The sequence below is a fragment of the Balaenoptera physalus genome (genome assembly GCF_965194825.1).
Source record: "Balaenoptera physalus genome assembly, chromosome: 8".
Taxonomy (NCBI): Eukaryota; Metazoa; Chordata; class Mammalia; order Artiodactyla; family Balaenopteridae; genus Balaenoptera; species Balaenoptera physalus.
Window position 1 is genome coordinate 10,902,928 of NC_138887.1, and position 142,735 is coordinate 11,045,662.

General features: G+C 41.3%; 1 long non-coding RNA gene across 1 annotated transcript; it reads left to right on the forward strand.

The window, feature by feature from the left end:
• Positions 1-39,839: 39,839 nt before the first annotated feature.
• Positions 39,840-121,530, forward strand: LOC309666317. Its single transcript, XR_014267045.1, has 3 exons — positions 39,840-42,586; positions 52,861-52,919; positions 119,491-121,530. It is a non-coding gene; the product is annotated as an uncharacterized lncRNA (long non-coding RNA).
• Positions 121,531-142,735: the final 21,205 nt, after the last annotated feature.

The following is a 142,735-nucleotide window of genomic DNA, read 5'->3' on the forward strand; positions in this document are numbered from 1 at the left end:
GGAAGATTTACGATGGAGGAAATGTTTGGACTGGATTTTGAGGGATAAGATAAACTCCGTGAGCATCTATTACATAAAGGATACACCAGAAAATGAAGCCACAAAAGCCATGGGTGCGATTCAGCAGGGTGTGAAAATATACATATGTCCGTAGATAATTAGGGGCATTTCATGTCACCACTGGGAATGTTTCTCTCCAGTTTCTCATCTGTGAAAAGCTGGATTAGATGATCTCTATAAGACTTGCTGTAAAGAAAAATTAGACAAGATGTGTAAAGTATCTTGCAAGCTGCCTGGAACAGCTGGGTATTCCGTAACAGTCACTTCTCTCTCTCCACCCCGACTCTACTCTCCCCCCAAAGTCCTCTCCAAGTGCTGTGTGTTCTGAACCTGATGATAAATTTATACTCATGACAGACATTCCATGATATTCAACCCCTTTCTCCATGGAATTGAACAGAATATACCCACCCAGTGCCAAGAACAATGAAGTCATGGTCTCTAACATCAAGCTGCTTGCAGTCTGGTCTGAATGGCATAATTTTAAGTGGGCTATGATAGCTCATATGCAGAGGAAAATGCATTGGGCTAAGACAGCAAATAGGCAGAGGTTTGAGAAAGCAACTCAGACTGAGGTTGTCAGGGAAGGCTTCCTGGAGGAAGGGACATCTCAACCGGAACCTGAAAACTGAGGAGTAATCAGCTACATGACTGGGGCTCTAGTTAGTAAATAAAATGTGTTTGAAGTCTGGACATGAAAGCAGGTCTAAAAGGCCATTGTCATTGTTTATTTTTGAAGGAGTAAGTAACATTAAGAGTTCCTAAAGAAGATGTGGTACATATATACAACGGAATATTACTCAGCCATAATAAAAAATGAAATAATGCCATTTGCAGCAACATGGATGCAACTAGAGATTATCATACTAAGCAAAGTCAGAAAGAGAAAGACAAATACCATACAATAGCACTTATATGTGGAATCTAAAATATGACACAAATGAATCTATCTGTGAAACAGAAACAGAATCACGGACATAGAGAACAGACAGGTGGTTGCCAAGGGGGAGGGGTTGGGGGAAGATGGAGTGGGACATTGGGGTTAGCAGATGTAAGCTTTTATATACAGAATGGATTAACAACAAGGTCCCACTGTATAGCATAGAGAACTATATTCAATATCCTATGAAAAACCATAAAGGAAAAGAATATTAAAAAAAGAATGTGTGTGTGTGTGTGTGTGTGTGTGTGTGTATATAAAATTGAATCACTTTCCTGTACAGCAGAAATTAATACAACATTGTAAATCAACTATACTTTAATTAAAAAAAAAAGTAAAAAAGAAACTCTAGACACTTAAACTTAGAACCTAAGAATAAAACTGAATGGATCCATTATAAAAAAAAGTTTCTACAGTATCCCCTATTCACTCTCCCCCTCCTCAAAGGTTGTCTGTAGGCTGACAGGTTACTGAGGTCTGCCTTTTAGCTGGCAGCGCTCAGACAATGAGAAGGACCCATATATGGAATCTCCATCCTGTACAGACCATAAGTCAAAATAAACATTCCTGAACTCAAGTTCACTGCATTTCACATTTGCCTGTGCTTCTCCTGAAGCTTGGAATATTTACTCACTTGGCGTTTCAAACAGACGCCAGCTTCTGCCTAGTTGGCTAGCTTCCAATGATAATTTAATGTCATGTGGTGTGACAACAATAATTTAGTCTCTATAGTAAAATGGAAGGTAATAATTAGAGTGTGAGAGAGAAGAGCGCTGATTTTCCTGTGGCAGTACAAAAACTTTTATAGCCACATCGGATCCATTTTAATCTTGATTTTTTTTTCCCCTTTACGTGCCTTCTTTTTTTGTTGTTACGCAAAAAAACATTTTATAAGGAAACTCATGATTGATATATTTTATGAAGTAGAGTTGTACTTATGGATTTATGTGAAATCCATCTCTGTGTGGCACCTTGAGACAAGATCATGAGTAAGCAGTCCTGATAGGACTAACTATACCAGCCCTTCAGAGAAAAGAGCAGAGGAAGGTCATCATCAGGTACCTGAGGTCCATCTAAACGGGCCCCAGGCCTCAGGAAGAGCTAAAGCAAAAGTTTGCAAAGAAGGGTCCCAAGGACTTCAGCTACTTGACAAACTGAGCCTTATCTGATCGGGCCTGTACCCCACTCCATGCATCCAGGGGGGATGGAATTCCTCAGACGGTGCTGCTCAAGGGGCCTTAGACTCAGGTCTCAGAGAGTTGAAGGTGGATACAGGACATTCCTTGGAAGTCCCAGTAGCATGTAACATTGCATGGAATTGGGTGACTACGTAAAAGTAATGAGCTTAGTTATTTGTTTGAAGGAGTCATGACTCTCTGGTGAAGTCCAGTCACCTCTGGGGCATAATTGTACTGTATGGGCCCAGGAACAATAAAAGGTATCTGCATTCTTAGAAATAGTAAGTTAGCAGCAAATCCCAGGGAAACACACCCTGAAGTCACAGAATAGCAGTAGGGCTGGGGGTAAGGGGGGCAGGACCTGGACAGAGCTACACAGCTCTGGAGTAGCAGCTTTAGAAGAAGATACAACAGCAAGAACCAACAAGGACCAGCAAGGAGGACATCAGGGTTGAAGATCACGGCATGAGAACATCATTTGTCTGCAATGAAGAGGCTCAGAACCTGCATTCATGTACCTGAGGGCATATGTGTGTGTTTGGGGGTTGGGAGCGTAGAGAACATTTATTCTCCGCCAGTGTGACTGAGACAGTGAGGCCCCGTCCTGGAGCAGAAGTGACAGTCTGAGCGTCCAGGCTCTGAGACAAGTGCAAAGGGAAGAGTGTTTGCTCTGCTTTGTCAGAATTCACGCTCTCTCCCTCAAGCCTGAAAAATTGTAGAATAAAATTCCAGCAAGTGATTGGAGCCATTTTTCCCGGTTAAGGGAACATCCCTGATTTGATCTTATCAGTCCAAAGAAGAAATGCCTAAAAGGGGAAAGAGTTTGCTTCTAAGGGAAGAAGGAGAGGGAGAGAGGGAGAGTGAGAGAGAGAGAGAGAGAGAGAGAGGAAGAGAGAGATCCTCCATTTAAATAAACCAGAATCACTAGGCATGGACAGATTTCTCTGGATTTCTAAATCTCAGTAGCTGTGCTATTCCTGCCTTAATTGGGTCTTTTATTTTTGCAAAGGATAGAGAGAGAGATTCTCGTGGCAGAATGTAGGGGAATTAAAGTAGAAGATAAATAAATCCAACAGATGTAGAGCAAGGTGTCACAGAGTAAGACAGGCAACTGCAGGTGGAACTCAGGCCTTCTAGAGAAGCAGAACATCACTAAGGAGTCACCTAGCTCCAGCAAACTGACTCTCTGATTGTCCTTGTGATAGTTTTCAATCATGGCCGCTGCATGCCCTCCCATTCTAGTATGACCTGCTGCTCTGTCCACATGAGCTGACCGGCAGGTTTCCAGTCCCCTCAGGGCTTCTGTATCTTAGGTCTTCTGCTACATCATGGCTTCCTCTCTGTTTATTACTTGTTCCCCAACTGTCTTCTAGAGTCTACTGTTCAGGCTCCCTAAGATGCTGATCTGAACACTCAGTGGGAAAGGTTAGAGCCATCAGCCACGAATCCTGCCCTTCCAGCTGTGGCCACATGATGAACGGCTTGCAGTTCTTTCTTGGTCAGTAGGGATCCACGGGCAGAGGGTCATGAACAATCTATTATAGAGATAGTACGATATATGGGAATATAGACGCAGTAGGAAACAAGTAGATAAATTGAACATGCTCAGAAAATACTATTAAGATATGTCACCATATAGCTCTTAAAAAAAAAAACTGTATTTGTCTAAAACACACACACACACACACACACACACACACACACACACACTTGCTAATAGAAGGTGATATTCCAAGCGATCTTTGTGTGGCTAGAACTTCCATGCACATCAAGATAGGAGGGACTTTCTGTTTCCTCTAAGGATGAAGGAAAAAGAGAGAAAGGAGGAGGAATAGAAGAGGTGAATAATTATTAACAATGTCACAAGATATTTAGTCTGAGGAGAATTTTGTGAAATTGGTGACGGAATTGGGTTCACACCCGGATGGATGAGAAGAAAAGTAGTACATGCAGATGCAGAAATAGAGGGCACAGAGAATGTATTTTTGAAAAAAACAGCATTATATTTAACAATTTGAGAAAGTAAAAGGCTTTGTTAAGCAGAATGTTTTATAAACCACTTACTGATCACTCACTCATTTCAATTCTCTGGAAAATACCTTACGTTCCTTGTCTTAAGTAATTCTCTCAACCCCTTGAGATATATAGACCTTCAATTTACAGAAGTGCAAACTGAGGCTCAAAGCAGTTATGCAACTTGCATGAGGTCACACAGCTGGTAAGTGTCCCTGTGTTCACTTGTGGCATTAAAGTTCTTTGGTATAAAAAATGCCCAGGAATTGGATGTAGGGGTGCCTATCAGCCAAGGAGCCAGAACTGGGCTCCCTATGTGAACTGGAATCCAGGAAGATATGGTAAGTTTAGAAATAAAAACCCAGAAATCATTATCCTCTAGACTAGAAATTAGCCTCCTGCACTATGTAATGAGTACAAGATGTGTCACTGGCTTGAGCTCAGAACACTAAGCCTTTGTGTGACTAGATACGAACCCTGAATTTGAGCTATATGTCTGGGCAGTATAAACCCTGAGAAGATACACTTACATAACAATTGACTTGGAGCCAGTGAAATCCACAGGATCAGGCATAAGCAAACAGCCTTTTAGGAGGTGCCCATATCCCAAGGCACAAGATGCAAGATGAACTCACAGTCAAAAATTCCAAAGCTTGTGAGGAAGTTTAATATCATGATAGACAGTTGCCAGATGCAGCCACTGTGAGAATTTACATTTTAGGAGTTACAGATAACAGAACAATATAAAAGAGACTCAAATTATGAATGTTTAAAATTTTCTAAGGAAAGAAAAACTGGCATCTGCAAAACAAGAACAGGATTTATGAAATAAGATCCAGTGAATTAAAAGAAAAAGAAGTAGAAATGCTGGACATGAAAAAATATGGTCACTGAGAAAAAAATCCAAAAAACATTTTCATCAACAGTTCTTAATTCTGGTTATACATCATAATCACCTTCAAGCTCTAAAAATATTGATGTTCACGCCCTTACCCACACCAATTAAACCAAAAACTCTGGAGGCAGGGCCAGGCATTGATATATTTTGTAATCTGCCAGGTGCTTCTAAGATGCAGCCAGTTCTATGAAGTACTTTGTTAAATCAATTACTGGACACAGCAGAAGAGAGAAATAACAATTAATAATAATACTGATACTAAAAACAAAAACCAAACTAGACGTAGCTTAAGACAGAGGGAAAAAAAAGAAAAAGAAAGATGATAAGATAAATATACAAGAGAAGTTAAGCAATACAAAGGCCATAATGAGAAAAGTTTGGCCTCTATCCCATAAGCATTCCAGAAGGAGAGAATAGAAAGAATGGTGGAGGAGAAATAGTCAAAGAGAAAACGGTTAAATATTTTCTCAAAATGAGAAAATACATGAAAACCTGTATCGGACTATGAGTAGATAAACACAAAGAATGCAGACCTAGACACATCACAGGAAAATGAAAAGAGAAAATGCCAAAGTAGGTGTGGGTGGAGGGCAAGCAGGCATCTCGAGTACAGACGTGGTTGTTATAAGAAAAAGTATCAAATGCCATTGGAGTATCAGAGCTGATTCAAGGTACAGTCCTACTCAAACCAATACAAGGTTACTTACCAAGCATGGTCTACATACAAGTGCAGTCCTAGGAACCAGCAGATCAAAAGGTGAATAAGGCACAATTAAAGAACTCCAAGGAAAGAGAAGACAGGCACGTACAGAACTGTGGTAGGTTACACTGATAATAATACCAATACTTCAATTCTCCCTGTATCCATCCACTGTGTCTTGTGACTTTACGGGTCTTCTTAGAGTTTATTTCTCAATGTCTTAAAATCGGGCTGACCTTGAGACTTCCTTTGGCTAACAGAGTTTATTGGACTTGACAATGGGCCAGTTCTGAGCTTAGTCCTCAAGAGGCTATGAGGGATTCTGCTGCACTTGGCCTTCACTCGGACAACACGCCCAGGTTAGCCGCCTGGAGGCTGAGGTGTGGGGAGCAGAGATCAGTCACCCCAGTCACCAAGTATGTGAGTGACCCCAGCAGAGCTGACCACCCCAGATGGCTGATGAATAAATAATTATAACTGTAGGCCACAGAGATGCCACTGGTAAGTAACAACCCCCCATATTCCAGTGTGACAGAGGACACAGCAAATATCAGCAGGAAAATAACTCTAAAATCTAAACTCTTTCTCCTCTAGCGTATTAAACCTGTTTTAAACTTGTTTCTTCGGTTTCACAAAGTTCCAGCTTGTTCTGTCTGGCAAAGGCGTTGGTGGCAAAAGCTGTGAAGGGTGGTGGCAGCCGAAATCTCTTGCCCTTAAATAGCTGTCAGCTCAGAACTATAAACAGTAAATACTGTGAAGCTTGTCTTAAAACCGCAGCCCAGGGGAGCGGCAGAAATTGGATGCCTCGTAGAAACGATCTTTAAGTAAAGGTTGAATACAATAGCCTTGGGGATACTTTCAAACGGTGGCTCCAGACAGAGTTGTCTGATGGTTGGCGTTGCCAATCTTGGCTTCGAGGGGCGCGCTGGCTCGGAGACACCTGATGAAAGAGAGGCCTTCGGAGTTCATCTCGGTGTTCGCAGAGGGGCCAGGAAGACCCAAAGTATTTGCAGACGTCCAGGGAAATCGTCTGCTTGTGGGTGCATTCATCAGACTTGAAAAGATAATAGGCCAAGTGGAGAGCTGAACTTTGTCTCAAAGCCTCCATTCATTTCGGGAGCGGCGTGCGCCACGCCCCTCGCCATCAATCCTTCCCTTTCCGGGGAGGGCACCCCGCCCGGGGCGCGGGGGATGGGGGAACGCTGAAAGCCAGCCCGAGCAGACAGGGGAGCCCTCTTGATGTCCCCCGACAGGAGGTGGCCGGCAGCTCTGCCCGGCAGTCGGCAAGTACTCACTCTGCAGAGGCCAGAGGAGCTTAAGCTCTTGAGAGGAGACTTAGGGACCCCGGGGTCACAGGGGCAAGATGCTACAGCCCCGGTAGGAATGGCCTCGGGGTACTGTCGCCGCCAGAGGCACCTTTGCGTGGGCGGAGCGGGAGTGGGGTGAGCCGTGCCCGGGGAGGGGGAAGGCGGGGGGAGACGGGTTTACCGTAAGCGCTGCTCATTCTCGAAGCGCTTAGGGGCTGGATGCCCAGAAGGTGGACAGTCCTCTAGGAAGATGCAGGCGCCGGCTCTTCCACGCCGCCACCCAGCAGCCTCGCAGCACCCGCAGCCTTTTATTTTCCGTGTCCGCTGAGTCTGTCAAACCTCGCCCTGGGTAACTCACAAGAGCCCCTACTCAGCAATGGCCGCGGCGGGCCCCCCCCCCCCGAAAGCAGAGCCGGCTGCGGGTCCCCAGCCGCTCACCTGTCACCTGTCCCTAGCTGGCGCTCCCTCTACCCCGCATTCCTGGGCCTCAGGCCGCCACCCAACTGCGTGTTTCCCGACTCCCCCTCTCCATGAAACGCCACCAATAATTTCAGGCACCTGCCTGCGCATCTCAGCGCCTGGCAGGAGGGGGATTGGAGGGTGGAGAGTGTGGTCTCCTTATCCTGTGGGGTCAATGCCAAGGGCATGAGCGGATGAACAGTTAGTTAGGCCCTGAGCCCTCACCCTGCCTGGGCACTGACAGGTCATTCACAGGTTAGAATAACATGGCATCATGCTAACTGTTCTTGATGTGCAATTTGTCCATTGTATTAAAATGCCCCCAATTTGACACAATATACTCCGTTTTGTTATCACATTTACGGTCTGTGGATTTCTTCTGCGTGGGCCTTGCAGGAGTAAGGATCCTATGAGGAGGCCAGACTGGCCATGCGCACAGATGCCAAGCTGACTCCACACTCAGAGCTCTTCAGTATTTCCCGCCTCAGTTTCCTCATCTGTAAAGTGTGACTATTAATAAAACCTGTTGTGATAGTTATCTGGTTTTTGTTTTAAAAAAAGATAGTCCATGTGAATCGCTTAGCTCCAAGGCTTGGCACACAGTAAGTCCTCAATGTTAGTTAGCTACTATTATTCTAACGATTACTTCTAAAAATGCCATGGCAACGATGAAAATCTTTTGTTTTTGAGTTAGCTCTCAATTGGTGGGCTATCTGAAACCTTTACAGAAGTAGTTGAAAGTACTTTTTATAAAGCAAAGCCTCTGAGTTTTCATATTTTTCTGACTAAATACAGGAAAAGCTTACGAAGAAACCCCAACAAAGTAAAGCTATTCAGTTAAAAAAAAAAAGCAGGATGATCAATTTTATCACCAAATAGAGCAAAGACATTAAGAGCAAGAGAGAGGGTCATGTTTGTGTTTATGAAAGACAACATCTAAATCAAAGGTGTGACAGTAGAAAACATACAGAGGTGCTAACAACTTCATGTTCATACTTTTGAAATATGACTCCTAAAATGGTATAAAATTTTGGTCTCACAAACCTGAATCTGCCCCAGAAAACATGTAAAGTGAAAACTAGTAGACATACAAGGGAGTTAAATAAATTAAACTTTCTTGTATTTGACTAGAAAACAGATACAGGTGAATAAGCACACAGGAAGGTGATCCTGATATATTACATAGAAGAAAAGAACACATAATGTAGTGGTTTTTTTTTTTTTTTTTGCTGAATCATATGGTACTTTTATTTTAATTTTTTTAGGGACTTCCATACTGTTTTCCGTAGTGGCTGCACCATTTCACATTCCCACCAACAACAACGTACAAGGGTTACCTTTCCTCCACATCCTCATCAACACTTGTTATCTTTAGTTTTTGTTTTGTTTTGTTTTTGCTTTTGTTTGGGGTTTTTTTTTGTTTTTTTTTTTTTAACATCTTTATTGGAGTATAATTGCTTTACAATGTTGTGTTAGTTTCTGCTGTATAACAAAGTGAATCAGCTATACACATACGTATATCCCCATATCTCCTCCCTCTGGCGTCTCCCTCCCACCCTCCCTATCCCACCCCTCTAGGTGGTCACAAAGCACCAAGCTGATCTCCCTGTGCTATGCGGCTGCTTCCCACTAGCTATCTGTTTTACATTTGGTAGTGTATATATGTCCATGCCCCTCTCTCACTTCGTCCCAGCTTACCCTTCCCCCTCCCCATGTCCTCAAGTCCATTCTCTATGTCTGCATCTTTATTCCCATCTTGCCCCTAGGTTCTTCATGACCATTTTTTGTTTTTTTAGATTCCATATATATGTGTTAGCATATGGTATTTGTTTTTCTCTTTCTGACTTACTTCACTCTGTATGACAGACTCTAGGTCCATCCACCTCACTACAAATAACTCAGTTTCATAATGTAGATTTTAATACATGTGTCCTGAGGTCAAATCAATTGTGAAGCTCTCAGACCAGTTCACCTTTTGGAATTTACCTTTAAACTCCTAATTGGCATATCAATGGCTCTGACAAATCTTAGGACTGAGTTTAATTCTTAAACCTAGTGTTTCCATCACTTTTTTTTTTTTTTTTTTTTTTTTTTAACATCTTTATTGAAGTATAATTGCCTTACAATGGTGTGTTAGCTTCTGCTTTATAACAAAGTGAATCAGTTATACATATACAATATGTTCCCATTTCTCTTCCCTCTTGCATCTCCCTCCCTCCCACCCTCCCCATCCCATCCCTCTAGATGGTCACAAAGCACCGAGCTGATCTCCCTGTGCTATGCGGCTGCTTCCCACTAGTTATCTATTTTACATTTGGTAGTGTATATATGTCCATGACACTCTCTTACCCTGTCACATCTCACCCCACCCCCTCCCCATATCCTCAAGTCCATTCTCTAGTAGGTCTGTGTCTTTATTCCCGTCATGCCACTAGGTTCTTCATGGCCTTTTTTTTTTTTTTTTTTTTCCCCTTAGATTCCGTATATATGTGTTAGCATACTGTATTTGTTTTTCTCTTTCTGGCTTACTTCACTCTGTATGACAGACTCTAACTCCATCCACCTCATTACAAATACCTCCATTTCATTTCTTTTTATGGCTGAGTAATATTCCATTGTATATATGTGCCACATCTTCTTTATCCATTCATCTGTCGATGGACATTTAGATTGCTTCCATGTCCTGGCTATTGTAAATAGAGCTGCAATGAACATTTTGGTACATGACTCTTTTTGACCTATGGTTTTCTCAGGGTATATGCCCAGTAGTGGGATTGCTGGGTCGTATGGTAGTTCTATTTGTAGTTTTTTAAGGAACCTCCATACTGTTCTCCATAGTGGCTGTATCAATTTACATTCCCACCAACAGTGCAAGAGTGTTCCCTTTCCTCCACACCCTCTCCAGCATTTATTGTTTCTAGATTTTTTGATGATGGCCATTCTGACCGGTGTGAGATGATATCTCATTGTAGTTTTGATTTGCATTTCTCTAATGATTAATGATGTTGAGCATTCTTTCATGTGTCTGTAGGCCATCTGTATATCTTCTTTGGAGAAATGTCTATTTAGGTCTTCGGCCCATTTTTGGATTGGGTTGTTCGTTTTTTTGTTATTGAGCTGCATGAGCTGCTTGTAAATCTTGGAGATTAATCCTTTGTCAGTTGCTTCATTTGCAAATATTTTCTCCCATTCTGATGGTTGTCTTTTGGTCTTGTTTATGGTTTCCTTTGCTGTGCAAAAGCTTTTAAGTTTCATTAGGTCCCATTTGTTTATTTGTGTTCTTATTTCCATTTCTCTGGGAGCTGGGTCAAAAAGAATCTTGCTGTGATGTATGTCATAGAGTGTTCTGCCTATGTTTTCCTCTAAGAGTTTGATAGTGTCTGCCCTTACACTTAGGTCTTTAATCCATTTTGAGTTTATTTTTGTGCATGGTGTCAGGGAGTGTTCTATTTTCATACTTTTACATGTACCTGTCCAATTTTCCCAGCACCACTTATTGAAGAGGCTGTCTTTTCTCCACTGTATATGCTTGCCTCCTTTATCAAAAATAAGGTGCCCATATGTGTGTGGGTTTATCTCTGGGCTTTTCCATCACTTTTATGGGATCATGGAATACTCTTTTTCACAACACCCATATTAAGTTTCTTTTGCACTATCATCTTTAATAGACACATTTTGGGGATATGCTAACCTAGAAGCATTCCCATTAAAATCCCATTAAAATCCCATTAAAATACCAAATAAAAAGGAAGGATAACTCTATCAGAGTTATTTATATAGAGAGAGATATATTGATAGATATATTTTTGTAAATACTATATAAAAGGGTACTGGAAAGAACACTAATTATCATTTTTATAGATGACAGTTTTCTCCTTAGACTACTCAAGATGGTCAACTGAAAAAAAACTGGAACCATTATAATATTCTAGAATATATAAAACCAGTTCTTCATATATGATGTCTATAACACCTTGGAAAAGATCATGAATAAAATAATTTATTCACAGTAATAAAATCAACTACCTAGGAATGACCTTCAGACTTGGTTCAGTTAACTTCCTCTGGATGACTTTGCCTGAGCTGCCTTCCTGTGCCCCTGGTCACCTTCTATCCTGTGGCTCCCTTGATACAGAGCTTATCTTGTTGGACTGCAAATCATCTATTTGCCTGTTGCTTTTTCCCAGCTCACACAGATAAGGCAGCTCCTCCTGAGCCAGAAGGATGTTTACTTATCTTAGCATCACCAATATATAGCCCAGGGGCGGAGGTGCTCCACAAACATTTATCCATTTAATTAACTAATCCAGGATTTGAGACTTACAAGAATGTAAATATCCATCTCTTTGATGTCAACTTCTTTGACTTAATATTTTTATCTGTTACCTATCTACACTGTTTGAAATTTTATTTTCACATGATGTATTTTTACAATGTAAAAAGTCTCCTCCTTTAAAGTCATGAAGGGTTAGACATTTAGATTGAATGTAAATGACTACCAAATTTTTTTAGAATCAAAACTTTAAAAAATCAGTTAAGCAATCAGTAGTGTCAAAGTCTGATAAGACAAGAATCTCTCAAAATGGTATGCATCTCTGTGGAGCAGGGCTCACTCCAGTTTGCTTGGAAATGACCTGGAGCTCAAGGCCCAGTTTCCTAGGTCTCCAGGTCCAGCAGGGCAAGAGCTGCACCCAGTTCAGTTTCCATCAGGCCCTGGGTCTTCCATGTCTCCAGGCTAGGGGCTGTGGCATTTCTCAGCATCCCACCAAACAGGTGGCATCTGGGCTCAGACAGCCTTATGCAAGCCCCAGTGTTAATCCCCTGCCCACCAGGTCACTCGCACTGTCATTCTGCTTTAAAGAAAGAGCAGCAAGGGAGATGGGTCTCTCTTCTGAGCAGAGCCCAGAGTGCTCAGGCCCAAACACGTGGCCACAAGGACCTGTGACCTGCTGGTCTCTGCCCGAGTGACCCTGTCTGGTGTCTGCCCGAGGCTTTGGCTCAACAGGTGCACACGACCGACTCACCTGTGTCTTCTGGTTGCTTACAGAGTGGGACTGTGCAAATGAGTTAACTTTAATGAAGTGAGATTGTTTGGGTACTTTAGCGATGACACTATCACCTCAAAAAATCAAACTTTACTTCTGGTGGTAGGGACATGAACTCAAGGGGTTTGTCTTCTTAGTTTTTATTTTTGCTTTGTTTTGTTTTCTTTGGGTGGGCACTTTGTACTAACAGTACTTCTCAACTGAGAATTTCAAAGGGATTCAAAGCTGATGGAAACCATAATGCCCCCATGTCACAGAAGGGGAAACTGACTCACTGCAAGTTACTGAGTTTAGGTTTTAATTACTAGTAACTGAGCTGGGTGCCTCCAAAGTCCATCCTGAATTCTCTTTTGTAGTCTGTGTCATACATGAAAGAAGAGCAGGGCATTGGGGTAGGCTTTCTTGATAAGTCACTGAGTGGAAAATATTAATACATTTTCTTTTTCCCAAAGATAATGCCTTATCTTCTTACCATGGGCATTAACCTACAATAAATATATTATTAGGAGAAAAAAACTTCAAAGTGGATAATTCACCCACTGGCAGCCATTTATTAAGTATGTTTAAGGGGCTAATAAATCCATTTGGACTACAAATAATTTGAGAACCAACCTACTTATTTACATGAACTCAGTGATGCCCTGTAAATCTTCAAAAATCAATATTTTCACCAGATTATAGCAGTCGATTCATCTGTGGAGGATCACGTATTGGCCAAATAGCTCATGATTTTTAAGCTCTACCAATATTTTATATCTCCTCTGCCTGTTTACTCAAATTACATTATGAGTTCCTGGAGAGTATAGTAGGAGCCTAATAATAGCTTGTCGAATGAATGTACAAAGGATATTGCAAGTTCAGTGTGATCAGAATATACGGTATTAGGGCCAAACATTATAACAGGAGCAACTTAAAACCCACAATGGAGAGGAGAATGGGAACAAGGGCTCGAGGTTGGTGCCCACGCCCTACAGAGCAGGCATATTTCTATCCTACAGGCACCAAGGGGAGTTTGGCAGTGAGATATTCAGGGAGTAGGGACATGCTCTTTGCTACCTCTGAGGGGACAATCAACACAGATCCCCAGGGCCATTTGCCAACCTTCTCCTCACACATTTCCAGGACCCCGTATTTGGCCCAGTGGTTACTAAAGAAAAGCCCGTTGGGGACAGTTGCAATTGGCAAAAAAAAAAATTCAAGCTAAAGAAAACCTGGATGGACTTTTCTCTTCCTTTACCTTTTATTTGATATCCTGGAGAGAACTAGGAGATACATACTGCTAAGTAGCGCCAAGAGAGATGAGAGGAAGAAGAAGTAACTGAAGAGCCAAAGAGATTCACGTCGCAGGAAATGGCAAGGGGATTTTCTTTATTTGAGGAGGCACTGTTAGTTTTTGAGGCACAGGACCCAAACGTAGAACAGTACACGAAGGTTGCAGCAGCTGTTCAGAATGCAATTCAGTGCTCCCGTGTCGTCTATGACGAGAAAAAAAGAGCTACTACCCAGACATTACTGGATTGTCTTTTCTAGAGGGTAGATAGAATTGAATCCAGCAAAGAACCAGAACCTGTGCCATCAACATCAGGCGTGAGTGAAATTGCAGCTTGCCCTCCGTCTCCTATTGCTGGAGATCCTGCAGCTCTACCATCTCCCACCTCTCTCCCTCCTCCAATCAATAACTCTTCTTGCCTGTTCACTCGATGCCAGCCCCTGTATGCCAGCTGTTGTACCGGACTACTGTACTTTTTAAGGTACTGCACTGTAAGATTAAAAATGTTTCCTTTATTTTTTGTGTTTGTTTGTTTTTATGTACGTCTTATGTGTGTGAAAAGCATTATAAACCTATATAGACGATTGTGTTAGTTCGGTACCTAGGCTAACTTTGTTGGACTTATGAACAAACTGGACTTCGGAACGTGCTCTCAGAATGGAACTCGTTCGTATGTAGGGGACTTACTGTGCTATTTCTGGTGAGCCAGGATTTAGCTCTTTTTTTTCTTTAGGCAAGTAATTAACAAGAGAGCATAGCCTTTTTATTGTTCTAAATCCAATGAAGCAGCTGCCCCTCGTCTGACCTCTGGGGGCTCTGCCAGCTGAGGCTCAGCCTGGCAAATCCCGTGAATTCTCCCATTGTCATCTCTTCTGTGGGTCCCCCAGTTCCTGCCCACTTCCCGGCCCTTCACCCTCCTGCACACATGCACACTCTCACACCAGCTTCTCAGCACGGCTCCAACTACTGAACGGGAAGCTTGTCTAAACTAAGAAACCAAGATCTTGTCTTGCATCCCTTGCTAGCAAAAAAGTTCCAAACCTTTTTTAGGAAGGCAGAACTTGTATCACATCCAGACGTACATACTAGCCTAGAGAGATGGCTACCAGGCACCTGCCACCTATAAAATCCTTGCCAGGATTTTCTATAGTGTTTTTCCTCTTTATTTTTTTTTTCCATTTGCATCTGTGTTGGATGAAACTGTTTGCATAATCTCTCAACATTACCACCAAATTAGTGTGTGAGAAATAAAGATTCTTGAAATTATCTACTTCATATATAAAGCATATATATACACATGTAGCTTAAAATGTTACACGAAGCTTAAAAATGAACCATTTGGAGATGCATTTTTTGCTGGAGAAATGGTTCATACAAGAGTACCTATCATATAGGGAATCCACCCAACAGACTCACACAAGAACTCAGATGATAGAGTGAATTGACAAGATTGACATTTACCACATAGAATTCCTACCCCAAGTACAATTAGGGCAAACTCACTATCTTACAAGCAGTCTCATGCTGTCATTTGAAGGTACCTCAGAAAGGACCTTCCTATGGAGAATGTCAAAGGGTAGAAAAAAAAAAGAGCATCCCATAGCTCTTGTATTATTAGTTTAAAAAGGTGAGTTTGACTCTGGGGGAAAATGGCCTCAGATCAAAATAGCCTCCATCACCATCATGGCAGGTAGGGTGTATGGTGGCAAACGAAGGGGTGGGCATGGGTTCCAGCTGGGTGAGCGATCATCCCAGTGGGATCCAAGGACTCAGGTAAGCCAGGAATGTAAGGGACCAGAAGCTGAGTGCAAGGCAGGCCCTAAGGAGCGCCAAGGGAAGCTGCTCTGCCATCAAGTTCGAAAGCAAAATGTGGGCACAGAAAGATAACAAGGACAGGAGACCCAGGAAGCAGGGAGCTGTAGGGGCAAAGCAGGATATGAAGGACAAAGGAAAGACTGAAGAAAGAATTGAACACAACAGCGTGAGTACACAGGAGTGTGAAGCCAGGTTTGTGGCACATAGGTGATTTGGTCTGGTTTAAAGTCATGACTTCATGGCCAAAAGGTCAATCGACCTCCATTCTGAATTGTCCTCTATTCTTGCCCAGCTAGTGCCAAATAGGAGAGCGGAGTTCCCTTAGGATGTAAGGGACCGCTCTGGAATTGAAAAGGGAAACTAGACTTTGGGTTGTGGTCAATATCCAGATGTCAGCAAGGAAGCTGGTAATACAAAATCTGAGCAAGTGAGAGAGAAAGCCCAGGGTCCAGCGTTCAAAACCAGCATGAGATGTGAAAAAAGGAAGGCTAGAGGACTAGGACAAAGTCACATGGTTAATATGCAGCTGCACTGGCTTCTAGAAAAGAATAGGGAAATCTTTTCCCTGATATTATTGACTCTCCTCTCTTTTTAAAAAACTACTCATCTTTTGGTTAACATGTTCCATTCTCTCTGGCTAATGTTACCTGTCATGCATTCTCCCTTACTTGGGGAGATGATGGCCAAGGAGCCCTTGGTGGTGTCACCGCTTTTTTTTCCCTTTTCTTGGTACCATGGACACTACTAGGCTCCACCCCCATTTTCTGCCAAGCAGGTGGTCTTAAAGATGGAGGGAGGTGTTTTGTGTATATGTATATGTATGTGTATAAGTGTATGTATAGGTATATGTATATGGGAGTGTATATAGTGTTGATACATTTTTTTAACTTGATAATAACCTATTTAGGACCCAACACAGCAGTCTACTCCATGAAACTCCTACCTGAGGTTAGCCAAAATTACTCATCTAGTCAAACTTTCGGAGGAGAAAAATCAGGTTATTACTGTGTGACATTTTATTTTATTTTTTTAAACATCTTTATTGGAGTATAATTGCTTTCCAATGGTGTGTTAGTTTCTGCTTTAGAACATGGTGAATCAGCTATACATATACATATATCCCCATATCTCCTCCCTGTGTGACATTTCTAAATCACAAAATTAGGTAGGCATAGAAGCAGGTTTAGTCATCAGAGGATCTGACATCCAGGTTTTATGATAACTCTCCAGCTATCAGATTTTCACGAGAGTTGATAGATTCCAAGAGGACAAGCTGTTAAAACTCAAAAGTTTCCAAGTTTGACAAGAGCCTTGAAAAGGGCCTTACAAATGCAAAAGCAAGCTCTTTCCCGGTGATTGCACATTCAGAAATCCATCTGAAAACAATCATCCGAAACATGGTCTAAAGAGCCATTACATAATTATTTATATTAGCCGAATATTGTAAACAAATGTTCAACACTGTGGAATTATTAGGTATATTGGAAGTGATGAAATTCCATTTGATGGACTCTCGTTCAGCTATTAAAACTGATGTTTACAAAGAGTTTTTTAAAGCTGGGAAAGATGTTTACATTATAATGCTAAGTGAATTATGAGGTTTCACCGATGTATGTGCCATATGACCTCAACTTTTCTTAACATGTACCAAAAAATGAGGATAAAACATATATAAATTTTAACTGTGATTTTTTTTCCCCTAAGATTATAGGTGATTTTTTTCTCTTTTTTCTCTTCTGCTGTCTCCATTTTTTCCGAGTAAGCATATATAACTTTTATAGTAAGAAGAATATTTAAATATGTGACATTTCTTTTAAAAGCAATCCCAAGGCAGCACTTGACTTCACTGTCCTTTTACTCATGAATCAACATGACATTGAGAACAGAGGACCTCTGAGCCATTGTAACAAAATACATGGGCCCCCAGAACCAGAGACGAGAGAATTCACAGAGAAACTTGAAACATGAAGCCCAATTTACAGAAGAATGGTGAAATGGAGATTACTATTTGTGAAAAGTGAAAAAACTCATAGTGGATTTTCAGTTCCAATTTGGTTATACTGCTTTCTAGAAGCCAGGGAAGCATCTCTTCTTTATTTCACAGAAGCGGGTGAGGAAAGCTCAGAGGCTAAATCTGTGATAAAATTCAATATTTCATGTGGCCAAACTCACGGTGAAGAAATCAAATACGGTTAACATTTTTGGTTGCAAGTTTCAGAGACTCACTCAAGTTAGTTCAACTCAAAGGACCAGTTATTAAGGACATACATGGAGTGAGAAGCAGGACGAATTTTCCTGGAAGACAACAAGCGGGGAGAGAGGGTAACCAGGAGCTATTATTAGAGCAAGTTTCACAGACTTGTGACCTAAAGGGTCCCTGGGTATAAGGATGTTCTAAAGACTTCAGCAGAGTGAGTCCATACCTGGGGGCTGGTGCTCCTGTATTCATACAACTCAGAACTTCTGATCACCTCTTTTTTCCTGTCCTGTATCAACTGGCTTCTACACCTTCTTACGCTATATGTTTTCTGAACTGTGTATCTTTTGCTCTGTTCCCCATAAGTTCATTTGCCTATAGCTCATTATGGCCATCTTAAATTTCCTCTCCTCCATGGCATTCTGTGAGCTTCAACTCTGGTCAAAGAGAAGCCAACTACCTCATTCTCTCTGTATTCCTAGTACAGGAAGGAGTTGAAGTGTCTCATCTCTTATTTACAGTAAACCATTTAATAAGCCCCTGAGAAGCCCATGACATCACTGCTCTGGGTTCACACATTTTCTCCTTGTCCATGAAACAGAAATTCTACCTGTGACTGTTCAATGAGAAGGATTCTTGGGCTAAGCAGATTCACTTAGAAGAGACAGGGAAAAAAATATTATAACATAGGGATGGCACCTAAGTCTTCACACCTATCATCCTGTGAACAGCCATTGACTGAGTTCTGTTTGCCTGATGAACATTTAGGGTAAAGAATCCTGACTCTGGAATGTTGACACATCTGTCTCGAGTCAAATCAACATCATTGAGCCCACTGAACAGGGTGGCTGTATAAACTATTGATAGTTTGTGCCTATTTGCTAACAAATATTTCATGAATATTTTTATGTCAAGAAAAAAATATATAGGTTATTTACATATTTAGCTAAGAACCACGCCACCTTTCTGATCCTTTATTATGTTTCACACAGACATACTATTCTCTATGTTGGTTATGTTACCAAAAGGAGTGGTGACATCTTGACTGCTCTAGGTTTCTTTCTTTTTTTAAATTTATTTATTTTTTTTAACAGCTTTATTGGAGTATAATTGCTTTACAATATTGTGTTAGTTTCTGCTGTAAGGGTAAGCTGGGATGAAGTGAGTGAGCAGCATATATACACTACCAAATGCTCTAGATTTCTTAATCACAGTTTTGCCTAAAAGCCAGTTACATCAGCTACTTAAGACCTTGATGCCTATTTGTTCCGTGAGCCCCCCGCAAAATAAGGAGCTTCCTCCTTTTCCTGCTCACTACTATTTAACTTTTGGGGTTATTTATTTATTTATTTGTTTGTTTATGGTTCTGCTGGGTCTTCATTTCTGCGCGAGGGCTTTCTCCAATTGCAGCAAGTGGGGACCACTCTTCATCGCGGTGCGCGGGCCTCTCATCATCGCGGCCTCTCCTGTTGCGGAGCACAGGCTCCAGACGCGCAGGCTCAGTAGTTGTGGCTCACGGGCCTAGTTGCTCCGCGGCATGTGGGATCTTCCCAGACCAGGGCTCGAACCCGTGTCCCCTGCATTGGCAGGCAGACTCTCAACCACTGCGCCACCAGGGAAGCCCCTCACTACTATTTAGATTGCTTTGGGCAAAGCTATAAGCAAAACATAAACAAAATGGAAATCTTGCCTTTGGTATTATCAGTGAAAAAACTGTTACCTGCCATATCAGTAAACAAAGGATGTTGCAGCCATCAAACCATCACACTACAGCCGACCCGAGGTTAAGCCCTGAGGGAGCTCAAGGTAGAAAAAGGATGCCCACCATCGAGCAGTCACCACCCCCTTCAGTGCTGCACCCTGAGGAGACTCAGGATAAGAAATCACAGGATGCTGGCCCTAAATGGCTAAGGTGCACATCAAAGGAATGATTTCAGTGAGCCCAGACTCTTGCATCTTCCCATACACAGAAAAGTGCTAAATTCCTTAACTTGAGATGTCTGGCTTTCTTTAATTAACAGTAATCTTTTGATATTCCAACTACCTGGTCTTTGCTGCAAAAAATCCTAAATATCCTGGCTCCTCCTTTATCTCTTCAGAGCCATTCCTTAGAGCGATCTGAGAGGCTGCATCCCTGGCTTAAGTTCTCAGTTTTGTCCGCCAAGTAAAACATAATTCTCAACTTTTAGGTTGTGCATTTTTTTTTCACTTGACAGCATCTAGATGTGCTTATTAAACTGAGAGTCTGGGGGACTTCCCTGGCGGTCCAGTAGTTAAAACTTCGTGCTTCCACAGCAGGGGGCACAGGTTCAATCCCTGGTTGGGGAACTAAGATCCTGCATGCCGCACAGTGTGGCCAAAAAATAAATAAATAAAAATAAAGTACAAAGACTGCATCCATTAAAACAAACAAACAAACAAAAAAAACAACTGAGAGTCTGAGATGAAAGCAGTTGAAAGGAAAAAAATGCCTTAAAGGGGAGGCCAATGGCAATTTTGCAAAGAAATGTTTCCAAATGCCCTTTCCATGGCAGGATCAGCGAGCCTCTATGCCCCTCGGCCCCTGTGATTCCATTACTCTCAGGGCTTGGCAAAGAAATATTCAGATAGCAGTTTGATGCTCGAGGATTGGAGGGAAGGAATGGAACATTTATCAAGCGCGTGCTACACCAGACACAAGAGTTGGTACCTCTCTCACATATTATCTCATTTAAACCTCACAAAAATGTTGGGAGTTAGGTGTGACAAGGGCCAAGTCTCAGGAAATTGAGGCTTTGAGGGGTAGCCTTTAAGAAGCCTAATCAGAAGAAGAGAAATTATAACTGATATAATAGAGATTTAAAAAATCATAAAAGAATATTGTGAACAGTTATATGCCAACAAATTATACAACCTAGAAAAAGTATTGTTGTACAAATTTCTAGAAACATAAAATCTTCCAAGACTGAATCAGGAAGAAATAGACAACCTGACCAGATTGATTACTACTATTGATATAGAATCAGTAATCAATAAACTCCCAGCAAAAAAAAAAGTCCAGGACCATAAAGTTTCACAGTGGAATTCTACCAAACAAAGAATACCTATCCTTCTCAAACTATTCCAAGAAATTGAAGGGGAGGGAACACTCCCAAGTTCATTCTATGAGGTCACCATTACCCTGTACCCAAACCAAAGACACTACAAAAAAAGAAATTTACAGGCCAATATCTCTGATGAATATAGATTCAAAAATCCTCAAAAAATATTAGCAAACCAAATTCAACAATATATCAAAAGGATCATATACCATGATCAAGTGGGATTTATACCAGGGATGCAAAAATGGTCCCATATTCACAAATCAGTTAATGCGATATACCACATTAACAAAAGGAAGGATAAAAATCACATGATCATCTTAATAAAAAAATAAAGAAGAAGACTAATTAAGTGAGCTGGGTTTATTCCTTTTTGCCTCAACTTGATAACTGAAGAGTAACTGTAATTATCTAGATTAATAATAAATAGTACATTTCTCATGTCCTCACAATAGAGGTGGTATCCAGCCGTTCAGAATACTGGCCAGTAGATCAGGTGCTAACAGGAATGGGCATACCTGGCCAAGGGGAGGAAGACAGAGCCTGATGAGAAGGAGAGAAGGGCAGTCAATACCAGAGGACCAGAGCGGGGATTTCACAGATGGTCACACGTTCAAATAGAGACAGGCCTTGCTTGAAGGCTGGGCTTCCCGCCTTGCTGCCTTGACCCGTTTAGGCCTCCATCTATTTCTGTCCTTGACTGCCAAGTTTACTTCAATCATCGATGCCTATTGGTTCAGAACCCCAGATAAAGTAATGAACATCCTAACATGTTTGAGCAACGCATGGTCAGTGGAAAACGTAACGCTCTTCCTTGGTGGTTACTCTCTGTCCAATGTCTGCTAAGAAAATATAAAGCTTCTTCTTTGCCCTTATGTGGTAGGAAAGGTCTTAGAAATACCCTTGGTTTTAGGCAGGCAAGAGCTAACTTCAAGGCTGAGTGCTACTTGACTTCCGCCCGCTTTTCAGAGACCCATCACTCAACAGTCGTTTCCTGCACACGTGGCAGAATGCCGTGGGCCGGGAGAAGACACGGCTCTAAGTTTCACTCTTAGGGCCTCGTTGGTATTGTGCTGTTCATTGCTTTCTAGCACTTAGATGGAAGGTCCCTGCCTGTCGATACCCCTCTGTTAAAGTTCAAAATGACAGGAACAGTGAGTAACGATGGTATGAATCAGCCAGATCACCGGGGAACGAATTCATAAGGACTGAGTGCATAAGAATGAAGAATGCACTTGAAGTCTTAGTAAAGTGCAAGTTGAAGGAAACAAGCAAGTTTCTGGATCCAAGAAGATACTTCAGATCAACGTCCAATCACGTGGGCCAAGCAGAAGGGACACAGAGAAATGACCCCCTGAGTGAATGAAAAGGAGAAAATGAAACTCAGACTGAGCAAGAAAGCACGGGAGAAAGGAAGCCTGTCTATTCAGTGGCCAGTGCATCAAAGTTCCAACTGAGCAGCAAGAATCAGAAGGGAGTTTTTGCAAACAGTCCCCACCAACATATAACATCTGGGTTGGCAAGTGGTTCTCAGACTTGAGCCTGAATCAGAATTAACTCGATAAAACACAGATTGCTGGGCCCCTCCCCAGGACTTTTGATTCAGTAGGTCTTGGGTGTGACCTGAGAATTTGCATGTTTAATAAGTACTCAGATGGCACTGATGTTCTTGGTCTGGGGACCAACTTTGAGAACCATGAGAATAGCAGATGTATCCAAGCAGCCTGGTTAGAGGACGCCTGTTGACCTTGGGCAGTAGCCAAGTGTCCTCTTGTTGTAGCCCTCCTCTTGCTGTGGGAACACTTGTGCTGACAGATGGCCAAGGCTGCCCACTGCAAGACATCATGCATGCTTCTGAGTTGATGAAGTTGATTTCTTTAGGTGGGCCTTGAGGAAAGTAACACATATCATGTGATCATTTTTTGCGTTATGTCTCTGCTGCCTCCAATAAAAAAATAGAAGAAGGCTTGTAATAAATGATGTATGTATTTAAAACTCAAAATGGAAATAAGAGAAAATATGCAGACAAAAAAAAAGAAAGCAAATACACCAACAAAAAACGAATAGGGGTCTAAGAATCAGCATTAAATGAATCAGCCCTGACTTTTTAAGCAGCCAAGGTAAGAATGGGAAAAATGATGGGTGGCATAATTCTCAACATTGATTAAACATATGTAGAGCCATTCTTCAAGAGACACCCATAGATTTGGGATTTTAAATAATAAGGAGGAAAGAGGAGCTTGCTATCACATGATCAGTTTTTCTTAAAGATTGAAAGAGATAAGAAGGGCATATGTAAAGGATGGTGAGGAAGATGATTGAAGCTAAATAACAGCTAATTTTGACAATAAGTGAGCAAGACTTCCAACACTCAACAGATAGTATTCCAGTGGCACAGTATGTCAGCTCTAGAAGACCTCAGGTGTCCACGCTTACTGCCAAATCCGGCCCTGGTTCCCGGAGCTAAGCAGAAACCAAGACTCTTGAATTGTTGCTGGGTCACTAGGAAAACCAGACCAACTTCCTGTGAGCCCTGGCATCGGGCAGCTCTCCTCGTAAAAGCAACAGCTTATAGTAGAACAAGGAGGCAGTCACAGGTCTGGAAAAAGGCCAGAAGGGATTCGCCAGGATCTTACACAAGGTCACCCACCATAAAACAAGCACCAGAGCGTTTATAAAACGCCCCCAAAACACACAGATCCAGCCCTTCTACTCTGCCCACAGGGTTTTGTGAGGTGTCTCATGGCTCCAGTTCAACTTCCTGTCGTATTGTCAGAGTTTCCAGACTACTGGGACATTTGGCGAAGGCCAGGCGTTACATCTCCTGTCGAGGGACCCTCTCCTGCCAGGAAGGGTGGAGTGGCGCAGTGGAAGAATCCAATCAGGTCTTTTCCATTCCCACTTCTGTGGTCTCCTTTAGACTCTCATCACATCATCACATGAATCAAAACAATCTGGAGACACGTGATCAGACGAATGTCCCAACATGCCTTTTGTCCCTAGTGGTATCCTTCTCAGGAAAAAAAAAAAAAAAAAGACAGAAAAACAGAGTCTCCCAAATAAACATCATTCCAATTTGCTTTGGAATTGTCGGGAAAGAGAAGGCAGCTGAGCAATTTCTACTCCTCCACGAAGTCATGTGGCACTTTGTTTACACTCAACTATTAGGATAAGCGTCGAAAGTAGAGGTCCATGAATCTAAGGCTTTCTGGCCCCAGGCTGATTGTTTACTTTTGCCTGACTGTCAAAATCCATCATAGGCTTCTCTTATTATCTTTCCCGTAAATATACCAGACTCAGTGGAAAGGAAGACATTCCTCTGGGCTGCTTAACAAGCAAATTATTTTTCAACTGCTTCATCCCCTTCCTCCCCACCCTCTTTTGAATAAACATTTGGGAGACACAATCCTGCAGCCTGGAAATTTGCAAAGACTCTCTTTGTCCTCACAAAGGCAAAACAAGATGGACGAGGTTAATGGAGGATGTGAGTTATCTTGGATAATCAGTTGAAATATCCACATCTCTAATTCAAGGCTTCCTTTGATTTATCAATGTCAGATTTCACATTAAGGCCCCCAACGTCCATTTTCTTCATTTCCTTTCTAATTATTGCTTCCCAACTCAATAATTGGCTGTTATATAGCTTCTGAAGTCTTGCATCTAGTTTGTTCAGCATCTTGGAATGTGATGAGAAAAGGGGTCTCTCTGTTAGAAAAACCATATGGACTTTTTGTTCTTTTCATTTGTTCATCCCGTCCATCCTTGTCAGCGAACATATCCAGGCTGGTGGCTAAGGATGAAGGACACAAAGAGTATTTAACTTTTCTCAGATCACTGGAGGAAGGGCTGGAGAGAATGGGCTCAGGACCCAGTGTTACCCTTTACCAGGGGCAGAAACTGTACGAGTTTCTTAACCTATAGGATTCACAGATACCTTATCTATAAACTGAGAGATTTCAAATGCTCAGAAGATGTAAACTCTGAGGGTTAAAAATAAAAATCAGTTCCAGGGTTGTTGAGAGAATCAGAGAATGGATACCACTTCTTGCCCCTCCACTGTTTCCACCCCAGTACAAGCCGCTAGCATCTCTAGCCTGGATTTTGAAACAACCTCTACTCCCGACCCAAGTCCATTCTCAGCACATCAATCAGACCATGTTACAGGCATCCTCAAGACTTTTCCCATAGGACGGACCCCTACTGTCTCTGACTGCAACTGTTACAACTTTCTTCCTTGCTTACTCCACTCAGCTACGTTGGTCTCTGGTGTTCCTTGAATGCCTCTGGTATGGTTCCTCTCACCTCAGGGCCCTTGCACTGGCTGTTTGCACTGCCTGGGATATTCTGCACCCTGCCCTATGCCCTCAGCCCACCTGCCTTTGCAGCTCTGACGGGCTGTTCCATGTATGCCACCAACCTCTACATCATGAGTATGCCACTACATCGTCCTGTTTGGCTACCCTGGAACCTTGGCTAGCCTAAGTTCAGGTGCAACACGGTCCCACAGGGAAGTTAATGTGCCAACAGCATCCTGAACCAATGGGATTTGGTAAATCAATGGCCAACCTACCCTCCTGTGGTTGGGATTCTACATGGGGCCTCAGAGGGCCCCTGAAGGATTGAGTCCCAGTTGTGCACAGTGGTAAACAGCTGACGTACCCTCGGTTGATTTTCTTACTTCCCCATCTCACTCTTCCCCACTCTTTACTTCTGGTTCTGGGATCATCTGGGATCTCCAATCTCAAAGCTGTTTTCCTTGATGACATTCTAAGATGAAAAGCAAAAGGCAATGTTCCTTTTTGGTTGGATTACCATGGGAGCCTAGAAAAGGATGCTTCTGAATTTCTCAAAGTCAGACAAAGACTCACCTGCTCCTTTCCCAATTGTAGCTATTTCTGGGAGCAGACAACCAGGGATACCTCTTATCAACAGCAAATTTGGAGAATGAAAGTCAAAGCATGTGTCTCAAGGGGTAAGAGATAGGTCTTTCTAAAAGTATTCATGAAATTCCTTCCTGCTCTTGTTAATTTTCAAGTCAGGCAACACTATTCTCAGATCAGAAAGTGCTTGTCTCTGCTTACCATGGTCTGCACTTCCTGCTGGGCCCCAGCACAGGTGATCTAGAAGGAATGGGAAGATGTCGGTCTCATCATTGTTTGGGGTACTTTTTCTGAGAAGAAAATCTCCCTGAGGCTTTAACAGAGAATAAAATGAAGTGGTGTATTAGTCCGCGCAGCCTACCATAGCAAAATACCACCGGCTGGGTGGCTTAAACAACAGATATTTATTTTCTCATCGTTCAGGAGGCTGGAAGTCTGAGATCAAGGTGTCGGCAGGGTTGGTTCCTCCCAAGGCCTCTCTCCTTGGCTTGCAGACGGCCGTCTTCTCCCTGATCCTCACATGGTGTTTCTTCTACGTGAGCACATTCCTGGCGTCTCTCTGTGTGTCCAAACTTCCTCCTTTTATGAGACCACCAGTCAGGTAGGATTGGGGCCCCCTCTAATGACCTTGTTTTACCTTAATTACCTCTTTAAAGGCCCTCTCTTCAAATGCAGTCACAATCTGAGGTCCTGGGGGTCAGGGCTTCAACATGTGAATTTCCGGGGGCACAGTTCAGCCAGAATAAGTGGGGATAGATAGAATGGTTTAACCAGACACAGCCCCCTCTGGCTCACTCTCACTCACTCCCCGCTTTACACTCTGCCCCAAATTTTAACCTTTTCTAGCAAGGTATCTCAGGATGACCCACTTTGTCTCCTGTCCTGACCCTGGACCCTGTGGGACACTCATGGGCTGGCATGTGGGCATATTTCCTGTGTCACTGTCCCTGGTTCTGCTTCCTGTGAGTCACCCCCTCAATTGCTCTGTGCCCCTGACACATTATGCCAAAGGCACTCTGCTGGAGTAGGCAGGCGCCCCTCGGTGCCACCCCCCAGCATGCCAGCCCTAACATCTCCCAGAGATGGCCCTTGACATCTGCACTGCCATGTCTGCCTCTGGTTGTGGTCTCTAAGACCCACTAACAGATCTTGGAGACAGACACCACGTTATCTCCAAAACCCCTCCCCTCAAGGGCACAAATGCCCCTTCACCAAAAACAACTTCTCTTTCCATCACTCACAGAACACCTGTGTAATCCACTCACTTTGAAATTTCTCCTCACCTGAAAGAACCATGATTTGCAAGACTCAGATCAAGTGTTATTTCAAGAGTGACTCCTTCAGTGAACTTCCAAACATAATCCTACTGAAAACTAAAAAAAAAGATAGTTCAAGAATCTCTTACAGGGACTTCCCTGGTAACCCAGTGGTTAAGACTCTGGGCTTCCATTGCAGGGGGCTGTGGGTTCGATTCCTGGTCGGGGAACTAAGGTCCCACATGCTGCGCAGCGTGACCAAGAAATAAAAATAAGTAAATAAATAAGAGCAGAGAGAGAGAGATTCTAAAAAAAAAGAATCTTTTACATTCACATAGCATTCTAGAGTTTACTAAGAGCTTTTCTATACTCATTAAATCATTTGATCTTCCAACAGCCCTGGAAGGAAGGCATTTCCTCATCTTCACAGGTAACCTGAAACATGGAAGTTTGCCTGGCATGGCCACGGTCAAAGGCCATTGAAGGGAAGATCTAAGATTAGAACTTGGATGCCTATTTCAATGTTCTTTCAAAACTGCTGTCATTCTTCCTAAGCCTCCCTTACAATATACGGCAAAATCCCTAAGTTAATTTTTATTTTTAGGAAATACCCATGTCAAAGTGGACATGTGTGACAAGTCATTAAATGCTTTCTACATTCTTTAAAAAAAAATTAGCTATAATGTACCAATTTACTGTTATAACAACTCAGTTGATTCTTTTGACCACCCTTGAAGTATTGTATTTATTTCTTAGGGCTGCCATAACAAGGTACCATGAACTGAGTGGCTTAAAACAGCAGAAATGTATTCTCTCACAGCTGTGGAAGAGAGACTCTGAAATCAAGGTGTCAGTAGGGCCATGTTATCTCTGTAGGCTCCAGGGAAGGGTCCTTCCTTGCCTCTTCTAGCATCTGGTCCTTGCAGGCAATCCTTGGCTACCCTCAGCTTGTGGACACATCACTCCAATCTCTGCTTCCATCTTCACGTGGCCGCCTTCCATCTGTGTTGCTTCTCTCTTTCTTATAAGGACACAAATCATTGTATTTGGGCCAATTCTAACCCAGTATGACCTCATCTTAACTTGATTACATCTGCAATGACTCTATTTTCTAGTAAGGTCACATCCACAGATACCAGGAATTAGGATTTGAACATATCTTTTGGGGGGGCACAACTCAACTTGTAACATGTATGGTGTTGTGATATTATTACCTATATTCTGTAGATGAGGACCTTGTAAGGCTCAGAACAGGGAAGTTAGTATTTCTCTATGCTTGGTCCAACAGATGCCCACATCAGGTGCACCTGGGGGTTTATTACAGTGCAAACTCCTGGGTTTCACCACAGAGCTGCAGAATTGGAATCCAGAATCTGTGCATCTAACAAGGACCATAGGTGGTCGTAGGCACACTAGATTTGGGGAAACCCTTAGATTCACGAGAGCCACCAGAGATTTTGTGAATAAGTAAATGCAAGCCTAAGCACTTAGATTTCAGAACTTTGTTTGCATAGTGGGTCACTTTATCTTTTAATTTTCTAATCCAAGAATTTGCTTGATTATTTGCCCCAAACCCTTGTGAACACTCATCGTCCTTGCTTGGCATACCTGTCCCTTGCAGGAGCCCTGGGCAATGCTGTACAGGTCGGCCTTGCTAGCCCACGTGGAAGCCCCATTCTCTCACCAAACCCTTATTCCACTTCCCTTATCCTGCATCATTTCCTCCACATCACCTTGGGCTACATAGCTGTCTCAGCCGTGTTAGTGGGGAGGCAGAGCTAGTCTCCACTCTGGTTGCTTACAGAATCTTCAGGCTGTTGCATTTTATACCATTTCCTCCTAAGAATTATACCAACTGTCTCTTAGGAAACATTGGGCAGTTTCACTTCAGCCATCTCTTTCCAAGATACGATAGTGGTTTTGTCATGCTAAATCCTTTGCTCAAGAGGAAAATACTACCACTACGTATAAATAATAATGATAATAATAACTATAAATAGCACAGGGAACTCTATTCAGTATTCTGTAATAACCTATATGGGAAAAGAATCTGAAAAAGAATGGACGTATGTATACGTATAACTGAATCACTTTGATATACACCTGAAACTAACATAACATTGTAAATCAACTATACTCTAATATAAAACATAAATTGAACTAAAAAAATTAAAAATTAATTAATTAATTTTTTAAAATAATAATAAACATTTATTGAGTCTCAACTATGTGCCAGGCATCCTGCCATATCATATAGTTTCTCATTAGATCCTCCTGTAGAGGGATACCATTCTCATACCTCTTTTATGGATGAGCAAACTCGGTCTTAACACCAAGCTCAGAACCAGGATTCAAGCCAAGCTACTTAGACTCCACCTTTTGCTCGTCTGCCTTCCAGCCCTGCCTAGGCAGTCCAGTCCCAACTCCTCGTCCTGGATTCCAATAAGGCTTCTCCTTTTCATCTGACACCGTCTGCAATCATCGTTCACTCTTCTCTACTCAGCCGGCCTCCCCACTATAGCCTTTCACTTCCAAACACCACTCATTCCCACCACTTGATCTTCCAAAGACATCCCATTTGGGCCCTTAGCATGTACTGTTACGTGTTGTTGTTATTTACGAGCAAGGACAAGGTTGGGCGCCCACCACTCATCCTACCAGGAGGGCAGTTAGCACAGAGTAACCGTATCTTGAATGAACGATGGCAGCCCGTCCTGTGGATGGCCCCTCTGCACACAGGGGAAACCCTGCACTGAGAGTCGAGAGCCTTGCTTTCTTTCCACCCTTGTCTCTGTGACTCCTTGAATCATGCCTGGACATGTCCATTCATCTCCCTGGCCTGTACAAAGAAGGGTTGGACTACAACATTTCTGAAATTTCATCCAGGTCTAACACTCTCTAAATCTAAGTCCTGCTTCTCCCATGAAGACACTCCTATAACTTTTGCCAATACCGATCGCTTCTGTTCTTAATCAAGTCCGTATTTCAGTACTGAAAATCAGAATGCTATCTGACCAAAATATTTTGTACTGCTTCTGGATATGGGAAGCAATGAAATTGCAGCTTGAATTGCTACTGTGCTACCAAAATGCTGCTATGCTTGGGGTATTTTAGTAGCAACAAAGGGGCAGAATATTTGAAAACAAGGTTGTCCCTGAAAAAACAGAATGTGTTCAGTCCTGACGGCAAAACTAAACAGTAAAGGGAAAATTCACAGCCTGTACATTCGTGCTGTATATTGAATACCTTCTTTTGTACTTTTCATGTACTTTTCTACACTCTTTATTTGCAATGTGTAGAAAACTTAGCTCCTTTCCAGATAAACTCCTTGAGACGAGAAAGCATCTGATGTGCTTTTGGTAGCTCCACAGCCCTTACCCAATGCAGCCTCACAGTAGAAGCCCAATATGTACAGGCAACAAAGCTAGAAATACAATACAAAGTACTCTATGGATTAAGCATTAAATACTTACTGCAGGCTGTTCGCAAGCTAGAACTCCAAAAAAGAGATAATTTCAGTTGGAAAGGAGTCGACAAAAAGGGAGAACAAATATATCAACATAGGCTTTCCACAGTCATTCGTTCATTCACTGCCAATGACACCTTGCTGTGACTTTTCAGAGATCATCAGATCTAATCAAAATTGAATAATTAAATTCATCTTTTTCTTTCTTGACAGCCACAAGAGACTTGTACCCAAACCTAAAGGAATTCAGGGGTACAAGAGAATTGCCTGTTTCCAACCACAGATGCACAAAGTCATAGAAACCACCTGGCTCTAGAATTTGAGCATTAAAAGGACCTTTTAAAATGACCAAATTCACATTCCTCATTTTATTGATGGAGGAAGTGGGGGCCAGGATGATAAGGCAACTTGCCCAAGGTCCCAGAGTAAGTTAGAAGCAGAGGCAGAGATGGAAAAAAGCCCTCTGACTTTCAGGCTGGCGTATTTTCCAGGAGATAGACTGAGACTTCTTTTTCAGTAGTACCATAAGGATATATATTTGACTGGAGTCATTTCTTCCCTTGACCCCCATCTCCCCATTTGGGTTAAGGATCTAGGTGGGGACCCCTAAAGAAATGTCGGTTGTTTATTACAGAATAGTGTGGTCAGGACAACCTTCCTGGTTTGCCCAGGACTTTCCAGGTTTGGCCCTGAAATTCTCACATCCGGGAACTTCTTCCGTTCCAGACAAGCCAGGACGTGGCCCCCTTATTCCACAGGAAGCCTGTGTTCCGAACATTGCAGTTCCCCACGTTTGATTTGTGGCAGAAGCTGCTGCAGCAAGGGCTCTGTCAGCTCCCACTGTTCTGGTCTGTTGACACACAAGTTTCAGGATGTCACCGTGATGCCTGTTCTATCTGACAGAGGTTCAAAATCTGCCAGATCACACTTTTATTTGCAAAAGCTCTTAGTCTTAGTTTCAGAAGGAAAAAAAAAAATTCTCCACTTATCTACCACCCACCCCAGATTTTCTGTTGCCCACTTACGGGAGATGCCCAGCACTGCTGAAGTCCAAGAGCTCCCTACAATGACAGCACTTCTGGGGACCACAGAGCTTCCCAGCGTCTACATGGACAGTCTCCTGTCACCACAGCAGCAGCTGCATGCCCTCTGTCACTTTGCCAGTGTCTTTTTTTCAATCATCAAGAGGCACCCAGAGTATTCACTCAATCCCTTGCTTCAGAATCTTTCCTTTAGATCAAGAGTTGGCATACTACGGTCTATGGACCAAACCCAGCCCTGTGGCCTGGTTTTTCCAAATAAAATTTCACTGGAATGCAGCCATACTCGTTTGTTCATATTCTGTCTGACTTCTCTCTACGCACTGCAATTGAGTAGTTGGGACAGAGAATGCATGACCTGCAAAGCCTAAAATATCTACTATCTGGGCCTTTTACAGAAGAAATTTGCTGACTCATGAGCTTTGTCAATACTCATGGATAAGATACTCATTACTAGTGGAATTTTCTATCACCACTATCAAATATGCTGATACGGCCTTTTAACTTATAATTGTTGCTTTATTCATTATTCTTGCCAGTAATATTGAGATGCATACATAATAAAGGGTACCTAGCTTTTGATAAATGAAGAAATTAAGTCAAGAGTCTAGTGGAAAATGAAAGGCAGAAAGATAATTGACATTCCTGATTAGCACTTTTGTAGGAAGCTCTCCTTCCTGGTGAGGGCTGGATCAGGAAGTGACAGATCACAGGGAGGAATAACCACAAAGTTATTCCCAGCTTATCTAGAACAAGTGGAGCGGTCATTGCCAACAAAACAGCACTGCTAACTTCCCCAGGGCAGAGTAAAATGGGTAAAATGATTAGTTGTAATCAGATACAGTCAATATCCGAACAGATTACAAAGCGATCACCCACAGGCAACTTGATCTTTTAAAGGACCAGATGGCATACAGAATAGAAACAAAACATTATTTTTTAATCCATGGCTTAAGCAAGATAGACATTTTTTTATTACACTCTCATGCAAAAGTCCAAAGGAAGGACTGGATTGGTAGTACCATGGTGTTTAGGATCCCAGTCTGCTTTATCAACCTACCATAGGGCTTCCAGCCTCAACATCACCTCACAGCCCAAGATTGATGCTGTCACTCCAGCCATTGTGTCCCACTTGCAGGCTAAAAGAAGGAAGAATGCTGATTTTGCAAAAAGGGTATTCCACAGCAGAACTCTCTTAAAGAAGTCTTCTAGGAAGTACCACCCTAGACCTCAGCTTACATCTCATTGGCCAGAACTTAGTTGCAAGGGAAACTGGGAGCTGTAGTCTTTTAACTGGGTACATGGACTTGTAGAGTACAGTTGGAATTTTCGCACCAAGGAGAAGGGAAAAAATTCCTCCTATTGGCACTGAAAACCCTGAGGAGAAAACTTACTTCTCCAGATTTACTTTCAAGAAGAATTTGCTCTGACTTTTGCACTTTGTCCATAGATAATGAAAAAGCTAAAAATAATAATATTTACAAATGAAGTGCCTGTCATTTTACCACCCGTTCTTCCCTAGGAGGTTGACACCTGAGGGAATGTGATGGATGCCTGTGTACATAGCTAAGAGACGGGATTGATGTCCGCCTTGTTCTTCTGTTCCAGAGACAAGAAAGTCTGAAAAGCCAGAAGCACAAACATGTGGGTTTGGACTCGTCCCACTCATCATGCTTTGAGTCTCACTGGAACTCGCTCCCCTCCAGGGACAGAGGGCAGAGCCTCTGGTCAGCACCTTGGCCATGTGGCTACGCCCGCGGCTGCCGCGTGGCGGGACGAGCACCTTCCCTACTCTCTGCTGAGGACCGTGTGATGGCATCGCAGAGAAACGCGGTCACAGCCACTGCCGCAGGGCCAGACACTTGCTGTGTAAATACGCCGCTAAAATAGATCCCTCCGCCAGGACCAGGGAGGGGTGTTCCGAGGTGAGGAGGCCAGAGTGGAGGGCTGTTTGTTTAAAAAAGAGAGACACGGCACATCGTCAAATATCTGCGTGTTTTTTCCCAGCGTCATTTCTGCTTTCTTACCCGCTAGGTAATCTTTACCAAAACAAACATCAAAAATCAAACAAAGAAAAAAAAATCAAATAAGAAAGTGCAAGAAGTCCGTCACCCTCACACTCAGTCACCCCATAACAAGATGCCAGAAGAAGCCGGAAGCTAGAGAGGAGAGAAATCAGACAAGGTCCCCCAGAAAAGCCAGCGGCGCTGCAAACTCCGCGGCGACGAGGGCAGGAGGGGCCCGAGGAGGGGCCGCGGGCCAGGATGGGCGTGGCCAGATCGTGGGGCGGAGCCAAGGTGACTGCGCGCGCTCACTGTAGACCACGCCGCCCCAGCCTTCGTTCGGCTCCGCTTCTTCCGCTTCCGTCCTTCGGCCTTAACTTCCGTTCTTCTGAAAAGGAGGGAGGAGGGTTTCCTTGACTAGCAACGGTGCTGCAGGGAAGGGTCCGGTGAAAACCCTCAGGCGGGATTCCAAGCCTGGCCAGAGCCACCTCCGTCCATCTCTCTGCAACCGTAAGCCGTTATGATGACGCACTTTATATCGCTGCATTTGCCATGTGGCTTTTCTGCCCGCTTACTAAAAAGAGAAAATGGGAGAAAGCTATCCAACGCTATCCCCAGCAGCGCCAAAGGTCACTTTTCAGGGAAGCTGAGGGTCCTGCCTCAATGGGCTTCTGGGCTCTGTGAGAACTACTCCTCTTCCAGGCGGCCGTACACTGTGTGTCGAGCACATTTTTCCCCAGGGAGAGACCGTGTCACAGATGTCGACAGAAAATGCTGGATCGATGACCGATGGCTCCCCAGCCCCCAATCTCGCCGTATTTGAAGGCATTTTTCTGATGTGTGTCATTTTCTGCCAGAAGGTCTGTGTCCCCCAGCCTGCCTCCCGCCCTGCGCAGTCCACAGCATGGGTCTCCCAGGACTCGTCTGTGCCGGCCTCCGGGGAGACACAGACCTGGCCGTGACCACAGATGCGCTGAGCTGTGTTCTCAGAGCCCCACACTACACCCTCCAAGGCCCCATAGGTTGGGACTGAAGGAGCACAAAGACCAGATCTGCCCCGCGGGCCCTCTCAGCTGCAGGTTCCAAGCCATTAGCAAGGAAGCAGCGTGGGGCCGTTCCTAGCTGTGCCGTTTGTTCTAATGGATGAGCCCTCACTTATAAGAGAGGCTGAACCCTAACTAAACAAGTCTCAACCCGGCTCCGCTTATGTTGTCCACCGACGGTTAGAACAGAGGCGGACTGCATCTGATGTTTGACTCCTCCCGAATATGAACTGAGAGCTCCCTTCCTGCCAGTAAGTGAATTGCCTGCGTTTGGATTATAATTGAACTGTTCGGCTGCAAGCGCTGCACTTGGAAAATTATGGCTCTGTCGCAGTAAGGAGCCAGAAAGGGTTCATTCACCTCTACTCTTTCCTCCCCGGAAGGATCAGATCAAGAGGTAATTATAAATGACTGATAATCTTATTTATGTCTTTATTGGGCTATAATTAAACAGCATGGTATTCATCTTCATTATTCTAGCAGTTCCACATTGGGTATATCCTCAGAGAGAATCTGGAAGTAATAGACCAGAATCTTCTCCCCTATGAACTTCGGCATCTTCTAAAAGATGAAGAGTTCTAATATTGAGGGGCAGAACATTTGATCTGCAGTAGCAAGACCTGCTCCCAGAGTCCAGTGCAGGTTCCAATCATTGCTTGCTGATTCTCAAGGTGCTAGGAGGAGACTGGAGGGACCAGAGGAGTGTTCATACTGCCCACTGGGCTTTCTTCAATGGCTTGGAAATAACTTCCTTGCAGGGCTCAAGAGCTGTCTTCAAATAGATATCAAAAGGCAGATCCGGACACTGAAGGCAAGAACATTTAGGTTCACGTTTAAGGACTTCTTTTTTTGTTGTTTTCTTTTCCATTATGGTTTATTACAGGATATTCATTATAGTTCCCTGAGCTGTACAATAGGACCTTGTTGTTTAGAACTTGTAAACAATGAGGTTCTATGGGAAAATGTTGGGTATTCAGTAGTACGTAAAACAGATATACTCCCTGCCCTTGTATAGGTCACAGTTTGGGGGGAAGTGAATTTAAAATGCATTAAAATATGTAAATCATGTTTTCCAACTATGGCAGTGGCAGGAGTGAAGGGTAATGGCGTGAGAGTGGAGAATAAAGGGCAATGATGAACTCGCTTAGGAAAGGTTCTCAAGGAGATGACCATTTATCCAGACCTGAAGGCTGTGGGGAAGGGAGAGCATGCGTGAAGACCTAGGACAGAGAAGGAGCCCTGCCAGCTCACGAACGAGCAGACTGGTTAAGGAGTTGAGGTTGGAGAGATAACATTTCCAAGTAGCAGCTGGTCAACCACTTTGTTGGAAATGTGATAGTGGGAAAGTGTACCTAGGGGATAGAACTGACCAGTATGGACCTTCGTAATGTGAGGATGTTTAATTTTGCTATTTAAGAGGGACTTGCCACGTTGTGGCACAGGTGGTAATAGAACCAGGAAGCCTACCTCGTGTATTTGCTTGGAGGGAAGAGCCTGCAGATATCCGTGCTGCCCCCGGGCCCCATTGGGGTTCAGGAGCTCATCCTCAGACCGCCCCCCCCCCCAGCTCAGCAGCTCCCTGCCTTTCTCTTGGCCATTCCTCCTTCTCTCTAATCCATTCTCCACACTGCACTGGAAATGGTTTTCTAACACCAGATCTGACTAGATCCCTTTAATAAATCACTCCCTGTTATCTACAGAATAGAGCTACTGAGCAAATTTTTGTTATTTGTATCCTGCTCACCCCTTTCTTGGCTTCATCTCTTGCTGGTTTGCACTCTCATAATCTAAACTACCCATAATTTTCTAAACTCCACTCCACCCACCTCAGATGCAAGCTCAGGCTTGCATTACTGGTCCCTCTTGCATTACCTTCAACAGTTTTTGCAGATCCACCCAACTCCAGGCTGAGCTTTGCTGCCTTCCAAAGATGCCCACAGCCTGCATCCTACTGACTGCCCCCCGAGAATTCCTCAGCTCCCCTCTCCCTCAATTGTGAGATGATACTAAGGAACTTCTTTTACTTTCTTGGCCACCCTCCTCATAGCTGTGGCTTCTGTTCCTAACTGCTCTGTGAACCAAAATTGCAAGGCCACTATATTTGCTCACAGGCCCACCCAGATGGGACTAAGATCTGGGGAATGGTAGGCAAATATGTGTGTACATCATGCAGTCTTAGGGCTCTTGCTCTTCCTTCTGCCTGGAACACACTCCCCTCATTCCTTCCCCTGACTCTCTTGTTTTGAGCATTTTGCAATCAATCTATTATGTTACTGCCCTCAGGGGTCCATCCATAAGCAACCAGTTAGATCTGATTATTCCTTCTCTCTGCTCAATATCTTGTAGACAACAAATACATTCAGATTATTTGTGTGTGTGTGTCCTCATCGTACTTTATGCTTCTTAAAGTTAGCAGTGTGTCCCTTCAACCTGTATATCCATTTCATCACTCTCTGCCGAACATTCAGTGCGCACTCACTAAATGCTCATGAGACTTTGGAAATGTACAAGAAAAATAACAAAACAGAGAGCCAGTTGTAGAAGACGGTCTTTGACTCTCCAGTTCCAGCCAGTGGCACATCCTGAAGACCTTCAATTTGTTGGCTTAGCTCATCTGATCCCTGAACCACCCGTAGCCTGGATGTACATGGGGGTCCAACACTATTTAGATTGGAGGCCTGGGCTTAAACTTACAGGAATTCATTCTTAATTCCCACAACCCCTTATCTGAACCTCTTTGAGGGTACTTGTTACTTTCTACCTGTATACATTTTTATCTTTGCAACTTTATAGCTCCTTATAACTGAAATATAAACTCAGTGAGGGTTGTACCTAGCACACAGGAGGTACTCAATACATTACTGGTGAAAAATTATGTCTTTTGCTGCATTCACATAACTCATGTGTGCCAAATAAGTTATGTGTTGTGATCAAATTCAGTGTAAATCCTGATCTGTGATTATCTAACACATAATGAATGCTACTACAGTCGTCAGCTGCTACTGAGGATGCCAGTACAGATCCTAAATCTAATAGGTCACAAACAAATGGAAGCGTGAAGATTCCTCAGGAAGTTTCTCTCTCTCTCTCTCTCTTTTTTTTTTTTTTAAAGTCTAGTTGATTTACAATGCAGTGTTAGTTTCTGGTGTACAGCAAAGTGATTCAGTCATATATATTCTTTTTCATATTCTTTTCCATTATGGTTTATTACAAGATCCTGAATATAGTTCCCTGTGCTATATAGTAGGACCTTGTTGTTTATCTATTTTATATATAGTAGTGTGTATATGTTAATCTGAAACTTCTAATTTATCGCTTCTCCGCCCTCTTTCCCCTTTGGTAACCATAAATTTGTTTCTATGTCTGTGAGTCTGTTTCTGTTTTGTAAATAAGTTCATTTGTATCATATTTTAGATTCCACATATAAGTGATATCATATGATATTTATCTTCGTCTGACTTACTTCACTTAGTATAATAATCTCTAGCTCCATCCATGTTGCTACAAATGGCATTATTTCATTCTTTTTTATGGCTGAGTAATATTCCATTGTGTATATGTACCACATCTTCTTTATCCATTCATCTGTCGATGGATATTTAGGTCGCTTCCATGTCTTGGCTATTGTAAATAGTATGAACATTGAGGTGCATGTATCTTTTTGAATTAGAGTTTTCTCCGGATAGATGCCCAGGAGTGGGATTGTGGGATCATATGGTATCTCTATTTTTAGTTTTTTAAGGAACCTCCATACTGTTCTCCATAGTGGCTGCAGCAATTTACATTCCCACCAACAATGTAGGAGGGTTCCCTGTTCTCCACACCCTCTCCAGCATTTATTATTTGTAGACTTTTTAATGATGGTCATTCTGACTGGTAGGGAATTTCTCAAGAGTATCAGAACTAGATCATTTTGACATTGACACACAGCTATGTTTTTAATATTTGTACATAGACATAAGCTTTAGAACACTAAGTTATTTTTAAAGTAATAAGACTGATTCAATTAAAATGATTCTATTCCAATAAACAATGACAACAAATACTCACTCTCACATACACCTAAAACATCCGCTCTGACATTCAGTTCACGTAAGGATCTATTCAGCCTAAAAGGATTATGTTGAGTAAGACAGAAGTAAGTGTAGAATGTACTGTGTGTGGAATACTAACTGCGGAATTCACTTCACCCCACAATAATATTAATGATGACTGACATTTTGACTTGTGTAGGACTTTTTGTCTAAGGTGATTACATCGTAGGTGCAAATCACCGTATAATTGCTCTAATGTGAGCTTAGTTTTAATCACAATACCAAAGTTTGATCTTGAACAATTCATCACACCATTATCCAAGAGAGAATTTATAAAATGGTAAATTGGACTGTGAGAACCCACTTTACCCTTGGTCATGGGCAATTAAAGTTGGGTTTCAGTTGATGAGACGTGAAGAAGACTAGAAATCCTACCTACACCGAATTTCTTATGCTTCGTTTATGGGCTCCAGAGTATCATGAACATCAAATAAAATGGTGTTCAGTCTGGATTTTTTTAAAAAGACAGCACCATTAATTGAGTGAGAAAAGAAAATAGTTGTGATGTGTGGTAATAGAACAAATAGTTCTCTTTAAACTTGAATATTTTGTAAGCATGCCCCTAAAAAGTTTTCTGGTTCACAATAGTTATCTACTTCTATTTTATTTTTATTTTAAATTTTGTGTGTATTTCTTTCTTTTTTTTCCACTATGCGTCCTGTATGTGTCCATATTTGAACATAATCCATTTCCATTTATTGTACTAATAATGTGTAGTATTACTTCTATTATCTTGTTTTATGCTTTATATGTTTTATAACTCATGACTGTTTCCTTCTTGTTTTTCAGTCTTTTACTATGTGGGAAATGTTTTCTAATCTTTTTGTAATCTGGTAATTTTCAAGCTGTATATTCTGGCTTCAGTTATATGGATAGTTAATTCAACTGCAAATTTTAAAATGCTCCCCCTGTGTACATTTTTTTCTCAGGGAGGAAACAGAATTGTTGACCGTTTGCATTTAATAAATAAGATGGCAAAATGAGCATTATTTTACTGTCCTTCCCTTTTTCCTTTTCCTGGCTCCCCTGGAACAGAGCATGATTCGGATGCTTCTGATGACATTTGCAATTATCACTATTATGCATATTACTTTCTAATCACAATTACAACAATTATTTAGCCTTGATTCAATATTGACATGCTTTCCATAATACCACTACTTGCTGACTTTTAGCTGTTTAGTTTTGATTCATTTGTTGGTCAATTGCAACGTGTCATCAAGCATTTTTCAGGATGAGGATACAGGTGGTTTACTTGATGAGCTTTTCCTATAGTAAGTCTTTATTAGCATGCTATATAATTCTGCACCTTGACATTAATGATACAGTTCTTTTATTGTTCTATTTGTCCGATGAGAGGTTTTTTTTTTCCTGTTTACTCATTCTTGAATGATCTGAGGGTTCTCCGTGCCTGAAGTTTGCCAGTATTTACAAATGCATGGCGTCACTTGGTCCGATCGATAACCATGAACTCCACCAGCATCTTCCTCCTAGACCCCAAACTGGAAGGCAGCTTCATTGCAGAGTTCCATGTAAATTTTAGTCTTTAAATGTCAATTATATAATATGGCCCTTTAGAAGTGGTGAGGGTCTGCTTCCCCAGCCTGATCATCTTATAATGGGAAATACAAGTTATTCATAGATAATTGACAATCTCTATGTCTTTCCTTTTCAGATGCAAGCTGAGGCTGCATTTCCCACAGTATGCTCTTCTCACTATTCTTCTGTCCCCTCCATTTATCACTGTCAGTATCTTATACCTGCATCTGACTATTTCTGACTGGTCCCTCTTGCATTACCAAATGGTACTCCCCAAATGGATATCCAAATGGAAGTGCCAATGAAAGAGCTTGATTGGATGAAATAAACTTAGCCAAGACAGAAAGCTGTTGCTTCACCATTTAATTGGTGAAGGCTCCAGAATTCTAAGATACATAACTCAGTAAGACAGGGTGGAAATTTCTCAGTGTCTTTCTGCTTGATCTGGCTTGTCTACCTCAGGCACCATCCAAGCTTTAGTTGGTAGAAATTCCTCCTGGCATCTAGCAAATCATTAGTCTGTATTCCTAATTTCCAGTATTGTGGAAGCTTTTATCTCTCGTTCAATTTCCATAATTATTTCAATTAGAATTTGGGAAGGTAAATAACATGCCCCTAACTAGCTGCCATCTTATCTGGGAAGTTCATCTTCATAGGAATTTTAATGGGAACTGGGAGAAGGAGTGTTAATTTGACACCATCTTAAAAGATAGTTTGCCCTCTTGACTTTCTTTACAGTAGAAATAACTTATGTAAAAGTAAAATAAAAATAACAGACAAAAAGATGACACTGATTCTACAATGCTGCCTTTCTCTGCTGACCATCAAAGTAGCCAAGGGTCAGTGCCTGATGGAAGCAATCATCTCACACCTGGCATTTCTCAACAGAGAAGAATTAACCAAAGCAGCAGCTGATCTAACAAACCAAGGCTGCCAAGAACAAAGCAGAGAGGTTGCTGGAAGAGGGTCTTTGTCTAAGAAAAAGAGGCCAAAAGCTAATGTGAGGGAGTAGGACACAGTTTAGGACACAGGCTCTGGCCTCTGACTGCTTCTCTTCAAACCCTGGCTCTACTGGCCGATTAGCTGTAGGTCCTTAGATGGGATAGCATGTCTACACTTCTGGTTCCTTATTGCAGAGATTGTACCTATCTCAACAGGTAGCTGTAAGAAAAAAATGGCCTTACACATACAAAATGCTTAGCATAGTACCTGGCCCATGGTGAGGGCTCATTAATGTTCATTATTGTTACGTTTGCCCTCATTTCTTAAATAGAGATCAGATGCAAACAGAACAGAGCCAGCTACTGGACATACCGTTGAGCCAGGTGTGCAGATGAGAGACAGAACATGTGTGCTGTTAGTTCCAGAACATCCTAGTGGCTCTGGGGGAGAACGAGGGGACACAGTGACCTGGACTCGGGGGAGGATGGCTGTTGAGATTCTGGGAGAGCAAGAAGTCACTGGCCTCCATACTCCCTGACAACAGGAATAGGGTCTTATTTTCCTCAAAATCGCTGATTTTCTGTGTCTAGCCTAGAGATCTGTCTATCACAGACATCTAATGAATATTTGTTAAAGGAATGCATTTGTTCACTGAATTCAGTAGGATCAGGACAAGCTTGGAGCAGTCACAGCAGACCAGAGGCAGCATGGAAACAGATACAAAGCCTGAGTAGATAGTCATAATATTAGTGTCCAAAATAATAGCTTAGGTTATTTATTCACCAATTTACATGGTCCAGGTGAAGGACTTAGTATATTTAAAGTCACTTTATTTTCAGTTCTGACCAAACTTTCCATTTTTTGAAATGAAGAAACTGAGGATTAGGGAAAGTAAGTCATTCATGCTCTCTCCACTAGCGTGTGTCCAAGCCCCAGCGTACACCTCCCCCTGACTACACCACCTCTCAGAGTCCTGGGCACGGGCAAAGCGCCCTGGGCCTGGGAAAGTGCGTGCCACAAGGCCACTGGCTTTGTAAGCAAGTGCTCACATCAGAATACGTGCTTGAGAGAGAGGGAGAGGAAGAAAACTGAGGGATCTGTACCTCAAGATTCAGTCTGGAGGTACCAGAAAGAACAACGGTGCCTTGAGATACTGATGAATCAATCTGAGATCTCTGGCTGGACCAAGCCTCATACTATTTTGATCATAATTCATCCCTTACTAGGAATTGAAATCCTAAAATACTCAAATATTGTTTGCCTTTTTATTAGGCTGCTACAACATCCAAAGGGGCAATTGCCATGACTGTCACCAGGAAAACCATGAATTTGGATACCGCTGGGTCATTGCAAGGAAGGAGGTAAGAGACAACCTGAAGGGAACCATTATTATTATATGATTTTAATTCACTGCAAATGAAAGGTCATGTATTTAAAAAGAAAAACCACACGTGAGTGTTGCAATGGAACACCCATGGTACATCCCAAATTAATAAATAACCTTCCATTTCCACCTCCCAACTGACCATGATTACAAGTCTGACCTTTCTGGCCAATGACACAAGAAAGAAAGGCCAACAATTTAACTGCTACTTGTCTCCATGAAGTGATGCATATTTGCATTTTGAAGGAAATCTTGTAACATTGGAAACGTCCTGGAAGCTCTCTGAAAGGTTACAGGTGAACAGAAAAGTGCCATCCTGTGGGCTTCTCAGAACCCTTTTCCGCACCAGCCTGCAGTGCCAATGCATTCCCAGTGGACCCAGAGTGGACTCGGTGGGGGGGCGCCTTGGCCCTTGGGGTCAGCTGTGCTCTAGGGCCACCAGAATTCCCAAAACAGCCCCACAGAAGGAGAGACTTCCCACTGGTCAGAGCCCCTGGAGGGGAGGTGACGATGTCCCAGCCATATCACCTTTGCTCTCCACCCCTGGTGCCACACCTGCCTGCCCAGACGCAGCTGCTGTCAAGGGAGAAATCCTGCTCGTCACCAGGACCTGCCCACACTTCCCAGTGGGAGGGAATATAGGGGCAGCACCTGGCTCCTCATCTGTGTGTAGGCAGATGACAGTAGAGTCTTCCTCAGACTGGGGCTTAGAAATGGCCAGGATCTCACCCACTGCCCCACGGGTGGGAGAACAAGAGGAGGTTTGGGGAAGGGTAGACCCTACTGCACTTGCCCAGATCAGTGCATCTTTCCCGGGATGTAGGGAGACTGGAGCCACCTGGGAAGAGCGTTTCGTAAAACCAGGATCTGGAGCTGAGAATTTTTGTTTGCGCTGACAGAGGATGCTAAAATGCACAGCACACGAAGTCTCAGACATCCCGAGTCCCATGATCCAGGTTCTAGGGGGTCACAGCCTCCAGGTGCCTCAGGGGCAGGTCTGACGGAGGTGAAGGTCCAGGCAGGCCAGCGTGGGGGGAGGGGGCCAGAGAGAGGGGGGCTGCTGCCCGCCCACGTTGGAGTTTGAGCCTCAGACTCATCAAAAGTGTGGTCCAAGAACCAACGCTATAGGCGTTACCTGAGTTCCATGCTACAAAGGCAGAATCCTGTGTCCCATGTGACACCTATGAAGCGGAATCTTTGGAGGTTAGTGTGATCTGATCCTCGAGGGCCGGAGAAAGAGGCAGAGACTCAAACCCACCTCACCAGAGGTTTCCTTTCTTTTCCCAGCCTTTCCCAGGCCACCGCCTCTCAGACTGTCTCGAGGGCCAAGAGTCCCTGGGACAGAATGACTTCAAACCTGAGAGTCCACTTAGCTGTGTACAAGGCTCATTACCCCTGGGGCTAATCCCCAGCGCCCCGCCTGCTGCGCTAAGGAGCCCTCATCATTAGTCTACGCCTCACATGGGCCAAGAGCCCGGCTCCCCAGGGTCACAAGCTCGGGGCTTGTCGCTCAAACGGGGGGACCTGTGCCAGTCCCCCACCCCCTGCCCTGCCTTAGCCTGGTCTTTCCCAGCTCCCTGGGGCCAAAGCTGCCCGGAGGCCCAACCGCAGGCTGCATTTGGTGCAGTTACGAAAACAGTTACAGGCCCAGGACATCTTCAGTTCTCAGCAGTCCTGACAGGGTCAGAAGAATTATCTGCATCCAAAACCTGCCTTCTGGTGTGACTCAGAATCAAGATCTCCTGCGATACATCCGAGATCTCCTGGCTGTGCGGCCTGCAGTGCCAGGCACGATTACTCAGCCATAAAAAGGAACGAAATTGGGTCATTTGTACAGACGTGGATGGACCCAGAGACTGTCATACAGAGTGAAGTAAGTCAGAGAGAGAAAAACAGATACCGTATATTAACGCTTACATGTGGAATCTAGAAAAACGGTACAGATGAACCTGTTTGCAGGTCAGAAATAGAGACACAGATGTAGAGAACAAACGTATGGATGCCAAGGGGGGGAGGGCGGGTTGGGATGAATTGGGACATTGGGATTGACATGTATACACTAATATGTATAAAGTAGATAACTAATGAAAAGCTGCTGTATAGCACAGGGAACTCTACTTCACCTCGCCGTACAGTACAAACTAACACAACATTGTAAAACAACTATACCCCAATTAAAAAAAAAAAAAAAGCCACACAGGCAAAAATCAAACACTTGAGATGCTCCAAGTCACAGATCACCTCGCTCCACCCCACAGCATGTGGCCTGCCTTGTCACCATGTCATCTGTTTGCTCTGGAGCAGACACTGTCTTTTTGTTTTTTTAATAAATTTATTTTATTTTTATTTATTTTTGGCTGCGTTGGGTCTTTGTTGCTGCACGTGGGTTCTCTCTAGTTGCGGCGAGCGGGGGCTACTCTTTGTTGTGGTGCGTGGGCTTCTCATTGCGGTGGCCTCTCTTGTTGTGGAGCACGGGCTCTAGGCGTGCAGGCTTCAGTAGCTGTGGTGCGTGGGTTCAGTAGCTGTGGCTCACAGGCTGTAGAGTGCAGGCTCAGTAGTTGTGGCGCACGGGGTTAGTTGCTCCGCGGCATGTGGGATCTTCCCGGACCAGGGCTCGAACCCATGTCCCCTGCATTGGCAGGTGGATTCTTAACCACTGCGCCACCAGGGAAGCCCGACACTGTCTTTTAAGACCCCGAGGAACTGTTTCTATTCTCCTTGAAGTTGGTTCTTGCTCTATGTGCTCCCAGCCTCCAGCTAGAGGTCTAATAGCCTAAAGCAGGAGTCAGCAAACTTTTCTGTAAGTGGCCAGAGAGTCAATCTCTTAGGCTTGTATGGTCTCTGTCACAAATGTGTCACTCTGCTGTCCCAGTGCCAAAGCAGCTGGGGACAATAGGTAAATGGGTGGCTGTATTCCAGTGAAATGCTCATTACAAAAACAGGCAGTGATCTGGACTTGACCCGAGGGCTGTAGTTTGCCAGCCCCTGGCATAGGAGGGGAGACCCTAAAGACAGATGGTTCGTTTCAAATTTGAGCCCCATCAGTTTCCTGTCTGTGCAGCCTTAGACAGATTACCGACTTCTCTAAGGCATATTACTAATACCTATATCACGCTCTTCTGAGAAGACTGCAGTGAGAGTCATGCATATAAAGTGCTTCAGGGGGTTTCCAAGCGCATGGAAAGCAAAGCTACCAAAAAAGCTACATTAGCTACAAAAAGCGCTCATCACTCTTACTATGACCCTTTCAGACCGTGACAGTTCTGCCTAGGACGTCTAGCAATGGGCTGACGCCTTCCCCTGCGGCCCAGAGCGTCCCATGTGCTCGCCAGTGCCCAAACCAAGTCTGAGTTTGTGCCACTCTCAAAACATTATTTTATTGATTGGTCAGCTGTCCTTGCTGGAGCCAGCCTCTGCGACTGGGCTGTGTGCCATGGGCCCCCCCCCTGCACTACTGAGCAGGGATCCTCCCAGCTCCTGGGTCCCCTGTCCCCCCTCAGGGCTGCCACGTGGTGCCCGATGCCTCAAGCAGCAGCCTCTGCCCTTTTGGCAGCCTGGACAAACCAATAGGATCATGGGCCAGGCCATCAGCTTCCTAGCAGTACCTGCCAGTGACCTTCTTCAGAATCACCATTCTGTGAGACGGTACTGAGTGCTCCCGAAGGGATAAATGACTCGCGGCCAATGAAGTATTGGGAACATAGGGCTAAAGACCCTTTAAAATGTTTCTTTTGTCCAGAACATCTCAGGGCCTTTTAATAAGCTAATATGTACTGTTCATCTTTAAGAGGGGAATCCAAGCACTCCGGCAGCGTTTCCAAACTTTATTTTAATATGGGACCATTCTCAAGGGCCATGACACAATCAGGATTCTAGGAGACACATTTTGGGAAATGCAGCTCTGGAGGAAGGGCAGTGTGTCTCCACTTTCTGAGTTGATCGATGGCAAAGGTTAAGAGTGTGCGCCTGGTAGAGACATCTTTAAAATCCTTCCTGTCTGTAATCCGTGTCCTCATTTCCCATCGCAGGTCACTCAGCACATTTGGGCTGTGGGTGCTGCCTGGGGAGCTGGGTTTTCCCAGCATCAAGGCTTGTTCCTTCTGTCAGCCAGACCGGCCGGATCTATAAAGAATTCCCTGAGTTCGTGAAATCCAATGCCCGTTCCTTCCTGAAGACACCCCAGTCACCCCAGTCAATCTGTATCTTGCCAAATGTTCTCCTCTTTGACTCTTAAAAGAAGTTCAAAGTGGCCCACAATTCATGTCAAATGGACCGGCTGCCATTTCCTCGTTGTCTCCAAGGGCTCCTTATATAAAACCGTGGCTTTATGGGCCTTAGTCATCCTATATCCTCAGGGCCCTTTTCTGAACTCAGTGAACTTGTTTAAACATCCCAGGCCTTCTCCTGTTTCCCTTGCCCCCCTCTCCCTGTGCCTGAGCCTGGTGGCACTGACCTTGGGGGGAGGGGAGGGCACCGTGGAAATGCTAAATCTTCCTAGCAGTTTCCAGCACTGGGGATTTCATTCTTCACCCCCCATCTGTGTCCGCGGCAGCCTCAGCCATGTTGTCCGGAAAGAATCTCTCCCTTTGCAGGGAGTGGAGCTGAGACCCTTATCCGAGAGGCAACCCCGCTCCCGCTGCTGGCCTAGTACCTGTTCACTGGGAAGAGACTCCTCTTCCTCGTTTTCTTTATTGCAAATCGGTGGGAAAAGAGCTTCCAATCCAATGATGCCTGGGAAGAACCTTGAAGTTTCCTGATGAAAGAGGCCGTGGAGGTGCCCGTACTATGATCTACAACCCGCGAGGCAAGTTTGTGCCCGTTCCTCCCTTGGGTCCCAGCACCCACACGGAGGGAACAGATGTGTGTCTTTCCCAAGCTGGGGGCCAAGGTGCTGGAAAGATGCTCTGAGGGGACGTACGTAATTCTCACCAGCTCGGGTCAAAGTTGGCCTCTGACTTACCTTTCTTCCCTTTTCAGCTTCCTTCTCAAAATGGAAACGGGAGGGTTGATGTGGTTCATGGTTCCCAGGCCGCTCCTTCCAGATATCACATTCTTCAGGGGACACTTGCGGCCTCTCCACCGGCCAGGAGGAAGCCTGCTGGGCAAGGGGTCTTGGATCTGACTGCAGAATCAGATCCACTCTGATTCTCCACAGTATGCATGGTATTCTCCATGTGTAGTTCCCCATGAGATTTTATTTGGGGGACAAACAAAAAGTTTCTTCTGTCTGAAAATGACCAGGTTAAAATATTGCTAAGAACTTTTCACTCTTCATGTCCTTTGATCCCAGTCCTAAGCACCTCCCTTTCACCCCAAAGCCTAGCTTTTCACGCCCCATGTTTTCTCTCATACTTACCCAACTGTCAGTGAAAACTATTAGGATGTATTTGTGGGGATGAAATAAATGTATATTGGTTTCGGGGTGGTTTTTTTTTGGCCGCATGGCACGGCATGTAGGATCATCTTAGTTCCCCGACCAGGGATCGAACCCATGCCCCCTGCACTGGGAGTGCAGAGTCTTAACCACTGGACCGCCAGGGAAGTCCTATATGGGTTTTTTAAATCTAGTCATCTGGTGGAAATAGAACCCCACCTTTTATAGTCTGGGTTGTCAGGCGTGTTTGTTGGAATAGTTTCCAGTATCCATTGTTTTCCTCAGTCCTTCTGCCTTTACAGGCCAATCCCTACCAGCTCTGCAAGGATTTTGACACCTCCACCCAGCATCAAGCTAGAAACCATTGACATCATAGAGTTTCCACTCCTGTGCTTTTTTTCTTTTTAAATTCTAATGATGTATAGTTGATTCACAGTGCTGTGTTAGCTTCTGCTGTACAGCAAAGTGACTCAGTTATACACATATAGACATTCTTTTTTAAATATGTTCTTTTCCATTATGGTTTATCACAGGAGATTGACTATAGTTCCCTGTGCTATACAGTAGGACTTTGTTGTTTACCCATCCTATATGTACTAGTTTGCATCTGCTAATCATAAACTCCCAATCCATCCCTCCCACACCCCACTGCCCCTTGGCAATCACAAGTCTGTTGTCTGTGTCTACGAGTCTGTTTGTTTGGTAGGTAAGTCCATTTGTGTCATATTTTAGATTCCACGTGTAAGTGATTTCATATGGTATTTGTCTTCCTCTTTCTGACTTACTTCACTTAGTATGATAATCTCTAGGTCCATCCATGTCACTGCAGATGACATTATTTTTTTATGGCTGAGTAGTATTCCATTGTGTATATATAAATATATATATATATATATTTATATATATCACTTCTTCTTTACCCATGCCTCTGTCTATGGACATTTAGGTTACTTCCATGTCTGCCTATTGTAAATAGTGCTGCTATGAACATTGGAGTGCATATATCTTTTCGAATTAGAATTTTCTCTGGATATATGCCCAGGAGTGGGATTGCTGGGTCATATGGTAATTCTATTTTTAGTTTTTTAAGGAGCCTCCATACTGTTCTCCATAGTGGCTGCACCAATTTACATTCCCACCAACAGTGTAGGAGGGTTCCCTTTTCTTCATACCCTCTCCAGCATTTATTATTTGTAGACATTTTAATGATGGCCATTCTGATGGGTGTGAGGTGATACCTCATTGTAGTTTTGCTTTGCATTTCTCTAATTAGCAATGATGAGCATCTTTTCATGTGTCTGTTCTTAAAGCATCCCTCATGTTTCAGTTTCCCAGTGAGCTTGGCTTCTGCACGCAGCCCGTGGCCAGGAGCCCTCCTCCTTTATGTACTTTCCAGCTGTGGCGCTTGTGCAGGAGAAGCTGCACCCAGCCCAGCTCACCCTCCTGTGAGCTAGAACTTCTAAGGGCGCTCAGGGGCTCCTTCTGAGGCTCCGTTTCATCTCCTCCCCTTCCTGCGGCTTAACCTCTCCCCTCCCAATGCCTCCCCAAGTGCTTCTTTCAGAAGAAAAGGCTTCCCATCTGCTGACTCCTTTCCTCCCTCCCCAAGCCTGCTCACCTCCACCAGCCTGATCTGTCAGAACTTCTGGGAGGACTGCAGACCCTCCCTGTGTCCCTGTAGCCCCCCTGCCCTCCCTGAGTTTCTTCAGGGACGCTGACACCCGTGGTGCTCTTGAGAAGGACGCAAAAGGGACAGAGCAGGGAGCTTTCCTGCAGGCCTGCCACCTGCTCTTACCAAGGACATTCCCCCGGCCGTCAAAGGCTGCCTTGGCCCCGGATGTTGCACCTCCAACCCACAGTTCTCTGGCCATGAACTCCCACAGCACCCAACTTTGTTCTCCGAGGCCTTAGGGAGCACGGGGAAGGGGCGGGCCATGTCGCTCCCCTGCTGCTCACTTCCCCGTGCCAGGCCGCACCTCACCACTGGGGCTCAGCCAGGGGCGATCCATGGCTCCACCGGCTCTGGAGGTCCCTCTGGCCAGTTGAGGAGGGATGGGCGATGACCCCAGGGTGATCCCCTGCTCCTGGGCTAGACACAGCTCCCCGACAAGCTGTCCTCCTGTCAGCTTCCTTCTGGCCTTTGTCCCCAGCCCGGAGCAGCCCTGTCCCCTCTCCCTCCCCTACCCCCAGGCATACACCCCCCCAGACCTCCACTGGGCCGCCTTTGGCCAGGCCTTTGGAGAAGGACATCCTTGGCCAGTGTGCTTCTTAAACCTCATTTGGCCCAGGACCCCACACGCTTTATGGGCTCCTCCCTCGCCGGGGCCTGTACCACAAGGCTATTAGTTAAGATGTTTCCATGCCGCAGTCTGACCCCGCATTTTCTGGCTATTTCCTTGACTTCCCCTCTTTGCCCCCAGCTCCAGGGCTCCCACACGTCGATTTCTTATCAGGGCTGGGGGTCTGAGAGCACAGCTTTCCTCTCTCTCTAATTCCTTTCCTAGGAGCCTGAGCCAGCATCTGGCTTGGGCCAGTCTGGAGAGATCTGGAATCCAAACAGTCTTTAAAGAGTTACGACTCCGGGAACCGTGGATGGCAACGTTTTCTATTATTCACAGTTCCAACTTTCCCATCTGGCTGTTTTCAGAATGAAAGCTGGAGATTACTGTCAGCATTAATTACAATCAGGTGTACTTTTCTTCTACTCCATTTTGCCCCAATGGTTTCTCACACAGCAAGAAATCCCTAAAATGCATGTCCTTTGAAATGGGGCACATAAATCCTTGCTGCTGGTGAGAGCTGCTGTCAGCCCGTGGGGCTCTCCCTGGATCCGGTGACCTTGGTGAGGTTCACCGAGCTTCATCAGGTTGAGAGGTTCGCCTGAGCCCCTTGAATCTTCAGGGCAGGAAATGTCAAAAGAATCAGCTTCCTTGCAAGATTTCTGGCACTTCCTGCTCCAAGTCAAACCCGAGCTACCACAAGAACGGGTTGTGGAATGTCTGTCTTCAGGGCCCTAGCTGAACCTGAGAGGGTGAAGCTGCAGAGAAGAAAATCAGTCTCCCTGATAGTCCCCTCTAGGTCTCATCCCAATCTCCTTCCTCGTGTCTCAATTTTCACGTCTTCTCCCCGGACCCCTTGGCCTATTTCTAGTCAATGTTTGAAAAACATCATCTCATTCGGAAGTATTTTCTTCCCCTCCATCTTTGTCCCTATGTGCATATTTATAGACGTGCCGCTTTCCTTACATTTTCCAGAAGTGTCTTTTTTTTTTTTTTTTTGGAGTAGAGTTGATTAACAATATTGTGTTAGTTTCAGGTGTCCGGCAAAGTGATTCGGTTATACATATACATGTATCTATTCTTTTTCATATTCTTTTCCCATTTAGGTGATTACAGAATATTGAGCAGAGCTCCCTATGCTCTACAGTAGGTCCTTGTTGATTATCTATTTTAAATATAGCAGTGTGTACCTGTCAATCCCAAGCTCCCAATCTATCCCTCCCCTCCAGAAGCTTTTTTAAATTACTCTCCTCGGGTTTATTTTTCTCTACAGACTCTCCATAACTTTTTGTTTTTGCTTAACCATCCAACACATTTAAGTTATTTTTTTAATTTATTTTTTTATTGAAGTATAGTTGATTTATAATGCTGTCTTCATTTCTGCTGTACAGCAAAGTGACTCAGTTATTTATATATATATATATATATATATATATATATATATATATATATATATATATATATATATATATACGTTCTTTTTTAATGTTCTTTTCCATGATGGTTTATCCCAGGATATCAAATATAGTTCCCTGTGCTATACAGTAGGACCTCCATAATTATTAGTCTTCAGGATTAATTAAACATCAGGACCATTCTCCTTTCGCAAAGACATTTGAATTTCATTCAGAAAGGCCATTCTGATATCTTAGTTATTCTTTTTAACAGCTCTGCTATGTAAGCCACGGCTCTACTATTACCAGTTGGGTGATGCTGGGTAAGCTGCTTAAACCCACTGCCCTGGGGTTTCCTTGTCTGCAGAAGGGGGATGCTGCATCTTCACAGGGCTCCTAAGTGCATTAGGGAAAACAACAGCTCAGCACTGGCAAGTGTAAAGTGTTTGCTCCTCACCTAAGGCATGCTCCATGATTTGGGGCATTGGAAGAAGGAACAAGGGTCCTCGTCTCGAACATTCACGAGAAGACAAATCTCTTTCTCTGGGAGAGTGGAGGAAGGGATTGCTGCTCAAAGACGACAAAATGTGTACGCAGTACAAAAGCAAAACTGTTTTTAATACCACCCATTTTTTCCTCATGGAGCCCAATCTTCATGGGTTCCCTTTGTCACATGTGGCTCATTCCATTTGCTACTGGAATCCAGTTGGCCTGTGTCTTTATCCCTGAGCAACTGCAGTATAAAATGCCAGGGTTTGAAAAAGAGAACCATTCACTTAGAACCTTTGCCCCTCCCTAACGTCCCCTGACACATCACCCACAAACTAATAATCTTGGGAAAAAAGAGAGGGAGAGAGTTGACAACTTTGAAAAAGCTGGACAGAGTATGACATTTCCGCAATAAAAACTGAATAAAGGAATTTACCGTAACCACGTTGGTTTTGCTGCTAATTCGACCCTGGCCATAACTTGCCCTAGTTCGCTGCTCCCAAATCACTTGCCTCTTTGAGCTCTGGTCAGGCTGTATCTGCCTCATCCCACTCATCCTCACCTTCCTCACCTCAGCTGCTTGGAGACCTTGCACAGGGGGTGTTAACCGCAGAGCCCCGGCAGCCATCTTGCAGATGAATTCTCTGGCTGCATTTCATAATCTCGGTAGAATAAATGAAGTTTTTGACAGTTAATTTATTTCCTTGATGTATTTCAGATGTCTCTTCAGACGAAGCACTGGGTCAGTCCTGCTGGTTGTCTTGAATCGGATATTAGGTAAGAACACTTCCTTAGCACTGTTATTGAGATGTGCCTTAATTGTATTTGCACACACTCATAGAGCTGAATGAGCCTCTGAGCTCCTAACTTTTCCACTTCATCAAACTCAATGGGTGTGCTGAGATGCACAGATGAGACAGTTATGAATGTGGTCACAACCGCGTGGGTCTGCTTAAAATCGGTATCTCATCCCTGTACTAGTGAATGTACAGGAATCATCCATTATGAGCAAAATTAAGGGAAATACGTTATGTAGACAAATGGCTTTGTCATACACTCCCCTTTCCAGATTGTAAACGCTTTTGCACAAGTGTTTTTTATTGTCCTAGTTCTTTCCCTATATTCTCAGCTTCTGAAGGGAGCGTCACCACCTCAGCCCCCTGCCCAGGCACGGACCTGAGGAGGTGGTTGAGCAGGTCTCAGACACCCTCAGGTCGGAAGGGCTCAAAGGAAGAATTGCAGGTTGAATGAACACAAAATTCTGGGTATGGCTGTTACCATTTCCTATTTCCCAGACCATGCTACAGGTCAATCCCGTGCAGAGAAAGCCACAGGCATCACTGACTGTTTGGTGGTGAACCCCTGGACCACCCCAAGTGCCATGGCCACCTTCACTTCAGCGTCGTATCCCCGTACCAGTGATTAGGGTGTACCTTTTGGAGTCAGACAAATCCATATTTCAATCTGGGCCCGGTTACTTACTAACTCAGAGAATCAGACTGTCCTCTTGGGGCCTCCATTTCTTTATACGTGCAATGGGATAAAAGCTATTTCAAGGATTCAGTAGGTCGTTGAGTATAAAACTCTCAGGACACCTTATGATGCCTGCCACACAGAATCTCTAAATGGTAGCTTTATTGTTACAATAACTGAACAACAGACATGATCCACATTGGGAACCACTGACTCTTCCTGACAGAGGTTACCTCTGGCTACTCCAGTCTCTGGACCATAACTACTAGTTTCCTAGGCTGTGTAACAAATGACCAAAAACTGAGTAGCTTAAAACAACCTACATTTATTCTCTCCCAGTTTATATGGATCAGGAGTCTGGGCACAAATTAATTGGTTCTTCTGTTTAGCCTTTTGTGATCAAGGTGTTGGCTGGGCGGCGTTCTCATCTGCAGGCTCGACTGGAAACTAATCCTCTTCCCAGCTCAGTTAGGTGTTAGCAGATGTCAGTTCCTTACAACTGTAAGACTGAGGGTGCTGACTTCTTCCTGTATGTCAGTAACCAGAGGCCACCCATAGTCCCTTGCCATGTGACCCTCTTCCATAGGCCCTGTCACAACATGGCAACCTGCTTCTTCAAAGACAGCAACAGAGAAAAAGAATGAATCTGCTAGCAAGACAGAGTCTTGTACAACATAGAAGTAACATCCCATCACTTTGCCATATTCTCTTGGTTAGAAGCAAGATGCAGGTCCCATCCACACTTAATAAGAGGGGCTCATACAAGAGGACACCAGGAGGAGGGGATAATGCAGGTGACCCTAACGTCTATCTGCACAACCAGAAAAGGCTTCAGAGAGTAAGAGGTACAAATAAAACCTACATCTGTGGTTCTTAAAGTATGGCCTCCTGACCAACAGCATCAGTGTCACTGGTTCCATTCCAGTGCCACTGCATTAGTATTTTATTGCTGCTGTAACAAAGTACCACAAATTTAGTGCATTAGAAATCACAAATTTATTATTTTATCGTTCTTGAGGTTGAAAAGCCTGAAAAGACTCTCACTGGCCTAAAATCAAGCTGTCAGCAGGGCTGCATTGCTTTTGGAAGCTCTGGGGGCGGCGGGGATTTTTTTTCCTTGCTCTTTTGAGCTCCTAGAGGCTGCCTGAAATCTTTGGCTCCCAGCCACATCACTCCATCGTCAAAGGCAGCAAGAGTGGGTTGAGTTCATCTCACAGTACAACACTCTGACCTCTTCTGCCTCCCTCTTCTACATTTAACCATCTTTGTGGTTCCTTGGGTTTACCTGGATGATCCAGGATAATCTCCTTATTTTAAGGTCAGCTCATTAGCAATCTTAATTCTACCTGCAAACTTAATTCTCCTTTGCCATGTAAGGTAACATATTTACGTGTTACAGCTGTTAGGATGCAGACAGCATTATGGGGCCATTATTGTTCATACTTCACACACTGAATCAGACGATGGGTCCAGGTACTTCTGGTTTACCAAGCCCTCCAGGTGATGCTGACACACACTCAAGTCTGAGAGCCACTGGTCTACCTCAACAGAGTTTGAAACAATTAATTTGTAAGACACTGGTGTCAACACCTGATCACTGGCAAGAGTTAGGAGGCAGGAAATTATTGTGACGATTGAGTTGTGTTAAACAAAATATTAAAGAATCCAACAGGTATAACTAACAGGAATGCTTTTTCTGGACAGAGTTTCTGAAATCTGTACTCTATCCACCAACAAGTTAGGAGCAATAAGCCCCTCCTTCCATGTCCACGCAGCGTGAAGAGAGCACCAGAGGAGACAGAGTCAGGGGATGAGCCACTGCCACTGGTGTTTCTCAGAGATGGAGCTGAGGAGGAAGGCAAACCTTATTATGCCATTGAGGAGGGTGTGAACCACCCCAGAACCCTTTGTAATTAGTAATAAAAGGGCCCAGACAGACAACGAGCAGCTAAGTCCACTGATGTGAATCCAAACAGTATATAAAACAGTCCCCTAAGTCACAGGGTGCTGCCTTGGATAGAAATGCTCACCTTAGCAGTAACTGGCCAAGCTGTCACCAAGTATGTTCTAATAATGTGATTTAAAGCACATTGTTCACATTGGATGCTACATGTGGTTTGTTGCATATTCTAAGGGCTAAACAGCTAGGACAATAATGAATGTGCATTTCTTATTTTCTTTCTAAGATCGTGACTTTCTTACTCATTGGCCCAGGGTAGCCTCTTGGTTGGGAGGATGAGAGAAGAGTTGGGGGAAGAGACAGATTAGGATTTGTTACAGAATTAATTCAAAGTTTGATTTCCAGCCCTCAAAATATGAGATTATTCAAGATAGTCTTTCCTTCCTTTTTCACATGTCAAGGGTTAATCATGGAGGACTCGGATCATAAATTTCTCTTTATGGAGAAAGAATTACCTATTTTCTATTAAAGCCTAGTCGTGATGGATTAAGGAAGAAGGAGGAGATGACCTAATTAGTCATTCTCAAACACTTGCTACATCAGAATTACCTGCAGTACCTGTTAAACTACAGATTCCTAAGCCCTACGCCAGAGATTCTGACTCAGGGGAGGAAAGCCTGCCTCTTCTCCTCCCTGGAGTGTTTACGAAGAAAGAGGAAGAGAGGTAGAAAATGATAGAGCAGAGGTATATGTCCCAATCTTCCTCTTTTCCAGGTTCAACCCAGAGAAGCTAAAATAAATTAATTAAATTAGGGTAATTCAGAGGGCAAAAGGGGGAATTGTGTTCCCAGATCCTCCATTCATGATTTTGGAAGATCAGTGCTCAGAGCCCTATGCCAATGTGTTGCATTCTAGCCCAGATAAGAGAGTAGAACAGTGGGGTCAGACAGACAGAGTCCTAGTTGGTAACTTCATGCTTCCCATAGCCTGCAGTGGTGGACTGCTGAACATGGGACACAATGGGGGGGGGGTGACAGTGACTTGGTGGTCCACAGCCACCAGAAGCAGAGAGGAGACCATGTCATCCAGTGGGAGATGAATGGTGACCCCACAGAACAACAGCTGAGCCAAAACAACAGACCACAATCCACCAGTCACAGACTTCAGACTTGGGTGCCAACAGGACAAGGGCCACCTTTGGATACAAAGAATATTGAACAGCCCAGGGAGCGGGCCTCCAAAGACCGTCCACCATGCAGTCACGTAAGCCAGCCCACTCCCCCAACTCCCACACACCCCTGGGAGAGCAGCTAGAAGGGGAAGGACAGAAGGCTAAGAATCAAGAATCAAGGCTGAGCATTACCAAAAAAAAAATCCAACTCAAGACATCGACTTGCACTAAGTTTAAAACAGATAGGTCTAAAAGCGAATTTATTTACAGTAATCAAGACTTTATTGTGTATGCAAATCACGGTAAAATGGATGGTCACCTTGTGTCAATACCCATGGTGCAGTGTCTCCCTGGGGTGCTGTATTGAGGGTTTGGAAGTTTCCAGAGAGCCTGGGCATTCAGCAGTGACTGCCCTAAGTGGGAAGTCAGGTGACAGTTTCTGTGGCACAGGGTGGCCATCACTGGAATAGGCTACATTCTGGTTTTCGTGAATCAATGTAAGCACAAATTCACAAAGATGGGCAAAGAATCATGCCTCCTGTGGCCCTAGAAATGTGCCTATTAACAACAGAAACAAAGCAAAATATCTGACTTTGAGTCTTTAGCAATTCGGCCAAGTATCTGTCAATATCATTTTAAGACTGAGACTAAAGTCTGCAACAGATGTGGACAGAAGAGAGAGAAAGAAAACTAGTGAATTTTCAACAAATGTGTGCTGAGTACCTTCACACGTAAGACTCCGTGCCGGATTCTACAGTAACACAGAAACAAGTATGATGCAGACCTTCTCTAGAGAAAATACTGTCATTCTGACCAACAAGCCTTTGAAATGTGGGTGGCTGATGTGTTTGCTAGACAGGTGACAATGACCAGGGCGACGGCAAAATGCCTTCTAGTGCCCATTGTGATATGAATCCAAAATCCCTTCAGGTACTGCACATACCCACCTGCGCCCTCACCCCCTTGGAAAGCAGAGAGCAGTGACGCTGCAGGGAGCTTCTGGAGCACGGGGTCTCCTAGCCACGCGCGTTATGAGGTTCCAGGAAAGCCGTGGGGAGAAATACGTTTGGTAATACTAGTAATTTTAAGGCCATTTATTTAACTGTGGGATCATCCCAATTACACATCGAACCCTTGAGCACTGATGAGGTGTAGGGCGGATGGGTGAGTATTTTCCTGCTGGTCACACCTAGTGTGAACACTGCACCATATTTCCTACCAGTAGTAACAATCAGGTGACAACGCATTTCTTCCAGTGTCTTTCTTCCAGTTGTTGGGATTTTTTTCGATATTCCCTGGGTTTCAGATCTAAACAAAAAATTCTGGAAATACATTTTGGTGAAAGAAGTAGTGTTTTCTGGAAGGTGCATAGCATAATGTGTGCGGCTAAACTCTTGCTATCTAGAACCACAAATAAATTATTTTATGTCTGACTCATTTATGAAGTGTACTCTGGGGCTATTTTTTTCTTTGAGGTTCATACAGTATCTATTATTAAATCGTGTTGTAATGAGTTTTAGAGATTATTTAAGTAATTCTGTTAGTGCCATGGCTTAATTTAAAGATACATAACACTCATGTATATTCAAACATTTTATTACAAAAGAATTAGAAAAGTTATGGCAATAAAACTTTATAGTCATTCATGTATTTGGAAAAGACTGTTGGCTGTGTAGCCCTGTTTAGTGTGAATCCATATAATCACGTACCCATTCTAGGTGATTGAATAAATGCTACATGATTACGACTTTTCACATTTAGTATTAGTGCACTAGAATGTAGCGGCTGTACAGTAGACCATCAATTAATCAAAATTCTTGGGAGTAGGATGCTTCCTCCAGTTAATTGAATTTACTGATACATTCAGGTTTCAATGAGGAATCCTTTTATTTTTAACCCGTTTGAGGACCCCCTCTAAAATGCATTAGTTCACGTTGGCTCTACAGTGTAACCAGGGATTCACATTTGATATTCACAAAAGATTGGTCCTTTCTGTGCCTCTTTTTGTCAGCCTCAACACCAATTCTTAGAGAGTACTGGTTGTTGCCTTGACCCAGGGTGTGTAATTTGCTTCTTTCTCCTTAATAATGAAGTAGAACAAAATATCTCAATCTTAATGTCTTATGCTTAGAACAGTTTTCACAAGTTTAGAATTGCAAAATGGGATTTTTTTTTAACAAAAAGGAAATTCCCAGGTAAAAGCCTTGTGCCTTATGAACTTTCAAACAGGCATGTCTGTCAGGGGAGAGCCTCATTCTTTAAAGCTTTATGGCCAAGGCTAGAGTTACAGCCCTGAGAATGTGGGCCTCAGACTAGGGCAGGTGTTTCCATTCTTTTCAGATGCTTATCTGAACATGGAGTAAAGTTGAGTCTATAAAACAGGGGTGGGAATTTCACCGAGGAAGATTCAGGCCAGACCATAAAATTGCCCCCAGCCCTGTGTCTGCGCTGCCTGTGCGTGAGCCCTCTAAAGAAACTTCTAGAAGTGCAGTCAAGGACCTCAGTCTCCCTGGTGTGTGTGTGCGTAAACATATGCATTTTTAATGTATTCTAATGGATTAAAATTCATGAAGAATTATAAACACCCATTTTAGACTTTCAGCTCTGCTGTCAAGAGGCTGAAGGGATTTGAAAGCAGTTATGTTCGTCCTTGTACTCAGAGATATTAGAGTCTTTTAGATCAAAGAAAATGGGTAAAGTAAAATCCATAAGGAACACGTACCCACTGGAACCGTGTCTCTAGGAGAAGTACTCACAGATTTATAGAAACCGAGGCCAGGAGATTTGTTCACCATCTCTGTAGCTAAGAAAAGTGACGTTTTAAAATGCACATCGGAGCACATGACTCCCCTGTATAAGACCTTCTGGGGCCCCTTCTTCCATTTCAGATCAGTTATGGATTCTACGAGGTTCCGAGTATTCTTCCATGTACCCCCAAGATCCTTTGTTCCCAGCTCCCTTCACACTGGCTTTTTAAAATAACTCTCTAGAAAGTACCAGATATTCCCCCACTTTGGAACCCTCTCAAATGCCCTTCGCGTTAGTGGCCCTGCCCTATATGCCTTGCTAATTTCACTCAGGTCTCACATAAAATGTCACCCCCCCCCCTTCCAAAATCCATCTAGTTATGTGGCCAATTTTATTTTTAAACTTTCCCTTCGTTATACATCTCAGAATTTGTATCTAAATGAATGTTTGAATATTTAGGGCTTTTTGTTCCCATTGTACTATATAATTGATGAAAAGAGGAGCCACGTCATTTTCATTTACTTCTGGTTTCCTGGTGCCTAGCACGGTTCCCGAACGTGAGAAGTATTCAATAAATGTCTGTTGAATGAATGAGTAAATAGATGAAGGAACACACAGAATAATATGAAATGGAGTTGTATGTGCACTACATGTGCTTTTCAGTGATGCTGTTAGCAACAAACACCATCATCTAGTGATTCCCATCACTTGTTAATTTATTCATTGGATATTTTTTGCATGCCTGCTATGTGCTAGATATTGTGCCCGGTATAGAGAATTCATGAGCAGCGCAGTGGACCTCTGGGGCTTTAAATCCCGGCTCCATCAATTACTAGTCAAATGACCTGGGTTACTTAATTGTGTAGACCTGAATTTTTCTCATCTGCTAAAACAGGATAGTAATACCTGCCTTTTATGATTGTTGTGAGATTTAAAAGAGTTAGTATGTATAAAGAAATTAGGATGGTGGTTAGTGCCTAGTAAGTGCTGTCTGTATGTCAGCTAAGTTACTATGATGGTTAATTTTATGTGTCAGCTTGACTGGGCTAAGGGGTTCCAGATATCTGGTAAAATATTACATCTGGGTGTGTCTCTGAGAGTGTTTCCAGAATAAATTAGCATTTGAATCAGTAAATGCAATAAAGAAGCTCATCCTTACCAATGTGGGTGGGTATCATCCAATTGGTTAAGGGTTTAAATAGAACAAAAAAGGTGGAGGAAGGGTGGATTTGGTCTCTCTACTTAAGCTGGGATATCCATCTTGTCCTGTCCTTGGACAACAATGGTCCTGGTTCTCAAGCCTTAAGACGCAGACTGAGACTTATACCATCAGCTTTCTCAGGCCTTCAGGTTTAGACTGAACCACCAGCTTTCCTGGGCCTCCAACTTGCAAATGGCAGATGGTGGGACGTCTCAGCCTCCATAAGCATGTGAGCTAATGTCTCATAATAAATCTCTATCTATCTATCCATCTATCTGTCTATCTATCTATGCTGTTGTTTCTGTTCCTCTGGAGAGCCATGAGTAACACAGTTACTATGTTGGAAGGAACCGTGGACCACAGCCAACCTCTATGTGTTAGTTCTCATTGGATTAGGTGCTGGGACTGGACCCCAATGTCCTCATCCACAAATGGGGAGAGTAATACCAAATGCCATACCAAACTTAGAGGATTATCAGCGAGATCATGTAAACGGCAAACACAATGCTAGTGTAAACTATTCTTCTTCCATGGGAGACTTCTTTATTCCACTTGGTATTTAAAAACTTAGAGTGTTCTGATATTATTCATTCTTTCTAAGTGAATATTCTACTTTATTTGACAGTTTTATACTTCATATATTGTACTGGGACACTTTTCACCTTTTTCTCGTGTTTTTTTTTTCATTTTCTCTGTAAATCTAAATAAAAATTCATACTCTGTCTGCAGTATTAAATATTACAATATTTGGAGCTTGAAACAGGAGAGCTGAGCTACATTTTCAGTCAAGTATGTTTATTTTCTCAGTATCTTTTCATACAAGTCTATTATTATTATTATTGATAATAAGAGCAATCTTCTTCTCTAAAATTGTGAAATATGTACATATTTTCAGAACCTTGGGAAGAATTTTCAAGGAAAATATGTTAGTCATGTTGCTGTTAGTCACATCTGAAATAAATTAAAATTTGAAAGTCTTTATTATCCCACATAGGTCATGGAGAAAATGCATAATTTCCCAGGAGGATGAGGAAGGGTGGAGGTATTGGACTAAAAGGCCTTGTTTTCTAGATGCCATTTGATATGTTCTCATTGGAGTTTACAGTGGGCCCCTCACATTACCAGTCATGCTGTGTCCTCTTTTGCATCTTTTTTTTTTTTTTTGGCATTTTACCCATTTCACTGTAACATAAAACATTTGAAACTGAAAGCTTCTGATCGTCTTTAACTCTTTACACCACTTATCATGAGTAGACATTTGATAAATTCATGTTAATGTTTTAGAACTTTCTGCACTTTTGCTTTAGTATACAGGGTCCTTAGGTGTTGAAAAACCTCACACTCTTATTGGGCTAGTCATCACGCATTACCTTGCCTTCTATAAAAGAAATGCTAGGTGCACTTGTTTTTTGTTTTTTTTTTTTAATTATTTATTTATTTATTTGGTTACATGGGGTCTTAGTTGTGGCAGGCAGGCTCCATAGTTGCAGCATGTGGGCTCCTTAGTTGTGGCACGCAAACTCTTAGTTGCGGCATGCACGTGGGATCTAGTTCCCTGAGCAGGGATCGAACCCGGGCTCCCAGCATTGAGAGCGCAGAGTCTTATCCACTGTGCCACCAGGGAAGTCCCCGCTAGGTGCACTTTTAAAGAATCTCACCTATAAAGTAATTGTATGTGCCCCCAAAAGTAGAAATCTGTTGTTATGTTATTATTGGCATCACTGTGATTATTTATAAGAATCATTTTAGGAAAGAACTTGCCATTTCTGGAGAGTCCATAATCCCAAAATAATAATCATAGCAACCGCCATAATAATGAGCAATAGAATCATCATTCATTTAGACAGTGATTCGTAATCTGAGCTATTATCCTATTACGCTTAATTATCATGATGGTGGTGAAAATTACTATTTCCAGCTATTGAGTATACAAGGAATTTCAGAACTCAAGGGAAGAAAATGAAAATTAAAAATTTGATGAAACTTTTTTCTTAAAACTCTCAAGTAAAAGCTATTTAAAATAAAGCTAAATGTTCAAATTTTATTTTGATTTAACTCACACTCATTTGCCTGATCTTGAGTAGAGAGGTATGTGTTTTCAAGTTGTTAAAACCTCCTATTTGTGTGACTTCTTCCTCCCAAATTTCCACCAAAACCATTTCTGTTCAATTCCAAACTAAAAACAATCAGGAGCAATCCTGACAGGAGGAAATGCTTGATTTTTGAAAGTCATGGTGAGCGTTTATGATAAAGTTGGTCCCGCCACTCAGGAGCACGGAATCGTGATGTGACCACAGCACAAGAAGGGAAGGTGGGCTTCTTGGCTTTTTATGACTCTGGCATCAGAGAGCTGGATGTACTCAATGGTCTTGTCTGTGAAGAAAACAAAGGAGAATGTTTTACCCTCTGGGATGCTGAAAGCCTTTTAAACATGACATGAAAACCATAACCGTAAAGGAAAATATTGACAAGAGGTTTGACGTTTGAAAACTTTAAATTTCAGTAACAGAGAGAACATGATAAATTAGCTAAAAGACTATTTTTTTAAACTAATGAAAAATATAGCAGACAATGGATTATTATTTGTAAGACATAAATAATTTTTTAAATTACCATGGAAGGCCAATAGGACAATGGAAAAGAACACACCACTAGGGTATGAACTGGCAATTCAGGTAAGAAGAAATATAAATGATACAGACATTAAAAAATAATCATCCTACTTATGACTCATAAAATAAAAATAATATAATAAAACACCACTTTTACCTATCAACTTGAAATTTTTTAATTGATAAATAATACACTGCAGGGAAATGAACACCATCCTGCACTCCTGGTGAAAGTGTTTTTTGGCGAACATACACTTTGGGAAGTCTCAATTCCAGGAATTTACTCTGTGGAAATATTGGCATAGTACAAAGATATGTGCATAAAAATGCTCAGTCATGCTTTACTTGTAATAGTTAATCAGAAATTTCTACAGATGTATCAGTAGACAACTAGTTAATTTATACAGACAATGGAATAAAATCAAAGGAAATTGGACAGCTCTTTTATGGATGTTTTGAACAGGACCAAATGATCCTGCAAATATCAAGAACCCTTTAGCAGGGACCAAATGTCTTATGGACCGATGTCTTATGGACATTTTGATAGGACTAAACGTCTGCTAATCAGGAACGTAACAGTAAGCAAGAGACCTCACTGCCTCCATAAACTTACAGAGTAGTGAAGAAAATGGATACCTAACATGAAATCACAACTCACCGCGAGATATGGTGGAATACTCTCACTGAGGACGCTGGAGGACCCAATCAGGCTTGAGATAGAAAGAACCCACCAAAGATGGCACCTGAAAGGTATAAAGAAATTATTCAAGCAAAGAGTAACAAATTATGGTTGAAGCAGAGATTTCTAGGGAAGAAAGCAAGAGATATACTTGGAGGCTGCTCAGGAGACCCATAGAGAGCCTGACAGGCCATGCAAAGGAATTTTCATTTTATCTTCAGTGCAACAGAAAATTCAAGAAGGGTTTACACATGTTTACACAAGGGAGAGATATGGTCAGATTTGTATTTCTGAAAGATACACAGCCCCGGCCACAGTGAAGAATGGAGTGAAGACTTCCTTTTCTGGCAGTGTGGCTGGCTGGAAACTTTAGGGCAAAATAACTAGATCTTGCATTAGAAACAGTCTTGTGTGTGTGTGTGTTTTGTTTATTTTAATTGCTGAGTTTTCAGAAAATATGGGAAAGGGAAAACAAAACACAATATTTCAGATCAGTGGTTCAAACACATGGCCCGTGGGCCTCTGGGATTCCCCAAGAACATTTCAGCGGGTCAAGGTCAAACTTATTTGCATCATAAGCTGTTACTTGCTCGTTTTACTGTGTTAACATTTGCTCCGATTGTGAACGAACAATGATGGTGAAACCACACCAGCACAGTGGTACAAACCAGTGTCTCTTCACCTCCATATGCTCTCAATGACAAAAATGCCAGTGTCCCACGAGAATGTCCTTGATGAGGCTGTGGGATGGTCCATTTTGTTCATCTCAGCACTGGAGAATCAGTCTTTAAGAGTCTCTGTGACGATGGGGGAAGAACACAGAAAGCACTTCTGCTGCCCACAGACGCAGGAAGATCGTCTCAAGGAAAAACACTTGTCTGATTGTTTCAGCTGTGAGCTGAACGAGCCACTTTTTTCATGAAGCACCATTTTTACCTGAAAGAAGAGCTAGAAAACTGTAATTATCCAGACTTGGGTATTGGTCAAATATTTTCTTGAAAATGAATGAGGTGAGCCTGTCGCTTTAAGAAAAACAATGACAGTCTGTATTGCCATTGATTGAACTGAAGTTTTCAAAGATTTAAATTAAAAAAAAAACAACTTGTCCCCATCACATTGAGCTTGAAAGTCTTCCAATAATTGAAGATTTTTCTCATGTGATCAAGGGACTTTTAACAAATGTGTGTTATTATACTGTACAATGAAATGTGTCAATATTGGAAAGGTTTGTATAACCCAGTGAACCAATATTGTCCAAATGATCAATATATGATCTATAAAATCACACATGCGTAAAAAATCCACCTAAATTGAAGATAGTCCAAATGGATTTTAATGTAAGAGAGAACAAAAATTTTATCGATAAAAGTACAGAATTACAACTAACCTTTAAGAAACTACCACTTGTCTAGTTTTGGTGATATATCACAGAATAGCCACAATTACCTGAAAAAAACTACTAAATACTCCTCCCTTTTCCAACTACGCAGCCTCTGTGAGACTAGATTTTTTTCAAATACTTGAACTAGAACAACTTATCACAAAGACTGAACACAGCTGCAGCTATGAGATTCCAGCTGTCTTTTATTTAACCAGACATTAAAGAGATTTGCAAAAATGTAAAACAATGCCACTAAGTATTTTGTTTTGTTTTGGAAAATATAGTTAGTATTCCATAAAAAAATGTGATTTATATTAACATAGAATGGACTTATTAATGTTAAAAGTAAATGTAAAATTTTCAAGTTTTCATTGCTAATGTTGTAAATCTCAGTAGATGTCACCCATATTAAGAAGCTTTTTGGGATTGTCATTTTTTAAGGGTAGAAGGTGTCCTATAGAGAAAAGACTGATGGTTGCCAAGGGGGAGGGTGTTGGGGGAGGGGTGGAGTGGGGCATTGGGGTTAGCAGATGTGAGCTTTTATCTATAGAATGGATAAACAACAAGGTCCTACTGTATAGCACAGAGAACTATATTCAGTATCCTATGATAAACCATAATGGAAAAGAATATGAAAGAATGTATGCATATGTATAACTGAATCACTTTGCTATACAGCAGAAGTTAACACTACATTGTAAATCAACTATACTTCAACAAAAAAATATTGATTGATGAAAAAAAAAAGAAACAGGCTCACAGACATGGAGAACAAACTTATGGTTACCAAAGGGGGAAGGCAGCAGAGGGATAAATTAGGAGTATGTGATTAACAGATACAAAACAGATATAAAATAAATAAGCAACAAGGCCCTACTGTATAGCACAGGGAACTATATTAAATATCTTGTAATGACCTATAATGGAAAAGAATATGAAAAAGAATATATATATTATATACATATAACTGAATCACTTTGCTGTACACCTGAAACTAGTACAATATTGTAAATCAACTCTACTTCAATAACAAATTTAAAAAATTTTTTAAAAAGAGTAAAAGATACCCTGAAACCAAAAAGCTTGAGAACTGCTATATTGCATACTATGATTATCTCTGAATAAAATTATTGCAGTTCAGTGTCTGTTTGACAGCAGAGCCTTGGGTAAGGACTCATGTGCAGGTAGCTTATTTGGTAATGAGATTTCAGGAATGCAGAGAAAGTGAACATAAAAGGAAAGAAAACCAATGTGTGATCAAGTCAAGCATGCCTGTGGGACCATTGGACCCTCTACTGAGCTGTATGGAATAGTTCTCAGAACCATCTGCCTAGACCATGAAAGGCAGAAGGCATCAGTCCGCCAGCTTCCTTCCCCTATGGGTCAAAGTTGTCTCTGCAGGCTTTACCCTCCTGAATTTCCTGGTTGTCCGATGGCTGTCAGAGCATGAATGCTAATCCAGGTCCTCTGAAAATCCCAGGGCAGGAAGCAAGAGGCCCATTGCAGATATTCTAAGGCACAGTGTTGTAAGAGTGTACCTGGGTGAAACCGGTTGGAGCCTGCACAGGCCTGATTGGTCCAGAGGTGGCCAGAATTAGAAGACAGGGCAAGAAAATATGAAGTAATGCACAAAGTTTCCAACATAATCCACCCCCTTGCACTACTCGGATCTCTCCATGCCTTCATTCAGTCGAGTCCCCTTCATGGTGGTGGTTCAACTTAATCACTTCAAACATTGATGACAGGGGTTTAATAGAATAAGCTATGGACTGCAGTCCCTCTGCTGCATCTGGTCCCAAGGCCATACTTGCTATTCACCATCTCCCTCATCCACCCTCCAGTCTACATCTCCCTTTACCTTTAGCCAGCACTTGGGCTGGTCTACATGGCTGGTCAGGTGGGGTGACCCAGACCTTCATCACTGATAAATCTGTGCCCCTGTCCTTGTCAGGCTCTGGTTGCTGTAAATGTTCACTCAATTAGATCACCAGGCACAAGAGCAGCAAGACACATCCCAGTGAATATCCCTGATTCATTGTAGCAGCATAGCTAGCTCTACATGGCAATCGGGGTCAGCCACCTGTAGCCCAGAGTGACCCAATGGTAGTCATAGCTTCAAGTTCAAAGGAACCCTATACTTTGTGTTCTCGTGAAAGTGTCCCACCTGCAGGCTCTTGTCCTCAAGCCAGACCCATTAGCTGAGCTTTAACAGGCTACTCTAATATTCTATTATTCTTGCTGAATCTGGGTGATAATATGCCATGAGTGGATCCTGTGGTCATGTACTGGTTTTTGCAACTCTTTGGCATGAAATCAGTCTCTTGGTCCAGAGCATTGTGTGATCCCATGTTGATACATCTGGTATTCTGTAAGCCATTGGATTGCAGTGATGGCAGAGGCAGAAGACATACCCACAGGTGGGGTAGAAGACACACTCACACCCGTGGTAGAAGGGATTTGATGGAGTCAACCTTCCCCTAAGAGACGGGCTCATCTTGAGGGGCCAGATCTCCCTTTGTGACGCCTCTGCCTCAGCTGAGGTCTTTTCAAGGAGAAAGTGGTCTTTTCCAGCAACGGGAAGAGGTCACATCCGCCAGCTGGCAGAGTTCAAGGGGGAGTTTGGGATTCAAGATTCTTAGGCTCATCCACTCAGCTGTTCCATCCCAGGTCTCCAAGTCCCACTCATTTCCTATCATGGTCCTGATTCTGACATGGCAACATATTGAACCTGTACACACTTGTTGTTCTTAATTGTCGCATTTAAACAAATAACCTTGCTGTAGAACTCTTGTGCTTGAACTTTGTCTCTCTTTTTTTTTTAATTAATTAATTAATTAATTTGTTTTTGGCTGGTTGGGTCTTCGTTGCTGCCCGCGGGCTTTCTCTAGTTGCAGCGAGCAGGGACTACTCTTCGTTGTGGTGCGCGGGCTTCTCATTGCGGTAGCTTCTCTTGTTCTGGAAGCTTCTCTTATTGTGGAGCATGGGCTCTAGGTGTGTGGGCTTCAGTTGTGGCACGCGGGCTCAGTAGTTGTGGCTTGCGGGCTCTAGAGCGCTGGCTCAGTAGTTGTGGCGCATGGGCTTAGTTGCTCCGAGGCATGTGGGATCTTCCCGAACCAGGGCTTGAACCCGTGTCCCCTGCATTGGCAGGCGGATTCTTAACCACTGTGCCACCAAGGAAGTCCAAATTTTGTCTCTTTTTAAACACATTTTAGTCTCCTATATTTGTTGCATTTGCCCTATATATTGTGATTTTTAGGTATAGATTCTATATTTTCATGGTAGTAGTAATTATCTTTTCAAAAATACGTATGGGCGTATATTTATCCAATCGGCCAAGTCAAAACCTAATGCATATTTTCATTCCCTCCTTAGTAAGATGAATAAATTTATGACACCTCTATTTCCTTATTCACTCACTTCATGGTGTTGCCGTAATTTGAAGTTTTAGAAACCAAAATATTATTGTTTCCATCACATGATATTCACTTATCACCCTAGTACCAGCATGGGGGACGTAGAAAGGCTGCCGCTCTCTGGCCGTTACCTGCAAAAGCAGGTTTAAAGCCTGAGCTAATGGTCACTTCATATGAATGGGTGCTGCAGGGCTGTAAATGAGACCTGCCCTCAAAATGTCTTGAGGGAGATAATGGCCAAAATATTTCAAATGGTGACACATTAAAAAAAAAAAAATTAATTGGTATCTAATTTGTAGGTTATTTAAAATAAATATTTTAAATTAAATTATTAAAATAAATAATTTAAAATAAACTTTTTAATATGTTTAACGATTTCAATGCTCATTGTCACATTATTAATATATGATTTGTACATTTTGAATTCTTAATAATAATTTGCTTCTTAATTATATTGACATTGTTCTTAAGTAACAATGTTTCTGCTTGTTTGTTGCTTTGTTCTTATATGCATTGTACACTTCCTAAAACTGCTAATCTCGTGTTACCGTGCTATCATTCAAACACCACAAGGCTTGGATTGAATATACAATATGGAGTACAAACTTTCCCCAATACACTGTAATCATTGTTTCCGTATGTTCTGGCATTCAGAGTTACAAATAAGTCTAAGACCAGCCTAACTATTATTCCTACATGAAAAAAGTAAATTGCTTTACTTTTTTCTTTGTAATTGAAGAATTTTTGCCAAGATTTGTCCAAATGCAAGTCCCTTTTTATCAGCTTTGCCTTATAATATAAGAAAAACACTTTAAATCTACATATGTAGGTCTTTATTTAGTTCAGAAAATTTTCTTCTATTATGCACATTTTTAGTCACTACATTTTTCCCATTTTTCTAGTTTCTTAAGGAATTATTACTATTTGTATGTTAAATATAACACACAGAAAAACTAAATCCATCATTCTCTCCCTTTTCTTCTACAGCCCAAGGGAACTCCAGTCTATCCTCAAAAACTGTCCTTTTTTTGTAGTGTCCATGTTTTTCTATATTGCTTCCAATCTTAATTTTCATTCTGTGTCCTTTTCAGTTTCCCAGAAGTCTTTCCTCTTCTCTGCCAGCACCCTTTTCATCTTAGACTTAAATTTTCAGCCTTTTCCAAATCAGTCTATTCTCTTTTAATTATTTTTCCTGTTTCCTACATTAAAAATTTTTTAGGACTCTACCATTCCTCTGAATCTCCAAGATAATTCTTTCTTTTCCTTTTGGACCACTGTTTTTACTCAGGACTCATTTTGGCTATAAAAGCTACATGCCCTGTATAATACAGGAATCAGAGGAGGAAGAGCTTACAAACATGAAGGGGTCTGGAAGGTGTTCCTGAAGGAAGAGGGTGTCTGCTGAGCTGGAAACTACGAGATTGAGTGGCCAGGGAAGACAGAGGTGTTTTAAAAGAGACTGACTTTTTCTCACTATGTTTCAGTTGGATAACTCTGGCAGTCAAGTGGAGGAAATGCTCAAGTCAGGAACGCTGGTTAGGAAGCTCCTGAAATAGGCTGGTGAGCAAAGATGAGGCCCTCAACAAGGTCAACGAAAGCAAGGCTTAAAAGAATAGAGCTTTCAAAAATATGTGAAAAGGTTAAGTCACAAAACGTGATGTCTCATTGTGTCATTGAGGAAGTGGGAAGATTCCACTATGACTGTAAAAAGAGCAGAGTTAGGGAGATGACATGCTGAGTTTTTATATTCTGCATGCGCCGTTTGTATGGGATTTCCCGGTGCAGATGTTCGTACCAAGCCTGAAGCCTAGGGGAGATGCAGGCCTAAAGAAATGTGAAGTGCTTTGGACTATGATGAGGCAATAGGGCCTTCGTCTGCCAAACGAGGCTAATACTGCTGCACTCACAGGATTTCTGTGAGACTTCCATGAGATGATGTATGCCCTGTCCCAGACTGATTCTGCCCATGGCCCTCTAGACATGATGTCTTAGGTCTTTTTCCTCCTTTAAGAATCTCTCTGTTCCTTGATGGACTCTGCCTTAGTGTGTCCCCTTGGGTTTCTGAATCTCTTGCTACGTTGGGTAGAGACACCTGCCATGGTAATAGCTCCTTCCGTCCAAATTTCTGACTGTGCTCACTGGGTGGGCATTTGTGCAAGTTAAGCCTTGTTCTCCAGAAGGGGCCTTTGAGTCCTGCCTGGCAGAGCTCTGCCCCACACCTCTGTTCATCAGAGCTGGACAGCAGGAGGAGGTGAAGAGAGGTTAAGATGGACCAGAAAATCTGGCATCTATGGAGGATCCGGTGGCTCTCTGTGGGCAAAAGTGACTAAAGATGGAATATTATGTTACTGATGGCCTCGGTGATTTGAACAGCTTTTGACTTTGCATCAGAAAAGGCTACTGGAGAAAAGGATACTGAGGCTCTAAGTTCTCTGGCTTCTCCTGCTGCCCTGTGTGGTGCCTAGTTGGGGCTCCCTGGGTTGCACTGCAGAGCTTCTTAGCAGCCTCCAGACCTCCTCAACCCCACGTGGCAGCAGGGGAATGCTGGGGCTCCAGAGTGCAGGGAGGGGGCAGGAGTGGAGGGCAGATTCTGGGCAAGGATGCAACGGGTTGCTGTGATGTTTGATGGTCAGAATCATGGCAGGATCAATAAAACTAGTAAAAGAGACTATGAGGTCCTTTTTTTTTTTTCCAGAGTAAATATTTTTCTGTCAACCTTCTCCTGAGACCCAAGGAGTGTGAAAGGGATAAAAGGAATTACAAAAAATATAAGGAGTAAGACACTAAAAGCTGTCACCACAAATAATGATTATAGACTTTAGCGTCATTGTAAGTTCTCATTCTAACCCAAAGTAGAATGACTGGACCCCAGTAAGCACCTGGATGCCTTCACCTGCACTAAAGTATTTTAGCACATATAAGGTTTTTCCCTCTTTCTTTGCATATTAGTCATAAATTATCTCAGACTCCAAAAATTGAATATTGTCTGCAGAGGGGAAAGCAATCGCTTTCTTGAATATTGATTGATTTAGTTTAGTCATTTAGAATATAGAATTCGGTGGGTATTATGATATACCCATCATACATATTATATGCACGGTAGTATATGGTATTAAACCAATAATTATAAATATATATTATTACATGTAATTTTTTTCTATATTACCTTGGACAAATTATTTCACAACTTTAAGCCTTCATTGTAAAGCTTATCAATAAATCAATATTACCTATCTCTTAAGTATATAATGAGAAAGTGTGTATAGATTTGCTGAAAGACAGTAAGGTCTCAATAAAAGCTAAGTATTATTGGTATTATCGTTATCCTACAGGAAATGGCATGGAAATTGAATTAAGATGTCAGACTAACCAAAGTTTCCTCTCTTCTTTTTCTGTGTCCCTTCCCTTCTCTTTCTCTCTTTTTGTCCAAGATACTATAGAAGAAGTAATTTTTTTAAGAAAAATTATAACTACTCTCAAAAAACAAAGAAAAGGGAAGCTCCCTACTTTCTTACATATGGCTATTTCTTAATCCCAACTGTATTGACCAACTTGTGCACATTTTGGAGTTAGTGTGCTTTAACTTTTGCTAAAATATAATCAATTTCCTAAAATATAACTGAAACACAAAATACCCATTAAGTAATTATGTTAGAATGTGAAGTGGTTAAAATATCACTTCTGGATAACCAAAAAATTAATGATTGTTAATAAATACCTGCTTCATATGCAATAAAATAGTACAGATGCCCTTTGTTGACATTTGGTGTACTTTCCAAAAATAGCCACATGTGATTCTGACATTCTACCTAATGTATTTGGAATATAACTTGAGAATTTTCCAATCCATCATTTTGTTTAAAATGTTATATTTGGGTTTGGGGAGGAAATGTAAATGTTTCCTACATTCATGTATTCTATGATTTGGGAATATGAAAAATGAAAAGAATTTCTACTGAGAAAGCAGTAACCAGAGAGATATTTTATAAATTCTAAACATGCAAAATAAACATTCTTTGGTGAAAAGCACAAACAATAGAGGAGTTAAACAGTAAAGATACAGCTTCAGATAGAACTAGTGAATGTGAAAAATAGAGCTGAGTAATTCAAATACATGTAGTGAAGGGGTAAATCAGGAAACACGAAGGAAGTTAAATGATATGGAAGATGCAGAGAAGGACCACTATGTATCAAATAAGCATTCCAAAAAGAAAGAATAGCTAGAATAGAGGATGCGTGATATTGAAAGAAATGATTTTCTAAAAGTGAATAAATCCATTAGTTCTCAAACAAGCTAAATCCCATCTAGAAAAACTATAATAAAATTGTAGAAAGTCAAAGAGAAAATTCTTCAGTAATTAGAAGAAAAAAAGATTGTATGACAAAGAATACAGAGCAGGAGAAGAATTCTCTGAGTAATCAGTAATAGCATAAGAAATTAGAGTATCTTCAAAGATATTATACGAAGCAATTATGTCACTCAGTATTGAGAGTGAAATAAAGATATTAATAGGCATATAAAAATGAAGGTATTATTTACTGTATAAACTACTAAGGAGTAGAATGGAGAGCAAAATAACAACAACAAAAGGTGAACAAACAAACCAATAAAGAGATGATAAATCTTAAGAAGTATTGGCAAAGTTAATATTTCTCAGTTTAGAAAAAACTAAAACATCAGATATTAATAATAGAAATGGTGGAATTTGGAGGAAAATTAAAGTGTGCTAATTTCTTTGAGAAGAGAATAAAGATATTGAGCAATCTTAGGCTTTGTTATAAAATCTAAAATTGTAAAAATTTTTTCAAAATTTAAATCAATCCTAAAAATAAAGAAGTAAAATATATAACCTTTAAGTTAGTAACAAATAATGAATAAAGAAGATCTCATCAATTTATAAGAAGGTAATGAAGGAAAAAGAAAGACACAAAGAGAAAGCGCAATAAATAGTCAATGCATATTAATTAGTATGGTGGAAATAATTTCAGATACTGGCAAAAATAACAAATAAAAGATGTACTATTTTAAGACTGATAAAATTAGATAAGATTAAAATAATTGCTACAACAAAATCCAGCTATATTTTTACACAATAAAAACATCAGTGTATAGAAACATTAAAAAAAGTGAGAACAGTTAAAAGAGATGGGTAAGTTATCTTCTAAAAGTCACAGGCTGTAACAATTGTATAAAAATATTAGCAAATCAAATCCAATAGTATGAAGAAAAATAATACATTAGAACCAAATAGAGTTTATGCAAGTCAGGTTCAACATTAAACAATCTGTTAACATAATTTTCTCCATTAATAAATTTTTAAATGTATATGTTCATTTCAGTAGAAGTAAAATTTTAATTAATATAAACACTATTTTTTTTAATTTGCAAACTATGAATAAAATAAAACTTCTAACCTAATATAGTAATCCATGACCAAATGCACTCCAGACCTGAGGACATAGTAAAAATAAAATGCTGAAGAATGTAACAAAATGCTTAGAAGGACAAATTTCTTATACGGTAGGATATAGACGTTGGGCCTAGTGTGACCCCCTCTCCCATGCTATTTGTATAAAAAACACTGAACTGGTGATTCTGAGTTCCTTCGACAGATAGGTTTCTCACTCCTCACAGCTGAAAGTAACCACCAATTTGGACATGGAACTCTGAGCAATAAAAGAGTTCTTGGAATCTGCATCCACTTAATTGGGTTACTTATTTCCTTAGAGGGCTTGTTTTATGGTTAGGAAACTAAAGTGAAAGCAAACCTGAATTAAGTCTGATCCAGTATTATTTTTGACCTTGGTGAAATGGTAGATTCAATCTCTCCAAATTGAGGAAACCTTACTATTGAACACCATCACAAGTACCAGTCAATGTGATCAGACAAGAAATAGACATAAGGATTATGAGATTTGAAAGGGAGACACCAAGTTGTCATTATTGGCAGACAACATGATTGTCTACATACAAGGGTTAAGAATGCATCAAATATAAATCTATTAAAATTAAACTATTAAATTTATTACATTAAAATTAAAACTGTTGAAACTATTAAAATTAAGATTTTTAAGGTTTCTTATTTTAACAACCACATCACACATCAGTATCATCTTTACACGTCGGAAATAACCAATTAAACTGTGGAAAAGGAAAAGAACCTTATTCACAACAGCAACAAATACTAAAGATACCTAGGGGAAAAGTCTTCTTAATTGTATAGAAGACCCATGTAACATCACACACAATTAAGAACATACACATTAAAACAACAGTGGTGTAGTACTTCACACACTGAGGTTTGGCAAAAGCAAAATGTTTGAAAACATCAATTACAAAGGATTTAGAGAACTGAGTAGTTATTCATTATTTGGCTGTAACAACTACTGCTTAGGAGAGAACACTCTAGCAATACCCATTTAAAATGAAAATGCATCTACTCTAATACCCAACATTGTGTATTTCTAGCTATACATGATAGAAAATTTTTTCACGTAAATATTCAAGGAGATAGGTACAAGGATGTATAGCATTTTGTAAAAGTAAAAAATTATGAACAACCTAATGGAAATGGATAAATAAATAATGTCATATTCACACGTTGGACTCTATACAAAAGTTAAAATGAATGAACTAAAGCTATGTATATTAACATGCATTGACATAGTCTTTTATATTCATCTAAATTTAGAATAAAATAATGGGACTAGTTCAAATGACAGGAAAAAAGGAGTTATTTGAGCAATAAATTGTTTAGAAAATTGGCTATTAAATTGAAAAAAATGAAAATCCCTAATTCGCAACCACACAACAATAAATTACAAATTAATTTTAAAACTAAGCAGAAATATGTAATCTTGTATTTGTAAACAAAGTGGGTTTTTTGTAATAGATATAATCATGTGTTTATATTGTTTTATGTGATTTTAAATGAAACCTGTGAAGCAATTTCTATTCCATGGAGTAAAAAGGAAAAACAAAAACAAAAAAGGAAGCTGTGGGCTTAAAAGCAGAGAACAAAAAGCATAAATTTTAAACACAACTACTATGACCAAATAATTTTTTTCTAGGAAGCTTTCCAGAATACTTCTATCTAAAGATAATTTTTTCAGGATTATCTAGATAATCTGGATAAAATTGTTTCTATTACCATATGTTTAATGCAATCCATTGCCTTTCCAATCTGTTTTATTTTTTCCTTCTAGTTTTATTGAGATATAATTGACATACAGCATTGTATAAGTTTAAAGTGTACAGCATAATGATAAAATCAAGAATGTCATTTTTACAACTATTTTAGTGGGGAAGGTTTTCTCGAGCCAATATTCAGAATCAAAGCAATATTGTTGGATTTGACAACGTGAAAATAAAAGTTTATGGACCCTTTTGTCATATAAAAATAAAGTACAAGTGGCCAAGAAATATTTACAACATAATATCAATTACATAGCGCTTCCATACTATAAAAGAACCACATACCCTAATGGAGAATATTATAAAACAGTAATGAAAGACAGAAAAGAACATTTGTGAGTAGAGAAAATTAATATTGCATGGATATTAATCTCTCCAACCTCATATATGAATTCAATGCATAGCAGCATAAGAAAAAAATATGAACAACCCATGGAAAAATTTCTGAAAAAAATTTAAGAATATGAAATAGAAATGGCCAACAAACTCATGAAAATATATTCAAGTTCACTAACAAACTTAAGCAATTTATCACCTATCACATGGTCAAAAAATTTAAAAGACTGATACTGTTCAGTGTTAGAGAAGACAAAGTTGAAACAATTGTCCTCAGGCTTTGTTGTAGAGGTGAGAGAGTTGAACACACAATTGTGGGGGATGATTTTGCAGGATCATTTAAATATTTAAATATGCATTCCTTTAGATACATTAAAAAATGTAATGGTGGTTTTTTCTATTTGATTATACTTTGTAGGCCCCCATATCATGCAAAATGCATACTACTCCCACAGACTCTAATTAAAGTAGATAGTGTGAAAATGTATAAATATTGCAGATCCTTTGGTTTTATTATGGGCTTAATATATGATGATTTAAGTGTTATTTGACACTAAGGTATTGTTCATGACTATCTTCCCTCAAAACCCTGAATGATATTTTCATTCTGTCAAAACCCAAAAAAAAGCGAAGCTTTTCTTCAGTATTCATTATTTTCCCACTGTTCTCCATCCACTCAAGAAATACGTTAAGATATTTAATCTAGAAATATAACAAGATAGAAGTAACAATAATGATACAGAAGACAAACTAAATTAAATTATCAGGTGAAAACAGGAGTTCAGTCGGTGAGGAAAAAAATACATATCATGCCATTTTATGTCCTTGCTGAAATCTGACATCCAGCTTGATCACGATCAAGATAACATCAAGAGGCATGACCAGTTACATCATTCACAGTGTCTTAGGATAAGTACAGACCAGTCTCTCAGGAGATCCTCAGCCTGTCCTTACAATAAGGCTAGGACCAGAGTCCCCAGAAGAAAGACAAAGAGCAGAAAGCAACACAGGTTGTTTCACAGCAGCTTCACAATGAACAGAGCGACAGATTTTAGTGAGGCTGTTCTTATAACTTCTCTTAATTTAGTAAACGCCACAATCCTTTAAAACTTATCAAATGGGGAGCCAATTCAATGCAACCCAGGAACGTGGCTCTCTAACAAACTGGCTTCCACCAAGAGAAGATTTTGCAGAGGTTGCAAACAGGCAGCTAAAATTTGGCCTAAAATAAATTTGGTTTGGCCACAATAGTGGCTGGAGAGTTAATAAAAATTGGGCAACTGCATATAAAAATCCAGATTTTTCAGCATTCCTTGAAGAATTGTAAGATTTGGCAACACTGGACTCACATGGCCACAGTTAGCTGGCCCTGAGTATCAGTAGCCCCTTTTGGACAGGGGATAGGCAATAGATTTTCCATAACCCTCACTAGTCTGCATAACTCATTTATGTTACCTTCTTGGTCCACTTAGGCATTTTGCTTGTGATCAATCTTCAGACTATTGTGCAGTAATTCTCAGCGCTGGCTCTACAACCAAAACACCCATGGAGGTTTTTAACAATACAGATTTCTGGGTCTTACTATAGACCTGCTGAATATGCAGTTGCCTGAGCCTCAGCCACTGAGTTCTGCAATGGATGCGGCTCAGGCATCTGTATATTCATAAGTGCCCATATCATCCAATACCCAGCCAAGGTTGAGAACTGTGAATCTAAAGAAATGAATTTCCTGTTGGTGGGAATGTAAATTGGTACAGCTGCTATGGAGAACAGTATGGAGGTTCCTTAAAAAACTAAAAATAGAACTACCATATGATCCTGCAGTCCTACTCCTGGGCATATACTCGGAGAAAACCATAATTTGAAAAGATACATGCAACCCCAATGTTCATTGCAGAACTATTTACAATAGCCAAGACATGGAGCAACCTAAATGTCCATCAACGGATGAATGGATAAAGAAGATGTGGTGTACTAATACAATGGAATATTACTCAGTCATAAAAAAAGAATGAAATAATGCCATTTGCATCAACCTGGATGGACCTAGAGATTGCCATACTAAGTGAAGTAAGCCAAACAGAGAAAGACAAATATCATATGATATAACAAATATATGTGGAATCTAAAAAAATGATAGAAATGAACTTATATACAGAACAGAAATAGACTCATAGCCGTAGAAAACAAATTTATGGTTACCAAGGGGGAAAGAGGGGAGATAAATTAGGAATTTGGGCTGAACATATACACACTCTACTATATATAAAATAGACAACCAACAATGACCTACTGTATAGCACAGGGAACTCAATATTTTATAATAACCTATAAGGGAAAATATAGAAAAAAAAGATACATGTGTAAGTACAACTGAATCAATTTGCTGTACACCTGAAACAACGTCAATAAAAATAAATAAATTAATTTTAAATAAATAAATTTCTAAAACATTACTCCGTAAACATTTCTCTCAACTGAGCTTCTGAAAATTACTGAAAATCTATGAGTTTGAAAACCGCTGAGTCTGAGGTTAGGCTTAGGCTTCAGGAACAGTTCTTTTTTGATGCCCCACCAACTGTAACAGTGAGCTAAGCATGGAGCAGGATGGAAATCTGTCAATACATCTCTAAAAAGAATGTTATGCCATTTCTTTTTGGACCCTAGAAAGCACTTTTACAGGTTAGATTTCTCTAAGACATAATCTGTTGCTGCCCCAAAACAGGGACATGTAGAAATCATCTCTCCATCCTCCTTCCACAAGGGAACATGAAGACATTGCACCATCAGCACCTGCTGGGCTGACAAGCATTTGTCACCAGGAGCCCTTTTTGGACCCACACTTTCTCTGTCCTTGTAGACACACTGATGGGCAGCTCGAGAAGAATCATCACTTGTAGAAGTTTCTAAGGTGGAGTGATTTTTATCTCCTCCCCATCCTTGCATACCTCGTCCCCCTCCAGCTCCTATTTACTATGGAACCTGGACACATCAAAATGGTATGGGGACCAGAATGTTCTAGGTGGCACCTTCACACTCTGTCTTCTCCATTTCCTCTAAGACAAGAAGGGTAGAACTACACCATCCAGAAGAAATGATATCCTACTAGTAAGGTGTGATTTTATTCACTTACTCAGCACATCTCTTGAACATCATCTAAGTGCTAGGCAATGTTTAGGCACTGGGAATACAACAGTGAACAAAAAGGGAGAAATCTCTGCCCTCTTGGGGTGAATATTCTAGTGGGAGGGAAGATGATAAGTCAGATAAATGAAAAAATAGATCATATCCCATATGGTGATGAGTCACCAAGAAAAAATGAGGGGGAAAAGAACAAATAGAAAGTGTTGGAAAGGAAAGTCAATTTTAGGTGGTGTGGCCAGGCAGGTGAGGAGGCATTTTGTAAAGATCTGAGTGAGCTTAGAGTGGTGAGGCCAGAAGAGCATTCCAGGCAGAATAAATAGTAAGCAGAAAGGCCACAGGTAGGAGGTGTCCGGAATATCCAAGGAAGATCAAGGAGGCATTTGAAATCGGCAAGAGAATCAGTGTTGGAAAGAGGGTGTCTGGAGACAGAAGCACCTGCATGTGTGTGACCCAAACCTGGGCCACCCAGGTGTGGTGGGTCCTCTCTTTTCCATGTTTGCTTTTTTAAACCCCTTACACCTCCCATCCTCGGGACCAAGTTTCAAAAGTGATTTGGGGAAAATCTTAGAAGAACTTTTGGGCAATGCTGCAAGGCTAGGCGTTTGTCAATAAGACCCCCGGGTAAGTTCCTCCACCCCGTCATCCCAATGTAACAGCAGTGATTTGAACCATATGTTCAAATTTGAGCATCTTTCAAAATTTCACTCTACCTGGAGTTTGCACCCAGAGACTAAAAACCTTAGTAACCCTTAGATCCGCTTATGTTCAGGGTCCCTAGTCCACATCATAGTAAACATATGGAAATACACACAAATCCCATGTAAGTCTTTTGCCCCAGATTTGAACACATCTTTATGATTTGAGTTTTCAGGTTATTTTTTATTTTGATTTGGTCCTTTCCTTTTATATTTTCATATTTGGCATGACTCATCATTTTTCAGGTCTCAGCCATTTCCACACCCTTGAAAATCATCTTCACATAGACACTGTGCCTATAGGCACAAGGCACCTGGTCTCACCCTGACGGACTGCCCCATGTCAGAGCGACTGCTGCCCCATCTCTCAGAGCGACTGCTGCCTTCTCCCCTCTTGTGAGAATGTCCTAACCCAAGAGAGAGGTGCCCTGACAGCCAGAGAACAAAGCTTTTATAAGTCCCTTCAACTCGTGCAAGACTCTTGGTAGCCCCAGGTCCTCGATAAGGTGATGTGGAATTTTACAGTCTATCAGACCTGGCTCTACACTGAGACTTGCCCTCAGGAAGATGAGGTCATTTGCAGTTTCTGACAGCCCAACCACACTAATGGCACGGCAGTGCTTTTCAAATGTCTTAGTCTCCGGCCCCCTTTACAAGCTTAAAAATGATTGAGGAACCCAAAGAGCTTTAGTTTACGTAGGTTATAGTTGTCAGTAGTGACTATATTAACAGTTAAGACTGGGAAATTTTTAAATGTTTATTAACTCATTTACAAATAGAAATAATAGACCCCATTACCTTTTAATAACATAAATAATATATTCCTGTGAAAAATAACTATACAAATAAAATTGAGTGAGAAGATTGATGTTGCTAATCTCTGTATGCCTGGGTTGACAGAAGACAGATGGTTTCTCCCACGTGCTTCTGCATCAATCTGTCGTGACATTGGTTTAGCTGATGTACATGAAGAAGATCCTGCCTCACAGACGTGTCCTTGGAAAAGCGAAGACCTCACAGCCCCTGTGAGATGCTCGGTGACCTCAGTGGGCTCGCAGACCACACGTTGAGCACCGTTGCTCTGGTGACAGGGATGAACAGGAAGCAGCACTTCGTGTGTCGACATGCACAGTTGTGGTTAAGTGAGAAAGAGAGGTGGAGAGCAGTGGGGCAGCTAATACTACACCAGCTCTCGAAAACAGAAAAAAGGAATGTTTAGCATTTGTCAATTTCTGTGGTGTAAATACCCCCCACTCCAGCTCCCACAGCGATGACTGTGTTTAACAACCAGCTCAGAGAAATTTCTGAGAATTCAACATCAGCTCCAACGCATGGCTGGGAAGAACTAAGATCAAGAGAGTGCTGATAAAGAAGTTGTCCTATATCTGATCATTTGAAATAATTGTGTAATTAAAATAAAAATAGTAACGAACCGTTAAAAATAAAATGGGGAAATGCTGCAGAGGGTTGATCTCCTAAGTTTCTCTCTTTTAAAGAACAAACTGGGCTTCATGTTAAGCAGGTGAGTCAGTCTGAGTCCTAATTGCAAGCAACAGAAATAAACTGTGTTGATATTAAAGGAAAGGGAGGTTAGTGGAAGCATATTTGGTTTTATAGAATTGATAAAAGGCTGAAGAGCCAGGATTGAAAAAATGGGCAGATCCAGAGGCAGAAAGTATAATTGTGCTTCAGAAAGAAATTGGTGCCAGGACAACATGATACACGGAAAGAATTGTTTCCTTGAATGGAACAATACGGGACATAGTGACATATGGAAAGTGGAAAGGGATTATCAAATGACACTGGGCCGGATAATGACAGGAGGAGAGAATTCAGGGGACAGAGGTATTTCCCAAGCCCCAACTGGCTAATGATTTCACTTATACTTTGGTGAGAAAGGACTTTGTATTAACACTAGAATTGCTCTTTGTTTTATGAGTTAATTATTTTTAGCTGGAAAAATATACATATATAAAATATATATGAGATATATATAAATATAAATTGTGTGCATGTATATAAATATAAAATGTGTGCATATATAAATGCATAAATGCATATATATGTATCTATATATGCAGTGCAAAGGTAAATGGCTTAGTAAACTGCATATAATGCATTCCACAGACTAGATTTAATATTTCCCAAACCCTCCTTTTCTGTTGTTTTAGAAATCCAAGTTAACATATGTCTCTAAGGTATTGTTACAGAAATGTGTATTGACTACTGCATGAATATGGTTCATTCCTAATCATTGTAACAGTCACACTAAGAATAAAAAGTAGTAACAGGCTTCCCTGGTGGCGCAGTGGTTGAGAATCTGCCTGCCAATGCAGGGGACACGGGTTCGAGCCCTGGTCTGGGAAGATCCCACATGCCGCGGAGCGACTGGGCCCGTGAGCCACAATTACTGAGCCTGCGCGTCTGGAGCCTGTGCTCCGCAACAAGAGAGGCCGCGACGGTGAGAGGCCCGCGCACCGCGATGAAGAGTGGCCCCCGCTCGCCGCAACTGGAGAAAGCCCTCGCACAGAAACGAAGACCCAACACAGCCAAAAATAAATATAAATAAATAAATTAATTTTTTTTAAAAATGCAGTTTCACATTAAAAAAAAAAAAAAAAAAGTAGTAACAAATGTTTGGGTAGGGCCAAAAGTGCAAGTGAAAGTTTGGGGATATAATCGGAAAGACTTGTTTTTAGTCCCTCTCTATTAGGTCTTAGACTTTATCAATAATGAGAAAAAAAGGAACATTTTTCTATTGAGGACCAGTCACAGGGAAAGAATTAAACTACAGCTAGTAACTAAAGGCCACGCTAGGTTTTGTTGATAGAAATTTAATTTTTTTTAAGGCTAAGAACGGATAATGCTGCTTTCTTCCATCAGAGAGCAGATATTGTGTTAAATACTTCAATTTCGTATGTTTACCAGCAAGGGGAAAGGGAAAACCAAAGAAGCAGAGGCAAATTGAAGACCAGATAGAGGAGATGGGAGAGCTCTGTGGAAAAGAAGAAAGGCGAGCATAAGACGACTTGAGAGGGTGTGTTTCAGAACTTTCAACACAGAGTGGAGAGTGGTCTGGGGACCACACAGAAAAATCTCGAACAGACCTGTGCCATTACCCTTCTCTTCATTTCAGACTGTTCTTCCTGGGAGCTGCCTCTGAGGGGCTTTGCACTCCAGACTGAAAAGCAAATGTACTGTGAAAGAGCAATTCTTATACGGAAGCAAAACTTACCAAGACTCTTTGTTTTTATATTTCTTAATTACTGGTCTTGCCTGGAGAAAATGCTGTGCTTCCATCTGCATTTCTTTCTTTCTCAAAAACTTCTCTGTGAGCAGAGGATTTGCAGTAATTTGTCAGGGAGGGCATTTTCTGAATTTCTTGGAACGTGGTCTTTCCTACACCTGCTCTGGGCTCTGGAACCCTGCATGGAAACTTCCCATAAAGTCTTTCCACAGTATAATCTATAAATCACCCTGTAGAGCAATATTAAACTTTAAAAATCAGCTTCCCACCTAGGAGTGCTGGTCAGATGAAACTTCTCCGTGTTCTCTCTTTAGCTGTGTGACTTCTCTCTTTGAAAAGTTAAACTAGAACGAACGGATAAATGGTTCTTTTACGACTAACCCGAGTCTTCCACTTCATCACCACCACAAGTCAGATGAGGTTAGGACTTACTGTAAATATGCTCTTACAGCATCTTGGACCCCTTTGTAGCTGCGGTCACCAGATTTAGCCATTAAATACATAGGGCGTGGAGTTAAATTTGATTTTCAGACAAATAACAAATAACTTCTTAGTATAAATAAGTTGGAAATATTTTTCTGAAATTTAGATTTAACTGGATATCCTGGATATTTTCTGGCACTCTTATCCATCACACATGTTGCAATTGTCATGAATTAAGCATTTGTATAATTATGTGTTTAAGGTCTGTCTTCTCCTTAGAGTCTATAAGTACCATGTGGTTAAGACTCTCTTGGTCTTAGTTGCAATCCTATTCTCAGCACTTACCCCAAGGTGGGCACAGGGTACAAGTTCACAAGGAATTTGTGGAGTGAATGAAGGTCAACTCTGAAAGGCATGGTCGTCACACACCACTGGGAAAACATTGTCCTGTCAACTTCTCTGCCAGTGACCAGAGCCAATATTACCTTAAGATTCAAGCCAAGTGGTAGATATGTCCAGAGCCCACTCTTACCCACCTCTGAAATAGTTATCCCATTACTATATAAAGTATAAAGAAAAGAGATGCTGTGTGCATGCCCTTCCACACAAGAGCAAGTAGCGAAAACAGCAGTAAACACGTCCAGGGAGGGAAGGAGGGACTCTCTAAATCCCAGTGCCAGGTGATTATAGCAGTAGGATAAAGTGTCTGGATGCCTGACCCAGCCAAGAGAAACAATCTGCCTTTGGTTTGTCACAAGCCAGCACCGAGTGGAATTCAGCTTCCAGACCCTCCCAGGGAAGAGTCCTGGTTTGCCCTTAGGATGGTCAGGGGAGCGGGCCAGCTCACCACATCCCTGTGCAGGGAGGGGAGACCTGATATGGAAGAGATAACAGGGCAAAAGCTGACTGATTCTTCCCCCATCCATCCACCGTTTCATGAATACATGTCTCTTTGAAGTACCGTCTGAGTTAGGAGAAGTATAAAATAGTTGGATCAAGGCCACAGAGGGCAGCCCATAAATTACATATTTTGCTAACTTTCGCCTTTTCTCTTGGTTTAGCTAAGCAAAATAAGCTCCATGGTACTGAGACAGGATGAGACCTGGGACCTGGGACCCTTTGCTACAATGTTTGCACCTGGACAAAGGTGAAAAAAAAACTATAAGGGACTAAAAATAACTGTGTTTCTGTGCAGTTGGGGTAAATTATGGACAAGATACAGAGACCAAAAACCCAGCTGCCACTTCTGAAGAGCCGGGAGCAAAAGCAAGGGACTGAGCATGCCCCCTGCACACAACACCACTAAAGGGGTGGGCAAACTACCTAAGCCACCTCTCCAGCCTGACCCCTGTACCCTTCCTACCCCCACCCCATGTAAGGAACCAGCTCGCCCCCCCATCGCGGAGCTAGCCAGCAAGCAAGGGAAACTGTTGCTTGTTCTCGCTCCCCCCTGCTGCAGCAGGGGCCCCAATAAAGCCTTGCCGGAATTTCTTGTCCGGCCTCTGGTCAATTTCCATTGATTAAGGAGGTCAAGAACCCTGGTCAGTAACAGTATACTGATACCTTGTGTTCTCCAAGGGCCCCAAGGGGTTTTTAGAACTGCTATTTGTATAAGTGCATTACAGTTTCCAGAACTATTTTGCATATTATTCATCATCTCAATTAACCCCTGACAACAACGCTGGGAGAAAACTACTAGTTCCTTTCACAGATAAGGGCACTGCGGTTCATGGACATATTTGGTACTTAGTCAACACTACTGAAGGACTCAAACAACAGCACTCAGATTCCCGAATTAACGTCCTGCCACTCTGCAGTGCTCCTCAACTGGTGGTCTTTCTGCTGCTTTCAGGCCCATGGGGCTGGAGCCAGTTTTCATGACCCAGGTCTAGGGTTCCTTTCCAGGCCCCAAGGTGGGGGCCCGAAAGCCAGTCTGCAGAATACTGGTGTGTAGAAGACATATTAAATTCCAACCATTATCATTTGAGTATGAATTAGTTTTACCAGGGAAGGAAACATGTCTTCCTGTTTTGCCTGTTTGTTTTCTGTGCATTTCCCATCTCCTCTTCCATCTGCCATTCCATCTGGAAAAAGACACAAACTTAAAGAAACAGCTCAGCTGTGGGGGCGGTGGGGGGGACCTACAGATTCTCAGATGCACGTTTGCCTCCATGGACTAAACGACTATGTATGCAGAGAAGAAGGAGGGGGCACAGGGTTGAGAACAGAAGATGGGAGAGAAGCAGAGTCCTTGATGTGGGGAAAAAAAGCAGGTGCTAAAATCAAAAGGCCCAGGAAGCAGAAAGAAGGGACTTAGGGCCCAGCTACACTTTAGCTTTGGACAACATTCTGAGGAACTTGGTGAGGAATTTGAACAACCTGTTTGGAGATACGGATTTCAAGAGAACGACCTTCATCTCCTGCCCAAGACATGGTTGAATAAAAGGAATGGGCTCGCTGTGCTGACACAGGCCACACAGGGACGAAAACTTTAAGGGTCAAGGCAGAACTATACTTCTATCTATGTGTTTGTAAGAAACTACCATATGACCCAGAAATTCCACTCCTGAGTATATGTCTGAAAAAAAAAAAACACTAATTCAAAAAGATACATGCACCCCAGTGTTCATAGCAACGTTATTTACAGTTGGCAAGACATGGAAACAACCTAAGTACCCATCAACAGATGAATGGATAAAGAAAACATGCCATATATATATATATATATATATATCTGAATCACTTTGCTGTATACCTGAAACATTATAAATCAAGTATACTTCAATAAAATAAATAAAAATAATAAAGGAAAGGAGGAAATATATGGAAAAATTTTTTAAAGTAGAGAGTATGTAACTACTCCCATAGACCAGTCACCCAGCTTCAGCTGCTATCAGCTCAAGCTAGTCTTCCTTCATTTACACCTCATCCAATACCTTCCCCTATCATGACTCCCTAATGTTAGGTTGAACCAAATCCCAGACATAATTTTATTTTGTCTATAAATAGTTCAGTCTTTATTTCTAAAGATAGACACTCCAGACTAACAATTTTTATTGGTCTGGACTGGACTGCACTCCATGAGCTCTGCCTGAGGCGTACACGTAGAAAATGGAAAAGGGAATTCCCATGGCTAAAGGCCATGGTTAGAATATAATAAAACCATTTAATAATATTTGTACCCCACAAAGTTTTCGTCTGTTCAATAAAATTATTACAACTTGAGTATGAACAACTTTATGGGATTCACACAATGAGTTGATTCAGGAGCAGGAAGCTGGGAACCTGAGGCCCTGGACTAGGGCAACATGGCCTTGATCTCCAAGATGGCAGTGCCCTTGCTGGAGGTGGAGGGGGTCTCACAGCAGAGGGAGGCTTTTGAAGAGGACCATGCCCCCCTGTGGGGAGACAACAGCATATCCGGTTTAAGTTCTACTACATTTTACTTTCGATTCCAAATTGACATTCCATTTTTATACAGACTTATCAAAGTAGCACTGTTGTATCAGGGAGTGTATGTCACAGTCTTTAGACTTTCGAGGGTCAGAAAAGGAATATGGGTCATTTCTTCCACTGTGTGTGGTGACCACTAAGGATGAAAAGTTTGCAGTGTCCAAAGGACTTCATAAACAAGACGAAAAGACAACCCTCAGAATGGGGGGAAATATTTGCAAATGAAGCAACTGACAAGGGATTAATCTGCAAAATATACAAACAGCTCATGCAGCTCAATGTCAAAAAAACAAACAACCCAATCCAAAAATGGACAGAAGACCTAAATAGACATTTCTCCAAAGAAGATATACAGATTGCCAACAGACACATGAGAAGATGCTCAGCGTCACTAATTATTAGAGAAACGCAAAGCAAAACTACAATGAGGTATCACCTCACACTGGTCAGAATGGCCATCATCAAAAAATCGAAAAACAATAAATGCTAGAGAGGGTGTGGAGAAGAGGGAACCCTCCTACACGGTTCGTGGGAATGTAAATTGATACAGCCACTATAGAGAACAGTATGGAATTTCCTTAAAAAACTAAAAATAGAATGACCAAATGACCCAGCAATCCCACTCCTGGGCATATACCTGGAGAAAACCATAATTCAAAAAGATACTTGCACCCCGATGTTCATTGCAGCACTATTTACAATAGCCAGGACATGGAAGCAACCTAAATGTCCATCAACAAAGGAATGGATAAAGAAGATGTGGTATATATATACAATGGAATATTACTCAGCCATAAAAAGGAACAAAATTGTGCCATTTGCAGAGACATGGATGGACCTAAAGACTGTCATACAGAGTGAAGTAAGTCAGAACAAGAAAAACAAATATCATATAATATCACTTATATGTGGAATCTAGGAAAATGGTACTGATGAACTTATTTGCAAAGCAGAAATAAAGACACAGATGTAGAGAACAAATGTATGGATACCAAGGGGGGAAGAGGGGGCAGGATGAATTGGGAGATTGGGATTGACATATATACACTGCTATGTATAAAATAGATAAGTAATGAGAACCTACTGTATGGCACAGGGAACTCTACTCAATGCTCTGTGGTGACCTAAATGGGAAGGAAATCCAAAAAAGAGGGGATATATGTAAAAAAAAAATTTTTAATTCTAAGCTTGTGTCATTTCACACTTATATAGCCCTTTCCTGCTCCCCACAGCTCAACTAATTATTGTGTGTAGAAGGGAAGGATTGAGATTTTGACCAAAAGATCCTTCAGAATGGGAATTCTGAACCTCAGGGCCTTGGACAACTGAGAAATCTGTGAATTAGTGAATTGAGCCCTCCAATCTATATCACACAAGCATCATCATTTTGGTTTTTATTTAAATCCAATAAAATATGTGGTATGGAGAATGAGTTCTGAGCATAAAGCAACACTGTCTATTTTACTCGGTAGACACATTAGTATGAGTAAGCAGCCATGTGTTTTATAGATTGAATAAATGATATTTTCCCGCACATACCCTCCCCTGCCAGCTCTAATGTATGTAGATATATTTTTGATTCATTAAATTTATATAACGTTAGTAGATTCATAGAACTTTCTCAATCAGTGTTTACTTAAAGGACACTTGTACTATGTGAGGGTCAACAAGACATTCTGATGTTTAAAGAGAATTCTCATATCAAAATCATGGAAAGCACAAGGTTACCATGGACTTCATGAATAAACACACAGGGAAAAATGCCTGTAATTCAAAGTCCTCCGTCACCAGAAAGCTGGGAAGCAGAGGGAAAATAGAATATCTGTACATGTGTATTATGTGTGTACATATATATGCACATGAATATATACAGAAACATACATATATAACACATACATTCACACACACATATCCCTATATACATATACAGACACATATACATGTATACACACACATGTATACATCCATACACATGCATGTGTATATGCACATATACATACATGTACACATACATACATGCATATGTGGGTTAGGCACATGGTTCTAAAAGAAACATAAGCAAGGAAAAGAAAGAAGGGGCAAACACCTGTGTTTTCAGGTAGAATGGAGCTTATAGCACTGGCTCAGAAAGTGCATGTCACTTAGGAGCCTTGACGCCCCACCTCCAAGGAAATAAGGGAGTGAGCAGTTCCGATGTCTGGAAAATGTCATCCACATATTAACAGTGGTTCTCCTTGGGTGGCAGAGATGATGAGCAATGTTTACTTACTTCTTTAATTTTCTGCTCTTTTTCATATTTTATAATCAGCATGCAGTATTTAGGTAATCAGAAAAATAAATACTTCTATTTTGACTACTACTACTGTAGAAGTCTCTATGGAAAGTGGGTTTGTTGTCTCTCTAGAAAGAAAGCCCAGGCCAGTGGTGGCTGCATGAGCAGTTGGACCTCCAAAAACAAAGTGAAACGTGAGATAAGTTAGGAGTTTGGGATTAACAGATACACACTACTATATATAAAATAGATAACCAACAAGGACCTACTGTATAGCACAAGGAACTATAATCAATATTTTGTACTAACCTATAAGACAAAAGAATCTGAAAAGAATATATATATATATTCATATATATAAAACTGAATCACTTTGCTGTACACCTGAAACTAACACAACATTGTAGATCAACTATACTTCAATAAAAAAATAAAATAAAATAAATTTTTTTAAAAAGCAAAAGGAAACTCTCACCAGGGACTCTGTGTTTCTAGCCTCTAGACCTCAGGGATTTTTCAAGAAAATCAGATCCACATATTTCTAACTTGTTCAGTATGAAATCTTCAAAATGTTTTCTTTAAGTGTTCTCTGATACGTATGAAATCCTTTGAACATTTTTTCTTAAACTAATTTGTCATTTCCGCTGACAAATGAAGGTAAATGAGTTTCAGCACCATACAGTGTTGGCCATAGAATGAAAGGCTTTTTCTTTCTGATTGTGAATTTCAGCAAGCATTTTCTCTGTTGCTTCATCAGGTGCAGTTGAGAAATGAACAATCATGTATATCTTACAGTGGGAAGAACAGGGATTTAGAGTGAGATGGCAGGAGGTGAAGTTTCAGATTCAGCATGTTCGGCAGGTTACTTCTCCCTGAGCCTTGGTGTCTTGAAATGTGAAAATACTTAGCTCAGAATATTTCGAGGGTCAAAGAGCATCACATGTGAGAACCCTGGGGACAGAAGGAAATCTCTGCATTGGTTAGGACTCTGTCAGCTGCAAGGACCAAAAGCCAGCTAAAACTGGCTTATGCAAATGAAGGAATCTGTGGACAAATCATGGCTGGGAACGGAGCTGAAAGGATCCCACTTGTGTTAGGACCACACTTCTGTCTCTGCTGGCAGGCAGGTCTTCATCGTGGTGGCCCATGGCAATTCCAGGCTTTCATCCCACTAGCTTAGTGACTCCCCTTTTCCAAAAGCACCAAGAACAAAGTTCTGTGCTGGGCTCTTGCTGGATGTGTTAATTTCTTCCTTCTTGCAGCCATTCACAGGTGGGCCTGGTCAGGATGTTTCTTGTGAGCTAAAGATATTTTAGCTTACGGCTCAGGAAGGGTTCCTGGGGATGGGCCATTATGTATACTTTAAGCTATAGGCAATATCCCTTTAGTGATTAACTTGTAGCAAAAGAAATAGAACACAAAGATTAAAATAAAAGAAACAGATCCAATATGGTGTCAGATTTGTTCTTCTCTATTACAAGAAGATGGACCAGATTTGAAGTCTGGTCCTTGAATGACATATTGAAGAACCAAAACCTGCAAGTTTTAATTCTTCTAAATACTGTCCTGTTTCTCATCACCAAATCCTCATTTCTTGACCCTTATAATGACAGTTGGGCCCAACTCTATCTTTCCCAGCCACCTTCAGTCATTGGAACAATACTCAGTTTTGGAATTCAGTGCTCTCCTCTTCACCTCTCCCTAATGCAGGCTGGAGCTATGGTCAGAGCCAGGGCAGGACCAAGCTCTCCCTCAGCCTCTTCTGGGCCCAAGCCCCTCTAACTGTAAGAAGCAGAAGACGGAAAGAGGAAAGGCATATGCCCCTCATTTATGCTGGAGGAAAGAGCGCATTGACAAAGGGCTCCTTCCCATGCACCGGGCATCCCTGGTGATGGGGCTGCATCTCCAGCAGGGGGCATCACGCCATGCCTGGGACTGGTCCCTGGAGTCCCAAACTTTTCTGTCACCCACTGCTCATTTCAATACAATCCAGCTTCTATACCTGTCCAGAACTGGCACAGTGCTGGCCTTTTCTGCACCTGGAACTCTATCAAAATGACATCTCTCCTCAGTTTCTTTTAGGTTCTCACAGCCTTAACAGTCCAGGGTCAGGTCAGGAAATAGACAGGCTAAGCAGTCCTACCAGGGATGAATGTCCTGTCTCCCTGTGTTGCAGGACTCTCTTTCTGAAGAGTTCCTGCCAAGCTTATGGGAGACGAATTAGCAGCAACTCAAAGCCCATTCCCAATGCAAGGCTCTAGAGGAGAAAGTAAGCTCTCTTTGCAGGCTCAGCCTCTCCCCAATACCTCCCTTCTCAAGGCCCCCCTTAGAGTAATGATGGGGAGTTGGTGGTAGGTCTCCCTCTCTCTCCTGCCAACTGTCTGGCAGCCTTCTGGTGAGATGGCTGGCCAAAACTGTTGGCAGAACTCTGAACTTAGAATTTAGGAACTTAGTACCATTTGCCTGTAATTTGGGGCTTTAACTGCAGTTCCCATCAACAGGGAAAATCCCATTCAAATGCTCTAATATGTTTTTTCTTTGTTTTATTTGTGTTAGGTTGGTTTTGTTGTTGTTGTTTGTTTTGCCTTAGCCAATAACAAGGTACTTCTAGATATTAAAAAAAAAAAAAAAATTCCCCCTGGAAAGCCCATCTTTGCTTTTCTAATCCCTTCTTGGCAAGTCCCCTGGATTGCATTCAATGACTGTGCTTTTTGTGCTTATCCTTGGGAAGAGCAAGGTTATATTTGCTTAGATGATAGACATCTTTCAAAGAAGCTTCTTCTTTCAAGATTGATTTTAAATTTAAAATCGGGTACTTGGGCATAAAGAAATAGAGTATTCCTTTTCAGATCTAACTTTCTTAGAATTATGCATTCTATATTACACTCCTGGAACCGGTCATTGCAGAAAGGCTTGTACATACAGTTAGGGAGTCAGTCTCTCATATGAACCATAAGCAAATCTCTACTAAATCCATGTCTATGTACACAGATTTGCACATGCATGACTCCCATCAGTGTGTTCCCACTGTTACGCTAATGTGCGTTTTAGTAGGACCGGGCTGGAAGAGAGCTTCCGGTGGCTGTGGGGCAGGAGGTGGAAGAGAGAAGAGCAGCGCAGCCAGGTTGCTGGAGGGGCGGTTTTCCCAGAAGGGATATATCGATTCAAACACACAAGATTCAAACTGCACTTTGAACTTTGATACAAGGGGGACTCGTCGCATGGGAGGAGGAAGCCTGACTGGTGTGAAGACGAGAAGCAAAAGCAGAGAGCATCCTTCTTCACCGCAGCATGGGAAAAGGCGAGAATTCAGTCCTTTCCTTCCCTCACCTCTTCATACATATGCAGCATTGCAAAAGAGAGTCTACATCCATGTTTAACTTTTTTGGAAAAATTATTGTAAATAGGCAGAGCACAGAGGATTTTTAAGGCAGTGAAACTACGCTGTGTGATACTATAATGGTGGATACGTGTCATTCTGTATTTGTCTAATCCCACAGAATGTACGACACCAAGACTGAGTCCCAAGATAAACTATGGACTCTGGGTGTTAGTAATGTGTCAGCGTGGGCTCATCCATTGTAACAAATGTACCACTGTGATGGGGGGTAATGATAACGGGGAAGGCTGTGTGTGTATGGGGGCAGGGGATGTATGGGAAATCCCTGTACCCTCCACTCCATTTTGCTGTGAATTTAAAACCGCTCTGAAAAATAAAGTCTATTAACAACTACTACGCAGACCTGCCTTCTGTAATACTGGAAAAAGCAAAACTGCATTTGTCTCTGTCCAACCCACACTTAAAGCAAGAAGCACTATCACTTAAGACCTGTCTCAGGGTAGGCTTTTGCCAATAGCACCTGGCTGGGATCTCTCTAGAGGATTCTCTGCTTTCCTGTTGGATGCCTGCCCCCATGCAATTGTAATCTAGCCCAGGTATCTAAGAAGATGCAGACACCAGCCCGGCAAAACAAGCAGGGGGCATGTTAATGAGTCATACCCCTTGGCTTTCTCCTGGAATAAGTCTTTCTCTCCGGCCACCATATGGACTTGATTCACCCCCTGGAGAGGAAGGCTGCTGCCCCTGTCCTGCAACTGCTGGCAATTTTATGCCTAATAAAGGCTTCATTTAACACACAAGTATAATTATGGCTTGTATGCAATGGCTGGGAGGTCTAGAGGTTTGGTATATTTTATATTAAAATGTGCACATTCTTCCACCTGTATTTTTTAAGAAGCGGGGGAAAATAGTGAAAACGTGTCCATCTCTAATGATGCGTCCACTTGCACCTTCTTGCAAATGAGATACAATATTGAGGGCCTCTCACACATAGATGTGAATTTATTTAATAAATAGGAATAAAATAGTTGTGTCAAATTCTGCTGGTATGGACCCCTTCTTCCTCTTTTCTCAAAATCTTTGACATTGAATGTGGGTTCCTGAAAGACACGTTGCTCCAAAGACACAATTTATGCATTGCTAGATGCACCTTAGCAAGGGCTGCAGGCGACTTTAAGAGATTTAAACAATGTAGAGATGGCCTCAACGATGACTTCATTCTTGGTCCCAGAGAGCACGTCCATTACCTCTGCTAATGCCTACATTTTGGTTTTCTTAAATGGTTTGCCTCTCAGGCTCAGAAAGAGGATTCTTTCCCATTAGTTTCCACTCCCACCTCCTCATTAACCCTTCAACTTGGAAAGAAAAGAAAAATTGGCAATCTCTGAAAACATTCTGTTTGGGCTTTTGTGTGGTACTTACAGGATGCCTAAATTAGCTCAGAGGATTCTGGGCGGGCAATCCTTATTACATCTATTGTTAACTCATCAGTAGACCAAAACTGCCTAAACCAAGTTTTCCACTCAGTAATTAGCCAATGGTTTCATTTGGTGGTTTCTTCCATCAACTAATTACAGCCTTCAAAAGAATGATATCAGTGCCTGGCTAGAAGAAAAGTTAAGCTAATCAAAAGCCATTTTCAGAGTCGACTGAAAAGGGAGAAAATGAACTTAGGATATCAAAGAAATCATGCTGCCAGCTTTGGGGAGACAGTGAATTTACAGCTTGGACTTCGAAAACTCGTCTTTAACCCTGTGCTTCCTTGACTAAGTTGTGAAAATATGAAGCTAGGGATATCAACAACTTATTAGGATTATTAGAAGCTCCTGAGGTCCCAAATAAAAAAGTAAGGTCAAAATCACTTCCTCAAAGTCTCAGCACAGAATTGAACTAAAACCTTGATCCCTCTAAGATTCCTTGAAACTTTTAGAATAGAGTTCTCTTTGAATAAAATGAAATAAAGTGTAGAGGAAGAATACTCTTACACTGATTTGAATATATTCACAATCATTTTTTAAATTTTTTTATTTTTTATTTTTTATTTTTGGCTGTGCTGGGTCTTCACTGCTGCGCGCAGGCTTTCTCTAGTGGCAGCGAGTGGAGGCTACTCTTCGTTGCGGTGCGTGGGCTTCTCATTGCGGAGCACAGGCTCTAGGCGCGCGGGCTTCAGTAGTTGCGGCACGCGGGCTCAGTAGTTGTGGCTCACGGGCTCTAGAGCGCAGGCTCAGTAGTTGTGGCGTACGGGCTTAGTTGCTCCGTGGCATGTGGGATCTTCCCGGACCAGGGCTCGAACCCATATCCCCTGCATTGGCAGGCAGATTCTCAACCACTGTGCCACCAGGGAAGCCCCACAATAATTTTTAAGCATAGTAATTAGTCATTAATGTACAGTAGTTTGCAGAGGTAGCTCTGATTACTGTAAATTTCAAAGAGCCAAACCAGGATTTCTGTGTCTTCATTGGCTCCTGGGCACCCGACAGTGGTGTAAAGGGACTGGTGGTTTGGAGCGTGTAGAATTTACAGACGCACATTCACTGTCACTCACTAGACCCTGACACCTCAAGGTGATGCTGATCTGGCAGCCCAGGCCTTCGCGCCTCAGGTGAGCAGAGCTGTCTGCCAGAACTGAAGGAAGGTGATCCAAAAACATACCTTTGTCATTTAAACCCTGAGTCTGGGGGTTATGTGATACCTGGTAAACATGTTCCAACCTTTTCTTTGTCTTTTTGCTTTTTGTACAAAGTTGAATGCATCACTTTTGGTTTCAATATCATTCAAATATTCTCCTATTCATTATTTTAAAAGTTTTGTTGTTTTGCTCAGTCTAGAATTTAGTTTTGCTTATGGAATGAGGAAGGATCTAATTTTATCTTTATTCCAAATGGGAAGTCCAATATTTTATTGGTTACTTCATTTTTTTTTTTCCTCACTAGTTTACAATGCCACCTCCTGCATATACTTTTCAAACATGGCATATGTAAGGGTTTGTTCTGGGCTCCTTACTTTATTCCATTGGTCTATCCTAGAAACGGACACTACACTGTCAATTACTATTATTTTATAATAAATCTTCATACCTAGCAAAATGTGTCTTTCTTTATTTTTATTCTTGTCCAAAACTGTCCTAAATGTGTTCGACCATATAATATTTATATGAATTTCAGCATCTACTTGTAAAGTGAAAAATCATGTTGGGACATTATTTGGACTTACATTGAATTTATACATTTATTTGGGGAGAATTGCCATTGAGTCTTTCTTTCTCTGAAAATAAAACATGGTATAGTTCTCCATCTATTTAGGTTTCCTTTAACTTTTTCCAAAATTGTTTTTTGTTCCTAGTTACCTTACAGTTTGTGGTGCCATACTAATTATATCATTTTTTATTTGTATTTGTGATTATTTGTTGCTCACATATAAGCATATAATCATTTTTACATGTAGAAACCTTGCTGAAATTTCATTATTTCAAATAATTTGTGAGAAAAGGAAACTTTATTTCTTTCCATTTTTTTAAAAATTGATCTTAGTGCACTGCCTAGGACCCCAATTAAATGAGGGAAAAAGGCAGAGATACTGGGTATTCTTACCTTTTTCCAGATATTTAAGGAATTGCCTCTAAGGTTGCATGTTTATGTGCACCTGTTGTGGGTATTTGTGTGTTTTTTTAACCTTGTATTGAATTAAGGAAGTTCCCTTCCCATCATAGTTGTTAGAAAAAAAGAGAAAATCTCATATAAACATTTCAGTTTAGCAAAATCTGGCTTTCCCAAAGCCCATTTTGAATCTCATGGACACTGAGTTACTAAAGAGTTTCTCTGAAGAGGTTTTGCATTTGCTTCTTCTTGGTGCCCCAAGAGTATCCACTACTCTGAACCAATTCTTCTACTAATGCCTTGGCTTGTGATTTTTCACCCCTTGAGGGTTAGGATTCCAATTCAGGTGCAGGTCCAGTGATTTAATTTCTCAGAAGGATTTGGGTTTCCATGTCAGATTCATGGTATAGATGAGCTTCCTTGTCATCCCTCAATTCTGTAAAGGGAGTTCAATACTGAGACCAAGCAGGACCCTGTGGGACCTTCCCGGGGACAGACCCCTCCCATGTCCCCTGCCCCTTGTCTGTAGAAAACCTTTAGCCTCCTAAACTCCTTCCCTGAGTTCGAAAGAGCCAGTTTAATCAGAGAAGGGAGAAAATGCAGAAACAAAGGAAAACAGTCAAGCAAGACAAAATAATATTAGTTGAGCCATAAAACAAAACCAAAGGCCTTTAGTTCCTCCTCGAGGGCTATAGATAATATCCTGAGGCATATCCTTGACTCGTTTTAGAGATACTAAAACCTCCACCAGGTGGAAGAAGGTAACTGCATGCTGACCACCAGCATGTAGACCCCAGACTGGTTTGAACCAGCAGGTTGATTATGTTAACTCCGGAATACTACCCTGTTACTTCACCACCAACCAATCATAAGAATATTCACAAGTTGGTCATGCATTCTGTGACCCTCTCCCTCATCTTGCCTTTAAAACTCTTTTGCTAAAAGTTTTCTGGGAGTTCAGGTCTTTTGAACATGAGCTACCTGTTCTCCTTACTTGATAGCACATTGGGCATATTGCAAAAACATTGTACTTTCCTTCACCACAACCCAGAGTCAGTAGATTGGCTTTGCTTTGCGTGGGTGGGTGGACTCAAGTTTGGTTCAGTAACAATATTCCCCTTTCTCCAGGACTATAGGTGTTCTGAAGTCTTGACTTCATACACAGACCTCCCATCTGACTCCCATTTATGCAGGAACAAAAAATAGGGACCCTCTATGGGCATTAAAACTCAAATCCATAGCCCTAACTGAGTCACTAGACCCTGGGGACAGTTGCTGCATTGCTCATGGCTTCCTGTCCTGATGGTCAGCTCTTCTCTGCTTCAGACACACTTAATGTCAGTCATTCTCAAACTTTTTGGTTTCAGGAAACCCTTTACATTTGTAAAATTTATTGAGAACTCCGAAAACCTTTATTTGGGTGGATTATATATGCTAATAGTTACTTTATTAGAAATTAAAACAAAAAATACTTATTTAATAATTCATTTAAAATACCAGTAACAAATCCATTAAATGTTAACACAAGTTACGTATTTTTATTTAAAAATACACTCTCCAAAAGAAACACATTTGTATAAAGAGTGGCATTGCTTTACATTTTTGCAAATATCTTTGTCTGACTTAATGAAAAACAGCTGAATTCTCATATCCGCTCCTGCATTTAATCTGTCATGATATACTGTTTTGGTTGAAATATATAAAGAAAACCCAGCCTCACACAGATAGGCAGTTGGAAAAGGGAGGAAAATTTTAGCAGCTTTTTCAGATAACTATAGATATTCTCCTTTGATACCACGCCTGAACTCAAGTGGTAGTTTTTTACAGATCGGTTGCAGTGTGGAATCTGAAACCATGATGCTGTACCTCGCTACTCCGTACCATTAAAATATGTTTGGTCTATCTTACAATTGGGTTGGATCTCGCATGCATGATTTTATACATTTAAAAAAATATTGGTTCACTGTTTTTCAGATCTTCCAAATATTAATATATTTCATTCACAATATTAAAAAACCACATTCATTAAAATCACCAGCTATCTCATAAATATTATGAAAGTAGTTTTAATGTCACAGACCTCTACAAGGAGTTTTCAGGGGGTCCCTAGACCACTTCGAGAACCATTGCCTTAAGTGATACAGTTATATTTTATTCACCATCTCTCAGGTTTCAGCTCTTCCATATCTGCTAATTTTCCTAAACCAGAGACAAGAAATATTTTCTGTCAACAAAGAAACATGCTACAGTGAAGAGTTACAAAAAGCTGTCAATAATCTCAGCAATGTCCTCAAGCATAAACTTTCTGCTTGCTCACCATGGGCCAGGCTCTGTTCCAGACAACAGTCTAGTGAGTAAGAGAACATGAATTATATTTATGAATAAAACAGTTCTGTTGGTTTCTACTGGAGATCCAACTTCGTTTCTCTCACAACAGTCCAATAACTATCGTTCATCAAATAATTCATACTTGCGTTTTAAAAATACAAGTTGCCAAGTGTTATATGGGAACTCTCTGTGCTATCTTTATAACTTTTCTGTAAATCTAAAATTATCCAAAATAAAAGTTTGATTTTAAATTAATTAATACAGTGTGCTTCCATCAAGTTTTCTTGAGTCAAAAGTATTGCATTATGAATTCAGTTTAAGCTGGTAGCCTCTCTCTTATAAAGACATTGACTTTATTTAGAAACTTGAATTCCAAAACAGAAAAATGATTTGGTCACAAAGGAAGAGATGAGTTTGGAAGGAGTATAAAAATGAATTCAAACTATACTCCAATATAAAATTAAAAATTAAATTAAAAAATAAATAAAAATGAATTCAGAAACACTATAAATTATTAAAACACATATATTATTTTAGTATGTATCCTACTGCATTTCTCTCTTACTCTGTGTCAGTCTCTAAACTAAATGTACTTCTTTTAACTTTTACAGTAATCCTATGCATTAGGCACTATGAATCTCTGCTCTTCACAGAGCTACTCAGAAAGTTCAGTAAGTTGTTTGTCAGTGACAGAGCCAGAGCAAAAGACAGTCTCTCTGGATCCAGAGCCCCTGCTTTTAGCCACTTGGCTCTACAGTTCTTATTGATGTGATTTCCAGAAATGGAAAAATTTACAGCCATTGAAGCCACCACAGGGAACGGAGAAATGTTTTCATTGTTGTTGGCCTCAGTCCCTAATTTTCATGCTACCTTTCTCCTGAAGCCACTTTTAAGGATGTGACTGTGGATGGTTTGGTTGGGTGTTTGGAGGGTGGTTTCATTGAGTAATAAATCAAGGTATCCAAGAGCACAAGCCCAGAAATCTAAAGCAGTCCTCAGAGGAAGAAAAGGGGGATTTTAGATGCTCTCCCTACCAGAAGGGAAATTAAACAAATGAATTTAAACCAATTAATGTTTACTTTTTAAATTCATTTTTTTACTTTTTAAAAAAATGTTAAACATTTCATTGAAGTATAGTTGATTTACAATGTCGTTTTAGTTTAGGTGTACAGCACAGTGATTCAGATGTAGATATATAGATATATATATTCTTTTTCAGATTCTTTTCCCACATAGGTTATTACAGAGTACTGCGTAGAGTTCCTTGCGCTATACAGTAGGTCCTTGTTGGTTATCTGTATTCATATATAGTAGTGTGTATCTGTTAATAATTTAATGTTTACTTTTGCTTACACAACACCTGATATGTTTTGTAAGCATTTTATTCTGGAGATTTTTAAAACATACTCAAAAACAGAGATAATAGACATGTAAGCCATAATCAGCTAAGTTAAACAATTATCAACATTAAAGCAGTCTGGTTTAATCATTCACTCACACACTTTTTTGGAAGGATGGCTAAAGCATTTTAAAGCAAATCCCATATTTTTTTAAGATAACCGTGGTATAACGATCTCTTAACAAAATGAACGATTCCTCAATATCATCTAATACCCAGTTTGGATTTATAGTCCCCTGATTGTCTCAAACATAACATTGTACGGTTAGTTTATTGAAATCAGGGTCCAAATAAGTTCCATACATTGCATTTGATTGATCAGTCTCTAAGGATTCTTTTCATCTCTAACAGTCTCCTTCCCCTCATTTTCTTCTATGTCATTTGTTTGTTAAAATAACCAGGACGTTTGTCTCCTTGCATTTTCTACATTCTACATTAGGTTGTTTGCTTCCTTGTGGTGTTATTTAACACATTCGCCTACTCTTTATATTTCCTCTAAACTGATAATCAGATGAAAAGTCTTGATTAGATGCTGGAGGTTTGCTTGTTTGTCCAAGAATGTGTCACGAGTGTCCCATTCTGAGCGATGCTAGATGTTAGTATTGAGTCAGTGGGCTCCAGTGCTGTCAGCCTGGTCCAGCTATTAGAGTTCCCATCGACCTTCACCTAATGATTTTAGCAGGCAGTTGCTAAGTGGTTGCCTATGTTCACTTTCTCATGAGGGGCTACAAAATGATCATCTAATTCCATCATTCCTTCTGCTTTTATTAGCTGGAATTCTTCTACAAACTTCACTCTGAAATAGGGTTGGATTTTATTTTATTTCTCTATAAATTCATCTAAGAGCTTTTGTCTTTTAATAAGGAGTCTAGACCATTTATGTTCAGTGACCTATTTGATAAGTATCCTTTCCTTCTTTTTTTTCGTTCTTTCTTTCTTTCTTTTTTGCTCATTATATTTTTGTTTTCTTTTCCTACGTTTTGCTATATGGACTATACTTTGCATTTTTGTTATTCAGTGTCTTGGAGTGTATATATGGTAGACAACCTTTACGACTTCTTCTCAGGCCATGCCCCTTTGCCTAAGAATTCTTCTCACACGTCTGTGGGTGAGCCCTTGGCAACTGTATTTGTACAATATGACCCTAGAACACTGGCCTGACTTGAATGAACTAAGGGTAGACGTTTGACTCTAATTGGGCTGATCAAAATCTCTCCCCTGGGGATTTGGAATTGGGACCTTACATGCACTAGTCAATTTGGGGTTCTTACTAGAAGTAAGAAAATCTGTAAGCTTGAGCTGTGTTTGTATATTTGCACCATTCATAGTGGAAACTGGGGAGAAGGAACAAAATGAAAGAGAGGTGCAAATATATGTAAATGTATGTATTCTAGAGCAAGAGAAGGCAAGGGGCAAGAGAGGGTGGGGTAGCAGGGAGAGGGAGAAGCCTGCCTGAGCCCCCAGGTTACCTGCAGCTCTTTGGTCCCTGAATCTCATCCTCCATGGCTCTGTGCATGTCCCCCCTTGGTGGCTGGGAGACATCCCAGCCACATTTTAGGGGGACCAACATGGTGTTGGCTTCTGGTCATGTCACATTTTAAGGTGGCTGTTTTCTCTCAGAGGTGACATGGGGCAACTTCCAAAAGGACTCATCATTGCCGACTCACTGACCCCTTCACTTTGGCTCCTGGTTCTCTGGCGTCCACACCCACTCAGATCCTCTCTGTTGAAGTCCCATCACCTCTCTTGGGGTAGAGTCACCCCCTTATGAAGGTGGCTCTTTTTCTCACACACACCTGGCCCACATCTGATCGTAGGACACTTGTGCCTTCCACAACGGAAGGGGTGTATTTGGGGAGGTGGTCCTTGAAGCTTCTCTCACTAGACTTGAGATTAAGAGAAGCACTTCCTCCATGGGTGGGGACAGAGGTCATAGCACCACCACCCTCTATCCACCCCCCCACGACACACACACACCGGACAACATTTTGTACAGAAATCCACTCTGGAATTTCCAGCTTCAAACATTTATAAGCATCAGAAGGGTGCTGAGCTCAGGGTCACAAAATTATCTCTTGGCCACCTCCTTTCCAGATTATGTTTAGATGATCAACTCTTTACTGCCCTAAGGCTCCAGGCTAACTGGGCAGGTTTTCATTTCTACAAATGTAATACACACATACACATAGTATTTTCTAAGTCTCATCTGCTCATTCAGAACTAAGGGTTATTATTTATTCAAAATATACTAAATGAATGGGGTCAATTGGAAATCTCCCAAAATTTAAAATAATCTGAGTGTTTAATAGATTGATTCATTCTTTGATTTTTTTTCTCTCTCATTTGGCTTAATGTTTCTTTAAGTTTAAAACTAATACTTAATACCAACATCTTCTATTTGCCTATTCTTCAGCATTTACAACATGATTTCAGGTGAATAATTTCATTCTACCTTCCTAGCAATCCTTTAGTGTTAACCTCATTACAGAGGATAAGAGAACTTGATCCATTATACAGATCCAGATGCTCCTTATTTTATGCTGCTACTACAGCTTAAGTAAATACATAAATACAGGTGAAACAACAGCAATGACACACGGACCCCTGCCTGAGAAAAGAGATTTTAATCACAAGTCACGTTTGTAGTGGAGTGAGCTATTACCTAGAGTGGAATCTCGGCCCCCAGAGTTGTGGCTAATGGCAGTCAGCAGGGAGACCACCAGCTGGATGGATTAAATGACCTTCTTTATGCCAATGGCTCAATCTTCCTGGTGAGGTAGGAGTGGGAGGTGGGGAGAATGTAAGAACTTTCTTTCTTGAGACCCCAAAACGAAAGCATCCCTATGTTATAAAGATGTCTGATCTCCAATGCTCTGTAGGCCTGTGAAGTTAAGAAGACCACATTCATGTCAAAGTCATGTAAAAAGAATACAAACTGTGAGTACCTCTATTTCCCTGAGTTTCACACGCTGGCATTCCTGCTGAGCCGCAGATCTCACCCCGAAATGCCTTGGTCCCCCAGGAATCAAAAGTGCTTAAAACACGCACCCAGCCTCTTATTTCACCCCATCACTGCCAGCTGGAGCTTCCCACCCAAGCCCTTTTTTGAGTTAAGATTAATAAATATATTTGACACTGAAATCATCTTTTCCCCTGTGCCTTCTCCCTTGTTCTGAATTCTGACTCCTTTCTCAGGGCATGATAAATACATACATAATTCATTATGGGATAGATTTGCCTTCTCCTTTTGCTGCCCTTCTTCCATTTGCAACTTCCTAGCACCTTCCAGCTTTAAGAGAGAAATTCCTGCCCATTCCTACCCCCATCCAAGTCACTAACAGTATATTTTGTAAGTTCCTCCAAGTTGTCTGTATAATATTCTATTTTGCTGATATTCCAAAATATATTCAACTCTTCACTAGTTCATAATATTTCCAAGATTTTTGTTGTTGGAAACAGATCTGTAATCAGCATCTTCTTCTTCCCATATTGTTTTCCATATTTATGCTTATATTTCTGTGGGATAGATTCCTAACCGTCAAGTACTGAGTCAAAAGTTACGCCTATTTTCAATTTTAATAGATGTTGTTAAATTGCTTTCCAAAATGTGCTGAAACAATGTACGTTCCAAGTGTCATGGATGAAAATCCTCTTTTTTTCCCTGCCAGTATTACGTGTTATCAGTCATGAATTTTTACCAATCTGGTGATTCTGAATGATATCTGATTGTTACCTTAATTTGTAATTTCCCTGACTGTGAGGGATGTGAAGAATATTTTCATATGTTTTTTGAATGTATTGTTTGGATTATTTGCTTGTTTGGGATTTACTTTTCTATGAAGTGTCTATTCATATTCTTTGTCCATTTTTAATTTGAGTTTTCTCTATTCATTATCAATATAAAAAGCTACTTTTTAAATATGGAGATTAAACTTTAATCTGTCATCAAAACACAAATATATCCCTATTTTACACTAATTTATAGATTTAGTGTATCTTTTCTATTAATTTTTTTGGGTTTTTTAAATTAAAGTATGCTCAACTCTCTTTGATAGTGTATTTCTTAACATTTATTTATTTAATCAACTGGAATTCATTTTTTGTATAAGGTGTTAAGTGAAAAATTAGTTTCTTTTTTTCTGAAGCACTGAGAAACTTCTTAGCAACATTTATTAAAACATCTTTTGAATCAAGCATAATAGCACTTTAATTATATTCAAAATTCTTACGTATTTTAGGGCCTATTAATGTCTCATTAGGATCCAGTGAGCCGGCTATTTTTATAACAAATTTTAATAATTTCAAATTGGTAGGATAAGTTCTTCCTCTCTTCTCTCTTTTCATTTTTTAAAAAAGAAGATATAGGAAATTATATTGTGCTTATTGAGGTGAACTTTGGAATAATAGTTTCAAACTTCACAATTTTGATTACAGTGGCGTTACTCAGATCACATACACTAATTTAGAGGCCATCACCATCTTTAGGCTTTAGGAACAAAGCTGATCTATTTAGACAAGTCTGAATTCAGATCTCAAGTTCTTATTTAGTTTTCTTCATATTTCTTATTAGAGCTGTTTTTACATATTTTATATTACTTGTTGTTTAGTGAATCAAATCCCCCTACTTATTAAAATACACTTAATTATACTTTAACTTCCAGAGAAATTTTAAAAGTATAAATGATTCAGTGCTATGAGTCTGTAGAAGGAACTATGACTCACAAGAGTTTGGGAAGATTTCAAAAATTAAATCCTTTGAAACCATAATAAATGATTCCAATGAGACATCTGTTTGAATAGGCAATTGGCTAACAGCCACCAGTGTATTCTCTCTTGATGTCTCCCCAAAATACCCATGAAGACACAAGAAAAGTTGAAAACATAAAAGGAAACTGACAACTAAGACAGGCAGTTGACCTGATTTTAGAATTGACACTAATTATATGTCAGATAACACAGGATTGAGAAAAAAGACAATGAGGGCTTATCTCATGAAATATCTTGACTTCTCTTCATGAAATCAAAACCACCTGAGCAAAGGGAAGAGATGCTTTGCATCTCCCCAAACATGTATCCCAGGAAGCAAGGATTTACGGTTTGTACCAAAAAGGAAATGGTATCATCACTCTTCTGCCTCCAAGATGCTGATCTGGGAGTTGACCGCTCTAGTTCCTGTACTGCTTCTTTCCCTGTCTCTCTTACCTTAATGTATCTACTTATTCAAAGACCTAAAAAAGATTCAATCAAACCACAGGGGTATTGTTCCTTGCTAACCCTCGGGGGCCACTTTGCGAAGCAAATTAAATGTCTATTACTGCCACCTGATCTCTTATGGTCATCCTTCTATGTTTCAGCCAAGCAACTCAGGGCTAGATATAATCCTTAAAAAATGAGAAGCACATGAAGTGAGTGCCACATTCACTAAGGCTTTCCCTCTCAAGGCATTTTCCAAACCATGGCAACAGGAAAACAGAGCCCAAGAAATGAGTAGAAATCTCACAGGATGGGAGAAATGAAGATGGGCATTTGGGATTGCTAAGGTGGCTGGTATTTGGGTGTCAGGACACCAGAGAAGAGGAAGCTGCAGAAAGGAAGTTCAAAAAGTCTGTTTAAAAGTATTGTTTTTTCCTAAGCCAACTTCTAAGCTGTGCATGCCCAAGATGGGTGTCTAGAAGGCTTGAATCAGTAGCTGCTGGGAGGCTAAAAGCTTAACAGGGATTTTAGGGGGTCACAGAGCGGGTATGTATTAAAACAATTCCGGCTCAGTCAGAGTGGAAGGATCTTGGTGAACATCTCAGAGAGCCCAGAAAGACCACACCCCAGGAGAAAGGACTATGCCCCAGGACTAAAACAAATGCTGAAACAAGGGTGAGGTGAGGTTCCCAGGGTGCAAACTTTCATGCCCCTGAGAGTGAATGGTTCGTTTAATACTGTGCTCTGGGCAACTCACTTGCCTCATCCTAGTTTTGGCCGTGCAGACAAGGACTTCAACATCACTGTCATTAATATGCTCTAAAACACACACACACACACACACACACACACACACACACACAGCAAAAGGATGTATAAAATGATTGAAAGGGAGGACATTTTAATACAGAATTTAAATTCTCATGAAAAAACAAAATCAATATTTGAGAATTAAAATACCTAAATAAAATCATTAAAAATTAGTGAATGAATTAACAACTGGAGGGACAGAGCAGAAGTCATAATTAGTGAATTCAAAACCAGGTTGAATTGAAAAAAAAAAAAAAAACCAGGTTGATAGAAAGATAGCCAAATGGAAGTATAGAGAGGAAAAAAAGGAAAGAAAAAGAAAACCAAACTTAGAAAGAGAAGATAAGAGCCATATGGGACATAGTCAGAGATCTAACATAAGTGTAATTATGTTACACTTTGGAGTCACCAAAAAAGAAAAGAGAGAAACTGAGGAATTAAATTAGAACTCAAAAAAGAAAGATAAATAGAAAATCTCTTAGACATTAAAACACATATGCACACTTCTAAATGACTGTTAGGTCAAAGAAGCAATAATAATGGAAATTAATAAGTATTCTGAGCTAAAAGATTATGAAAATATATTCAGAAATTGTGAGATGCAGTTACTTAGCAGGAATTTAAAAGTTTAAATGCATGTATTTTTTTAAAAAGTCTTAAAAACGGTGACCTAAGCATTCAATCCAACAAGCTAGACAAGGAGAGCCAATTTAACCCAAAGAAAGTATAAGAAAAGGGATAATAAAATTAAGAGTAGAAATAAATGAGATAAAAAACAGCATATAATAGAGAAAGTCAACCAGGCCAAAAGTTGATTCTTTGAAAAAAATAAATTTGATAAATCACTAGTAAGACTGCTCAAGAAAAAAAGAGGGAAAACACAAATTATCTGTATCATTCATGAAAAGAGAAACATTACTACAGGTCCTACAGTTATTATTTATTTAAAGAATTATGCAAAGATACTATAAACAACTTTGTGCTAATAAATTTGAAAATTTAGATGAGATAACCAATTCCATGGGAAAAAGCTTACAAAATAACATCAATCTTACATAACTTCATTCGGAAAATAAAAAGAAAAGTCATGGTCAGGGATTTTTTTTTTTCCTGGGAAAGAGCAGAAGGGAACTTTCTAGGGTGAGGCAAATATCTATATTTTGATCTTTCTGGTGGTTACAAAGTTGCATACATGTGCAAAAATTCACCAAGATGTATACTTATGATTTTGCACTTTATATGATTTACATCTCAAGAAATACAAAGCAAAAAATAAAAGACTTTTATACTCAGATTTCTCTAATTTCATACTCTAAGGCAATTAATTTTTGACAATGTAAAAATAATTGTGATCTATTTAGGAAAGCACATAGAACGCCACTCAGCAGAAGCATACACAAAGAAAAAGACTTGATCCTATCCCACAATTGTGGCCAATGACTGTACACTTACAAATTTTAAGTACCAATCAGTGATATTAAAAAAAAACAAACTACTTTTCTATGCCTATGTCATGAAGATATTTTCTTATAACAATTTCTATTAACATTTTAGATTTGGTCTTTTATCTATCTGGAGGCTATGTTCCTATGCCATTTAAAAAAACTTTTTATTGGAGTATAGTTGCTTTACAATGTTGTGTTAGTTTCTTGCTGTACAGCAAAGTGAATCAGTCATACGTATACATATATCCACTCTTTCTTAGATTTCCCTCCCATTTAGGTCACCACAGAGCACTGAGTAGAGTTCCCTGTGTGCTATACAGTAGGTTCTCATTAGTTATCTATTTTATACATAGTAGTGTATATATGTCAGTCCCAATCTCCCAGTTCATCCCACCCTCCTATACCATTTTAGGTAAGGATTCAGTTTCTTTTTCTTTTTTTTTTTTTTTGTATAGTGATCAACTTCTTTGCTTGTTGAAATAATTTTCTTCTTTTTTATGCATTAATTTCCACTTATACATGGATCTGAGTTCCCAAGTCTATTCTATTTGTTTTCATGCCAGTCCTACATTCTTGCTATTCTGTAGCTTTGTCTTAACATCAGGGAGAGTGAGCTCTTCTCAAAGCTATCTCCTTGTTAACTTAGCTAATCACAGACTCTTATCCCTCAAAGGATGTTTAGTAAATCAAGTTCTTTATAAAACTTCCAGTCAGAATTTTGTGTGGGATTGTGTTGAATTACGTTTATTATTTCAGCTCCCATATTTTTCATATTTTATGAAATATGAAACTTGGTTTTTATTATTTTTTCCTGCTTTATATTAATAATATCCCCCTTATATCTTGGACATATTATTATGCTTATTATACATTTGTTGTTGACCTAATCTAATAATTCTCCTTTTTGCAATATGTTTTTCCCTTTTGTTGATGTTTTTTAAGTGGTTGTGTTTTTCTCTTGTCTGTTCTTTTGACCTGTGACTTTAAGTTTCCTTGGGAATATCAGCTACCTTATCCTGTAACGTGCATAGGGAAGGGTCAAAACACACACTCTAGTTCTCATCCTACTAGATAGTTTAGGGGAGAGTAGGGGTGAACCCATAGAACTCCACTGATCACCATCTCTTTATTGTCATGCCACCAGGCAACTGTTGGGCCAGGAAGCCACCTATAAACTCATCCAAAGAAACAGCTCTGGGATTTAGGAGGGTGATGGGAGTGGTGGATGGTAAAGGCCTGGGCTGGTTGCCACATCTGATTTCCTCAGCTCTGCAGGGCTTCTACGAAGCTCTGATATTTCCCTGTCAATGTGTGGTGTACTGTGGCAACCTGCAACAATCTTCCAGCTGAATGGGACAGGCAACAGCCAAATGTAAAATCCTCTGGAGGTTCCATATCTTGATTGAAGTGCGGCTTACCTGGGGTATACATTTGTCAAACACATTGAACTATACACTTGAGATCTGTGCATCCCAGTATAAGAACACAATACCTAGGAAAGACGGGACATCTACTATCATCACCCTTATTTTACTGCTATTGAACACTGAACTGGAAAAGCTAGCAATTAAAGTAAGTTGTAAAACTAAATAAGAATTATAAATATTCAGAAGAAAGATATAATATTGTATTTCTTTGCTCTTATCGCATTTTCTCTGGAATCCCCAAAAACTCATTGAAAAAAAATTAGAACTACTGAGAGTTTAGTAAGATTGTCAGTTAATCAATAAACCCACACTGATCTATAACTGGGGACACAGTTCAAATGCTTACAGCATTTTCACCTAATGAAAATGGATGAAAGAAAATAAACTGTTAGGAAGGTAATACAATTTTTTAAATTTTATTGAATTGTGGTTTAAACAAGTGATATAAACATCCGTGATACTGAAGATTATATTTTAAATTTGAAGTAGAAAAAGTATGAATGGAGAAATCAGAACAATTTTATTTTATATATTTTTTTCTCATTTGGGGATGCTGTTTTAAGCCTGAAAAAATGCCATATTTTGCATAAAGATATCAATATCAAGCGTTATATTTCCATTGTAATGTGCAGAACAGAATTCAACCTTGAATTCTTTAACTGGGTGCAATATTTAATTTTATATGGTTTCATATTTCATGAGAGAAAACAGCTGCTCACAAATTTAGGAAGTTCCGAACCTAACAGAATCTTTGTACAATGCTTTTTCTATTTAGTGCAATCACATTCCGGATATTTGTAGAATTACGGAATTCTGGCGTAATGATGTAAATATGTACCACAATATTGTACTAAGCTCAGAAACTTTTCTTTGTAGCTGTTCATTCAGTCTTCTTCTGATAAAGAAGAAGTGAGCACTATTGGTAATTTTTCTCAAAATGTGAAGTTATCACAGTAGACTGTGTAGACTGGTTTAGAGGTTTAAGAGAATTGATTCTGCGGCCAGACCACCTGAATTCTATCCTTGCTTCAACACTCAGGAAGTGTGGCCTGGGGCCAATTTCTCAGCGTCTCTGGGCCGCAGTACGTAATCTGTAAAGTGATGAGGCTTATAGCACCTACATCAGCAAGAAGATTAAATTACCTAATATACGCAAAGCTCTTAGATGATCCCACTGCATAGCAAGCTCAGTTATTATTAAGAACCTGTTTTTGAATTCAGTCTTTCAACCCACTATTTAGAAAGTGAATATAGAAGCTAAAAATGGTAAAATCTTTTGGATGGCAGAATCCAAATATATATGGGTGGTTGTGCATATGTAAGTGTCGGGTGTGTATGTGTGTATGTGTACATGGATATGCTCTTTATTAATGTCTGTATTCACTTGGATCCAGTAATTCCTCCTTTGGGACTGTATCATGCGTCTAAATAATAATCCTTTCAGTGTCAAAACAAACAAACACCAAGGAACAAATAAACAACCCAGAAACTTACTTGACTCAACAGGAGGGAGACTTATTATTAAGTCAGAACCTAAGAGAAACATTTGAGGTCAAGTTTGAGACAGACCCGTGAACCGGAGGCCTCAAGAACACAGGCAGCTATCATCCCATCCTTCTCTTTACCCAAGGACAAACTCTGAGGAGGGGATGTGAGAAGAGCCTCTAAGAAGGGAAATAGAGGAGTAATGGGAAGCTTTTGTAGTAGGCTAAAGAAGTAATCATGGATTGTACAAAGATGGACCCAAAAAATTGTTTATAAAAATAATATATGTCATACAATGTCTAAATGTATTGTCTAAATTATAGTAAAATATATAGGCATTTAAATTACATTAGAGAAGACTATTTAATAATATGGAGAATCAGTTACTATATCATCTCTATTATTATGGAAAAATACGCATTTCAAAAAATGATAAATATGATGTGAATTAAATTTACATTTAAATTGTAAATATAGCCTGCAAATGATCTGGTTTCACCAGCATGCAACTAAAAATTAAGGGGATACTGCTTTTTCACGTTCAGTAACGACGGAGAAGTGGTTCAAATGGACTGCACAAAATACCTGGTCATTTCTGCCCTTCCCACGGGTCCTCTCGCTCGGTGTTTCTGGGGACTCCTGGTGGTTGGTGCCGGCATCTCAGCCAGTGGTCTGGTTCCCTGTATGGTTCTGTTGTCCCCTGGGACATCGCTTGCCCTCCTACAAGGGCCTTCAGCAGTCTCAAGACTCCTTGCCTCATGCTTACTGCTCCCTGCTCCCGTCTGTGTCCCCACTGTGGGCACACACTCTACTCCATTACCTAGATCAATAGAAAGGGTTAGGCTGTCATTTTCTATGAGACATTAGTTAAATTTCATGGATAAGTAAAGGTAATATCACAAAGGTTAAGGCTAGGCATGGCCGTGCAAAGAGCCCACCTACAAGGCTTGGTTGGGGGGTGGGTCCTCAAAGAGCGTCCTCACTTGGTATCCTGATCACCTCCCCAGGCTGGGGGCCCCTCTTGAGCTGAGCCCTGGGAGAGCTTTGGGAGTCTCCTTGCCTCAGATCCTAAGCCCAACCTCCAGGAAACTCCTAAAGAGAGGCTCCCCCTCCCCTTATCCCATTCCATGATTCACATTTAAAACTTTTTTAATATTAGGTTGTTTTTACTGAGATACAACTCACACAGTAAAATTCACCGTCTTGCGGGGGTGGGATGAATTGGGAGATTGGGATTGACATATGTACACTATTGCTACAATGTATATAACAGGTAACTAACGAGAACATACTGTATAGCACAGGGAACTCTACTCAATGCTCTGTGGTGACTTAAATGGGAAGGAGATCCAAAAAAGAGGGGATATACGTATACGCATAGCTGATTCACTTTGCTGTACAGGAGAAACTAACACAACATTGTAAAGCAAGTATACTCCAATAAAAAAATAATAAAATAAAATAGAAAGAAATTCACCATCTTGAAGTGTACAATTTAGTGGGGTTGTTTTTAGCGTATTCACAGAGTTCTGAAACCACCACCACCATCTAATTCCAGAATATTTTCTCTGATTCAGTTTTCAGTCCTTATTTCCCATTCCTGGTGTTTGAGAGCAAGTTTGAGAACCTCACGTCTAAACCGGTGGTTCTCAAAGTTTAGCATCATCCAAATCCCCTGAAGGGCTTAATACACCACCAGCTGGTTTCTGATTCTGCAGAGCTGGGCTGGGGCCTGAGAATCTGCATTTCTAACAAGTTCTCAGGTGATGGAGCTGCTGCTGGTCTGGGGACCACACTTTGAGAACCACTGACCTAGATATTTAAAAAACTTAGTTTTCAATCATTTTAATCTACCTTTGAGATTTAGTTTGCCCGCTAGTCTTTCAGATTCCTGTCTTCTGCAGAAGGTGGGATTTTAGGATCTGTGCACTAGGGAGGGCTCTCCCCTCCACTGGGTCCCCGGGAGCTGGGACTACCGCTCTGCTCGCATCATAGACTGTCTGCTGCTGTCTGAGGCTTGTGTCTACCAGTGTTGAACTTGGGATCTGTCCTGGGCTCACTCGGAGCCCGGTGGCCCTTCAGCTCTCACCGGCCCTACATACCCTGCCGGAACTGGCCCTGCCTTTGCTCGCGGAGGGTCACTTTGTCCCCCCTCGACGGGCCCCATGGCCAGCGCGTGGGGCTGACGGACGGACTCAGCACCACAGCCTCTCGCCTCTCTCTGTTGCACGACGCCGCTCTCCCCTTTCAGCTCTGCCTCTAACAGGAGGACAGCAAGGTCCCTGTGCCCCCAAGGTCCCTCCAGGCTTTGCATCCTGGAGCAGAGGGATGAGGGCACCCTGTGATCATGAGGAACCACTGGACGAGAGGGAAGCGCCCTCGGCGACTCCAGGACTCTCAGGTGGAGGGACCGACCGGCAGACGCCAGGGCTGGGAGGCGGGGTCCCGCTTTCTCAAGCACAACCTCCGCTCTCCCTTTTAGCACTCATGCTCCTGCTCTGCTCTCTTTTCTGCTTAGCTGCCCTCCTTCGAGGTGGCTCCCTTTTTCTTTTCTTTTTTGATGATGTGGACCATTTTTAAAGTCTCTGTTGAATTTGTTACCGTATTGCTTCTCTTCTATGTTTTGGTTTTTTGGCCGCGAAGCACGTGGGATCTTAGCTCCCTGACCGCTGCATTGGAAGGCGAAGCCTTAACCACTGGACCGCCAGGGAATTTCCCAAGGGGGCTCGCTTCTGACTTGCAGGTGTTATGACATATTCCTGAATCCTTTCTGTGAAGTGCCTCTTGCCTGATCATCAGACCAGGGTGTGGTCGGGGGTGCGGGCACCTGGATCACCTGCGCTGCTAGCCGAGCAGCCGGCTCGCAGGCCACAACCCAGACTTACCGAATCAGAAACTCCAGCGATGGGACGCAAGAACCTGCACTTGAACGGGCACCCCAGATAATTCTATGTACACTCAGTTTGAGGACATCTGTACTAGGCTAATAGCCACAGAAACTGAGGGATAGAAACTGTGCTGTTGACAAGCGTATTTTCACCACGTGGCACACAGCATGTGCAGGAGTCGCCGTACAGAGGGCTGGGTTCCACAGTGGGGATGGGGTGGGGACAGTCATAGGTATAGTGACACGATGCTTGCAAATTGTGCGTGTGTGTGCGCGCACGCGCGTGTCATCTCAGCACCACCTGAGTCCTCTTTGGCTCTGGAATAAACCCTGCTTTTGCTTGGACACTGCTCACCAGAAGTGATGGGGTGCTTTAAACACCAAAGTCACAGCCTGTTGCTTACATGAGAAGAGAGTCACAGAAACCAAGACCCACGTAAGGTCAGAGCCGGGGTACCCTTCTCTGGTTTTCCATTTTCTCTGGTTTTTCATTTTCTCTGGAGCAATTCCTGGTGGAGTGAGTGAGTGGCCAGGACTGGGCTGGGTAGATGTTCTCTCTCTCCTTGTGTGGTTACATTCACGGAAGCTAAAAGCACACGTTACACGTCTCCACTGTGAACACACATAAATGTTTGTTGGAGGATTGAAGGAACAACACGTGGCAGTCCACGGTCTGCAATTAACTTTCTATAATAAAGAAAAATAGCTGTCCTGTAGATCGTACTTTTCACGCACCAGGTCCTGTTCCAAACATTTTCCATATAAGACTCAATAAAATCTTTGATTTTATTTTTTTTCTCTTTTAAATTAAATCTTTGATTTAAAAAAAAAAAAAAAGTTTCCCGTTCGACAGAAGCACAGACACAGAGATGAAGAAACTCACCCAAAGTCCCAGAGGCAGGGGCTGAGGCAGGGGCTGAACCTCAGCAGTCAGTTACAGCATCTGCGTGTTTGGCCACCTCCCCCTTGGCTCCCTGAACACATATACCAGGGGATTCGAGGGCGTTTCTGAAAGTCTTCCTCAGCCAGTCCCCCTTTCATGAGCACATATGGATGTCCCCCTGAATCAAACTGGAAAACCAAGTACAAATATTTCCAGAGACAGAAGCCACCTTCTGCGCTAAGGCATGTTTCCTCCAGCATGTTTTGTGCTGGTGAGGAATTGGTGGTTGGCTGGATTGAGATAACTCTCTTTTTATTTGAAAACCACACACACAAAAGAACCCCACAGCTCCTACTTAGTTTGCTTTCTCCTGCACTTTATATTATGTTGCATTCAGGTGGAATTTTGATATTTCAAGTCATTGTAAATTTTATAGCTAAATAAACACCCCAATTGCAGGCTTTACTGTGTAGTCAGGGTTAGGTGTAAACATGAGAAGCTTTAGTGGAATTATTATAATACCTGTTTGTATTTCAAGATTATAAAAATTCTGCTTAAATAAAGTAGTACATATAACCTACATAACATTAAATTATGTCATAATCATTCTTCTACACACACAAAATTTGAAGGCATTCCACTGATAATGATGGAGAGTTTCAATAATTTGTACCTTTTCTAACAGAACTAGAGTCTGTTTTGCTTGTTAAAATGCATAGTGATTTACAATAGTCAAAACTGCATTTGGCAACAAGTTATGTTGAAGACAAGATAGTAGGAAATATTTTCTTGATTAGATAATGGTTGGTGGAAATTCTTTCCAGCTTTGGCGAAACAAAAGTTAGCAATTGAAAGCATATCAGATGATGCATCAATTTCCCATAAACAGAAGACTGTGCAACCTACTTTACTGAAAAAACCTTTATGCGGAGCTAGATTTAATCTCTCAATTTAAGAAGCAGTGCCATGAAATAAGACGTTTGCATGCAAAATCTCCAGATTTCCAGTGGAAATATAAAACAAAGAAGCGCTCCGTTCCCTTGGGGATGGCACCTATCTTGGATTTGTTTTTTCTCTGATGTTCTTGCATGGTTTTATCAGTGGCTTCAGGGAAGCGAAACAGCAGTTTGCTTCCTTCAGAACAAAGGCTTGGAGAATTAGGAAAAAAGAAGAAGATAATATATTAAAAGTAGTTCCCCTACTGTTCTTTATATTTGTTATGGATTTCCTGAGGAGTAATCATTGTTTCAGATAATTTGTCTTTGAATGATTTTAATATTTAATCTAGCAACTAAATATGACCTGACTTTATGCTTTGTTTTCTTGGTTTTTGTTTTTCTAAATCACACATGCAAATGTTTCTTGAAGAAGGCAAGTCTTAACTATGTAAAACTGAAAAGAGTATGGACTTAAGCAAACTATACATTTTTCCTAAATGGCTAGCTACTTTACCAAAATAAAAGCGAAACTTTACTAGCATCTTTAAATTTATTTGGTAATTAAGTATTTAGCATACGATATGTGCCTGATAAATGAATAAATGACAAATAGGACACGGTCCCATGGTCAAGGTCCAGTAATGTAGTTGTGCATAACTGGTGTATATTATAAACATGGTGCCCAGGGAGAAAACACATCCTTTCCAGCACATGCACCTTATTGGCTATATGGCAACCATATTGGTTTCTCCTCTTTGTTTCTGTAACAAGACAGTCATTTCACATTCTGTAAAATTTATTGATTTCTATTTTCAGTTGTTAAATGCTCCAAAGTTCTACCTACTTATTTAAAGCACTGCTGCAAAAATGTCTAGTGTTTCACAGTCCATTTTTATAAAACCATTTCTGTCTACATATTTATTTGTGTCTTAATAGGCAATCTTAGGTAAAGTAAGCATAATTTCTTACCAAAGCAATTTAGCCAAATTTAGTTAATTATCTGAAGCCATAATATCGTGATGTGCTTGGATGGTTTTCCCTAAATACTGTTTCCCATGAAAGGGAACCAGGCAATCTTGGAGAAATCTCCAATTCCACATCTGATTCCTATAGCTGGAAATGTACAAGATAAGCCTGGATTATCTCAAGATTGTGTCAAAAAGACACAGAGCATTTGAAGAGGTTTCCCTGGCTAAAAGTGGGACAATTTCAGCATCAAAAAGCATTGATATCCTAAAACAAGTAAATAAAATGAGCCAAAGAACAAAGTCAAGCACATATACAATACAAATACAAACAGCAATATAAAAGCCTGAGGTCAAAAATAATAAGTCGGGGGACTTCCCTGGTGGCACAGTGGTTAAGAATCCGCCTGCCAATGTACGGGACACGGGTTCGATCCCTGGTCCAGGAAGATCCCACGTGCCGCGGAGCAACTAAGCCGGTGCGCTACAACTACTGAGCCTGCGCTCTAGAGACTGCAAGCCACAACTACTGAGCCCACGTGCCATAACTACTGAAGCCCATGTGCTTAGAGCCCGTGCTCCGCAACAAGAGAAGCCACCGCAGTGAGAAGCCCGTGTACCGCAACAAAGAATAGCCCCCGCTCGCCACAACTAGAGAAAGCCCGCGTGCAGAAACGAAGACACAACGCAGCCAAAAATAAATTAATTAATTAATTTAAAAATAATAATAATAATAATTCGGGACTTCCCTGGTGGTGCAGTGGTTACGAATCTGCCTGCCAATGCAGGGGACACGGGTTCGAGCCCTGGTCCAGGAAGATCCCACATGCCACGGAGCAACTAAGCTCGTGTGCCACAACTACTGAGCCTGCGCTCTACATCCTGTGAGCCACAACTACTGAGCCCATGTGCCACAACTACGGAAGTGCATGTGCTTAGAGCCCGTGCTCTGCAACAAGAGGAGCCACCGCAATGAGAAGCCTGCGCACTGCAACAAAGAGTAGCCCCCGCTCGCCGCAAACAGAGAAAGCCCAGGTGCAGCAATGAAGACCCAATGCAGCCAAAAAAATTAAATTAAATTTAAAAAATAATAATAATTCATGTTACAGGTAGTAATGAGACAGGGGACATTTTAAGTTATTAAAAGTATAATTCACAATAAATATATATATCAATCATAAAGATTCATGTGGTAAACAATCTATGTCTGAATATTTAAATTAAAAATGAAACTGAAACATGACAAAAACATAATAGTAGAAGATGTGAACATATCTCTCAGCTTTTGTCAAGGAAGTAGACAAATGTTTTAAGAACGTATAAGAAATTTTATTAAGGCAATGAATAACTATTATTTTTTAAATGTTTTTAATTTTTTTTTTTACCTTATAAGCAGAAAGTATCATTTTGTTTGCTGTGTCCATGAGTAGTTTTTAGAAAATGATCTTATTTTAAGCCACATATTGAATTTCAATTTATTTGGAAAAACACATTCTCTTGTCTTCAATAAAATAAAATTAGAGGTAGTGGTAAGGGTTTAAATAAAGAATTCCTCCAATTAGAAATTTTACAATGGCATTCTAAATGACTTCTAAGTTAAAGTGGAAATAAAAACTGCATATATAAAAATTTTGTAAAAATTAAAATGCCAATTCAAGAAACTTCAACAAGATGTTAAAGTTTTGCTCAGAAGGGATTATGTATCCTGATGGCTTTATTAATCTCAATACATAATGATGTAAATGAATGTATTATTCAAAACTCAAGGATTAGAAAAAGAATAAACATTGAAAACTAAAGAAAGGATTCTATAACTATAATTTCTACATTCATAAATTGACAAAATGCCATCATGTCTAATCAGGATAATATAGAAGAATACAAAAGTATATACAACACTAGGCACAAGAATGAGGATAGAGAGACATATAGATAAGAATTTTAAAATTATATTGACTTAAAAATGTTACAGCTAATTCTTCTCATGTGAATATGGGATTTCAATAAAAATATCAAGCAGGAATTTGTTTTAGGACTTGGCAAAATGATTCTAAATGTCATCTGAAAGAATTATCAGACAAGAACAGCTTCCAAGCCTCCCAGTAAAACTTGTTTCTGTCATTTGTGTTTGTGTGTGTTATAAATGTCTATATTGTATTATTTGCTGTATAAAAGTTTTAACAGTTATAACTTCATAGTAGATTAAGATTTTTTTTAATATAAAAACACTCTGTCCCAGGTAATGACTTTTTCTAGGAATTATTTTTGGTGTCTTGACTTTTTCTTTGTGTTTTTGCTTGATGTATTTGATCTTCCTTTTTATTTCTAGACTTTGTCTTGATTTATTTCACTGTAGGCAACATATAGTAAGATTTTGTTTTTGAACCTAATCTAAGGGTTTTCTTTTGTTTCTTTTTTGTTTTGTTTTGTTTTTGAGTTTTCAAGAGGTTAAACCATTTGGTTTTATTGATATGTTTGATCTTCTGTTATGTTTTTAATTCCACCTTCCTTAGTGTCTGCTTTGTTTTTCTATGTAAACCGTTTTCAAACATACAATTTAAATATATACTTAAACCTGTAGTTCTCTAATTATGCAAATTAATAGTAAAATGAGATCCTTTAATGTCCTTGTTGCATAATAAAGCGTGAAACCTTATTTCCCCTAAAAAAAAAAAAAAAAGTTATAATTATATCTCAAAAATATATCAGTGTAAATTTCTGATGCAGTAAATACTTAAATATTTTTAAATCACTAAAATTAAAAAGATAATATTAATATTAATATTAACCTTGGATGGAGACAGATTTTCTGAGCATTACAACAAATGCAAAACCCAAAATGTTAAGTATTAGAAGACTTGAGAGTTTGTCTACAGCCAACTGTCGATCAGTGCAGACAGATTCAATAAGTGAGTGGCAGTGAGAAGAGCAAGTGCCCCAATAAAAGACCAATGAACATGTCTTTTTTTGGATGCTCCAGGCCGACCATTCAATCCAGATTGAGATGGGGCTCCCACACTGGCTTGGATTTGGTGGAGGATATTTCCAGCAATGCCACTTCCAACCATATTAAAAAAAATTTTTTTTTCAGTCAAGCAGGGTATATATTTCCTATGAACCAGCCAGGTCAACTGGCTCAGACCCAGTGTTTTTGAGCAAATGCTTATTTGTTTTAATAGACCTTAGTTTTCAGAGCAGTTTTAGGTTCACAGCAAAACTGAGCGGAAAGTCCAGGGATCCAGGGACTCAAATGATGTCATCCAGACATGATCTGACTCCCTCCATCCTCTGTGTTGGCTTCATTTTCAGGTAAGCTCGTCTCATGGATGGCAAAATTGGCCCCCGGGGAGCATTAGGCCACGCTGTGCCAGTCCTTTCCTCCTGGAATCTTGTCATGGTAAGAAAAAAAATGTTTAAAAAAAGCAGGAAAACTCCTTTTAGAGGACAGAAAAGTCTTTGCTGAGCAGAACACTTTGAGGAGGCTTTGTGGATATAGAAAGACGCACTGGGGTCATGGCCAGTTGGGCTAGAAGAAACACGTATTTTATTATCAAATCAGGACACTTTGGAGGGTAGGAGGGAGTACTATTAATCACTTCACTGGAAAACAGGTATCATCTGGCATCGTTCCCTATAAACTAAGCTTAGGCTCCCCTTCTGAAGAAATGAAGCCAAGAGGTAGCTAAACTGCTGTGCTAAAAAAAAAAAAAGCATGATGAGATGACTAAATGACTGACCATATCAAACATTGGTGAGCCCATGGGGCATCTGAAACTCTCACACATTGCTAGCGGAAGTGAGATGGTACCTACTGGTATTTGCCAAAGAAAACTGAAGTCACAAAACCCAAAGATTTGTACGTGAATGTTCGTTGGAGCTCCATTTGTAATAGCCCCAAACCCAGAAACAATCCAAATCCATCAATAGACAAATGAATAAACACGCTGTGGTATATCCATGCAATGGAATGCTACTCAGCAATAGAGACACATAGCTATTGACGTACACAACAATGTGAATTAATCTCATAATCATTACACTGAGTGCAAGAAGCCAGGCTAAGAAAGAGAACAAACTGTATGATTCCATTTATATAAAACTCAAGAAAATACAAGCTAATCTATATACAGAAAGAATGTAGATCAGCAATTGCCTGGGGATAGAGGTAGAAAAAAGAATGGATGAAAAGGGGCACAAGGAAACTTTTGAGAATGATGGAAATGTTTGAGAGGCGATAGTTTTGTGGGGTATGTATGTCAAACCTAATAGAATTGTACAGTTTAAATATGTGTAGTTTTGTGCACTTCACTTAGACCACAAAAAAGTTGGAAAACTTCTAAAAAATAAAAATAAGTGAGATTTTTTTTGGAGAGGTGGGGATTGGAGTAGTTTGAGCCAGGGTAGAGAGGAGGAGGTTGATGGGACGTGAAGAGGCCCAAGAAGAAGCAGAGTCTGAAGCTAACAGAAGAGACCAGTGCACATTCCCCGGTTGGGCTGGGGCCCCTGGAGAGAGGGTACCAAAATGCTTCCAGACAATTGATATCTGACAGTCTACTTTACCTGCTGCGGTATTCTCTGATGTAACCTCCATACTTACACCCTACGTCTTTAATAAGAAATGGCCTTAGATGAGTGCCGTTTAGGGGATATAAAGGAGCTGAATCTCTGATTCAGGATAGTGAGAAGGGACAGCTAAAATATGCAACATGAGAGAAAGATCCAGGAGTCATTGGCAGCACAAGATCAGTCTGAAATGAACCAGTGAAATATGACTTTCAAGAATGGTCACTGAGATTTGGAACTTGGCTTAAGGTCCCAGCACACAGGGAAGCGGGGGATTTGAGACAGTGTCATCTGACTTTTGAAGGCTGTTAGATCCTGACTGACACCTGAGGTACATGACTATGTCAAAGGGCAGTGGTCCCATCATTCCAACCAAGTGCTGCATTCTGGAGCCACTGCTCTTTATAACCATTTTCACCTGGGGTCAAAGAGATCAAGGTCAGTGGCCTCCTGCTTCTTAGTCATCGGTTTCAAAGGTAAATTTCAATTCAGGGGGAGGGAGAGGTGGTGGAAGATGAGAAGGAAAAGCAGTTTTCAATTTTCAGTTTCAATACCCACGGTGCCAACACTGGAAATGCCGTGATGAGCAAGATACTTGAGTCCTCTATTCCCAGAGCAGAGAAGCCAGCAGGAACATAGACGTTAAATCAGGAAGAGCAATGCGTGCTAGCATGAAGAGGAGAGGAAGGGAATTCCGATGTGAATGAAAAATAACTGAGCCTAGGGCACTTCCCTGGGATGTAAAGGGTAGGATGGGATTTGAAACATGAATAGGGAATGTGCCCCACCCCCTGTCCTTGCAAAGCAGTCCCCATTCCCCAGTCAGTGAGGTTCAGCCAGGCTGCTAACAGCTACCCCGGCACCGACACTTGTGCATCGGCCAAGCTGGATACTGTCCTGAATGTTGGTGTGACAAAGCAACATCTACTGCTGCTGTGGCCTCAACAGTAGGTTTGTCACTCTCTACCACAGTGGGCTCCTGTGTTCCCAAACTGATGAAACAACCAGGCATTGGCAGTACAGTAAGTCCCCTACCTACGAATGAGTTCCCTTCCGACAGCACGTTCCTAAGTCCAATTTGTTTGTAAGTCCAGCAAAGTTAGTCTAGGTACCCAACTAACACAATGGGCTATATAGTACCGTACTATAATAGGCTTATAATACTTTTCACACAAATAATACATAAAAAACAAACACACAAAAATAAACATTTTTAATCTTACAGTGCAGTACCTTGAAAAGCACAGTAGTACAGTACAACAGCTGGCATACAGGGGCAAGTTCGCATCTTTGAAAGTTCGCAACTTGAAGGTTCGTATGTAGGGGACTTACTGTACACTTGAATATTCTAAATCAGAGCCTGCCTTCCTGGGAGTCATGGCATGGGATGGCACAGAAGGGCCACAGGTGAACACCGTGGGCGATGGTAATAGACATACCTTCAGCCTCCACACTTAGTCATGGAATTTTACTTCCTCTTCTGCTCTTGTATATAGACACTCAGCCATGAATCCCACTCTCAGGAGCATTTTTATCTGGTTCTCTGAGTCTACGGCTCTACTACAGAGCAGCCTGTGCTTGACTGTTACACTGGTGACCCCCAGTGAATCATGCTTCCCGGTACCCTCGTCCCTATGTAGTTCCTTCTCCCATTGATTCTGGGCTTGACCATGTGACTTGCTTGGACCAGTGGGACATTAGCAAGAGTAAGGCAAGCACGGGTTTGATGAGCACCTGCCCACTGGGTCCTGTCCTCTCGAACTGTTCCCTGTTGGAATTCAGCTGCCATGTTATATATAGGGAAGTCTTTGCTCTTCTGTTGTGAGAGAGGGTCCACGGGGAGAAGAACTAAGGCATCCCAGCCCACAATCAGCACTGAGGCCTCAGGTGTGTGAGAGAGGCCTTCCAGAAACTTCCAGCCCAGCCCAGGCACCAGCTGGCTGAACCAGCAAGAATGGAAGAAGTCCAGCAGAGACCACAGAAGCAGAGAGACCACTTAGCGGAGTCTTGCCAACCCACAGAACCATGAAAAAGAATACACTGCTATTGTTTTAGACTTATAAATACTGAAGTGCTTGCCTCACTACAACAGTTATCGTATAGATGTGCCCCTCAGGCCTTGTTTTCCCAGACTTGTCCACACTGAGCCTCCATCAGTTCATCAATGACAGCTCAGATTTTCCTACCCGGGTGCTGGTTCCCATGGGGGTTTCTGTTCATGGGTCCCCACTCTAGTAAATTGTGATTCTTTGTATCCACCTGTCTGGGTCTCCAATTTTGGGGCAGGGGTTTCGCCCTGCGACTTCAATTCTCCAGCAGATGTAGAAAGAGTAGTTGAGTTTTAGTTTTTCAGCTTTTTACTTTGATGCTCTGATAGAGTGACAACTTCCAAGCTCTTTCCATGCCACATTGGAAATTGGAAACTGGAATTCCAAAGCTGGTTTTTTAATTGAGATTATATTGATAAGCAAAATTAAACTACTTGTTTAACATACTAACGGTTGGCTTTTTTCTGCTTTTATTCTTAGAACAATTTTCCTGTGGATGCTATGTTTTCTGGTACAAGTTTTTGAGTTGATCATAGTCTCTACCGAGGGCAGATACCTACCGATTTTCATGCTCTGATCGCAGTGTTCCCTTTCATGGGGAGCCACAGGGCAGGGTGCTCTTCTGACAGACGCGATATCCTCTAGGTTGGCAGCTAACGCCCTCAAGTGGAAGTGATCAAAGTGCGTCCCTGGTCGCAGTACCTACACAGTCTCCCAACCGGAACCGGGCCTCCTTTGCAGGAGCAAAACGAAACTAAGTAGAGGGCTTTCCTGGTGGCGCAGTGGTTAAGAACCCGCCTGCCAAGGCAGGGGACACGGTTCGATCCCTGGTCCAGGAAGATCCCACATGCCGCAGAGCAACTAAGCCCGTGCGCCACAACTACTGAGCCCGCAAGCCACAACTACTGAGCCTGTGTGCCACAACTACTGAAGCCTACGCGCCTAGAGCCTGTGCTCCACAACAAGAGAAGCCATGACAATGAGAAGCTCGCGGACCACAACCGCGACTAGAGAAAGCCCGCACGCAGCAACGAAGACCCAACACAGCCAAAAATAAATAAATAAATAAATAAATAAATTTATTTAAAAAAAACAAAAAAACTAAGTAGAGGTGGATTCCACCCCTCACTTTCCCCAGCTCCACTAGAGGCTACACTAAGGAAGTGTGGGCAGATTCCATCCATCCTCTGTTTCTTTATTTGCTCCACTCCTCCCGCAACTGATTCCACTGATGAAAAGTAGAAGCTCAGGATAACTGTAGAAATGGAGGTGCTGATGACAGCCATGGCTTGGGAGTGAAGGGTTGGGGTGACTCCCATTGCTTTGGAAAGCAGAATTTTCACGGTCAGAACAGGTAGTGATTTTATAGAAGTGAGGATAAATACCCAGATGTATTCATTAGAGCCCTACCAGCTTCTTCAGGAGATAAACCGCAAATCAAATGAACACAGTAGAAGTGTGTTTCTCACCCACATTAAGACCATTTGGCAGTTCACTGAGCGGGGAATAGGGAGGGAAGCTCTGCTCCATGCAGTGATCCATGGAGCCAGGCCCCTCCGTCTCGTGGGTCTTCCACCCGCTGGAGCCTCAGCACTCTCTCCACTCAGTCAGTAGAGAAAGTGGAGAATCATGCAGGAGGTTTTATGAGCCCGGATGGTAAATAGGACCCGCCATACCTGGTCGTATGGCCACAGCTAACTGAAAGGGATGCTGGGGAATGTAGTCTTGCAGTAAATGAGAAGATAAACATTGGGTTTGGTGAACACCTAGTCAACTTCTTTTATACCAAGATAAGGGTAGACAAGACTGACAAGTCTTTGCTTCCTACATTAGTGACTGTGTTTTAAAGGATCAATGTGCATTAGCCACAGATTGTGTTTTTCAGCATACTCTTCTGGGTTTTTTTTAATGTCCTAATATTTATTTATTTATTTATTTAAACATCTTTATTGGAGTATAATTGCTTTACAATGTTGTGTTAGTTTCTGCTGTATAGCACAGTGAATCAGCTATATGTATACGTATATCCCCATATCCCCTCCCTCTTGAGCCTCCCTCCCACCCTCCCTATCCCACCCCTCTAGGTGGTCGCAAAGCACCGAGCTGATCTCCCTGTGCTATGCAGCTGCTTCCCACTAGCTATCTATTTTACATTTGGTAGTGTATATATGTCCAGGCCACTCTCTCATTTCATCCCAGCTTACTCTTCCCCCTTCCCATGTCCTCAAGTCCATTCTCTACGTCTGTGTCTTTATTCCTGTCCTGCCCCTAGGTTCACCAGAACCTTTTTTTTTTGTTTTTAGACTCCATATATATGTGTTAGCATATGGTATTTGTTTTTCTCTTTCTGACTTGCTTCACTCTGTATGACAGACTCTAGGTCCCTCCACCTCACTACAAATAACTCAATTTTGTTCCTTTTTATGGCTGAGTAATATTCCATTGTATGTATGTGCCACATCTTCTTTATCCATTCATCTGTCGATGGACACTTAGGTCAGCATACTCTTCTTATCTAAGCCATAATTAGTCAAAACTTCCACCAAGAAAATAATTGCAGTTCATATGTATCTGACAAGAACTCTCATCTTGAATACATTAATAATTCCTAAAATCAATAAGAAAAAAAAAACTTTTTAAATTTTTATTTTATTTTGGAATACAGTTGATTAACAATGTTCTGTTAGTTGCAGATGTACAACAAAGTGATTCAGTTATGCATATACCTATATGCATTCTTTTTCAAATTCTTTTCCCATTTAGGTTATTACAGAATACTGAGTAGAGTTCCCTGTGCCATACGGTAGGTCCTTGTTGTTTACCTATTTTAAATATAGTAGTGTGTATATGTTAATCCCAAACTCCTAATTTATCCCTTGCCCCCCACCTTTCCCCTTTGGTAACCGTAAGTTTGTTTTCTATGTCTGTGAGGCTGTTTCTGAAAAAACAACTTTTTTTTTTTTTTTAATGTTCAGAGGACAAGAAAACGCATTTCACAGAACAAGTCATCCAAATGGTGCCTAACATCATCAGAGAAATCCATATTAAAAGCAAAATGAGATCCACCACAGAGCCATCAGAATGGTGAAAGCTGAATTTTCAATTCTTATTTTTAAAAAACTGGAAATACCAACTATTGGCGAGAATATGGAGCAATTGGAATTCTCGTATGTGTTGGCAGGTCATAAAGCATTACAACCACTTTACAAAATTTTTTGCCAGTCTCTACCAAACATATATATCTAAACTGTAATCCACCAATTTCCAGCTCAGGAATTGAGTGGATTCCAATTCCAGGAGAATCAAAGGTGTATATCCACTAAGAGCCTTGTTTCTGAGTTTCCATAGAGCTATATTTATAGCTGGGATTTTAAAAATGTACATTAGTAAGAGAATGGGCTAACTAAAATGGACTAACTGATCTGGGTGGTACCTACACTGAAGTTTTGTGCATTTGAACTGTATGTAAGTATTTTTAGATCTGAATTTTTTAAACATCAGGTTTATTGAGGAACAATTGAGGTAAAATGTCCCCCTTTTGTTCAGTTTCGTAAGTTTTGACAAATGTATATACCACTATAATCAATATATAGTATATTTCCATCACTCCAAAAAGATTCTTTTTTTTTTTAAAGTAGCTGCTCTCTTTTTTTTTTTTAAGTTTAATTTTTATTGATTGATTGATTGATTGATTGATTGATTGATTTATGGCTGTGTTGGGTCTTCATTTCTGTGCGAGGGCTTTCTCTATTTGTGGCAAGCGGGGGCTACTCTTCATCACGGTGCGCGGGGCTCTCATTATCGCGGCCTCTTGTTGCGGAACACAGGCTCCAGACGCACAGGCTCAGTAGTCGTGGCTCACGGGCCTAGTTGCTCCGCGGCATGTGGGATCTTCCCAGACCAGGGCTCGAACCCGTGTCCCCTGCATTGGCAGGCAGACTCTCAACCACTGCGCCACCCGGGAAGCCCTCCAAAGAGATTCTTAATGGCTATTTGTAGTCAGTGTCCTCCTTCCAGCCCCTAGCATCCACTGATCTGAGTTCTGTTTCCAGAGTTCTGTGTTCTCTCGGTTGTCATATAAATGGAATCATACTTTATGTAGAATTTTTGTATCTGGCTTCTTTCACTCAGTGTAATTCTTTTCAGATTAATTTGTAACGCATATATCAGTACTTCATTCCTTTTCACTGTTCAGTACTATTCCTTTGTTATGGATTTAGCACTCTTTGTTTATCCGTTCACTAGTTGATGGACGTTAGAGTTGTTTCCAGGTTGGGTCAATTACGAATAAAACTGCTGTAAACATTTACATACAAGTGTTTATGTGGACATATGCTTTTATTTTTCTTGGATAAATACCTAGGAGTAAGATTCCTGGGTCATAAGTTAAGATGATGTTTGACTTTGTTAGAAACTGGGAAACTGTTTTCCAACGTGGCTGTGGTATTTTGCATTCCCACCAGAAATCGACGAGAGTTCCGGGTGCTCTACATCCCCACCCAGCTCTTGGTGTCATCGGTTTATTTTAATTTAGCCTTTCCAAATGATGTGTAGTATCATTTTGATTTTAATTTGCCTTTACCTAAAACTAACGATGTTGACCATCATCTTCATGTTTATATGCCATCTGTAAATCTTTTTTTGCAAAGTGACTGTTCAAATCTTTTGCCCATTATTTGTTGGGTTGTTGCATTTCTAGCAAACAGTATGTAAAAGTTACATGTTTTGCAAACAAGTCCTTTTTCTGACATGTGTTTTGCAAATAATCTTTCTCAATCTGCACTTGCCTTTTTATTTCCTTAGCAGTGTCTTTCAAAGGACAAAGAATTTTAATTTCAATGAGGTCCAATTTATCTTTTTTTTTTTTTTATGATTTCTGCTTTCTGTGTCCTAAGAAATATTTGCTTAACCCAAAGTCACGCAAATTTCTTCTGTGAATGCAAATCAAAACTACAATGAGGAATCACCTCACACCAGTCAGAATGGCCATCATCCAAAAATCTACAAACAATAAATGCTGGAGAGGGTGTGGAGAAAAGGGAACCCTCTTGCACTGTTGGTGGGAATGTAAATTGATACAGCCACTATGGAGAACAGTATGGAGGTTCCTTAAAAAACTAAAAATAGAACTACCATACGACCCAGCAATCCCACTAGTGGGCATAAACCCTGAGAAAACCATAATTCAAAAAGAATCATATACCACAATGATCATTGCAGCTCTATTTACAATAGCCAGGACATGGAAGCAACCTAAGTGTCCATCGACAGATGAGTGGATAAAGAAGATGTGGCACATATATACAATGGAATATTACTCAGCCATAAAAAGAAATGAAATTGAGTTATTTGTAGTGAGGTGGATGGACATAGAGTCTGTTATACAGAGTGAAGTAAGTCAGAAAGAAAAACAAATACCGTATGCTAACACATATATATGGAATCTAAAAAAAAAAAAAAATGGTTCTGAAGAACCTAGGGGCAGGACAGGAATAAAGACGCAGATGTAGAGAATGCACTTGAGGACACGGGGACGGGGAAGGGTAAGCTGGGACTAAGTGAGAGAGTGGCATGGACATATATACACTTCTAAATGTAAAATAGATAGCTAGTGGGAAGCAGCCACATGGCACAGGGAGATCAGCTCAGTGCTTTGTGACCACCTAGAGGGGTGGGATAGGGAGGGTGGGAGGGAGACACAGGAGGGAGATATGGGGATATATGTATATGTATAGCTGATTCACTTTGTTATAAAGCAGAAACTAACACACCATTGTAAAGCAATTATACTCCAATAAAGATGTTTAAAAATTTTTTTTCTTCTGTGTTTTCTTTTGGAGGTAATAACCAGTTTTAGGTCTGGATATCCATTGTCCTAAAACCATTTGTTGAAAAGACTATTTCTTTCATTTAATTACCTTGGGGTCTTTGTCAAACATCAATTGACCGTACATGTGTAGGTCTATGCCTGGTATTTATGTTCTATCTTGTTGATCTATTTGTCTATTATTTCATCAATACCATACTATCTTGATTATTGTGATTTTATATTAAATCTTGAAATCAGCTAGTATAAATCCTCCAACTTTATCCTTCTCTTTCAATATGGTTTTGATCATATTTGGTCCTTTGCTTTTCTGTGTAGAATCAACTTACTGATTTCTACCAAAAAAAGAAAAAAAACAAGATGTTGACTGAGATGACACTGAATCTATAGATCAATTTGTGATGAACCAACATCTTAGCAATACAGAGATTTTCAATCCATGAACATGACATAGCCCCACTTTTATTTAAATCCACTTTGATCTCTCTCATAAATGTTTTATAGCTTTAACATACATATCTTGCATGTATTTTGTATTAAGTATTAGGTATTTTAAGAGTTAAGAATTTTGTATTAAGTATTTCATGTTTTGTTATTATAAATCGTACTTTAAATTTTTTTAATTTTAATTTTTAAAACACCTTTTTAATATTGGCTTTGTATCCTATGACCTTGCTAATGTTACCCGTTAACTTTAGGAGCTTTTTTTGGAGATGCTTCAGGATTTTCCACTGGCTTAGTCAGTTTGAGCTGCTATGACAAAGTACTATAGACTAGGTGGTTTATAAACCATAGAAACTTATTTCTCACAGTTCTGGAGGCTGGAAGTGCAAGATCAGAGTACCAGCGTTGTCAGGTTTTGGTACAAGCCCTCTTCTGGGATTGCAGATAGCTGACATCTCATATTCTCACATGGTAGAAAGAGTGTTAGATAGCTCTCTAGATTCTTTTTATAAGGACTCTGATCCCATTCATGAGGGCTGCACCTTCATGACTTAATTACCTCCCAAAGGCCCCATCTCTGAACACTGTCACATTGGGATTAGAGTTTGAACATATGAATTTGGGTGGGGGGGACACAAACATTCAGTCCATTGCGTCTACATAGACCATCATTTGATCTGCAACTAAACACATATTTATTTCTTCCTTTCCAGTCTGTATGCTTCCCTCCTTTTTCTTCTCTTATTGCATTGTCTGGTAACTCCACTACAAAGGTTGAATAGAAGTGGTGAGAGCCAACAGCTTTGCTTTGTTTACAGTCTTAGAGTGAAAGCATTCAACCTTTCATTAAGACAAAATAATTAGAAATGTCAGCTGTAAGTTTTTTTCCTACATGTCTTTCATCATGTTAGGAAAGTTCCTGTTTATTCCCAATTTGCTGAGAGTTTTATCATGAATGGATCTTAAAGTCTGTAAAATGCCTTTTATGCATTTATTCAGATGATCATATGGATTTTCTCTTTTAGTCTGTTGATATGGTGAATTACATGGCTTGGTTTTCTAATGTTGAACCTTGCATATCAGGGATTCCCAGCCTGTTGCTTAAGCTAAAAAGTCTTGACATTCAAATTAGTTAGAACACATAATCAGTTATGATTAGTAATGATTTATCATACAAGCTTTGAGTTTTTTTTAAATAGATCTTTATTGGAGTATAATTGCTTCACAATACTGTGTTAGTTTCTGAAGATGTGACACATATATACAAGCTTTGAGTTTTATTCATTCAGTTATTCAACAAGTATTTATTGAGACCTACTATTCTCCTGAATTAGGTGGTGAGGAAGATCTGTGCTTGGTTTTCTAATGAGATAGTCCTGACTCTATCAGTTTTTAGCTATATGACCTTCAGCAAGTCATTTCACTTTTCAAAGCTTCATTTTTTAAAAAACAAAACATCAAACAGAAACAATAATTATACTTGCCTTATCCTAGATTCCCACAGGGCTCATTTCTTTCAGTTCTGTTCTCCTGGAACCATCTTACAGAAGCCTACCTTGACCACCCATGAAATGAGGCTCTTCTCTCACTCCCTTACTCCCAGCTTTTTTCCATGACACTTCAAGTATGTATTCATACTTTCTGAGCCTGTCCAGTACAATTTAATCTCCACTAGTTCAAAGTCTTCTGCTTTCAACACTAGTTCCCAAAGCCTAGAGGTATACCTGATATGGAGATATGATCAAATTGTATGTTGAATGAAGAATAAACTAAATGAGATAGTACATGAAAAGCATGTAAGCCTTATCTGGCACACGATACGTATTCATTAAAACTAACTATTAATATAAATATGTATTCTTCATTGTGCTTTCTCATATATGTTCCGATCATGAATTGTCAGGTCCCAGCAGATGGCACACTCAAACAGGGTATTTGAGGAGAGTAATAAATGGGTTTTTTACAAAAGGTGACTTTAGGTGGAGAAGTTTTAAGGGAAACCAGCGAAGGAAAGAGAGGGCTGAATAACAAGAGGGGCAGACTTTGGGGAATGGACCCCATCATAGGGCAAATACATGTAGACCCTAACATCGCTCCTCTCCAACGACTGGCTGAGCCCAGAAACCAGAGGGCAAGGGAACCCCAGTGAGGTGCTCCATACAGGCCAACCTTTCAGGGAAAGAGACAGAGTGGAGAGGTGTAAAACAGATCAGGAGGGCAATATGCAAACTGTCCAGCACCCATAACACACGAACCAATTTTCCAAGTTTAAATGCTCAACAACCAGGAAATTTTACAAAGTGCTACCCTTCTAGGTCACCTTTCGGAAACATCTTTTTGCCCAGTCCTTTCCCTCCTTGACCTAGCTCTAGAAGGGTTGTTTGGCTGGATGCAAGCCTTGGGTGAAAGTGCTTTGTTCCTCTAAGATTCTAAGAAGAGCACGTTCATAAGGACCACTGTAGTTCTCCCAGGCAATTTCCTGGTTCTGTTCTCCCGATCTGTGTCTTTTGCCATACAAAATAAAAGAGAGCTGCGAACCCGGCAGCCAACTGCGTTCATGTAGCAGGCGGTATGTCTGTGCATTGTTAAGCAGCTGCCACAATTTCCCCCAGAGGTTGCTACATTTCAGAGCTGGATGAGGTAATGGGGATATTTAGCCCAAATTAAGCTTGTAAAAGTGCTTTGGGAATCTTTGGAATGAAAAGGACTGTGCATACACAAAGTTCGCTATTAATTACACGATGTATGCCCAGGGTTGGGAAAAGATCTCTGCATGGGTGTCTCCCACTAGTAAATATGACTGTTTCTTTGCTTGGACAAGATTAATCTGACAACTGAAATGCAGTAAAATAAACTTTAGGCAGTATTAGTGGTGGAAAAATTTGAGATCATTCCCCTACCTACAAGTTGGGAATACTGATAATTATTACATCATCGAGACTAGGGGAGGGTATAATGGCAGTAATATGTATGAATTCATTTCTGAGGAGTTTCGTTGAGGTGTCAAATAACATTCTTGGAATGGTAGCTAGATCATGACAAGGCTTCTTGACATGCAAGGCTGGTTACAGAGCCATCCACCTGCAAATGAAATACAACTTATCCCTCCGTCTGGGTTATATCTTGAAATACAGTCAGGCGTGACTCAATTTGTTGAGTGGACTGAGGGGCCTGAAGACAGTCAGACTGAGGGCTGGGGTTTTAAAACCAGACCTTCCCTCCTGGAGTGGGACAGGTGGTGGGCAGCTTAACCCAGTTACTGATGCTTGGAGGAAGTCCAGCCCAGCAGGCAGAGTTTAGCTTCTAAGAGAGAAGCAAGAGGCCAGGCCAACAGTCAATTTCAGAGAGTTTACCAGGAAGGTCCTCATGGGATAGAACAGTGCAACCAGGAATGGCAGATGCATGGAAACCCAAACGGGCAAGGACCACCATGGATGTCCGTCGGCAAGGGGCTCCAGCTCAGATTTTTACTTTACAGAAGGAACACTGGCAATTGTAAGCCAGAGATGGGGGTAAGAGGCAGGAGGTCTACGGAGAAAGACAACCAGGTGCAGGGAACATCACTGCTCCAGAATTCCTACATGAAGTGCATTTGGGGAAGGCAATCTGGTTGGAAGGGGAAGTTTGAGGCTGTGTTTACATAGAACTTTACAGAAAGTTGATAAGATAACAGTTTTCCATATCACAGAACATAGTAATTATGGAAGAAAGGGGATTACAGCCCTACTCACCCACGCAGACTCATACACACTCACACTCACAAGCTACCTCCATGCACTACTAGTAGCCCAAAACTAGCCATCAGAATTAAAGTCCAAAGTTAGTGCAGGTAAGGAGACAGCAAGACTGAGGTCAGGATCTCAGCTCGGTCAGCTCTGCCAAGTACCAGGTGATGCCTAAAAGGCCCATCCTAATACACTCCCTATGTTTCTGACATTCACTCCCAATGGTCCTTTTCACCTGCATGTACAATACAAATGAAAGGCTTGTAGAATGATCATCTCTGCAGCATTCCCTGAGCCATACATCGTAAGGGAAATTAGATACTTGAGTAGAAGGATGCATTCAAGACTCTTCACATCCAATATATCCCATCCACCTTCTCCCTTTATCACTTTCCCCGGTAATTAATGCCTAACATGTCCTACTGGCCTGAGGATGTCTCTTCTGTGATTAAAAGCCTCCCAACAAACAAAAGCCCAGGACCAGATGACTTCACAGGCGAATTCTATCAAACATTTAGAGAAGAGTTAACACCTAAACTTCTGAAACTATTCTGAAAAATTGCGGAGGAAGGAACACTCCCAAACTCATTCTATGAGGCCACCATCACCCTGACACCAAAACCAGACAAAGATATCTCAAAAAAAAGAAAATTACAGGCCCAGTATCACTGATGATCATAGATGCAAAAATCCTGAGGATGTTTCTTGAACCGCATCTAATTCAGGGGTGTTTTGACTCCAGAACACCTAAGCAAACTTTTTTTTTTTTAGTCTCTTTTTTCACAGGTTGTGTCAGTTTTATGCATAAGACTCTGGGCTGACGATCCACACGCTGAGCCTCAAGAAGCAAGAAAACTCCAGCTTCCATTATAGAGCCGGTTCCTTGTGACAATGGCCCCTGGCATCATCTTCAACAGAATTTTCCTGACACCCAATAAGACACCCCAGTACAGCCCCGAACCATGGACTGTGCCAATGGGTCAAGATTACCTATAAATTTGGAAATAAATAGAGGTGCCCGGGCCCATCCATGGAGATCCAGTACTGTAGATTTGGGGTGGTATCTGGGCACTGAACCAGAGGCAAGAATGCAATCAGTCAAAGTCCAAATGACAGCCATTACGGAATGAAAAAGATTTCTAAGAGTTCCCGGTGATATATTCTTCCGCATGAAGCGATGAAGAGAATTTGAATTCAGGAAACACAGGTCTTTCCCACCGTATTCTGTTCTGCATGCAAAACTGTACAGCCCTCTACACCATTGCATGTTCTCTGTGCTTTTCTCCTTCGTTTGAAAACCAAGGGGGGAAAGTGGCAGGGGTGGTGGTGGTGTGATGAATTGGGAGATTGGGGTTGACATAGATACACTAACATGTATAAAATGGATAACTAATAAGAACCTGCTGTATAAAAAATAAAATAAAATAAAATTCCAAAATTCAAAAAAAAAGAAAACCCAGCAACCAGGAAGTGATTGCTGTCATTGCCGGCTTGGCAGGGGCACGACTCCACAGCAGCCCTAAACAAGGAGCCACTGGCCCTGTGTTGTGTGCGGATTTCAGGGATCTGTCCCGAGTGTCAACTAAATTCGTCTTGACCTTAGAACAGATGTTTCCACTTAATTTTTCGGAGCCATAGACGGTAATCAACTTACAGCAAATCTTGCTCTCAAATACAGCCACCTGGCTTCCCAGAGCAAAACCCGCGGCATTTCAGCAAATCTCCGGATGGAGAACTTGGAGGAAAGCAGAGAAATGTAATGCTTTGTAAATGCCAGGCGTGGTAGGTGCACAGAAAGAAAAATTGATTTAGATCAGAAAGAATGCAAGATACATTCTATAATCAAGGACCTTGGTGGCCGAACAGGATCGCCTTAGGAGATAAAGCTCAGAGCTCTGAGATGGTGTTCCTCGGATTTAATGTGCGTACAAACCACCTGGGTGCTTCTTAAGATGCATATTCAGATTCAGTGTTTGGTCCTGAGACTCTGCATTTCTAAAAGCGTCCCAGATAATGCTGATGCTCCAGTCCAACAGCCACATCCTGGTAACAAGACCCAGGCCACAGGCCTCTGAACCAAGTTCAGTAGACAGATTATCAGCTTTGGTGAATTATCAGCCAAAGACCACAGTGACTTTAAGGCCAAAGAGGAACTTGATCTTCATCAGGCTCTCCAAGGGACAAAGACCTTCCCATCCATTGAGATGCAAAGTAATTTTGTATCCTCTCTCTCCCTCTCTTTCTGATCAGAGCCCCAAATAACCTGTCCTATAGACTCCAATGTTTTGCAATTGTGAGTTAAGTAAAGGAGGCATTAAGATGATTTCAAATTTCGAACAAAAATTGAGTCTGTTTCTTAGGCCATGTTTAATTCAAGCTCTTGCCATTGATTTTTTTGGGGGGATGGGGGTTGGATTCAACCACATCATCACTTTCACCCTTTCTACACAAACGAAGGGCTGAAGAGTTGGATTTTAGTAGGAACTGGGTGAGTGTTCTGCTCAGTGTCTGCCATATTCAGTCCCCCAGTCTCCTTGTGACAAACGGCAGCTGGCTCAGTTTCAGACTGCTGCCCCAGGTCCATGTGGGGACTGAATTCATGAGTGGGATGCATTAGAACAACCGTGGTAAAGCAACTGAGCAATGGACCAATGAATGTGACTAATGATGCCGAAAATTCAGCCTCTGTGCACTGGTGCGGAATTGAATCTCAGAGACGAAGTTTTGGGTGAAGTAGAAAAAATTAGCTTTACTGCTTTGCCAGGCAAAGGGGGACACAGCGGGCTCATGCCTCAAAAACTCTGTGTCCCAACCCGGGCGGGGGGGGGGGGTGGGGTCGGGAGAGGGGGCGGGATTTGGTGAGGAGTTTTATAGCAATGGTTCAAGGGCGGGGTTGCTGATAAGGGTCAGGGTGTGTGCAGGGCCTGCATTCCTTTAATCTGGCCCGAGGTGGTCTCCTGATGAGCTTCTCGAGGTTATCAAACTGTGACCCCTGGAATGAAAAATGCTAACATCTTCCACTTGTTGGGGGTTTTAGTTCTGTAGAGGAGCTCAAAGATATTGTTATGTGTAACCCTTGAGGTGGAGCCAGGACCCTGCCACAAGGCTGCACTATTCTTTCTTGACTGCTCCTCCCTTGTGTCTGTATCCCCTCCCTTCCCTGATTAGCAACTGTTCGAATCTGCCCTTCGAAACTCAGGGAAGGTCATGGAGGCTGGAGTCTATTCCTTACCAACAAGAAATGGGGGACACAGAAAGACTTCCGTGACCAGGAGCCCCACAGGGTCCTGCTCGGTTTCACTAACAGGAAAAGCCAATCCTGGTAAGGCAGGGCCTCAAATCCCAGGGCTGAAAACATGATGTTTAATGTTACCCCAAATATGACACACAATCACCTAACGCATTCACTAAAGGGCAGAACAGTGGCTGCCTGTTTGCTATGCCTATCTGAATCTTTCCCTCCTTCCACTCTGACAGCTCGTGTAGCTGGCCTGATTCCCCTTACCATGGTATTTTTGTAAGTCAAAATTTAATACATATTTGTTGAACCATTTTTTCACTGTAGTCATAAAGAAGAAAAATGATTCTTTCCAAAAAAAAGTCTTGCTAGGATTTATCAATGGAATAGGGAATTTATCAGAGTCAAGCTGGTAGAACCCACCATGTTGCCCATCCCCCTGCTGTAGGCATGACTAATATTTAAACATCCCTGCTTATTAAGACCTTTTGTGTTATTTTATAATAAGCATTAGAGAAACAGATTCTATAACCTTCTTAAAGAATGTCATTCACGGTTAAAAGCATCTACAGTAAGGAGATTCTTCTGCCACCTGATTGTATTTCTTTGCACTGACAGTTTTAAAAGAAAAAGGGGAAACAAAGGATCACAATGCAACTACCATGAATTCTGCTTCCAATATCACACCTGTTAGTGGACATCTTTCTTAGCACATTCCCGTATAGGTCCTAGAACAGAATGACAAAACCACTATTCAGTTCCACAAATAAGCAGGCCCTAATGAGCAAAACCACCAAGTTCCTGGCACTAACCATTTCCTGGCATTCCTTTTTGACCAATATAAATAAAATATGGTTTTTGAAAAATCTATGTTTATATTGAACATATCAGTTTGCATATTCAAAGAAAGACAAAGAGGAGCTTGGGATTAACATACACACACTACGATATGTAAGATAGATAACTAACAAGGACCTACTGTATAGCACAGGGAACTCTACTCAATATTCTGTGATAACCTATAGGAGAAAAGAATCTGAAAAAGAATAAATACACATCTATGTATAACTGAATCACTTTGCTGTACAGCTGAAACTAACACAACATTGTAAATCAACTATAATCCAATAAAATATTTTTTTAATTAAAAAAAAAAAGACACAGACCACAGCAATATGGCAGTCACCAGCCACATGGGGCCATGTCCACATACATCTAAATTAATTCAAATCAGGTTATATTAAAAGTTGAATTCTTCAATCGCATTAGCCACATTTCAAGTGCTCAACATGGACAGCTAGTAACTATTTTGTATTAGCACAGACCTAGAACATTTCCACATCAGAAGAAAATTTTGTTGGACAATGTTGGTCTAAAAGAATGCATAGCGGATAGTAACTATTACTGATATCCCAGAATATTAGTGGTGATTATCTCTAGAAATTGAGATTGGAGGGTGGTGGAAATGTTGTTTTCTAATTTATGTGCTATTGACTTCCGTTACTTTAAGGAGTCTTATTTACTTTTATTCTTTTTTTAACATGAAAATCCTGAAGGTTGGTGAGGAATCTAACTTGAATTAAATGTATTTTGGAGCCACCTTGGGTCAATGTGTCCTGTTTCTTTATGTGCATTTAGGAATCAAGCTCTATTTAAGTAGATATGGAATATGCCCATGTGAGCGCTGCTCCACGGTCAAAGCAGAATCATTCTCACTGTTTTTCCCATTTCTGTTCTATGAATAAAGGAATGAAGGAACATAAGCTTGGAAGCACAATTCTAAGTTGAGTTGAGTTTAACAAAGATGTATTGAGCTCCTGTTGTGGTCTGCCCTGTGTATCAGAGTATAAGCATGAATGTCACCCTTGAGGACCTTACAGTCTGGTGGGAAGACAGGTCTAGAAACAGATTATTCCAAGGCAGGGAGGCAGGTGTGATGATGGAGGTACATGTAGCCAGTGACAGGAATCCAAGAAGGGTCATTAGCCCCACCCTGAAGATCAGAAAAGTCATAGTTCAACTGACTTAGAAAAGGGGAGCACATATTAATGAGGAAAAGAAGGCATTTGGGGAAGGAGAAGAAATCCATGCTTGGAAAATGGTATGAGCAAAGGAAGGGGTTAAAACAGGGGAGGGTAGTGCAGTCCCCAGGCAGGGTGGCCCCAGTGGGACAGGCCACCCTTTGGCTGAAAGGCTTATGCTCTGCCTGACTCTGGAAGGGATGGACACTGCACTCTTGGTGAGAACAGCATGAGCTGTCATGTCCAACAGCCCTGGGTCTGAATCCCAGCCACTTTCCTTCCCAGTTAATTGAATGTGTAAGCCGCCTCACTGACGCAAGCCTTCTTTCTCTCTGTGCAAAATGCCCAGTCATACCCAGCTGGCAGGATGGGGTGAGGACCAAGCAGGATAAGATGCGTAAAGCACAGCACACTGCTGGCCCTGATGCCCTGTGATGCTCTATCACTTTCTTCTTTTATCCCAGTTGGACCATTTGCTAAAGCATTTCATTCCTGGGACTCATGGAAGAGGTAGAATCATGATAACAACATCACCAGCATCAGACTGAGCATCCTTTGTGCTCACCGTCCCTGTGTCAAGGGCAATCACAATACCTGTCTCCATCCTCCTAACAAATCCCTGGAGGAAGAATTATTCCCCTCCCCACCACTCTGTGGCAGGGAAAGCTGAAGCTTGGAGTGGTAAAGTGACATTCCCAAGCTCCCACGCCCAAACAGAAGCCCCAGAACTTGCGGCAATGTCTGCCTGGCTGGCACGCCTGCCTGGGGACCTCTGCGCGCTGTGCTTCTCCAAGAGGAACAGCTGGGCATCATTTTCATGCAGCCGAGGATCCACTTTTCAGAAGAGATTTTGGAAATAGTTCGAACAACAAAGAATTATCATTCATGATCTCAGTTCCCTGAAGGACCGTGCACAGGACTCTGTTTTAAAAGAGGGAAGAGACATGGGAGCATATGTATATGTATAACTGATTCACTTTGTTATAAAGCAGAAACTAACACACCATTGTAAAGCAATTATACTCCAATGAAGATGTTAAAAAAAAAAAAAAAGAAGAGCACAGAGTTTCTCTTAGGATAATATGCCTGCATGATTTAATTTTTTCCCCAAGGCAGAAAGGGTAGCCTGATTTGGACCTTGACCTTGGAAAGCCAAGCTCTAGCAAGCCTGGGCAGACTTCCGGCCACCCCTCCAGCCTCCAGGGGCTCTAGGTGGCTGCAGGGTGGGCTCTAGGAGACCCTAGACTCCAGCTGTTCAAATTCTGATCAAGGAGTAATTCAAATAACAGTAATTGAAATGATAGCTGCAAGCAGTTTCTCCATCGACAGTAGGCAACCCAGGTACCTCTTCAAACCCCCAAAGCCCAGCCTCAGGTGCCGACCCCGGCCAGGTGTTAACCAAGCCAAGGAGCTGACGGGCTGGAGCTACGAGACGGGACCCTCTTAGTGTTGGCTGGAGCCCATCCACCCCCATCTCCAGCGCTGCCCTTTCCGGGCACCTCCCAGGGCCCTCTGCCTCTGGCCAGCGTCTTGTTTCAAGAGAGAACAGAGGGAGCCACAACCCGGGGAAGGACATTTTTAATCAGTTACCAGACGCCTTTGAACTTCAGCATGAGTCCCCCCTCAAGGTGTGCTTCAGATTTAAAGTGGAAGCCGTGGAGAGAAGCAGTGTGAGATAATCGGAACCAGAGTGGCAAACGCCAGGCATGCACGTGTGCGTGAGCCACGCCCCCCAGCCCGTCCTGCAGACACGGACATTAGACACAGGACTCGGGAGCTCCGGCCCTGCTCTGAGGATCACTCTGTAACTCTGCCGGGACGCGGCTCCGGAACAAGAGGTCCCCCCGCTGAGTCCCCGTTGGGACCAACGTACCTCTAGGGCCCCAAACCCAGTGGGTTTGTCATCTGTGAGCAAGGGATGCTGATTAGCATTCTTTTTTGTCAAATTTATTTTTATTGAAGTTTAGTTGATTTACAACGTTGTGTTAATTTCTGCTGTACAGCAAAGTGATTCAGTTATACGTATATATACATTCTTTTTCATCTTCTTTTCCATTATGGTTTATCCCAGGACATTGAATATAGTTCCCTGTGCTATGCAGTAGGACCTTGTTGTTTATCCATTCTCTGTATAAGAGTTTGCATCTGCTCTGATTATCACTCTCAATATGGTTGTTTATTATTTGCATCCCGGGACCAAACAATTACTCTGAGGCAGTAAACATTGTGCAAAGCACTTTAGCAATAACCCCTCATTTAACCTTACCCAACACCTTGCAAGGAAGGAAGCACCATCCCCTCTGTACAAATTAGGAAACCAAAGCTCAGAGACGTTAAATAAACTGGCCCAGAATAGGCAGCACTTCGTGGTGGAACCGGGGTTACTAAGGACATATTGTGATGATTAGGAAAGAAGGGCTGGAGAGCAGAAAGCTGGCTTTAGAGCAAAGGATGTTTGTTAATTGGCTTTAAGTGACATCTGTGCAATTAGCCCTCATGTCGAACTGATCTTAATTTCCTCTGGGCCATGGATCTCCCATCAGGAAAATGGGACTCACGGCTCTGCCCGTTAAGACCACCTCGCTAATTAATTGACTCACCTATAACCTCTACGTGCAAGGTCTCGACTCTTAATCGTGAAGCACTTATATCTCTCCGCTCTTTCAAAGAAAACTTCACAAAAGGCGTGCAGGCTGTGTGGTGTATGTGCACACATGGGTTAAGATGCAGCATCTATTTAGCCAGTGGTCCCCAACGCAGGCAGTGTATTGGATACTCTGGAAATCACGTTTTAAATGATGGGGGGTGGGGTGGGTGCTGAAGAGAACATGTCCCTTTAGAAGAAATAATGAGGTCTTTGTCTAATTGCTCATTCAGCACAGGATTTTATCTCAGTCTGCCAGTCCACAAAAAGGAAAAGGCAGCCACCGATTTAGCCTTAGTCCATCTACAACTTTAACCAGCATGTGCTTCTAATGAAGCGAAGACTTTCTGGGCTGGAGAATTTACTGGTCTAGAAGGTAACCGAATGTTCTATCACCTCCTCTAATTGAACAGTAGTAAAAATGTCACAAACGGTGTCAATTACCCATTGATGGGTTGCTTTCCTCCTATGTACCTTTTAAGACAGCAAGTGGTTGTGGAAAATACTCCAGGCTGCTTTTTCTTACCTCCAACTCTCCCCAAACCCAGTAATATTTCTTTCAGAAGTGACAAGGAGAGAGTGTCGCTTGTTGGTGTCTGGTCATTAAATATCTGTCGGAATCCGTGACTTAGGTTGGGTCCAGACACTCAATCACAGAATGGGGTTGGGGGGGGGGAAGTCAAAATAAAAGCAAAAAGTGAGTGTTGGTTAATTATGATCTAAAAGTCAATAAAGTCATCTGATGGCAGATTTAGGGGAACTCATTAGAGAGTGGAATTCAATTGTGGAGAAAAGCAAGCTGCTACAGCTCCAAAACCAGCCCGTTTCATTAGGGTCTTCAAATGGGATGAGAGAAATGCCTCCAGGGCCTGAGTCCCCCCGCCCTCCATCCCAGCAGCCTACCAGTGGAGCATCTGTAAAGCATTTGCAGGAATAAGTCAAGAAGTAAGAAAAGAATAAGATAGCCAGGTATCCAGCACAAGCTACTTTCTTCTCATTTCACAGAATGAAATCCCTTACTTAAGAAAGCCAGACAAACTTAAGGACCGTAAGGATTGCAGTGGCTGCAGTGGCCACAGTCTTTTGCTCGGCCAGCATTAGGCATCTTAAAGCCATAGGCACCAGGGAGAGACGTGTGATACTTTCGTGTGTGTGACCATTTTGAGTGTGGCTATTAATAAGAAACCGAATAGTGCAAGGCTGCAGAAGATGACAGTGAAAACTCCTTGTGAACCATATAGTATATATTTGTTTAAGAGTGGAATTTGGTCTGGAACTTAAATCTCCCAAGGCAAAGCTATAAAACAGGCAGTGTTTATCTTTGGCTTCTTGCTGCCAGAATCTTCTCCTTTGGGGGGCCCTCTGCTCCCTGCATGTTTGTCCTCATGGCTCAGGGTCCTGATCCGCAGCCTCTTAAAACTTACCTATCAATCTTTTATGGATCAAGCGCCCAGCTTGTGACACCCTGCTAGGCTCTGGGGGAGTGATAAAAAGATGAGCAAACTGGAGTCTGTGTCCCCCGGGATCTGTTAATATTGGTGGAGAAACAAGAGATGAACATATGCCAAGCATCCATCCTACTCTGTCCGAGCCATCCCTTAAAAGAAAATGTCCGGTTCTCCCCATTTATCAGACAAGGTGATCTGATTTGAGGCTCGCAAAATCTGTACCTGAACATATATACCCAGATCCCCATACTAAAAAAAAAAAAACAAAAGCCACATGAAATCAAAGCATCTCCTCAAACCATCAGGTCCTAATAAAGGGCAAGAAGCAAGGCAGTGAATTATAACAGGATGTTTATACTACTGGGTGTGCTTACATGGGTCCATTTCTACTGCCCAGCCCTTAGGAATCAGATTTTCTCTGCCTTAAAACATAGAAATAAAAAGCTGGCATCACATATTTCTCTGAAGCTGGTGCCTTCCCTGGAAGGTAGGGATTTCACAAATCAATATGAAATAGATGGGCCCCAAAATGGAAAAAGAAATGGGAAAAAACAGAAAACATACCCATTAAAGGAGAAAAGAATTCAATTTTATTA